At 38.4% G+C, this 144,179-nt stretch overlaps 3 protein-coding genes across 4 annotated transcripts; all 3 read right to left on the bottom strand.

Annotated features, from left to right (window-relative positions):
• Nucleotides 1-7,972: 7,972 nt before the first annotated feature.
• Nucleotides 7,973-11,052, bottom strand: c1orf52.S (chromosome 1 open reading frame 52 S homeolog; the record flags this gene model as incomplete). Its single annotated transcript, NM_001095774.1, is given in 3 exon segments — nucleotides 7,973-9,203; nucleotides 9,609-9,816; nucleotides 10,754-11,052. Coding segments are annotated over 3 exon segments (516 nt in total). The 3' UTR covers nucleotides 7,973-9,156.
• A 3,535-nt stretch (nucleotides 11,053-14,587) lies between these two features.
• On the bottom strand, nucleotides 14,588-21,574 carry bcl10.S (BCL10, immune signaling adaptor S homeolog). Its single transcript, XM_018260683.2, has 3 exons — nucleotides 21,373-21,574; nucleotides 16,857-17,145; nucleotides 14,588-16,229 (listed from the first exon to the last, which is right to left on the bottom strand). Exons 1-3 carry the CDS (start codon nucleotides 21,430-21,432, stop codon nucleotides 15,856-15,858), a joined length of 723 nt encoding a protein of 240 aa, XP_018116172.1. The 5' UTR covers nucleotides 21,433-21,574; the 3' UTR covers nucleotides 14,588-15,855.
• Nucleotides 21,575-37,286: 15,712 nt separating this feature from the next.
• Nucleotides 37,287-138,883, bottom strand: ddah1.S (dimethylarginine dimethylaminohydrolase 1 S homeolog). Of its 2 annotated transcripts, none has more exons than XM_041561277.1 (6): nucleotides 138,205-138,883; nucleotides 53,543-53,642; nucleotides 49,863-49,936; nucleotides 48,475-48,594; nucleotides 38,182-38,325; nucleotides 37,287-37,717 (listed from the first exon to the last, which is right to left on the bottom strand). In XM_041561277.1, the coding sequence occupies exons 1-6, from the start codon at nucleotides 138,217-138,219 to the stop codon at nucleotides 37,598-37,600; spliced, it is 573 nt and encodes a 190-aa protein (XP_041417211.1). In that variant the 5' UTR covers nucleotides 138,220-138,883; the 3' UTR covers nucleotides 37,287-37,597. The 2 variants fall into 2 exon arrangements, with proteins under 2 accessions (XP_041417211.1, XP_018116170.1); XM_018260681.2 differs by lacking the exon at nucleotides 138,205-138,883 and adding an exon at nucleotides 128,878-129,323.
• Nucleotides 138,884-144,179: the final 5,296 nt, after the last annotated feature.

The raw sequence follows: 144,179 nt of genomic DNA, 5'->3' as shown, positions 1-144,179 counted from the left end.
GTTTCCTTAAATGAGCAGGATCTAGGGGTCTTTGTAGATAACACGTTGTCTAATTCTGGGCAGTGTCATTCTGTGGCTACTAAAGCAAATAAAGTTCTGTCTTGCATAAAAAAGGGCATTAACTCAAGGGATGAAAACATAATTATGCCTCTTTATAGGTCCCTGGTAAGGCCTCATCTGGAGTATGCAGTTCAGTTTTGGACTCCAGTCCTTAAGAGGGATATAAATGAGCTGGAGAGAGTGCAGAGACGTGCAACTAAATTGGTTAGAGGGACGGAAGACTTAAATTATGAGGGTAGACTGTCAAGGTTGGGGTTGTTTTCTCTGGAAAAAAGGCGCTTGCGAGGGGACATGATTACACTTTACAAGTACATTAGAGGACATTATAGACAAATAGCAGGGGACCTTTTTACCCATAAAGTGGATCACCGTACCAGAGGCCACCCCTTTAGACTAGAAGAAAAGAACTTTCATTTGAAGCAACGTAGAGGGTTCTTCACAGTCAGGACAGTGAGGTTGTGGAATGCACTGCCGGGTGATGTTGTGATGGCTGATTCAGTTAATGCCTTTAAGAATGGCTTGGATGATTTTTTGGACAGACATAATATTAAAGGCTATTGTGATACTAAACTCTATAGTTAGTATAGGTATGGGTATATAGAATTTTAGTTAAAGTAGGGAGGGGTGTGTATATGGATGCTGGGTTTTCATTTGGAGGGGTTGAACTTGATGGACATTGTCTTTTTTCAACCCAATTTAACTATGTAACTATGTAACTATGTAACCACTAATTCAGATGACTTCTTCAACCCCTTAAGTGTTTAAAATGCCAGGGAGTTCCCTGACACTGAGTTGAACTGAAGAAGCCATTCAGATGAGAGGTGAAACATTTTCAAGAATACTCAGAAAGTCTAATTGCTTTAGACTTACTTCTGCTAGACACTGTATAGGGAGCATTGTTTATATAGCACATTTCTCTAGTATAGCTTAATATGCTTTCAAGGCAATCAAGACAGACACACTGAGAGTGTTGAGACACCTGGAGACTTGGAGATGAGGGTCACAAGGAACTGCCACAGGGAATTGGACCAGGGTCTACCAAGAAATCTGAGGCTGAAGTTGATCACGTAACTTCTAGGCCAGCTCCTCCTAAGAAGAGTTAAATAAGAATGAAACCCAAATTGTAGAGTTAATACATTGTCCTCAACCTACCTGCAAACACTCAAATGTCTTCCAAACCAGCAACTTAGTAGTTCCATCCCTACCGATTACATCTTAAATTTCTCAATAAAAAGACATCCAATTCAGTTTTGAACCTCCCTAAAGAGTGCCCTTATCTACATTAGGATAACCTAAACATGCTGATGGGCAACCCTCCTGGATACATAGATGTCCTGTTTTCAGCATCTGAATAATTGTCTTTCATGTGCAATTTGTCAAACCTTTCTTTTTAAAGCAATGCACCTTAATTGCATTAAACTAAATCAAGTACTCCAGCCATTCTCTATTATTCAGTTCTGTGATATCTAGTTCTCAGTGGGCACCCAAATAGTGGTTGCAAGAAGCAGAAGACTGGCATATACTTGCAAGGTGTACATTTGAAGAATTGTTTGTATCTTTGAAAATAGATCCTATTTTTATCAATGATAAAGTATTAGTCTTGGCAGCCACTATCGACCGCAACCTAGTCCCTCCTAAAGCCTTCTCCATTTCTTTACAAGGTCTCTTTATGAAGACCATGATTCACAGTGCTGACAGTAGTTCTCCATCATAGTCAAAGAGTTCCTGTCCATAAGAGCAGGAAAAATCATGACCGATATGGAACCCAGTCAACTGAGGATTCCCAGGATGTTTGGTTAAACAGACACAGAACAGAAACTAATAAGTAAAATGTAAGTGTAGGTGGCCAGGCAGCAAGGAATCAGAATGTTAGCAATAGTGAAGTACGTGCAAGATACATTTCATTTATATCTTTCAGAGCATGGGCACTGTTTAGTGCTTGTCTATTTTCCTGTAGAAAATGTTTTTTATAAACTGGAAAATGCTTTGTTTGTGTGTTTATTATGCAAATTTGTAATATAACATTTTTAAATTCTTAAATACTGATGTAATTGTTGTTTGTGCATTTTTGTAATATAAAATGTGTGTCTTTTTCCCAGAAAGCACTCGTGTACAGTATATTGATAGGACATAAACATATAATAAATATATATAATTTGCATATTGCACATATTGCAATTTCTTATGTGTTCATTCATTATAGGTGTTTTTGATTTTTGCAGACTGCATTGTTAACTAGTTGTCTTCTTGTATTTCCCCTGAGCATGTGTGTGTGTTTGTACTTGTGGCGGCTGCTTTACTGAGTAAACTCTTTATATGACTGACCAGTCCAGCGTCCCGGTGTCAATTTTCTGAGCCTGCTGGGGTGTTTCCAATCTTTTGGATCTCCTGTATGTGACCTTGCCTGACCTGGCTTCTGGAATCCTGACCTGACCCCAGCCTGTTGTCTGTGCCCATGCTGCCTGCCCAGACTGTATCCTGACTCAGTATTTGCACATACTCTACCTCAGCTTTGGTCTTTGACCTTGCTCTGTCCCCTTTGCTCCCTGGGTGATCTTGGCAAGTAGGATCCGTCTCTACTGCAGCAGAAATGTTGGAACTTGGAAAGCTCACTTTATTATTCTTGAATTCTTTGTGGCAGAAGGTTGCTGTAACCCCAGCCATAAGATTTGTTTGCTGTTAGTGGGGATATTGGGAGGTGTAGATCTGGGAAACCGGGTCTGGGACATCACTGTTACCCAGCAGCTTTCCATGTTGATCTCAAGCCTTTAAATAGTGATGGGCGAATAAATTCTCCAGGCACGAATTTGTGGCGTATCTCCGCAAAACTGCCGCATCAGAATAGTCGCTCGCGTGAAAACTGTTGCGCATCAACACTGTTTGGATGCCCATCGACTTTAACGCGGGCGTCAAAATTCAAGTTTTGGGAATTTTTCGCCGTTTCCCAAATTTCATGGGGAATTTGCTAATTTTTCAGCGAAATGGGACAAATTCGCCCATCACTGCATTTAAAGCAAGGAAAGAGATGCTGAAAGTTAAAGGTGTAAAAAACAAGTTTACTAACCCATATCAACCAATCAAATGGTAACATGTACTGGTCAGATGTTTAGAAACACTTATTTATATAAGGCATTCCCTGCTACAATCTCCTGTAACTTAAAGCTGTCAAGTGGTGCAGGAGATTGTTGCTTTTCCATGCTGGGATCTGGTATTTTATGCTAGGTCATAGAATCTACTGCGCTGACACTTTCTTGTCAGTATTATAGACTCCACTTTAAGTGGCATGTCAAGGGTTAATATGTTTGTAGTATTTACTGGTTGCTTGTTGTATCTGAATGGTGTATATGGTTTTTGATGTTAAAATTTAAGACTATGAAGCAAATAAAGGTTTAACACTAGACGTAATATTGAACGATAAGCGGGACCACATTTATTAATGTGCTACTACCATTGTGTGGCCATTGGCTGTATTACAATTAATACTGAATTGATAAACGACTGGAGGAAGTTTCCGAATGGCACACAGTAAATCCTACCCATTGTCCTCTCCTATTTAAATATATCACTGTTAGCAACAAAAACCTTACTAGAAATTCTGCAGCCCAAATTCTTAGCTCCAGATTCATGCCAATTCATTTGGACATTCCCAGTATTGAAACCCCACATTGCTGCTTAGAAACATGTACTTCAGATTGGGTTTCTCATTGACAGGAGAGGCCTGGATGTGGCTCTAAGATTAAACATGCTTGTCCACGAAAGGTGCATTGGGAGACTGGAAGCGGCTGCAGGGACACAGAGACTTCTCATTCTTCAAGGGGCCAGCTGGAAAATAGAGCAAAATATTGAGAATGGAGGACATGCTAGTCATGTAGAAGACTTAGCTTCAGGACTGCCATCTTGTGGGTAACCCATTCAAGCTCAGGTGTTTTGAAGCTGATACCTTCCGGCTCTCATGCTTATTTAATGGTGTGCACCACCAGTAGTTCTAATTTGGTGGGAATACATGAAACTCTACATTGTGCGTATAAACACTGGGCAAATGGCAGTTTAATAACCTCCATTTTCCTTTTGGGGTTGGCACTGTTAGCCCAAAATATTGGCATCTGTGACAATTTATTGTTAGTAGCTATTTCCAAGCCCCCCACTCATATCCCACATGGATGCACGTATTAAACTGATTTCCCTGAGCCTGGACCAGCTAAAGAAATGGAGAGAGATGAGAAAAGGTAGTGATGGAAAGGGGAGCTGGAGAGAAGAGTAGGGAAAAGCAGAAGAGATGGGAAAGGAAGGAAACTTGGATAAGGGAGAGTGCAACAGTGTTTGTACTGTAGCACATGTAGTGTGTGTGTATGTATGTATGTATGTATGTATGTATGTATGTATGTATGTATGTATATATATATATATATATATATATATATATATTTAGGGGGCCATTTGTTTTGCAGCATTAAGAAAACCAGTTCTCACAGATGTGTCTGAGCCTTTTGGCAAAATCCAGTGCAATCCAATCATAGTTTTTTTTATCAAAGGAAAGAAACACATAGATGCCAAGCAAAGGTGCCCAAGATAATAATGCCACAGACATAAACTAAAGTACAGACCATGCATTCCTGCAAATAGTGAGTTTTTCAGTACAGTATATAGTAACATCATCACCTGAGTCCAGTAGTTGTCACATTTTTCTGATTGAAGACCCCTTTAAAGCTTGGGTCCGGACTCCCCTTAATAGTAATGCAGGAAACAAATACAGGAAAATATTGTTCTATGAATATCTAGGGCAACAAGTTTGTCTATTGACCTTCTGTATGTAGAATAGCAAATAGGCATTCACCCAAACCTCACTAAAATTAACCTTTATGCTGAGCTTTCATGCCTGAAATACATATAGATCCATTAGTACAGGAACCCATTTTGGACCTGAAAATTGAAGGAAGAGGTTCCTAAAGACCCAAAGGAGGAATTCAGCCTCCAATTTTTAATATAACATGAAAAAAGTAGTACTGTATATTATATTTCCCCAAGCCTGAAGTAGAGGCCTGGTGCTGCCTCCTCCAGGCAACACAGAAGAAGTACCTAGTTTGTAGATGGAGCATTGTGTTGTTCTGAATATTAAATTAGCTTAAGAAGAAAAAGAAGTGAAATCAAAATACTATTAATCCATAAACACTCACTTCAAAGCAAACTAGTTCAGTGTGGCGCCTATGTAGTATGATTGGCAAAACTGCCTTAAGTAAAACTTAACTTTTAATAAATAAGGCTAAAAAGAGAAGAGCACCCACAAAAAGACAAACCCACTGCTAAAGGCCCATAAGGCCGCAGTGCAGGAACAATGTCCCTAAAAAACATTCAATTAAAAACCAGCAAACGGTGGAAACGGTGGTATCTTAGTCAGCCCAAGAATATACTTAGACGGTAGTAGTATAAACCAATGATTAGAGTGCAAACACTACCTGCTCCCACCCTTCCATTTGTGCCCCAAGTTTGTCAGCAAGAACCTGCCTGTCTACGTAGGGACAAAGTGGGAGCTAGGCTGCCACCGTCCACCTATGCCGTCCACCTTGGGCGGCATAGGTGGACGGTGGTAGCCATCCCAAAGTTAATTACAGAAGCAAAAGTATTCTCCAACAAGAATCATGCCTAAATGCACTACATCAATCATCTTATTATTATCTGGCAGAACTAGATGTGTGGTTCCACCTAGAATAGGCAGGTACCCGGAGCAGGAAGGAGTCTTTCTATAGGATGCTCTTGCATCAACTGAGCAACTCACTCTGTGGGCTTGGCAAAAGTTTTATTGTACTTTGTTTGAAAATTCACAGCTCCCTAAATAATAAATGAAAGGATTTCCAAGAGTTGTAGTCCAGCAACAGTATTAAGGTAACTAACATTAATACACATTTAGCATCAATAAAGTCTTTCCTCATTAACCTGGCAAATAACAAGCGGAACCCTCATTAGCCAAATGTCCAGCCTATTGTTTCCTTTAGTTGCAGGACTGGCATCGAGCAGTAGACAGCACATCTAAAAGTCTGTTAATTAGCAGGCTTCTGCTGCTTTGTTGCAGGAGTCAGAACCAATAGTGCAGAGTATATGAAATATGAGTTTTAAAAAGGAGCAGTTTAGTATGCTTTGAGCCTAGTAGGGACTGAACCCTTAAATGTCACTGCCATTAATACACTTTGGGCCTAGATGTGACTGAACCCCTAAACAAGTCATTGCTGTTAGTACACTTGGTCCTAGGAGGGGCCGAGTCTTTAAACGTAATTATATAAATTTTAGTATTGATGTTTCACAGTGGTGGAGCTTTGGGTTCAGATTCTTGCCACACTCATTCTGTTTCAATGGCAGCTGTACAGATCTTTAACAGACAATGCTGGAGAGGTGATGTTCACACTTGGAGACCTTTGGTTACCAGACTTTCCATAACCTTTATATCCTGTGATCTGCTCAAAACAAAGGCAGGATCCCATAACCATAAAAAATGATTCCCTTTATCAGTCTGCCAAATGTCTACTACAATTCAGTCATGAATTTTCCTCACCCCACACCCGAGTAAGATGCCAGGGAATTGCACTTACAGAATGACTTACCCTTTTCCCTCCAGAACCCAGGATAAAATATTCAATAATACATACCTATAGGAGGTCATTTTTATCCTGCAAGGCAACCAAATTCCACTCCTAAAATGGTCTTTTCATGAAATATACTATAGGCTAGAGGACAGGCATGGAGTTGTTGATGAGATCCCAACTACAAACCAGTTTTTTCCTTATTAGGGCTCATCAGCGTTTCAGGTTTTCAAATCAGCCTATTTAGTGTTGAACTCCACTGAAACATTTTTTATTTTGCACAGCCCATTTACCCAGTTTTTATATTTATACTGAACAATTCCTTTAAAATTGAGCCAACTCTCTAACACATCATCTTCTGAGACAGCAGGTGCTATAATACAGGGCTGAACAGGAGCCTGTGGAGAGCCTGGGTAACTTCAATGCAGAATTAGGGCTGTATGATTTATTTTAAAGAGGTAAACAGAACAGAAACCCATTAATGGAAAGAAAATATCTATAAATCTTTCCTGTCAATTGATTTATTCTTAAAGCAGACAGTAATTTTACAGACATAAATTACCTTTTCAAATACAAGGAGCCTTTTTTATCTTTATGCAGGTTTGGGATCCGTTATCCAGAATGCTCCGAAAGCCTGTCTCGGATAGACACCATTATAATCAAATAATCCACATTTTTCAAAATGATTTCCTTTTCTCTGTAATAATAAAACAGTACCCTGTACTTGATCCCAACTAAGATATAATTAATCCTTATTGGAAGCAAAACCAGCTTTTTGGGTTTATTTAATGTTTACATGATTTTATAGTAGACTTAAGGTATCAAAATCTAAATTATGGAAAGATCCATTATCAGGAAAACTCCAGGTCCCGAAGATTCTGAATAACAGGTCCCATACCTGTGTTAAAGTGGACCTGTCACCTACACATAAAAAACTGCATAATGAAAGTCCTTTCCAAATTAAATATGGAACCCCAAAAAATGTTTTCATTAAAACATCCATACCTGTTATAAAGGTGTTTAAATATCTAAACTGTCAATCAAATATTACCTGCCCCGCCTCTTTGCCCGTGGCATAGAGGAGGGGCAGTCAATTACTTTCACTTTCCATTCAGCACTTCCTAGATGTCACTGCTCTCCTCACATTCCCCCTTCCCTTCTCAGGCTCTATAATTGTGTAGGGCACTGCGCATGGACATTAGGTCCCCCATTCTGGTTCATACACAAGATTTTGGGGTGATACACAATTTCCCTTAATAACCATGTCCACAAAATGGCAGCTGCCTGCTTGCTATGATTGTATAATTCCAAAACAGAAGGAAACAACATTTAAATAATAAATACAGTGTAAGTAAAGTTTATTTTGCTCAACTAACATGATAGAAAAGAATTTGAAATTATTTCTTAGGGTGACAGGTCCCCTTTAACTGATTGAAATTTCCATATACAGTTAAGGAATATCACCTATACTAGGGATTTATACGGTTTAGTTCCCAACATGTAAAAATACAGTATAAAAAATATTTCAGAAAGAAACAAAATTATACCCTTGAAAATACTATTGGTAAAGCTTTTATCCATTGAAAATGTAGTTACAGTTATTTACAAAACTTACAATTCTAAAATTGCCACAATATACCATTATAATAATTTACACTACAAAGGGTAGTTCGCATTTCAAAACCGCTTTTGTTAGTTATTAAATAGTAAACCTGAAAATGGGACCTTGTGCAACACCTGTTTAAAAAAACTGTGTCCAACAGCGGTTTAAAAAAACTGTATCAGCTAAGATAAAAACAGTTAGTGACCCCTAATGAAAGTAGGGATGCAACGAATCCACTCTTTTCGAATACTTTGCGAAAGATTCGGCCAAATACTGAACTGAAATTAGGGGTGGGAAGGGGAAAAAATGTTTTACTTCCTTGTTTTGTGACAAAAAGTCATGCGATTTCCTTCCCTGCCCCTAATTTGCATATGTAAATTAGGATTCGGCAGAAGGATTTGGCCGAATCCGAATCCTGGATTCGGTGCATCCCTAAATGAAAGTGAAATATTGAGCTTGAGTCTTCGAAAAATAAAAAAAACAGTGAAGTCACTATTTCTGGCGTACTAAATAAAAAAGTTGAAAGGTGAACTTCCCCTTTAATGCAGGGTTTCATAAACGGTCCTTTATAAAAGGGTTCTAGCACAGTATTGAAAAGCAAGAAGAAACAACTGTACATTCATTAGTTCATAGAACAAAATATTGCTAGGTGGGACTCTTTAAAAGTACGTTCACCAACATCAACATACTGCAGTCCTTCAGTAAAAATGTGCGCATTACACATCAATTTCTATGGAAGCAATCTTATTTGTGCTTTATACCTATGTATGCAGTGTTTACATTACAGATACAAGTGAATTTCAAACACACACACACAGTAATTGAATTCTTCCAGTAAACATCTGAAAAATGGTCTTTTAGCATGTTCCTGTAGGTCGTGTCTCCCATCTTCAGATAGATCACACTCAAAAACAGCCTGGTTCAGACTTTACGCTTTTTTGTAGCAAATGCTTTCTCTTGCTCATCATCTGGAAAACAACAAGCTTTGGTGATTGCCAGGCAATGCTTGCATGAATACATTAGCACTCTAAGTGTGCTGAACTTTCATTGTCAAAGAATAACAATGAACACTATTGTTAGCAATAAAAGCAAGATTCAGACTACTTTGATACTTAGGAATTGAATTATGTGTTATATATTGGGAATTGAGTTATGCATTAAAACACAGTAGCGGTCATCAATGAAGGAAAAAGCTACTACAATGCCAAAGCATGCATTGGGGGAATAGCAGTAACAGCCAGCAACATATGTGAATGAATGCTTTGAATTAATGGGCTGCTGCCATTCGCTGAAGATCATTTCGTGCTGTCCAGCAAAGTAATAGGTACTGCTTTGAAAGGCAAACAATTAAAAATATTGCATAAAGATTTTACCTGAAGGTGGAGAATCTTCCTGAGCTTCTTCCTCTGGTAAACACTTGGCTTGGTTTGCATGTGGTGCATCGTCACCATTGTCTTGGTACACGTTAGACCATTTGATAGCCATGTCCAGCTCAGGGGGCGGTGCTTTCTTCTCGGCTACTTGGTAGGACTCTGGTGGTGGGACAGCATTTGTCTTCCATATGTTAAACTCTTTAGCAGGCTGTGACAAACACAAGAAATCCAGAATATATACAAATATATGGACACAGTTCATAAAGTCACAAAAACCTCCAAAAACACACACACAGTATAATAGAATTTACCATGGTAAGAAACGTCTACAAGTGCCACATATGGATGCAGCTTGAGCATCAGAGATTCTACGACCTCTGCTCGTTCTTGTGTCTGAACTCACAGTCACACTCTTGGCCTGGGTAAAAATACATGGAGTGAATTTTAGCACACAATGCATACTGATGCATTACTGTGGCAAAATCTGCTCTGTGGGGCTCATTTATCAACACTGGGCTAATTTGCCCATGGGCAGTTACCCATAGCAACCAATGAGTGATTAGCTTTTTAAAGGCAGTTGCAAGTAGAACAATGAATGCAACCAGCTGATTGGTTGCCATGGGTTATTGCCCATGGGCAAATTTGCCCAGTGTTGATAAATGACCCCCTGTGTGTATATGAAGCCAGGCTGATGCTTTGCAGACACATGAACTTGCAGATCACATGATTCTAAGCCTGGGGTTATACACAAGCCGAGAATGAGCCCCTTGTGGCCTGTGCTAATTGTGGAAATGTAACATAGTATGGTCCTTGATTCCAGTGAAAGATGTGTGAAATGAATAGGGCTTGTGCTAAACCTACTTTCACTACTTATGGCAACCATGTTACTGCCCCGAGAGCCACATTCCCAGCTTCATAACTAGTAAAGCCTCCATTTTAAAAAAACAACAAAACAAAGCAAACTGGAGCATGCAGGGCCCTCAGTGCTGATCTGTAAAGTACAATAATGTAGATAAAATGGTAGTCAGTCTATTTATACAAGTGTTATCGTGCTGTTATCTTGCTGCTTGTTATAAACTGCAAATCCCTATCTCCACAGCAGAGCTACTGTTTCAGGTCAGCTGACTGGGACAATGTCAAATTACCTCTTCCGGGGCCCGCTTCACCCTACTCTCCCAGTCTATCTGCTTGTTGAGTGGGTTGTAGAGGAAGGCGGGGCGAGAGACACTCCGGAATAGTTCGTCCGGCCCCGGCAGCTTTTTCGCTTCGGTGGGAAAAGGCCGCTTCGCTGCGCGGTTCTTTGCGTTTTCTGTTTCTTTCTCTTCGTCGCTGCTTTCCGAATCGGAGCTGCTGCTGCTTCCATAAGCAGCAAAGTAGCTTAAGGGATCTTTCTCTTCAGCAGCCATGTTTGAATTAATCCAACTCTTAATGTGCGCCGTCTAATGCTCCCTCTGAAACACCAACGCTGGCAGTGGTTCCGGCTCTCTCACTTCCGGCTTAGTCGGTGGACATGTAGTTTTTAATTTAACTCTTTATATTCAAATCTCGTGCTAGCCAGTTAAACACCACTTCCACGTGTCACATTAAACTTACATTTGATAGACTTTTAACCTTCAGCAGATGTAATGTGGCTGCTAGCTTCCCATCCAATATATTATATTTTATGTGGAAATATGTCTATGAGGGTTATTTATTTTTGTTAATGTACATTTTCTTTGTTCTTAAATTTGTGTTCAATATATATGTGCATAAACATTTGCAAACGTTGTTTTTTTAACACTGATACGTGCAGACCTTTTCTGGAAAACAAATACCGGCCTTCCTATACCATACCTCCCAACTGTCCCTTTTTCGGAGGGACAGTCCCTCTTTTGACAGCTCAACCCGCAGTCCCTCATTTGTACTGGAAAGTCCCTCTTTTCTCTGCACTGAACAGCCAGAAAAAGAAACAAAGTTTCTCACTTAATTGGCTTTTAGCAGAGAGCCCAGAACAGCTAACAGGTGCAAATAAGATACTTTGTAACAATTTTGAGACACAAAAACACAGTTTAGATAAGGAGAAATATTTTCAAACTTTCATAACCTGCCAAATTTTGTAAAACGAACATGGTAATTAGGGGGTGTGGCCACAGAAAGGGGTGTGGTCCAAAAAAATTTTTGTCCCTCTTTTTACTTCCAAAATGTTGGGAGGTATGCTATACATTTATCTTTTTCCCCTATTAATAACATTGGGCTCAACCATCATTTTTACCGGCCAGGCTGGTAGAATACCAGCCAGGCGGCAACCCTATGTGCAGTTAGGGTTGCCACCTGGCTGGTACAAATGATGTTTGATCCCAATGTTATTAATAGGGAAAAAAGGTAAATATATAGGAAGACCGGTATTTTTTTCCAGAAAAGGTGGCAACCCTACGTGCAGTAGATGTTTACTACTTTTTTACTTTCATAACATTTAATAAACATCATGCAATTTGGCCAGGGGTGGGCAGACTTTTTCATTCAACTGGATACCTTGAATTATAAATAAAGTTGGTGCATAAGGCAGGCAGCTCTGCAGTCTGCACAAATAATTGCAAATAGTGCTTTTTTTTTTTTATTAGTTGTCTTTTGTAAGATGTAGAGCCAGGCAAGTTTATAAGAATAAAATTTAAATAAATATAGTATTGTTCATAAGAAACTTTTTTCTTTCATTGTACTCTAAAGTATTTCACAAATTCATGTGACATAGCATGCCTTCAGCTCTCCCAATTTAAAAGATACCTTGGCCCACCCAATACACAATCCCATCTTGTCCAATCATGCGCTTGTGACAGGGTTGACCAAGATCCTCTTCATACATGAAGTTCAGCAATGTTTATTACTACACACTGGCTCAGTGTTCGTCACGAAACCAATATAAATCCTCTGGTATAAAGTGATCCAGCATCTTTGTACCTTTACATTGTTGCTTCAATTGCTGTAACTGACTTCACCCATAGAAAATCTACTTCATGCTCTGGTTAAAAGAGAACTAAACCCTAACAAGGAATAATGCTAAATATCTAATATTTTATGTAGTGAACTTATTGCACCAGCCTAAAGTTTCAGCTTTTCGATAGCAGCAATGATCCAGGACTTCAAATTTGTTACAGGGGGTCACCATCTTGGAAAGTGTCTGCGACACTCACACATGGTTGCCACCTGGCTGGTATTTTAACGGCCGATGGTTGATCCCAATGTTATTAATAGGGAAAAAAGATAAATATATAGGAAGGCCGGTATTATTTTTCCTGAAAAGCTAGCAACCCTACACTCATGCTCAGTGGGCTCTGAGCATGTCAGAAGCTTAGCTTAAGGGTTGTTGCACATTATCAAGCAGAAAATAAGGTTTGCTTGTAATAAACGCTGATGCTACAAGGCTGATTATTACCTTATGATGCTAGTTACACTGGTTTCTGTGCTGCATGTAGTAATTATCTGCATGAGTTACAAATCAGCCTTATATTGTGACTTTTCTATTCTATGTGTACTGTATATTTTGAGCCGGTCCCTAAGCTCAGTAAGTGACAGCAGCACAGAGCATGTGTAGTGAATCAGCAGAAAAGAAGATGGGGAGCTACTGGGGCATCTTTGGAGATTCAGATCAAATCTTTACTTCTAAAGGGGTGCGGTTCCCTTGGGCTGGTACAGAAACCCAAAACATAATGAACAACATTTATAGCTACTTCTTTAGTTAAGCTTTACTTCTATAAGCACATTTTATTTGTTTTGTAGAATTTAATGTCTTGACTGCCCACTATTCATGAGTTTTTGTGTCATTTTTGTGTATATAATTCTGTTTTTGTTGGGCAGGGGTTGGTATACTTTAATAACCACCTCGTTAGCTCCTGTTACTTATGATAAATGAAATAATCAACCCTTATCAGTTTTCATGTAGATCAAACTTAAAGGGGAAAAATTAAAATGTAATATAAGCTTCTGCTATGAAAGGGAGCCCCCCTAAAATACATATTTGACGTACCTGTCAATCAAAATCTGACCCAGAGAGAGTGAAATACTGAAGACTAACTTGATTATTTCTTAAACAGTACAGAAGTTTTAATTGATTATATTTAAAAAGTACCTTATTTCGGTGAGATGAAGCTTATATTATATTTTCATTTTTGCGATAGGTCGCCTTTAAATTATAAAATAGAGAACAGCAACAAAAGTGAGTGAATTTGTCACAAGAATATCTTTCCAGATATAGAAACAGAGCAATGAAGAATGAAGAGATAATAAATATAGATTGCTGCACTCTGCTTCAGCTCTAGCAAAGTCAAATGTCTTTAGCTACCACTAGGCGGAGCATTACATTTTTTTTAAAGATTATAATTATGAGCTCTATGGGTCAGTTAATAAACCCTGAAATTTATTAATGCAAATATCAATTATTTATTATAATATTATTAAAAGCAGACAATTCAGTTTGTTTGTCAGTTAATTGTGTTCATCAAATTTCCAATGTCAGTGAATCAGTCAAACTTTGATAAATCTGCTCCTATTTGTTTTGCACAAGACTACCTCAGGTTCCAGCAGCATGGGCATTAGCAGTCCATACAAAAATGTTTTATGTAAAAATATATAAATGATGTTTTACAATTCTGTCTCCTCAGCTCTGTAGCATCTCTGGTGGGCAGCAAACTGGTTTATACTATTTCTGCAAAGAAACACTGTTCCCTGCTGATCTCTGCCCATGATAAAATAGTAATAATTAGTATTCTGTAAGTCAAGGAAGATAGCGTAATGAATGAAAATGTAAAGAATATTGTAAGTAGGAAAACATCTCATATGGAAAATGTTCCTTTTTATTTTTCCATTGATATCCTCCATGGTAGCCACATGCACTGGCACAGAAAGATAATGTAATAAAAAATACGATTGCACCAGGTCGCATAACCCAATCTAATGTTAACTTTCAAATTGTGACTGGGAAATGCTACCTGCTGATTGGTTACTATGTATAACTTGACCTAGTGCATATAAAGATATTATATTACAGCAGCTCACAGTTATCAAAACATAGCCCAGAAGAAAATATAAATCTATAAAAAAATTGATGGATAAAAAGCCAAATTAAAATAACATCTAGGCAAATTAAATAGTACATTTCTAATAAAAAAAATAGTAATATGGCTTATTAAATGGAGGCAGGGGGTCTGTACAAGGAAGAGGGCCCTATAGCTTGTTTACTGGGTCATATGTACAGCCCTGTACAGAGAATACTTTAGACACGGCACACAAGTTATATGTAGATTTATATATATAAATCTGTGTTGTCAGTGTTAAGAGCTAAACTGAAAATACATAAAACATTTTAGGAAATACAATATTTATTAGCATTGACATAATTATTCTGTGTAAAGCTGGACATTCACAGATAGATTGTTACCAATCTCTAATTAAAGGAGACCTTAGCAATTTTTAAGGAGACCTAAAACTTATAAATGAATATATGTAGAAAGATATAGTTTATTTACTGAACATACTGCACCAGTTTAAAGTTTAATCTCTATAACAGTAATGATTTAGATATTCTAAGTTGTGGACAGAGGGCTACCGTCTTGGATTTTGTTAGGAGAGTCATTGACGCGCAGATGCTCAGTTTGCTCCGGGTTGAGAAGCTTAAGGGATGTCGTAAATCATTAAGCAAAAAATGAGGTTCATATGTCATAGAAGCAGGCTTGATTATTATTCTGAGCTGCCATGTAACGAGATTCCAAATTAATTACTAATCAGCCTTGTATTGTGAATATAATATAATCTATATATGCGGTATATTATAATTTGGACATTTTTTCATATATAACAACTTATGATTCAAGCACAAGGTTAAAATGATCAGTAATAAATTACACAGTGGTTAAAACATTTTGTTTTGGTCTTACTTGTCCTTTAAAGAAATTTGTACATATCCAGCAAGATCAGGAATATATTTATCGATTACTTACTAACTGTAAGATGTTTTGCAAAATAGGCAGATATATAAATATCCCACACCTTTCAGAGAACCATATATTGATTATAGTGGTATAATTTGTATAAATCAAAGTTTTTAGAATGGTATGCAGTTCAGCTATACATATTATTTACAACATCATCTTTGTTTTACAGGTGACAATTTCTCCAAAGTCAAGATTCTTACATTTTTCAAAATTGATGGGATTGAGTGATAACATCTACAAGAATCATTCTGTGATATTGTCTACCAGTGGGATAAATGTCATTGTCATGCTTCATAAAAGGAACTGGACCTCAAAGGCAAAAACTGATTGTCAATTGGAGAGTTTGCTAAGACATTATCATTTTCAGTTGGAAGGGCTGTAGGCAGAGGAGGGGCACCAGGCTCTCCAGGTTTGGGAAGCTTAGAGTAGATAGAACCACTTTGCCTGCTGTTCTTTATAATTGCCTTATCTAAAAGAGATTTGTTTACCGACGTCTGTGAAGCATTTAAAAGAATAGGAAGACTAAATTCCCCTTCGGGATGATAAAGAAATGTAGATTCAGTTTCAGGTACCAAAAGTTTATCTTCAAATGTATATTGTCTTGAAAAATCCTGTGATGATCCATTTAGTGTTGACTCATAAGTGCTTAAACTGCAACCTAAAACAGAAGTAGTAAAAGCAAAAAAGATTAAAAAAACAAAAAAATAAAGGTTGAAATGCTAAAATACTTTACTTCTGCCTGAGACTGTGGGGCCGACATAATAACAATGACATTTCTATTTTTGACACGAATCTCGAAAAATTTGTGGTTTTTCTTTATTTCTTAAAAGGCTGATGCAGATATTCAGCCCTTAGGCAGGTGATTATTTGAACAACTTCCTAGTCTAGCCAACCATTAAATGCACTGAAAAGGCAGCTGAATACCGTAGGTCCCACAGGGGAAAATCTGCTTAAAGGAAAACTATACCCCCAAAATGAATAGTTAAGCAACAGATAGTTTATATCAAATTAAGTGGCATCTTAAAGAATGTTACCAAACTGGAATATATATTTAAATCAAAATGACCCTTTTACATCTCCTGCCTTGACCCACCATTTTGTGATGCTTTGTGTGCGGCCTCAGAGATGAATCCTAGGATCCCAGGAGGCAGCCCTTATTTTTTAAAATGGTTTTCTAGTTTTTTTATCGCTTCCACTTCTAACATATTTTCTAAATTAGTTTCTTAAACAAAATTCAGTGTTTGTATGAAAATTTTAAACATAGTCAAGGGGAAAGTATCTTTACCTCTACATGAGTCCAGTTTTTTGTTTTTGACTCTAAGTACTTTATCGAGTATTTTTGCTATCAGGAAATCCTGTGTTTCTTGTAGTCGTATTGATTCAATTAAAGCATCGAGACCCTTGGGGTTTTTGGCTAATCGATCTAACAAATCTCCTGCTCTTCGGCGACTTGTTGTTTGGCACATGATTTCTTCAGTATCATCTCTGTTTAATATTTTTTTTGAACGCAAGTAATCAAAATGTCTTTCTGCAATAATCTTTTCACAGAGGTAAGGCCGTAAAGATTCAATAGCCTGAGAAGAGAAACAGAAAGATTGGTTGAAGCTTTGCACATGAAACTTTGGGCCAGTTCAGTTTGGAGAGAAAAATTATATCAAGGTTTATCCCATGAAAACAGCATCGGACTGCGAGGCATGGGGCCCACCAGGGAAGCAAACTCAGGCCCCCCGCAGCATCAAAGTCCCCCCTCCTGAGCCGCAAACCCCCTCCGGCCCCCCGCGCATACCATTTTATTCTTGTGGCCGCAGCAGGGCCAGGTAGAGAGGATTAGGAGCAGTGCCATAGTGCAGGGACCCGGTCTGGGCCAGTGGGGCCCACGAAGGCCATGGCCCACCGGGTTTTTTCCAGTATCCCGTTGGCCCAGTCCGACCCTGCATGAATCATAATTGAAGTCTATGGACAAATATGGAATTTAATTAAGTATGGTCATTGTATCGAATCTTGCCCATTATGTTTTATCAACATTCTGGAAACACAAATCAACTCAAATGTTTTGTTTTCTTAACAAACACATTTTAGTTTAAATTGTCAACTTTGTTTGGGATTTTGTAACAGTTTAGAATTTGACTAATGAAAAGCAAACCCGGGTTTTTATCTGCTGACTGAGATAGATGTTTGTTGGGGATTCTGGGTTCGATAAGGCCTCAGTAAAGAGTTCTACCCTATGGGGACCACACCCTTACAGAAGTTGGCAAACAAGGACCAAGTGAATAGGGTTAGAAAGCAATCGGATAACTGTCACAGCACATTCTAGGAACATAAGTTAGCAAGAGCAGGCTTGTGCTCTGGTTTAGGATTTATACTTGGAGGTAGCTCCCCCTAAGTAATAACTGCCCTTAAAAAAAAGGGACCACATTAAGAATAGGAATTCAAGCTAGTACTCTACGTCCATTCACCAACAGATTTCATTGTTCATGATGACATTTTTCTATCTGTCCAATCGACCGTTGAGACAATTTTAACTGAACAATACGATTGTTTGACAGTAGGTGATGTGACAGTAGGCAGACAATTTTATAAAATTATTCTAAAATTGGTTGTTTCACATAAAAAAATCTGCTTGTGTATGGCCAACTTTAAAGTTGCATTTTACAGGCTGTCACTCTGGTGCCATTGCTGTGCTCTGTACTTGAATATTGTTGTCATACATCTACCTTAAGTGTCTGTGAGTTGTTTGAGTTCGACAATTTATTTTGTTTGCCTGTTCTTCACTACCGCGGACAACATTTTTCTAAAAATGCTTTCCCTCCGCAATATTGTAATGGAAAAACATATCAGTCGCTTTGGCTTTCCCAACAATGATGTGTTCAAAGGGGTTGTTCACTTTCAAGTTAACTTTTAATATGTTGTTGAATGGCCAATTCCAAGCAACTTTTCAATTGGTCTTCAGTATTTATTTTTTAGAGTTTTTTTTTTAATTATATGGCTTCTTCTTCTGACTTTTCAACTTTGACATGATGGTCACTGACCCCATCTAAAAAACAAATACTCTGTAAGGCTACACATTTATAGTTATTACTACTTTTTATTACTCATGTTTCTATTCAGACCCTCTCCTAATCATATTTTAGTCTCTTATTCAAATCAATTTATGGTTGCTAGGTTAATTTGATCCCTAGCAACCAGACTGCTGAAATTGCAAACTGGAGAATTAAAATCTAAATAACTCAAAAACTACAAATAATAAAAAACGAAAACCAATTGCAGATTGTGTCAGAATATCACTCTCTACATCATTTGAAAAGTTAATTTAAAGGTGAACAACCCTTCAAGATTTAATACAATGGTATGTATAGGGTTTTATTGTCTTTTTATAGCAAAAAAAGTAGTAATTCTAACAGTATCACTGTTAGAATTTTAAGAATGAATATATTAGAAGCTGAAAGTTTGAGGTGCTAGATTTGTGTATAAATAATATCCCTTGCATGCACATGATCAGGGACTCTTGTTTTATCAATGCAGGTTAATGTCTGCTCCTTCCACTATTTATTTTCTTTTATACCACCTGTGGTTTTATGTTGGGTCTATGAGGGGGTTTTAAGTAAAGTGATGGAGTGAATTATGCTTGGAAACATTTTATGCTTGAATTTTGGCATCACAGCTTGTAAGCAAAAGCAAATCTTTAAACTAAATGTAACATATAAGTAGGGTTGGCAGTGCTCCATGTTTGCCAGCTAATGGCCAGTTGTCACCGTGACACTGTGGCTTTAAAATTAATTATCTCACAGTTGCTTCTCTCTGTATAAACTACACAGGGGGTTATGTCTGTATTTAACTGCACAGGGGCTTTTTTATATATCAAAATTGGTACAGTAATTTATCTCTCTGTATAAAATAGTAAAGGACCTCCCCTCCAACATCCTGGCTGATCTGCTACATGAAGGTCCTTTGTCCAGCCACAGTCTGTAGAATGTCTTTATTTGCTGTGTAAAAAGCCAGAGTGAGAAACCTGTACTTTGCATGGCCATAGCCTAGGACACAAAGGTAATAAATTCACTAGCATTGCTGACTTTATTGGAATATAGACAAAAAGACAATTTACTAGGTAATCCCTCAAAACAAATCCTGGAAAATATAGATATGTTACTCCATTTGCAGGACAAGTAGAGACATAACCTCAACAAGCCACCCCCCAAATAAAAATTCCTGACCCCCTACCTGCCCACCCCGCCATCTGAGTCTGAAGTGGCCGGGGAGGGAAAACTACCCTAGGCCTCCCTGCAACTGTGGGGTATCCTGTATGCCAGTTATACATTTTATTGCCAGTTGGGAAACCTTTGGACAACTCTAGTTCTCCAATGGAAAGCCTTCTATAGCCAAAACCAATATGTCACCCTCTTTTCCTGAGTCTGCCTAGTTTATTCTGTGTCTGCACCCAGAGCCACTGTTTTGGCCCAGGTGCAGACAAACATATCAGGAATACAAATAAGTATTATGGGGCAAATTCACTAACCTCCGAAAATTCGCCAGCGACGGCTTCGCTCACAGCGCATCACTTCGCCAGGCGTAGATTCGCCAGGACAAAACTAATTCACAAAAATCCGAAATTGCGTCCAGGGCGCCTAACGCTTGCGAATTTGCGCTAGCGTTACTGCGCCAAGCGAAGCAAAGTTGCGCTAGTGTTGTTTAATTTGCATACGGAGGGAAATTAAAGTTGAATGGACACATATTGCATTACATACATTACACTACACAAGCCCGGGAAACCTTAATAAAATAAAATAGAGTTGTTATAATGCCCTACACATGAGCCCAGTGTATAGTTTATGTGCCATATGTTAGGACATGTAGGGGGAAGAGGGTTACCCCAAAACATTTTTTATGCTTTTTTGCAGCCTATCACCTTGAAAAGAGGAAAAAACGCCAGCGTTTTTTGGGACTTTTTCAACTATTTTTTGAGGAAGTCCTATCTACTCTATTGCACTTCTCCTGGTGGTGAAGGCAAGTCTGGCGCAAGAGGTAATGTCCAGTAAAATCTGCATCTTAGTGAATTAGCGTAGTTATGTCCAAGTTATGTCCAAATTCGCCAGGCATTAGGGAGCGAAGTACCGCTAGAGTCTCATTTGCTAGCGAAGTTACGCCAGCGTCCATTAGTAAATCTGTGAAGTACCGAAATTACGTCACGCCGAATTTTCGCCTGCGTTAGTCACTTCGCTCTTTAGTAAATTTGCCCCCATGTGTCTACACACAGGCCGAAGCAGTGGCTCTAGGTGCAGACACACATGACTGAAGATAGATGCAGAGAGGCTGTTTCTCACATGGCAAGGAACAATATCTACAGTATGTGCATTGTACTTATTGCTGTTACAATGGTGTGTATAGCACTGTACAGTCTGTACCTGAGCTGTTACTGTTTTTCTGTTCTGCTACCTATCACATAATTACAGAGAACTCTTTATAGTAAGGGGGTAGGGGAGGCATTTGTTGCTTCCTGCCCTCTACAAACAGACTATTAAAGGAAAAGCACAGAGAATGTTGTGCAATAACATCACTTTGCTGAGCAGAAGCCAGCACTTACTGTACATACTCTCTGTAAACTGCTGTTCTAACCTTGCTTGTTGGGTTACAGTCATATATCAAGGCATAACTCTATTATCTGTAATGTGAAATAAAAGGACACTGGTCTGACTGCTGTATCAGGTGAACAGATTCATTTCACTAATCGTAAAAGGAAGTAGAAATCTTTTATGTTTCGATACCAGTAACTTCCTGCTCTAAGTGTACAGCACTGTTCTACTTACATCTTTTTTAACTTCAGCCATCTCATCATCAGTGAGTTTGAATGTGTTCATCTCTGTCATCCCCTTCCTGGAGCCCCTGCTAAGCTAAGCACCTTTACGGAGGTAAACAGGTATTTTCAGGAAAAGTCCCGTAAATGCATGCACAAAGGTTAAAGAGTTCAGAAACTCTGAAGTTGTTCTTCCTGTGAAGCCGCCAATAGAATTTGACTCTATACTTCCTTGTATTTACTAGTGATGTGCCGTCTTACATTTCCTGCTCTTTTCTATTAGCTTTTTTGCTGTGCATTTGTGTCTGGTGTTATATTTCTCTTGTGATACAGAAAAATGCAAAGAATGGTATTAGTAGACTAGTAGTAGATAGCAGTGTTTCTCCTCATTCATAATACTGCACGTGTCTGAACATAATATTGATTTATTTAGTGTTCTTCCATCTAATGAAAACTAAAAATCTTAAATCTGCTAATAATTATGTAAATATAGAATAACCCCAATAGGATTGTTTTGCCACCAATATGGCCTTTTGCAGCATAGTAAGGATCAAGTGTGAGATACGATTTATTATAAGAGAGAAATAAGAAATCATTTTGAAAAATTAGAAATATACACTTAATGAAATTTTAAGCTTTCTGAATATCAGTTTTCCAGGTAATGGATCCCAAACCCATGTTACAGATGTTGCCTATTTCACTGGGTTAAACTGGAAACACATTTCTAATTTTAAAATCAACTTTTATAAAGCGGTGGTCGGTGGTGTACCTGGACGGGACCCCCCCTCCAGCAAAAAGCAAAAAACCTTGAAGGAGGCAGTAGCTCTAGGGTTCCCACAGTAATCTGCGTACATTAACACTGTGCCTGTGGACTTGTGCCTGAAAAAAAAGGTTTTCGGGGGTTGTAAAACTAGATATATCCCACAGAACCATGGTGTGAGATGTCACAGCCCTGCCCACAACATGACCAGGCTGCTTGCCAAAAGGAACAGGCCTGTCTTCTGACATCATGGCTCCACCCCATATGTAAACAGCTCTGGTGAAGATATCATTTTCAAAAATTCAAACATCAAAGATTTTCAGTGCAATTGCATTTGATTCACATCAAAGTACATGTGCAACTGTGTGCATTTTAGCACATCTGCCACATCAGGCAAATTACCACCTTGTGGCTGCAATTACACTAGAATTCTGTGAAAAAACTCATTATTGTAAAAATCATATGGAAGAATGTAATATATTTTGCAAAAAATGTTCACAAAGGCCATCGCGAACATTAGCGACCATGTTTTTTGTCCGATTGCAGACCTCAAAACGTTTGCAGCCAAAAGGCTTTTGCCAAATTAATCAGATGAAAGTGAGTGCTTAGAAACGTATTGGTAAGCACAACTTTCGCTTGTTTGTTATAGTTTATACATGAGCAGTGACCAGCTCCATGTTGTACCTCCCACCCTTTCAGCTATAGTCAGGTGATCCCAGTGGAAGCCAATAAAAGGGCAACCATGTTTGGGAGTTTTAACCTTGAAAGCAGGTAAAACTTAGTCCCTTTGTAAAATGGATAATGAAGCAATAGAATGCAGTGTAGAACTGGCCAGATATGGGATGACCTTGATGTAGTTGGCCAGCTTAAATATATTGCAATATATGGACAAACAATCCCTGTTTTGTTTAAAGGTTAAGGCATTTTTTAGTAGCTTAATGCACAAAATGTCTCAATGTCTTAACTATATTGATTATGGGTTGAGTGCAGAGGACTTCTTGTATTTGTCTAAATGAGCTTTGTGGTCACAGCCTCGTTGCACCTCCCTTAATGGTTTAAAAATGAATGGTGAGCACAACTTTCAGATTGGTTATCCAAAGACATATATTTTCTTTCACAACATCCTTTTCGACCTGTGTTCTATACTTTGCCCAAAAGCCACAAAAATTCACTGAGACCGCCTGGGCCGCCCATTATATCTCTTAATGGATCTCTCATTTGAGGGCATAGCCAAATTTGTGGATTTTGTGCTGCAACCCTGTGTACAGATTATGACTAGTTACTTGAAAAACACTAACGAATTTTTGAGGATAATACACAGTGTCAATTTTTCCAGTGGCAGAGATGGTTCCTCTATACCTGTATTCCACATGAGGCAGGTATAGAGGCAGTACAAGAATTAATTACAAATAATGAAATGTAAACAGGGCCTCCTGTTGAGTTCACATTATCTTTACTCAGATTTATTTTATACAATAATTATTTTATGTTTTAGAACCAATACTTTTTACAATGTACAGGGACAGAAATGAGATTGAAAGTTGTCCCTAAATATGCAATGCTTATATGCATAAATTTGAAAATGATTGCATTTTAAGCCACCCATTGTTCAGACGCTGTGGTGCTTTATACAGATGGTTTATCAATGATATATTTTTCCTGTAGCAAGGCCCTGTGAACAAGTTGGATGCTTGTGGAGCATTTAAATAAATTAGATAGCCCAATAAAGTTATCAGCTGATTACAATTTGCAAAGTATGGATTTCCTAGATGTAAACATTTACAAGGGCAATGTCAGTTTACGGACTTATATTTATTTGAAGGCCACTGAAAGGAACACATTGTTACACTATTGGTGCTACCACCCCAGACATATGATTTTAGACTCATTAGCCAAATCACAGATGCAGAGTGTGGTTCGCATTGATAGTGATACAACAAAGAGGGAAGAAGATTTGACTGAAATGTACAATACACTCCTTGATAGGGGATACCCTAGGTAACTGGTATTGGACACTAAGGAGTGGGCCCTTACCCTTAATCGTGAGGAGGTTTTGCAGGAGCTAAAAGAGAGGGGAGCTGCCAAATATACTGCTGCTGGCTAGGATATACAGTATATTATATTAGTCAATTTGGGAAAAATTCAGTATTTGTACAGCAACACATTTTGAAACATTGGGCAATTGTGGCTGCTGATGAATCTTTCTCTAAAAAGTTGTCCAAAAGGCAACGGTTTATAAGTTTTCAGGATGTATTATGTGCAGCATTTTGATACAGGGCTCCTTTTTTACACATCCCCCTACAGACATAAGGTATAATATAAAGCAGAGAATGTCATTTGACACCTCTATGTTTGTCTACATAATTAAATGTCCTTGTGGACTAATTGTAATGTAAGAAATTCCAAACCCAGAATAAACCTGGTTTCGGCTCATGCTTCTGCCTATAACAGCCACCTTTCACTTCGGGAGGAGCCATCCGCTACTAAGATGCCACCAGGTCCTAAAATGAGAGAACCAAGGAGAACGTTCTGGGCAGACAAGGGAATCAAATGTGTACAGAAAGGAAGGGGAATAAGACGCATATTAGAGAAACAGTTTGGGTCAGAACCAACAGTCAGTGCTGCACAGCATCAGGAACCATGAATGTAGTCAGTATAACAGGCTGTGGTTAAACCTAACAGACGGTGCAGTAAAAAATCATGAACCAAAGGACTAGTTCAGATCACAGGCCAAAGTCAATACCAATCAGTAGCAAGGTACCAACTCAGAATCTGGAGAGTGGTCAGAAACAGGCATGGGTCAGTACAAGCAGCAAATTAGGGACAGGCAAGGGTTTAGAATGGAGATCAGTACAAAGAATGCACCCAGGAACTATTAAGACAATAAGAATTGGTATGGGGCAACTTTAACTTTAAATATTTAAATTTTTGTGCCAAGTGAGATGAAGTCACATAGTGCGGCAAAGTTAAAGATGCCATCGTTAGTCCTGCTTGTCAAACCCGGAAGCAGCAGCTGCACATCAAAGAGGAGGCAACAAGTGTCCACGCAGTGAGTGAGGCTGGTGTCTCTTCCACCCCACTAGACACCAGGTACCTTCACATTACCTTCCCCTCTAGAGAGGGGCCCTGGACCCTAGGCTCAGGAAATTTTGCATGAAATTGTCTTATAAGCCGATCAGCCCTAACATCAGAGGCAGGAACCCAAGATTTCTCCTCAGGACCATAGCTTTCCAGTGTACCAGATATTGAACTTTACCTCTAAAAAAAGGCGAGAATCCACTAATCTCTGTACCAAATATTGAGGCTGAACTTCCACAGAAAGCAGAGGAGGAGGAGAATGCTGTCACACAGCTCTGGCAGGCTTTAACAAGGAATCATGAAAAGAGTTAGAAATTTTAAGTTCATGGGGCAGTTCTTAACAGACAGTACTGGGATTGATGACCTTGGATACTGGAAAAGGGCCAATGAACTTTGATCCTAACTTCAGGACTTTCGGCTTTCTAGCAGATAACCAGACCCTATCACCCACCTGATACCCAGGAGACACCCTACAATGCCAGAGTATCTCTTTTGGGCAGCTACAGCAGACGATAAAGAGTTTTGCACCTTCTATTAAATCTTAGACAAGTAATCAACCAACAAGTAAGCAGGAACATCTGAGGAATGACCAGATCAACCAACAAGTTAACAGCAGGAACATCTGAGGAATGACCAGAAAATGAAAAGGCTCTCAGGTGATAGCCAAAAACAGTAAAGAATGGAGACTGAACAGTAGATGAGTAGTATTATTGTAAGCAAACTCAGCCCATGGTAGAAAGTCTGCTCAAAGTGATTGATTATTGGAAACGTAACATCTGAGATACTGCTCCAATGATTGATTTGTTCTTTCTGTCTGGCCATTCCTCTGTGGATGGTAAGTCAAGGAGAAAGACACCCTACGAGAATGAAGATTTTAGTGAGTGAGAGTAAACTGTCTCTGGATCTTGCAGTATTTGCAAGTTAGAGATGGTGATTTGGAATGTGGGAATTGGTTGAGACATGTGAGTATTCTCTTGCATGTGAATCTTTGGTGTACAGATTGAGCCTTTATTACTAGCTTCAGCCTTGGTAAGTGAGAGGGGTTGCTTGTGGAATGAATAAAGAGATCGATGTGGGCCAGGGCCGAAGTGCCAAAGACCAGAAGCCACACCGAAGACTCCAAAACTCCACCAAAGACTCAAAGCCGCATCAGCAACCCGAAGTTGAAGCCCTGAAGCCACGAATAGACCAGAAACGAAAAGACTCAAAGTTGAAGTCCTGAAGCCACAAAAAGAACCAAAGCTATGAACCGAACCGAAGGAAACCAAAGAAGCTGAGGAAGAACCTAAGGTAAGTTCCACTGAACACCAATGTTTTTTTTTATCTTATTAAACCCAGGAGCATATTTATATTAAGGCATCTGAGGGCCTGTGCCTAGGGCGGCAAGTTTTGTGGAGGTGGCCCTCGGGTGCCTATAAATTTATTTTATAAAATTAAAAAAAAAAATCGTCCAGCATCTTCCATGATTTCCATAGCAAATGCATCGAAAGAGCTGAGGGGAGGGTGAGCGGTAGGTGGCCGGGTTGGTCGGTGGAAGTGATGCCATGTGGACACGGCTCACGTCACATGCACATCGTATGGGGCATTGGACCTAAATACAGCCCTGATTGAACCCCTGGCCACCAATGTTTTCAAAAATATTCTATGGGGCCCCTGACCACCAATGTTTTTGTAAAAACTTTTATGGGGGCCCTAGTGCAATTTTTTATGTATTGGGGAGGGCTGACCACTAATGATTTTTTTAAAACTTGTAGGGGGCTCTGACCACCAATGTTTTTTTCAAAACTTTTATGGCAGGCCCTGGCAGTGCATAAGAACACTATCTTTGATACATAATTTGGTAATAGTTAGTGCTTAAGAACTACTTTTTCCGCCTTTATTAGTACCGTGAGGCATACCACTGACTTTATTAAGATTAATCAATTAAGAAATTGTCATATCTTCCTAAGAACATTGTGTGGACCTGAAGTGTAGAGGGACAGCCTTTCGTGTGTATTGTATTCAACAAACACATATGGGCATATGGGCATATTTATTATGCTGTGTAAAAACAAAATGTGTGGTGTATTTTCCTGCTGCTTTTTACACAGCATAATAAATATGCCCTTAGTCATAGGCTCTGACAAAAAACACAAAAAACATAAGGCTACCTCCATGCATACCTAAAATAATGTCCACTTGAGTGCCTGCTCTACATCTACTGTATATTGTTGGATCTGCTCCCATAGCTGAGTTTAAACACACTAGAATCTCCTTGATAAAGGAATCTTTAATTGTGGGGTTGGCATACATATAACAATATACTGACTTTAAGGGGCACATTCACTAAGCTCGGGTGAATGAATAGAGGGAAAAAAAACCTCGAATTTCGAGGAGTTTTTTGTGCTCCTTGACTATCGAATTGGCGTAAATTAGAGAAAAAACACTGCGACTATTCGCCGATTCGATAGTCGAAGTACTGTCTCTTTTAAAAATCATTCGACTGCCTACTTCGCCAGATTAAACCTACCGAATTGCTTTAAAAGCCTATGGGAAAGTCCGATAGGCTTTTTTTTCTAAGTTTTTGATTGAATAAAAAGGCATTCGATCGAATGAAAATCCTTCGATCGAATATTCAATAGCTCGACTATTCGCCAGGTGAATATTCGCCCATTCGACTATTCGCCAGCACGTAAATTCGCCCGAATTCCCTATTTGATTCTATTCCCCAGTCGAATTTTGAGGGATTTAACCCCTCGAAATTCGACCCTTGATACATCTGCCCCTAAATGTTTGTATATCACTGTATATGATTTAAGCTTTTGTCTATATAAAATATAATTTTGCAAACGTAACAAATGGCACTTGCTGGCTTGCTTAGTGGTGGGCATTGATTTCATTATATTGCTTTTATTATACTGAACAATTAAGTAGTAAGATGTATGGGGAAAGGACAGTTCCTACATAAAGTTGTTTCTTAAAACAGTGTATCATATGTTTTGGTATATATGCAGTATATTATATAAATAACTTGCTATACAAATAAAGGATTATACGTGGACTTTTGCAGCAGATCCATAAAGACAGAATGACATCCATGCACCATCTAGTGACTAATCTGGGTACTGACTAATAGAGTGCTAATTCTGAATAATGCTGACAAAAATGTTGTGTTCTAAGCGCAGATTTCTATAGAGTTAGTGGCAAACACTTAGAACAAAGACTATTTTAATATTAAAGGTTAAAATATATAGATAGAAAAGAAGGGAGAAGGCTGAACTTTGGCCAACACTGGTGATAATATTGGGATAAAATGAGTGGACCTCTTACAATGAGTGGATAACTGGTGGCATATCAGGGCTAGTGACAAGTCTGCTAGTGGCCACCCCCTATGCCACATTCTAATGCAGCAGTTTCTCCTGCACTCAAAGCTAGGGTTGCCACCTTTTCTTCAGACCTTAATCATCTAATGACACAAGGGAGAGGGGTGGGTCCAAAAGTGGGGTATTCATGTTGCAGGTAGGTGATAGCTGCATCAGGCACTCTTGAACAAAAGACAAAAAGTACTAAAATCTAAAAAGACTACTTCCTGTGTTTCATCCTGCCCCATGCGTTGACCTTTATTTAGAAACAGATATTAATAAAGAGATTATATTAAATATATATATATATATATATATATATATATATATATATATATATATATATATATATATATATATATATATATATATATATATAGGATAGTTTTGTAAATATTTATATGTCTGAACCATATTTTGTCTTATTTATCCTTGTACATTTAGTATTATAAACTACCATATTATAAAAATTGTTAGGAATACCTAAATGTAGGAACAGATTCCAATTCCCTGATACCACTCTCTTTTTTTGGGGAGACATATCAAAAATTACATACCACCCATACCTATGCATCCCTTTAGGTTTTAAGGTTATATATAGAAATGAAACCCATATGCAGAAGGTCTCTCCATTCAGAAAGACAAAGCAATGCCCCTAAGCCCAGCAGAGTTTTTTGGCAGCTGCTGCAGATCCCTCACCTGCTGACAATAAGGTATGGTGCCATCCTAAAAAGAGGAGCTTTTTCACAGACAGGTGCACTGCACCAGATTTAATTTAACTCATAGTGAGATGTCGACCGTCAGAATTCCATGGGGGTCATTAATAAAGTTTGCACGGCGCATATTTATCCACAAATGGTTGCATTGCCCATGGTTTTTACTGAACAGTAAAATATTGCACTGCTGTGCACATCATGGTTCCGTTTTTGGCGAATTCTCATTGCGAACAAATTTTCGCAAATGGCTCACAAATGAGATGGGAGTGTGGCCACTGTGTGAGGCAATTTGCAAAACTGTTTTACTTATTTTCTATGCCACCAAAGTTGTGGCTTAAGTGTCTGCATAAATATTCACAATTTGCGATTTTTGCCATATTTAAAAAGCTCTTATGGACATTCGCAATCCAGCTTTATAAATATAACTATGCGCAGGGTAAATATATTCAATGTGCAAACAAATCTGCCCTGTGCAAAGTTTATAAATGAGCCCCCATGTCTGTTAGAGTATGAAATATATACAAATAAAAAGTGACTGCAGCTGCTCGGTGCATTGATCAGGTGTTATTTTATTTCTTCACTTTCATGTAATACTTGTCATTGTTTCCCCATTGTAAAAGGCTATAAAATACACAGATGTCTGATCCCAAGGTCTTTTTCTTTTGTGCAAAATGTTATAGGAAGTGTCCTGAAGACTAAACAGCAGTCTATAACACTTAGGGGGTTATTTATCAAAGTCCGAATTTATCTCAATATTTTCTGTTACAAACTCCGATCAAATCCAGTTGGGTATTAAACGCTTATTTATTATTACATTTTCCCGAAAATTTGTTTTGCGGGAAAAACATTTCATGATTTTTTAAATTTTTTTTCATCCGATTTCCATCCATCCATCCATGATTTTTTCGGAATTTTCACCCGAAAACTCAACACATCAAAAAATCATTGGGCTTCTCCCACTGACTTACAGAATATGCAACCTCGACAGGTCTGATTCGGACTTTTCCATCCTCTGGGCTTAATAAATTCTGAAAAATTCATGATTTTTTTAAAAGTCGGATTTTATAAAATAAAATCACAAATGTTTCATGATTTTTGCATTCGGAGTTTAGTAAATAACCCCCTTAGACATTAGTTGGCATTGGGCACTGACAGTGACAAAAATGTTAGGAATTTTCCAAAACAAGGTAGAAAATAGGTTAAAAATTAAATTTAGTAATTACAGAAGTAGTAAAAATGTTTAACCTTTAAAACTGGGAATGAAATTCCCATTTGTTACTACAGTACATTTCCCCTAGTTGTTTTACTTTTTCTATGCTTTGTGTCAGTAATGCAGCATAAACACAATCCTAACCACTACACAAGGATCTTTTTACATTTATTTTATAAAGTGTAGAAATCAGCTTTGTGCACAAGTAGTGGTTTTGAATCTTTGTGACCCTAATGTTCTCTTTAATTGTTGACACTATGGCAATTTAATTTGGTGTAAAACATAGTTTCCATTTTGCATCAGCAGATAAGTATTTGTGTGCAGTTTAGGGCACCCTGTGTTCAATCTCACAATAATTAAATATAACAGATGTCAATCAATCTGGTTAGCCATGAGATTTTATTTCATGTTATCATTTAGGGAAGAGGAACGGAGGTTTAGAATAATCCAGGATCAGATCATTATCTCCCTCATGACATGGGTTTGGTTGACATTAGGAATGCACCAAACCCTGGGGAAAAGATTCGGCTGAATGCCAAACCTTATCCAAAGTGGCGCTGGAAAATGGTGATTGACATTTGTATAGGGTTCAGATTTCATTTTACCCTGCTCTTGGATTTGTAGCTGAATTCTGCTTAAAAAAGGCTCAGATTCAGCAGACTCTTGAACTGAATCCGGGGTTCATTGAATTGGTATTGTCACATGATATAGACTTGTATATAGGCTCAGACCAGAAAAAAGGATGAGATAATGGCAATTCTCCAAGGCTGGGACTCATTAGAGTCTAAGCCCATCAGGTGATCCTCTCTTAGGCCAGACCTTTGCTGCTCACCTTTCAAAAGAAAAGCCCTTAGGAACCTTGCAAGCGCCACCGAGCTTGACAAGAGAGAGTTCAGAAGTGAGAACAATTTCGGGAAATGTTAGTGTACAGGCATACTGTATTATTCTATAAACGAAGTAAATCTACATTTTTGTAAAGATATAAAAAAAAATATGCAGAGGCACAGTAAAATCTAATTATCATGTTTGTGAGAGATTCAAAATAAGGTGGCCCCACACTGATCCGCTATGGGGTTGTAAAGAATACTCACAATTCATCATTTAAAACTTCAGAAAGTACAGAGTGTTTTCCTGCCATTGCAGATGTGAGTAAACATATTTATATGGCTCAAAATGAAAATGGGGCAAAACCAAATTTTTTTGGTGTATTTCTGGTGTATAAATTCAGCTAGCAAATGAATATCCACCCCCCCCCCCCACACCCACACCCACACACACATAGTATAGATAAAAGGGTCCTGAGCACAAGCATTATTACTATAAAACACTTGTATAGACAGACAACAGGGCTGACCAAAGTGATACCATGCACCATCTGGAAGGTCAAAAGCTAGACCATCAGTAGAAGCTATTTATACATCACATATAATGGATATTAGACACAAATGTTTAATTTAATGGTGTAAAGACATGAGAGAGTCAGTGCAAGACATGAGAGAGTCTCCAGGGTGGCCAAGAGCTCTGTACTTTAACAAAAACACACCATCAAGGGAATGGGTTAAAAGATTGTCTTCAATATGTACAAATTCATAGCCTCAGTGTTCAATAGTAAAGCCTTGGTTTTGCTGCTAAAAAGCAGATCTCTGTGTTATATATACGCTAAGGTTCCTGATGGATAACCATAACCATCTGCAACTTTTATAGGCAATCAGAGTAATAAATGCCCCATATTATTTTGTGAACGTTGCTGTGTTTATATTTGTATCATTGCATAAAAGTATGGATACAGCTATAAAATGAGCAAATGAAGCTGTGTGTTTGTTGCTACTCTGTGGATGTCTCTTTGTGTGTAGAGCAGGGATCTGTACTCAGTGGGGCTCATTTATAAACAAAGGACTTCTGGGCAGTAACCCATGGTAACTAATGAGTGATTATCAGCCAATCCGATTTGTTGGCATGGGTTACTACCCAGGTGTTTATAAATGACCCCCGTTTGCTCTGTTGTAGAGTAGCCTGCAGATCGCCCTCTGCTGGTCCTGTCTAGCACCGCACCTGTACGCATGGATTTTTATAATTCTGCTTAACAAATTCCAGAAGTTCCTGTGTTCTGAAACCCATAAAGAATTGTAATAATAAAACAAAAGCATGACGCACATGTGCTGCCATTAATCAGCTTTCTTGTCCATGTTCTGTAGCTTCAAGCAAGCAAGCCTGTAGTTCACTTTGTTATAAAAGAGCTATATTGGTTGCACATGACAGCGCAGTCTGCTGGATTCTGTCTGCATGCATTCCAACTTTGATTCCTCTGTCAAACATCAAATGCAACCTTCCATTCCTGCTTAATTTCCTGAAAGATATATATATTTGAAGAGGATGTAAGGCTGAGTAGTTATCACATTACTCAAAGACATGTTTAAAGACAAAAGGAAATATAAAATAGTCTAAACATTTAAAAGTGTTTTGTTCCTGGCTTGATATTTCATTGCCTTCGTTTTGTAAGATGGATTATGTGATATTACTTTGTGATTGTTCCAGATACACTGTAAATTCCATTGCCTACTGTGCTATATTATCCATGGTAATAGCCCTTGTGGAATAGGGACATTAAGCACTTGCGGTATGTTTTTCATAGACTTTACCATGATTGCTGTGGATACCCCGTCACACCATGTTTCCTTATTGGATGATGAATTCCTTATTGAATTTTAATCTCGTTTCTTTCAGTGGTGTTGCCATCGTTTATTCATGTTGCTTATATGATTTATAATGAGACCTACATTAGGTGATAGATCTCCTAATTTGTAGCTCGTGCAAGCTAGAGTTTTTAAGTGTTGTTGTAAATCTTAGTGTGACTGGTATGACAAGCTTGCCACCCACAGTCTAAGGGGCATTAAAAGTTGGACCACAGAATTACAATTTGCTTTTTACACTTGCAATTTTAGACTAAATGATTGCAAACTGAAAACATTAAGGGGGTTATTTATTAAAGTCCAATTTTTTCTCTTTGGCCTTTTAAAGGGGGAAAACATTTTTTTTTTTCGTGAAAAAAAAAATTGAACTTTTTGTTATTTATTAAACCCTGATGCTGTTTAAAGTCCGAATAAAAAAGTACTCCAACTCACATCTGCCGAGTTCAAGTAGAAGCCAATAGCAAATATCCCAAAGATATACTGATTTGTGCTGGGTTTCCGAAAAAGTTGCGGTATTCTGGCGTCAAATCTGAATAAGTCGCAGAATTCAGATTTTTTCACGATTTTATCAAGTTTATTCTGGGAACAAGACATTTTCGGTAAAATGTATTGATAAATAAGGGGAGCAGTTTTGGTTATTGATAAATAACCCCATAAATCTAGCCAGCTCAGACCTACCATGGTGCCCTAGAGCCTAGATATCAATGGAAAGTGGATCTTTTTAGAATTTTAAACAAGAAAACAGTCATGTCTGCCTGTCCTCATGGTATTAAATTGCAAGCACCATGGACCATGGGGTGACATCCAAGCTGTTTTCCTGTCTCCACTCCGTGTATTAAATGCCACGTCACTTTGCTGATGCACAAACATAACCGATGAATGGTGGACAGGCGCGCATTGTCTGTCTGCCTGCTGCTGTTTTTCACTGTATAACATAGGTGGACAGAATGGCCCAAATTCCACTAGCCTTAAAGGGATTCTGTTACAGAAAAACATTTGTTTTTTTTCAAAATGCCTTAGTTAATAGTGCTGCTCCAGCAGAATCCCACACTGAAATCTGTTTTTCAAAAGAGCAAACAGATTCTTTTTTATATTTAACTTAGAAATTTGACATGGGGCTAGGCATGTTGTGAGTTTCCCAGGCGCCCTTAGACATGTTACTTGTGCTCTCATAAACTTCAGCTCCCTGACTCATGCATTGTTAAAAATGCTCCCATGTAGTGGTTGATGCGAGAACAGCACTGAATAGTAATACACCCAAACCCAACCAGTTACAGTACATTGAGTAGGAGAAACAATAGCTTATCTGAAAGTAGTTCAGTTATTTCTGAAAACAATGGATCAGGCACCTGAGATGACTGACCTGAGATGGCTGCCTACACACCAATATCACTTCTAAAATAAAAATACATTTGTTGGTTAAAGAATAGCATTTTAATTGGGAGAATTAATTATTTGAAACATAAACAGTGTTTATTAGAGATAAAAAGTACTGGGTATAACAGTGATACAGCTGTTGGGTGACTTAGACGTACAGATGATCCCGGGGTGATTTGGCATTTCCTCCAATGAAATGTATTTTTCACATTGAGATATAAGCACGTGTATATGTTCTAATATTTCAATGTCAGTATTTCTTCTTATTACATATTATTAGATTGTTATTATTATGCAATTGCATAAATGTGAAATTACATAAATGTCAGTTTTTATTCTAATCAAACAATAACTCTATTTATAGGATCTGCAGAGATGTCGACTCGAACATATTCATCAGTTTTTCCACAAACCTTATTTCAGATTTCCCAAGGTTACACTGCGCTGGACATCATATTTTAAAACTGCAGTTTTTGCCCAAATGTAAATAAACTGTCATCACTTGTACCTGACTAAAAACATCAGGGTGCTGCATAGCAACCACACACAAACAAGTATGGGTAAACTCACCAGTCATCTTAGGGGTACAGGCAAGCACTTTATATTTTGCATTTCACAATACGTCAGCTGGCCCAACAATTTCAAAATTGCTAATGTATGTTCTGACAGGCTGTAAGTTGATTTGTTTAGAGATACTGTCCACATTCTTGTTGCATTTATGGACATAGCCCAGGTCAGGAAAAATCCTAGACATCTCAACAAGAAGTAAGAGGCAAAAGACACCTGGAAAGAACCATCTTTAAACCAGATGAGATCAGATTGATGAGGAAAATGTATCTATATCACAGATTGGCCCACAAACTGCAATGGAATATTGATGAAAGAGATGTACTTTTATTATGAAGATTTACCTGGTTTTGTATTCCAGATTGTTCAGGAGCTGGTCACATATCACCTCCTTTACCTTTAATAGCTATGGGCCATACATGTAGTTTTTTCAGGGAATATTTACCATAACATTTACACAGCACCATGGCAGTAATCTCTAGCACCTGGTCAGCAATCAGCTATGAGAAGTCTAGTGCATATTAGAAAATAAAGCTGGTTGTCTGCTATGACTTTGATGCACTGCTGCAATATGGCACTTATGTGGGTACATGAGCCCAAGTCAAATTCCTAAAGAGTTGTTAAAGAGCAACCAAAAGCTAGTTAAAAACTATTTCCTGCCGTTTTTTTGCACTGATTCTACATTGCTTGTTTAAAGGAGAACTAAACCCTAAAAATGTATATGGCTAAAAATGCTGTATTTTATATAATGAACTTATTTCACCAGCCTTAAGTTTCAGTATCTCAATAGCAGCAATGATCCAGGACTTCAAACTTGTCACAGGGGGTCACCATCTTGGAAAGTGTCTGTGACACTCAGCTGTCTGAGAAGTTAAGCTTAGGGGTCGTTGCAAATGATCAAGCAGACGGGGAGCTACTGGGGCATATTTGGAGGCACAGATCTTCCCTGCTAAAGGGCTGTGGATGCCTTGGATAGGTACAGAAGCCCAAAACATAATGTACAACATTTCTGGCCTACTTTAGTTCTCCTTTAATACGCAGTTATTAGGCAGTGAGCTCACAATATTGTGTTTCTACCTGTAACTTGTATAGGGCTAACTTGTATTTCTATAAGGATGCTCTATAACTGGAACTCCGTCACTAATCAGCAGTCTTCTGAATGCTGGGAATTATATTTCTACATGGGAATTTTAATATGCATTCCCATGCAGTCCCTTAAAACATGCAGTGGAATGTATGTGTTTAAGGGAACCCATTCTTTTATGTGTTACTTGTACTCACACCTGGGTTTGACAGTTCACTTTCAATTCTGCTCACCTAATTTTAGCTTTCAAAAGGAATGTTTGGTAAGTTCTTTAAAGCAGAAGCTTCTTATACAAGAATGCCTCCTAGGTATAATTAAAGGGGAACTCCACACAAACATAACATAAGCTTTTTGAAAAGTAAACATAATTTTAAGCAACTTTGCAATATATGTCAATTAAAAAATATGCAGACTTTTCATGATTTTTAATGGTTTGGAACAGTTCCCTAAGCCTAGCCCCTGCTCTCCTGCTGATTTGTCTGACTACTTTGCTGAGCTGGCTGACTACTGTTACTTTGTATCAGCAGCCATCTGTCCTCAGCCTGCATCCTCCAAATCCCACAATTCCCTGCACACATGATTTCAATAAGGAACGGAACATCACAGTGCAATGCATTGTGGGTGATGTAGTTCCTGCATGCTGTATGTAAGCTGTGGAGAAGTTGTTACAATTTGTAACATCAGTGTTTTAGTCCCTCTTTCCCTGCCAGGATTTTAAATGATGCAGAAAGAAAAGAACTGTTAAACAGCTGAATTTCAGAATAGAAATGGCATTTATTCATACTTATAAATATGGGTATATTAGGGGATTCTGTGTTATGTGGGCCTCTTTATCAAATTTTGGGTTGGAAGCCGGAGTTCCCCTTTAAGGTTGCAGTTATTTAAAGTAATCTTTGAAAGCTAATGTAATAACCTGCATCAATATCAGTGTTCCTTTTCAAAGTAAATGTTGCAAAGAGTCAGATGACCAAGTGACACAGTTCAGCCTCCAGTATTTCTTGCACATACAATTTACAGCTTGCAAGATTTATCCTGAATGTAACTTAGTAAATTTGACCTTCCCAAAGTATGTTGATGCATCAAGTTGTCAAAAAAAGCAACATATTAAGTTTCAAGTTCAAAGCTTTACTTGATGTGGCTGAGCAGCTCAGCCCAGTGACAATGAATGACACAGAGGTGTGGAAACTGTATTTGAAAAAGACCAGAAACCATTTGGTTGGAGACTTGAATGGGAACGACTGACACATGGCAATATTTGGCCAGCCCTATTAAACCACAAGACACGGGAATAGTACCTGAACGGAAATAGCAACTCAGTTAGTAGCACAGTGGTGGATTGTCAGTACAAATCAACAAATTGTAAGTGGCCACAGATTCTGCTATCTGGCAGCTGCCATTTACATGAGCTTTGAAACTCAGAGACTCAGAGTCTTTTTGTTAATAAGGAGGGAGCAGCAGGTCAGACATCCATCTACTTTTGCAAGCTCAGTGTTGGGAAGTGGAATCAGCATGTGTTCCTTCAGTTTTTCAAACACCTGGAAAAAAATAAAAGCAAAGTGTGGTGAAATGTCACTGGTTTATCATCATTAACGGGCCTCTCAATGGCTTGTTTTCTGAATATCCTTATTTTCAGTAATACTTGAAAGAGCAATATTTGTATTTCAAGGTAAAAGTAAAGTTCACTCTGGAGAACCAGTGGTTCTCCAGAGTGAACTTTACTTTTACCTTGGATATATTGTGGCCTGGACGGTGCCACTGACTCTGTTTGATAGAACCCTGATACATTTGGAGTGAGGGACCACCCGACAATCAAGAGAATTACCAATATTTGTATTTCCCCTTTGTACAATGTTTTGTCTAATTGAAGCATTCCATTGAAGTATTTTTGTTCCTTTGCTTGTCCCATGTGTGGTGCTTGGCAAGTAGTTGATGTATTTGCCATTCAGTTGTGTTATTTTTTTTGTGAAAAATAAATACATAACCTGCTTGATATTTTTACCTTTGCACTCTCTGGAAAATCTTCAGGTGCACGATGCAGTAGAACATGCCCTTTGCTTGGAATGTTCAAATAAATGCAGTTAGCTGCAGCATCATCAGGCAATGTCAGCTTGTCATAGCGGTGATCACTCATCTGCTGCATGGTCTGTGAAACATAATCATTGGAACACACGGTCATGACCCTAATCAGTCAATCAGCAGACACAAAGAAACATTACCACAGGCACATAGTATTTACTTCTTTCCCTCCTGTAAATTCAACTTCATTTTTATGATATCTAAGCAAAGCTGTATATACACATTATAGAACAATTCTTATTTATTTGCATGCCTTTTTGTAATTTCCAAATGAACCAGAGACTCAGGACCAGGCTGCTCATGGCATATACACACTAGTTAGGTTTGTACACCACAATATTTTCTCCCTTTTCTTGTCCTCAGAGGAACTGTAGTGATGTATCTCAGAGATGCTTAGCAAATTCCCACAGCTATGAAATAAGTAGAAGTAAAAGTTGTGTTAATTCAACTGTTAATTCTAAAATTGCACTAAAATTACTTTCGAAACCAGCATTAGGATGTCTCACTGGAGGCCTATAGGCAGAAGATGGCCCTCTAATGAATTTTATTGCCTGCAGTTTGCCCACTGGTTCCACAGACTTCTTTGTAGGACATGAAAAATTACATTATATACAATCCATGACCATTATATATATCAGCCAGTTGGCCAATCACATGGAAGATGTTGAACAGCTCTATCTTCCTGAAAATCAGTTTGATTTTACATGCATTGATTGAAGATGACTGAAATAGAATTATCATTACTGTACAGTAAACAGGGGTAGAATGTGTGTTTGACTATTACGATAATGCCATGCTCAGGAAAAATAGGAGCTTGAAATCAGGGCAAAAAAAAAAAAAAAGCAACAAAATTAATTATTATTAGAAAATGATTATTTTTGGGTTTTCGTGTCTTATGTTAAAGGTAACCTGTCACCAAAACATGAAAGCTGTATGATAAAAGCCCTTTTCAAATTAAACATGAAACCCAAATTATATTTCGTATCAAAACATCCATACCAATTATATAGGCATCTCAAAAATCTCAGCTGTCAGTCATATATTGCCTGTCTTGTCTCAGGCATAGAGGCGAGGCAGGCAATTACTTTCACTTTCCATTCTGCACTTCCCAGATGTCACTGCTCTCCTCATTCCCCCCTCCTCACTGATTATAATTGTGTAGCCTCTGTATAGGCATGGCCATCAAGGTTTTGGAATGATACAAAGTTTACTGTAATAACCTGACTGCTTGCTGCGATTGTGAATTCCAAGGGGCAGATTCACTAAAGGACGAAGTGGCTAACGCTAATGAAAATTCGCCAGTGTTGCCACCGTCAGGGACATCGCTAATTCACTAACAGGCGCCAATTTGAGACAGTCGCTAGCATTCATTCGTACTCTGACAGTCGACTTTTTGCTCTGGTGAAAGCTCATTACTCCGCAAATTCATTCTTTTGCCAGAGTTGCCTATGCCACCTCAGACCAGGCAAAGTGCTAAAAAGAATCTAGATCTTCCTCAATCTTCTGTCAGTTACAAGTTACAAAAACGCTGGCAACTTTTCCTTTTTTCGAAGCGAGATTGCCTGCAAAAGTCCTAACAAACTTTTTTTGGGGAACCCGCCATATGCAAATTGACCTAAGCACAAGATCACTAGCGAATTCTCGTTAGGCACAAACGAGCGCTAGCTGCTCGCACTGCCGAAGTAACGCTAGCGAAAAGTTTCCAGCATTCGGCGCTCAAGGCGCAACTTTGCATATTAGTGAATTAGCGTAGTGGTAGCAAATTTGCGCCTGGCGAAGTGATGTGATGTGTGCAAAGCGGTTGATGGCGACAACTTGCCCTTTAAGATATTTGTATGTATTTCCATTCTGTAGTATCAAAACATGTTAAAATCACAGTCCAAGTTTCTCTTGCAATTTCATTCCAATCAAACTCAATTTTCTGCAGTAGCCCTTTACATGTTCACAATACAGCTGAAGCAGAATGGCGCTGTGCGCATATAACTAACAAATATGCCTTAGCATTGCTGTTCTGGTAGATTCATTGAGAAAACCAAAAATGAGTTCTGTGTTTCTACTGGAGAGAGAAGCGTGTTTAAAAAAAAACAACCTATTTTTAAAAGTTACGTCCTTTTTTTGTTGGTTTAGCTTTGTCTCTGTGCACCTGTCCAATGAATGGAAATAAGTGAATCTTGCCCAAGAACAGTTATTTTTAGTTATGTTTCTTAACAAATTTGGTAGAAGAAACTGTTTCTGAGGGCTGAAGGGAGAGCCTGCCTGGCTACAGAAGAACAAAATGTTCTGTGTTCCGTAGACAAAGAATGTCTCTAAAAAGTAGATTGATTTAATAGATGCATACATATGTTAGAAATGAGTTATTCACAAGATTATGATTATTACGTCTGGAACGCCACCGCTCCACTCACACTTATTATTTTCTCATCAGTGAATGTGTGCTTCCTAAAGTCAAAGAGAAGGATGTATTTAAGAGCTTAATGTTAAACAAACTCACTCAAATGTCTGCTCAGATTGGAGATGCGTGGTATTTGGAGCAGCGTCAAGAGGGTAAAGAGGGTCAGGTTTCATGATGGGAGCACATAATGCAATTTGCCCCTGTGCACTCTCAAGTTAATGGGAGATATAATGTAAGGGGACTGACTGTTCGTCAGATGTGATTTAACTTGTAGCCAACTAAATAATTGTATGATCATGTCTGTAGCATGAATGAGGCATAAAGGCTTGCAGTTCCTTCCAAAAACATATGCTTTATGATGTATGATGTATTCGATTCAAAGCTGTTATCAGGTTATATGATATCAGTAATGTGTTTTTGCAGACTGAGAGAGTAAAATGATTTAGTCTATATCTATGGTTTATAATCCTTTGGGAGTTATTTTTCTCTATATTCTTTTGACGGGTTGCTGTATGTCAGAGGTCACTGTGATTGGAACAGTGCTGTAGATCCAGACTTGTTGTGGTTTCATTCCATCCCCTAGTTGCTATTACAATCCCTTATTTAGGGTTAAAAGTCAAGTAGGTAGTTAAGAGCTTTATAAACTTCAAATATGTCATGCTTTGAGGATTCTATGTGGTAGGCCTTATACATGTGTTTATGGCATTATTCATTCAGATAGCTTGCATGCATTTAACTCAACATTAGCTGTTTATTACTGAGAAAGGCACATGAAAAGTTATGTATTTCAACTGAAAATATATATAATAAAAAACTCTAAGACCATAGTCCAGTTTACTAAATGAAGCAATAAATCAGTAACTTATAGTTAGCCCTGTAACAGCTGTATTCTAACATATGTCACTGTCTGTTACGTTATGATGGCTGTTTCATGGAAAGCATCTAGTAACACAGTTGGGTATTCAAGGGAATCCCTTGGTGAGCTTGAAAGGAATGGTGTTCATGGAGGTCAGTAAGTTCAAGAAGGGGGAAAAATACCCTGTGAAATGGAGCACAATAATAATAGTAAAAATCACCCACTAGAGCTTCCTCGTTACTGGAAAAAATGATTGCAGCGGGTTCATAGTACATTCAGCACAGCAGACCTGCATCGTTAACATTTTTTCCAGTTTGAGTATAGCATTCATTAACCCAGGATGAGGTGTAACTGTGCAGAATTACAGTTTCAGAAATAGCTAAAGTAAATACATCGTCCTACTTGCCTGTGACATATTTATGTGTTTCAGATGTTCTTTTGTTATGTAAAGGATTTTGTATCTTTTCTAGACAACTTCAGCAGGACCATAAATGATGAAGTAAGCAAACTAAACCTGTTTTTTTTTTTTGCAGTTATTTACAGTTTTACAGTGATTGCTTTAAGAGAGCCACAGAAGAAGACATACCATAGCATTAGTGTAGTGACTGCTATGGAAGCATTAGGGGAGTTATACATGAAATCTAATATTGGGGTATGTGCTAATAATGAGAGATACTTTTTTCTCAAGGGGAACCATCTGTGGCTTACAAAAACACTTATTGTACAGCTGTCTTTATAAACACTGCTGTGCTCTGCCTATAGCACTGAAATTAACAACCAGATATTATATATAAACTTCTGAAGGCAATGTAATAAGAGGTGTAAACTTTGCCCGAAGTCAAGTAAACCATAGCAACAAAATCAAAAGGCCAGCTACAAGGGTTGTTTTGCCGCTATTAGAAAGGATGCCCATGAAAGTACTTGGGTCTACAACAGGTTCAAGAGAATGACTGAGTAAGTAGATTAAAGATAGTAGTGACGACTTGCAAGTTTGGGGGCACCTCTTATCTAGTTCTGCACTGGGCCTTTTGTTGAGACTTTTGTTACTCTACTGCAGGGATCCCCAACCTTTTGAACCCGTGAGCAACATTCAGAAGTAAAAAGGAGTTGGGGAGCAACGCTAGCATGAAAAATCTTCTTGGGGTGTCATATAAGGGCTGTAATTGGCCATTTGGTAGTCCCTATGTGGATTGTCATCCTACATTGAGTCTATGTTTGGCAGTGCACCTGGTTTTTATACAACCAAAACTTGCCTCCAAGCCAGGAATTCAAAAATAAGCCCCTGCTTTGAGGCTACTGAGAGCAACATCCAAGGGGTTGGAGAGCAACATGTTGCTCACGAGCTACTGGTTGGGGATCACTGCACTGGGTTCTCTACTGGATTCACATATTTATTTCAAAGAGCAGAACATTTGATGTATCAGATGTATGTGAAAGCATTTTATTGGTCGCTATGATACGATGCCCAGTGTAAACTTTGTGTCATATTATATTAAACCCTAGAGTAGCTACAGCAGTACAAAATTAGTTGGATATAATAAATGATAAATAAATGAACATATAGGCTACAGTGCATTTGCTCCCCTTGTTTCTTCCAGGGAAATAAATAGAAATCCTTTGTGCACACTGGATATAGCATTACATCTTTATCATTGCATGTCATGACTCTCTTCTATTCAAGTCCTTAATTTAACAAGCACTTACCAAGCTCATTTATGTAGTGAAAGTGTAAGCAAACAAAGGTTTGACAGTAGAACATTTTCTAAGCAAAGTTTATATTTCAACAGAGTCACCCACTCCTGAGGACGGCTTGAGTTAGGAGCCGAAACGTTGAAATAAACACTATTTGATTTTTTCCCTTTAAAAAGACCTGGTGTGGGGTTCATTTGTTTTATATATATATATATATATATATATATATATATATATATATATATATATATATATACAGTATATATATATATATATATATATATATATAAGTATATATATATGTATATATATATATATATATATATATATATATATATATATATATATATATATATATATATATATATATATATATATATATATATATATAAAAACATTGAGCCTGGTGTACGCACTCTAGCCAGTTTTTGCTTCCTTGTTAGTGCAGGGTCAAATTAGAATATAAAGTAGTTTTTAGAGGGACCAGCACCGCTTGTATTGCAAATTCGTTTCGGCCCACATTAGGGCCTTTATCAAGGAATATATATGCATTACATCTCAAAAAAGGTTTAAGACCATAACCAAGTAGGAGTGTTGCCACTGGTAAAAAGTATACTTGAGGCCAATGTTATTTAAAGGGAAGAAAGATAAAAATATAGGAAGGTCAGTATTTTTTCCAGAAAAGGTGGCAATCCGACTTAGCAGCCTGGCCTGCATTAGTTTTTTCACTTTTTATATACGACACCAGGGATGTTCATGAATGTTGTCTCACCCAGTACTTCTCATTATTAATCAGGAATCTTACCCCATATGTGATAAAAGGCACTAATTTTGCCATGGGGCAGTAACCCATAGCAACCAATAAGATGCCTGCTTTTAAACAGGTGACAAGTAAATGCTGCCTGCTCAATGGCTGCTATGGGTTATTGCTTCTGGGCAAACTTAGTGCCTTTTATTACATAACCCTCAGTGTTATTCTTGAAACTCTGTGCCTTGTTAACAGGAAATAATTGAGTGGTACATGCTGACATCAACAATACATCAATTCTGCACGGTGTGTTGCTTAGTTGTACAATGTTACACTAAATGTTAATTTACCAATTTGTTTCTGTGCAATAGATGGTTTACAGGGGTTTACAGTCTTTTTCAATTCAGTTTGTTATTGATTTGATTAAACAAGTTACTTAGGGACTTAGTTTGTGTTTGGAACTATACCTGTGTTTAACAACAAGATGGCACTGTGCATCTGCTTGGTGGCACTCCTAATTCTACCTGCTCTAATGCTTTAACCATTCCCACTTTATTATTACTTAATTGTCTTTTAGGAGTGTTTATGTGGTGTTGGCTATTTATACTCTGATTTCACTGAAAGTGTCAGGACCTTCAGGTAATAGCTGTATTACTTATATCAGCCTCAATGTTAAAAACACTGGGCAGATTTGTTACTGGGCAGAATCCCATGGCAACCAATCAAATGATGCAAAGTTGCCTAATGTTAGTAGGTGAACCCCAAAATACCTATAATTTACCCATCTATTGTGGCTTCTGTTGCAGGGAATGAGATTTTATTTTAGTGGGCTTAAAAAATTAGAAAAGCAGCTCTGAGTTGCATATAAGTTGTGGCCACAGTCTGCTGTGCTGCAAAGAATATAGCATCTGGAGCTGAATTCCAGAGAAGTCCTCAATGGATTGAGCAAGCATTCTCTGGCTCCCAGGGAGAATAAAAACTTAACAACTGGACTGGGTCTGCTAGAGGCTGGAATCAATTACAGGAGAGAGCACAGCATGTGATGGTGAGAACACAAAGTACATTTCATTGCAGCACCCTATCACTGCCATGGCCAACACACCACAAACTTACATTTTTTACATATATAAACAATTGTCAGAATGTGCAAAAGGGCAGATATGCTAAACCTTTGCCATCACTTTCCCCTCACAAGGAGATGGAATTTTCCAACCAAATACTGTTGCTAGGCAGACCTACGTTTTCAATCAAAATCACTTCCAGTTTCCCAGCCCCTGTAATGAATCAGAACAGTTTTTCCTTCAACACTCATAAGATCATCATAACTTTTTTTTCTGAAGCCATTGTTTGCCTCTCTCTATAATCTTTCTCTCATTAGCCTTTTATAACACTCACAAATTTATGAGGCTGAAGAGTTTCCCTCTGTAACATTTCCTGTAATGGACTGGACACTGTAGTGGACACGCAGAAAGAAATTCCTATTATGCTTAGTCAGGCCTCACTTGCCTGCAGCCACACCATGCATTAGATCAGTAGTTTTATTCTTCCAGTAGCCAGTCTTCTTTCCTCCAGAAGCACAGCTTCTCTCCCCAGAACTATCTTCTCATAGATTTGGAGGTTATTGGATTATCTTCTTTAATAATGCAGTAAGTTTCCAGGATTCTATGTTTTAGTCTCTTACTTACATGAAAGTTAACAATATAAATTAAAGTGGATCTAAACCCAAACAAATAAATTGATACATTTACAATAATTTCATCATTTTAGTGGTTTCTCAGTTTTAAAATGCTAATACTCGGCTTTTAGCTCAACTGAGAATCAACAGCCCTAGGGCCAATTTGATACTGGAACTGCATAGATATATAAGGTTTGACCTCTGGCCTTCAATATAGCTAATGACCTGTCTAAAACTGCTAATTTCTCAGAAAGCACTAAAAGTATAATACTCAGTAACTTTATCAATGCATTTTTAAAACCCCTGTAGGTCACCTACTGCATAAATATATCCAGGAATGCTCAGGTTTGGACCCAAAAGGGTATAGTTATCAATCAGTTCTCAAAGGCTCATAGAGTAATATAGTCAAAATCGAGATTCTCTGTTATGCACTAAAAAATATCTGTTTCTTGTATACTGCTATAAGCATGACACTATTTTTAAACTGTCCAAACAAATCTATATATGTATGTATGTATCTATCTAACATATTTGTCAGGTATACATGCTATGAACTATTTTAGAAAGCCCTTTTTCTCTATAATGATAAAACAATAGCTTGTACTTGATCCCAACTAAGATATAATTAATCCTTATTGGAAGCAAAACCAGCTTTTTGTTTTTATTTAATGTTTAAATGATTTTATAGTATAGTTAAGGCATGAAGATCCAAATTAAGGAAAGATCCGTTATCCGGAAAACCCAGGTCCCGAGCATTCTGGATAATAGGTCCAATACCTGTATTTCATTAATGCAATATAACATTTTTGTTGAACACTGTGGGGCAGATTTATCAAGGGTCGAATTTCGAAGTGAAAAAAACTTCAAAATTCGACCATCGAATAGGGTAGTCCGACATTCGAAGTCGAAGGATTTTTAAGATCGTACGATCGTAATTCGATCGTACGATTTAATCGTACGATCGTACGATTTTACAAAAAAAACCTTCGACTTCTCAAAACTTAGCCAAATACTGGCTACAGGTTCTAGGATGTCCCCATAGGCTAACATAGCAATTCGTCAGGTTTAAGGTGGCAAAGTCGAAGTTTTTTAAAGAGACAGTACATCGATTTTCGAATGGTCAAATTTGTGAAGTATGTTCAATTAGAATCGAAGAGGAATTTGGCCTATTCGATGGTCGAAGTATCCAAAAATTACTTCAAAACTCGAGCATTCTTTCCATTCTTTCAATCGGTCGTTCTGCAAGAAGAATCGTCGCATCTATGGGGAGCTTAAGGCTAAACACAGTTAAATAATTACATATAATATGGGCAGATAGTAACATATACCAACATATAACAACCTAAGTGAGACTCCCCTTAATCTAAGTAAGATTCCTATAAAAAGGAAAACTGACAAGATATAATTAAATGATTCAAATCCCTATGTTTATTGCATTGCACAGACTAACCAGACAGATTTTAATACAATTTAGTCACACCATTGGAATTTTATTCTTTATTCTCCTACAGGCTCAGCAGCCGGATTCCTGTGTATTAGTAAAGATCTATTGTGTTCCTGGTAAGGTAATGTAAAGTGCACAAGGAATTGGGTCATCAGTAGTGGTGCCATCACACTGCACTCTGATCTGTAAAGTTACTCAGTAGGGGGCCTGCACACGGATCAATGGTTATAGAGTTCAGAAAAAGACTCAATTGTATGAAACAAATCAGCCATGTGTGGCCTTCTTGAGTTTCAGTGGATGATAAACATTTATTCATAATACCTGTAACCTGCCAATTTTATTCTTTCACAGGCACAACATGAAGATTTCAAAGGAAATATAATAACTGCATTTAGTCATGGCTGGTTCAAGAGTAATCCTTTATCAATCAACCTCACACATTGTTTATAATGAGATTTAAACATGATCTACCAATCTACGAGAAAACATTCCAGAACTATTTTCAGCTTTGGAATGCATTCCACATAGCTTGGAGTCTAACAATATTTTTTAAGCTAACAAACGAGAGAATGGAATTCTAAGATAAACCTACTTTTATAATAGAGTACACACATTGCTCAACCTACCTGTAGTTTCATATTTAATCACTGACCCTTACCCCACGTACACTAATCCCATACATTCATTTATATCATATCAGTATACTAAATACATAGGTGTGGGTAGGAGGGTACATGCACACAGGTTTATAAGAGGACCCTTACTGCACTCTGGGAGTCTAGTATCATAGATAATAGTATCAGGGCAGACACATTAATGCATTGCAATACTGCATGCATCTTGCTGGAGTAGGCCTGCTGCACAATCCTCTTTAGTAATGGGATCCTCATTAAAAGTCAGAGAACTAAACAGTTTATGACTGACAGGGCTCTTTGCTCTTGCCACATTGCATGGCATAGCAAACTAAAAAATAAATTCATCAGTGTAGGCGATCAGATACCAGGCAGGCAAGTTGTTAAACCACTATATTTACTGTACATCTTTATAAATATTGTATGACTACAAATTAAACCCAACCCCCAAATTAATAATCCTTCCCACTCAGAGCTCTTTCCCCAATAACATCACTGACAGTGTCTAAAAGTCCAGGGCCCAACCTCATACATGTTCTCTAACCACAGAGTAAATCAATTTCCTTATTTTACTTTTTAAGTTTAACATTAAAAAATGTAGAGGATATGATCTAAGCTTGTGCATATACAGTATGATGTCAGAGGGGTGAGTTTTAGTCTCCAACTATTTTTCAATGATCTTCAGCCAGCCTAAGGAATGTTCACTCTGACAATCAATGGCTATATCATGACTTTGCTGGTTTTTATGGCACTGCATGAACAAATATATATTTTTACCTTCAGAGCTTTTTGAGCGGCTTCACTCGAGCCTATAGCAATGAGGTTTGGTCCGGCCATGCTGCAGAAACTTTTCAGGTGCAATGTCTCACACACTGGCACAGTGGAAACGGCATAATCCTGGTGGAAGAAATAATTTGGTTTGTGTGTATATGATTATTTGTCATAAGGTCAGAGACAATACATTTGGGCAGGTTTAAAAAAATCAAGTTTGTGTCTTTTCTTGATTAGCAAAAACATGCAAACAAGAAAATGTGTTTACTGATAGATACTTTAAACTTGCCCACTGCTTATCACACAGAGGAAAAATCAGGGAGATGGTGAAGTAGAACATATTGTGATCAGGTCTGATTGACTGGGGCTTTAAAGTTTACTTCTGTTGATGGTAAGAAAAACACCTTTTATAACTTCTAATTGGTAAGGATTTTATCATAAAAATATCTATACATGCCCTTTAAGCTTTAATCTCATGGTAGCCAATATGAATATATTAGAACGGATCATTCATTATGCTGAATATACTGTATGCATATATGCCCATGTTCTATGTTTTAATGATCCTAAAAACAAGTTTAATAACGCTTAATAATTAATAACTTCAGAGGAAGTTATAAAGTAGAGATTTTATAGTAAGCATGGCAGGCAGTCTATATTCCTATTATACTAATAAAAGTTGATAATTGAAAGCATATCCAGTAAAGCAAGCTCGCAAATATTGATCTAATCATGTTGCAAGATAAACTCTATCAATTAAAATCCAAGTTATATCCAGGGCATTAAAAGTAAAAAAATATTTATTGTACGTGGCTACGAGGAGGTTTAAAATAAGATGGTTAAGGGCAACTTTAGATGTATAATCCAGTGGAGAGGCCAATAGTAAGCCAAAGAAAATATAAGTAATGGGAATTTAAAGTGAATAATCAGCAATCTGTACCTACAGGAAGAACATATTCAGCAGAAAATGTAAGGGTAAGAGAAAGATACCAAATGTATATAGGGGTGAAAGGATAACAATCCACCAATATTTCTTTAAAAGGGACAAAAAATAGTGATTATAAAAACCTGTCCTATGAAAACCCATATGTGTTTCATGTGAATATACAGTAATAGACTAAATCTCAAGAATCATGACATTCAATTTGGCCTTAAATGATTAAAGGGGTTATTTATTAAGATCTGAAATTTTCTGGTCAGACTTTTAAAGGTGATTAACAGTGTTAAAAGTCAAAATAAAAATGTACTCCAACTCAGACCTGCCAAGTTCATGTAGAAATCAATGACAGATATCCTGATCTGCTCTGGGTTTTGTGTTTTTTTTGGGCAGACCACAGCTGATTAAAACACAGCTACATGTGCATACATTACTGTTTACTCCCATTAATACTGACCTTAAATGTATCTGCCAGAATTTCAGCACCACGTTGATTGGTCCTTTTAGACAAACCCACAAAGAATTCCCTTCCTGCAAGAAAACAAAATAACGTATAACTTATTTATGCAAGTAGATGCCTTATAGCAATGTTCTGTTCAGATCCTTAAGTGCACATGGTGTGTGTTCTGTGTGTTCTAGGTATACACTTGATAAGACTAGAAGACCTATAACAGATTATCCCCAATATATTCTAAAAAAAGGGTACCAGTTCTTGGGGAACTTTCTATTAAAAGTTTGGACTGTATTTCAGTTCTTCATTAAACATCAATCATTTTATCTTTAGTTCTAAACCTGGAGACAGTGTGTATACTGAAAAATACTGTGTATATTTGTGGGGGTTATGAAATAAAATGTTCAAAGTGAGTGAAATTGCCTATAGCAGTTATACAATAGATAACATTCACTAGTCATCTGTTTAGAAGCAAATATATTATTGGTTGCTATGGTCTAGTGGACCTAGCTAAACTTTGCTTCCATTAATTACAGAGGGGATATAGAGCTAATATATCAATGCCACAGTAGCAAATTATACAGGGCTAAGGGGCACAAAATTGTGCCCCCTAAAGCCTATGCAGGTACCACTGGTGCCAGTGGTATTGACTTGTGCAAGCTGCACTCTCCATTGAACCAGATTACAGGTACAGTGTACAAGGCTGCCAGATACTATTTAATTCTTGCCACAGGCAGCTTATGGGTATAGTGCTTCCAAGTATCTCCTGGCACACCCTATCTTGAGAGTAGAAAGCGCTAAACCTTTTACTCGTCTGCTGCTCACTTCAGACTTTGTAAATGATGCCCAAAGGGGCTTGACAAAGGGGATCACCCCGAAACAAAAAAAATACAGCAAGGGTTGTCCCTGCTTGCAACTAAGACCTGTGTGCTGGTGGAATTTATTTACCCATTTTATATGTGCCTCATATGAATTGTGCTAACATGCAAACCAATTAGGAATTAATGATTTTTTGTAGTCCTTGTTACAGCTTGTGGAACAGAGCAAAACACACATTTACTGTTGCAAATTCAGGGATGGCTAGAAATAGTATTTTAAGTACAGGTATGGGATCTGTTGTCCAGAAACGTATTATCCAGAAAGCTCCGAATTACGGAAGACCATCTCCCATAGACTCAATTATAATCAAATAATCCAAATTTTAAAAAAATATTTCCCTTTTCTCTGTAATAATAAAACAGTACCTTGTACTTGACCCTAACTAAGATATAATGAATCCGTATTGGCAGTAAATACTATTGGGTTTATTTAATATTTACATATTTTCTAGTAGACTTAAGGTATGAAGATCCAAATTATGGAAAGATATGTTATCCTGAAAACCCCAGGTCCCAAGCATTCTGGATAATATGTCCCATTCCTGTAAAGTTTTCTCTTTTAAAATATTAGTGCTAACCTGTTTTTGAGGTATCAGAGTAACATAAAACCCATGGCATAAAAGTGTGGCTCCTACTGTCAGTGTTTCCTTTTATTTCTGTGGCTGTGTGTGCAAAAATGTATCTGGTACATCACAAAATGTGTGTGAGCAGAATAAGTACTAAGCTATGTGTTTTTATATAAAATTATCAATGGACACAGTAATTTGTTGTAGCACTCTACAATGCCATACTTAGATTTAGGTTTAGAGCAGGGCTGTCCAACTGGAGGGCTCATCCTTGTGTGCCCCCCCACATGAAAGTCTGCCTGCTGTGTCTGTTTACCTTGTGTAAAATTTAAAAGGTATCAGTACATTGATTAATTGGCCCCTACATTGTTTAAACCTCAAATTCAGACTGTAATCCCCTGTATTGTTCACACATGTAATCCCCCATGCATTGTTCACACTTGCAACACCTCTATTGTTCACATCCTAAAGCCCTGTATTGTTCACACCTGAGACTCAGACTGAAACTGCCCACATTGTTCACCTTTTCACACTTCATACAAAATGCTGATTGGGCACCAGCACTGTGTCACTGTATGTAGTACATTTTAGAAGAATATGAAAAGAATTAATATATGAAACAAATTAATTAAAGATAAATCAATTACCCAGCAACTCAATCTGATATAAAAGTAGGAAAATTGATATACATATTGATATACATATCCACCTTCAGATATTCCATATCTGAAGGTGGAGTTGTCCCAAAACTTTCTACCTACTGCATTTACTATCCCTTCATATATTAATTCTTCTCATATTCTTCTAAATCCTAAATTGGACTAATGCACTTCACTTAGGTATTATAATTAATTTATTTTTAAGACTTATGCGCTTTAGGTAGTGGATCAATTGCAATTGAATTAATTGTTAATGAATGGTAGCCCTAATAGATTTAAATTGATTTAGTCTGCCTTTTTTAAAAATTCAATGAATTAGCACTTTAATTTAAAAGCTATAAACTTTGTAACCTAATAATGAAATATTAATGAATTGATATATCCACTATTTATACTTCTAAGATCACGTAATCATACAGTTAAGGTGTATTCACGTTCAATTATATTTATTAATCAAGTAAGATGGCCGTATTTACAGTTAAGGAGGGGCTCATAATAGGGGAGGGGGTAACTAGCCATTGTAATTAACTGCTACCATTTACATTTGCTCAGAAGAATCAAGCATTTGTTAATGCAATTTAACTGTTTTGTTATGGCTAGTGCAAGAAATTATATTTGTCAATACAAATATTTTAATAAGGAGAGTGCATTTCCACGACAATTGCCATTGACTGGGCATTTGTATTGGGATCGGGTTTATTTTCAGATGCACATGGAATGAGAAGAGCGAGGGAGAGAGAGAGAGAGAGAGAGGGACAACACAGATCAGACTGTATTGACAAAGAACAAACTGGAACTAGAAGAGTAATTGAGTGCATGATAAGGCTGATTGAGAGACAACACAGTAACTTCCATTAGGTCCAGAAGTATGGCTGAAATGAAAATAAGATGTAGAGGCTGCAGTTAGGCAAGAAAGGTGAGAGATAAGTATGATCAGAATATGGCTAGATATAGAGAGATTAGATGTATCATGGATGTGTAGAGAACTGTGTAAAACACGTAGTATATAAGAGATGCACTTGTATATTACAGATAAACAGCAGAATTGGCTCAGGTAGACCACAACATATTGCTGGTAAAAGCCTAACCAGGTAAAGTGGATGCAACTGCAAGGAAGGCAAAACATAGATGGAAGTATATTTTTACCATTCCTATACAGTCTGTCAGGCCCTGACAAGAAAGGAGTATTATAGATTTAAGAACTGGTCTCCCAAAGATACTTTTGGAATTGAAATAAGTTCATTTCAGGTAGTAAATTGTATTACAGTTGGCAAAGGTGTGATGGAATGTTAACTATGAAGAAAGAATAGTCTAAGTTATTATTTTGGCATATATATAAGACCTGAGAAAATAGAATTACGTAATGCAAATTTGTTCAATAAACACAATGAGGTTTCAGAAAAAAACTTCCCTTTAATAACAAGAGGCCCTTTTAACACCAATGAAGGCATTGTTCCATGAAGCTGCTATTATATATATTTCATAAACAGATATATCTTTACTGAAAGACGTGTTTGTACATTACATTTCAGTTTACATAGTTGTGTGACTAAAGAGCATTGAAACCATTAGTAGAAAAATACCTGTAAACAAAACATCTCCACCATCTAATGTAGCACTTTCATCTGTCATTTCAACCACATTTAGCTGAAGGTCCTGTAGTGCTTTCTTCACAGCTTCAGCCTGCAATTATAGCAAGAATGGTTTGTTAGATATTAGTGCTTTCTTGCAAAAACATGCCACATACAGATCATGGAGTCAAATATATGCTTCTGGTTACTGCCATGGCCATATTCTGTCATTCTGTTCTAATGTAAATTTGCTAAATCTCGTTAAAACAGCATTTAATGTTAGTGCATTACTTGCAACCCAGAAATTTACATAAAGTGAAACCTCAATTTTACAAACCCTCAGTGCATTATCCTTTATGTTGCACTGTTTTTTTGTGTGGTTAATTTAAAATACTAACCAGATCTGCACCAAATACTGTCATACACTAATCACTATGCTTTAGATTGTGCCTTTGTCACTGAGGTCTTGCACATGCTCTCTACGCCACTGACACCAACAATAAGTGTTTTAAAGTACATGTATGGCATCTGTTATCCGAAAACCCGTTATCCAGTTAGTTCTAAATCACAGGAAGGACGTCTCCCTTAGAGTCGATTTTAATCAAATCAAGTTAAAAATATAGTTAAAAAGTATTCCCATTTTCTCTGTTTTAATAAAACAGTGCATTATACTTTATCCTAACTAAGATATAATTAATCCATATTTGAGGCAAACCAATCCTATTCGGTTTTACTCAAAGGAACAGATCAGTGTGAAAATAAAAACTGGTTAAATAGATGTGCAAAATAAAAAATGTTTATAATATAGTTTGTTAGGCAAAAATGTTATGTATAAAGGCTGGAGTGACTGGATGTGTAACATAATAGCAAGAACACTACTTCCTGCTTTGCAGTTCTCTAACTCTGAGTTAGTCAGTGACATTAAGGGGGGCCACATGGTACAAATCTGTTCAGTGAGTTTGCAATTGATCCTCAGCATTCAGCTCAGATTCAAAAGCAACAGATATGACCCATGTGCCCCCCCTCAAGTCTATGATTGGTTACTGCCTGGTACAGGGTAACCAGTCAGTGTAAACCAAGAGAGCTGAAAAGCAAGAAGTAGTGTTCTGGCTATTATGTTACACATCCAGTCACTCCAGGCTTTATACATTACATTTTTGACTAAATAACTATATTAGAAACAGTTTTTATTTTGCACAGCATATCTATTTACCCAGTTTTTATTATTTTTACACTGAACAATTCCTTTAATATTTACATTATTGTTTAATAAACTAAAGGTACGGAGATCTAAATTACGAAAATACTTATTATCCAGAAAACCCCAGGTCCTGAGCATTCTGGATAACAGGTCCCATACCTGTAATTAAAATAATGTATTGTTGCCCTACACTGCCAAAACTATGTGTTGATTCAAAAAGGACTACTATAAATCATATAAAGGAGCTGCTGTGTAGCCATGGGGGCAGCAATTCAAGTTGAAAATAGAGAAAAGGAACAGGATATACAGCAGATAATAGATACACTGTGTAAAATACAATGGTTTAAATGTAACACAGGAGGATAGACAGGGTGAAATGCCATTCATGTCTCTCTACAGGACAATAGACTGAAAACTTTTCTCTTATATAATTGGGCACTGTGATTTTAATAAACCCAGTACTATTACTTTGGAGTACATTTGGCTGAATACAAAGGCTGGTGTACTAGATATGACTCCGGAAGGTCCCATCTGCCGACAGATAATTGCTTTCTGATACTTTAGGGAAATAATCCAACAGGTAATAGCACCATTATTTACTCACGGTAACGGATGTATGCATTTAATTATCTTAAGAATTAGTATGACGAGTCATGAGATTTATCCAGATTTTAACAATTCTCAACCTTGGTAAATGTATTAATGTTCACTATTAAACCAATGGAATGAAATATATCTCTACCAGCATAGAAACTCTTAATACCGCTTCATTCTGTCTGTTACTGGTAAGAATTATAATTTCTTGCCAGTACTGGTCATTCTTAGGCCACAAACAGGTAGCAATGAGAAATATCTGCAATTGCATGTGCCATGGGCTTTAAGATGACATTCTTAAAAATGTTCGCTTTAAAATAGGCAACCCAGTCAATATGGGTCAGTATTCACACACAAGATGAAATACTACGGAAACAATAAATGGGAAAACCATGGAACTGTAACAGCTAAATATAAAGTTAGAGGGAAGTAGAGGGTAGAAAAACATAGAGTAACTGTGATCCTTAAACTGATGCCATATGATAGCCTTTCAAAAGAGTCACTCATAAACCAAGAACATTCAGTTATCAGCTTTACTTAAGTTCCTTCATTCTCCATATACAGTACACATATAATATGCATGAAAGTAGATTGTCATTGTGCAATTGAAACATAACTGGAAATTATTTTACAGACATTCCTTTGACCCTTATAAAAGGAAAATTGTACCAACTTGGCAAGTTTTGACCCATATTTTCTTGAACCAAGAGCACCAATACATTTAAAGCCCAGCATGAGGTGTTACTTTTCACAACTCAAACTGCAGCAAACAGCGTGTGTAACTTAAAACAAACGTGTATTGCCGAGTAAGAATATAAGGCCTAGGATAAGGCCTGTATGACTTGTCTGAATAGGGGATACAGCAGGGGTGAAAGAGAGCATATGCCTAGAGGCTAGAACTTGTGTGGACTCCCCTTTGACAAAAAAATTTCACCAGTTAAAATCTAAAATAACAAATGATCACTTTAAGGAAGCATATACCATTTTATTCATTCTTAGTGTTTATTTTAGGAATCTAAAACATTTAGTAGAATTACTACATATAAAAACTCACGGACAGCCAAAGCCCCACTCCTCCTCTATTGCCTGGCTACAAGTGCTTGTATGAAATAAGTAATACTAAAGATAAATAAAATAACATGAAGTTGCCAAGCTCACATCAGTATTTTATTTCAGATTAAATTCATTTAGCACCAAAAATAAGAATCAATAGTCCAAACTTAATATGGCTGCATAACAAAGCCATACTGTGACTGTCATCTCCTCTTTAGGAACACTCTTACATAATGTTATAGTTTGCCTTAGAATCCCAACTGCTGTGAAGCATGTAGAAAGCCTTGGCAATGATGGCCAAAATCTTGCTACATCTAAAGGGACCATTTCAGTCCAATCTTCCGGCCACTCCTGTGGTACAAGTGCTGGTCAGAGGCCATATGTGTTGAGCAGAAGCCTGTGGCGAGGCTCCTGCTGACAGAAATATGCAGCAGGCCAAGATACCAAGGATTGCTGGGAAACAGAAAAGAGGATATTTCTCAGCTGTCATGCCACATTAACAGGATTACACCTTTAATGAATAGAAAACCTTACTTAGTTACCAAAAAGAGCACAAAAATGAAATACCTGACATGGATCTTTAACTACATAAAAGCCGCAGGCACTGTTCATTTGAAAAAAAAAGGTGACAAAGCTTGTCATACACAGTAGAACATTGCCGTTTCTATTTTTTTTTTTCTTTTAAGAAAATGTTCAGTACGTATTTTACCTGGAAGGGTGTTGGGGAGCTCATTCCAATGTTGCACATACCAAAGGATTTTTTTTTCATTTCAAATGTAAATGTTTGCTCAAAGGAAATTATGCAAATAAGAGAGTCTGCTTCACAGACGGTCACAGACATTTCTCTTTATTTCAGACTGAATGACACTGAAATGGAACATTTGTACAACACAAATTTATGAGTACTTTTTTTGTGGAAATTTGCAATTTTTTGGATTTTAATAAGTAAAAGATAGAGATGTACAACATTGAATGGGATAGAATAAGAATAGCATCAAAGTAGATAAAGAAAGGAAATACTGTTATTGAGAGTTCTTACATAATATCTCAAGTATAGCAAATTGTTTCTAAACAATAAATAATTTGGTAAGCCTATTATAACAGGGGCATAAATATACAACTTTTTGAAATATCTAGTGGGCTACATTTCTGTATGGCTTTCAAGGGAAAGAAAAAAGAGAAATAAACATAAAAACACAAGAAAAAGCCAATGTTAGGGCTGTAAGGAATGATATTTCCAATATTAATGATAGGTCAGGTGCAGGTTAAATTCTAGGTACAGGCAGGAAAGGATACATCAGGAAGCATAATCCCAAATCCCCAAATATCTAAGTGACGTGATAACTTGTTCTCTAAGAAAGCTATATTTGCTTCAAATGCTCTATTGCCATCAACTCTTTTGGTTATCTCCTGTATAGTAAGAATGTTAGGGGTCCATATAAGTTGCTGATCTGATTAGTACCTGGCTTTATTTGTGTACAGCCTGTATAAGTTTACCCAATAAAAAAGTAGCTATATCTCTGAGGACATGGTGTTCTAGCATTGATAAGAGCAATAACTTCAGCCCAAATTGGCTGCAATGCTGGGCAGTACCAAAAGATATGTAGTAGAGACCCAATCATTCATTCGTTTCGACAACATAAGGGGGATGATCTGGGAAGAGCATATGTAACCTTTCTGGGACATAATACCAGAACATAAGAATCTTATAAATATGGATGCACCGAATCCAGGATTCGGTTTGGGATTCAGCTTTTTTCAGCAGGATTCGGCCAAATCCTTCTGCCCGGCCGAACAGAACAAGGAAGTAAAAAATGTTTTCCCCTTGCCACCATTTGCATATGCAAATTAGGATTTGGATTTGGTTCGGTATTCGGCCAAATCCTTCTGCCCGGCCGAACAGAACAAGGAAGTAAAAAATGTTTTCCCCTTGCCACCATTTGCATATGCAAATTAGGATTTGGATTTGGTTCGGTATTCGGCCAAATCTTTCGCGAAGGATTCTGGGGTTCGACCAAATCATAAATAGTGGATTCGTTGCATCCCTACTTATCAATACTTTCTTTTTGTCTGACACAGGTAACCATTTTCCTAGCATTTTCTCATAGTCAGTCCCAATATGCAGTGGACATAGGGTGTGGTAAAAGTCTATCCCATTTGGTCAGAAATGAATGTCTATTTGGAGTGTCTGCCACAGGTTCTGTAAGGAACTATGTCTAATAATTAACATGCAATGACACTGCAGAACTGCAGTTTGTTTATTGCAAAGGCTGATTACATAATATAATACTTGCACACACATTGTAACATTTACCATAAAGCGCTTATGCTCACCATGTCCAAAATCTCTCCAAACCTAAGCCCCATTTAGCATAAAAAAGACATAAGAACAAAGATTCCTATTGGGGACAAAGGGGTCCTGTGATGGTGTGATTATTCAGCTAATAAAACCTGCAGGTCTCTGTTTGGCTCACCAAGAGGAATCTGTGTGTCTTTTTTGTGCTTCATTCACATAACCATGTAACACAGATAGACAAATACAAGACTAAAAAGAAACTTAAGGTTTAACCATTATTGAGGAAGAGTATCCACCCTTCATCTCTTTAAGAAGCATGGAGGTAGGCCTAGACAGTGGAACCTGAAATTCAGTAAATCCTAAAAATGACCAAACTGGGGATCCTTGTGCATTCCCTCGTTAGCTCTTTCATAAATGTGCCTATAGTGTTTGTTTCAGAAACCTGTATCTGTCAGTATTAAAGAAAAACTAAAGCATAAAAAACAATTTAGCTATAAATTATGCATATTATGTTTTGGGCTTCTTTATCAGCCCAAGGCAATTACAGCCCTTAAGTAGGGAAGATCTGTGCCTCGGAAGCCTGTGTAGCTCCCCATCGTCTTTTCTGCTGATTCACTGCACATGTACTGTGCTGCTTCGGACTATATATATAGAATAAAATTATTATGATACAAGGCATTAGTTCTCTTTCGTGTATACATTGTATCACATTCTCCCAATAGTTTGCCTATGCTTGAGTTATGAAGTGCATCATAACCTTTAGTTCAAGGTGAATATGTGATGCTACAATGAAGAAATGACTTCAGGTATCCTGTAATACGTAGTTCATTCCAATTATAATGGAGAGAAGCTAGTATCTGCCAGTGCTGTTCAATTTCTGGGAAAAAATAAAATAAATGTGCGTTAATGACTCTTCTAAGAATTTCCTGCTATCCTCCTCGCCATAAAAACCAAGTCTGCTGCTAATGAAACATTGAATATTTAAAGTGACTGCCAAGCACATAAGAGCAGCACATACCTTTTGATGCAGAGAGCACATCTCTCTGACTTCTAGACAGCAGTCTTGGGTTTTAATCTCTATAAATGCCATTTAGTGCTTTCTCAATGAAAGTTTAAGACACATTCCATTCCAAAACAGATTAAGTTGGTCGGAAATGAAATACAGTTCTCTTTCATACACTCATTAAATACTGAAAAGTATTTTGATTTTTTGTTCCTGGATTAAAGTTTTTTACTATCCCATTTTTAAAGAGTGCTGTTTTTTTCAACGGGTTGTTCACCATTGAATTTTTAGTATGATGTAAAGATATCCTGAGACTATTTGCAATTGATTTTCATTTTTTATTGTTTCTGGTTTTTGAGTTATTTAGCATTTAATTTGTCAGCTCTCCAGTTTGCAATCCAATCCAAATGACCCTAGCAATCATGCACTGATTTGAATAAGATAATGGAATATGAATGGAAGAGGGTCTAAATAGAATGATTAGTAATAAAATAGCAATAATGATAATTTTGTAGCCTTACAGAGCATTTGCTATTAGATGGGTCAGTGACCCCCATTTGAAAGCTGGAAAGAGTCAAAAGAAGAAGGCAAATACTTAAACTATACAAAATAAATCATGAAAACCAATTTAAAAGTTGCTTAGAATTGGCCATGTTGTAACATACCAAAAGTTAATGTAAAGGTGAACCACCCTTTTAACCAATAATAACATGAACGTTTTGGAAAGCTTTCCAGATTAATGCATGGATTATGCCTTGCCAGAAGGGTCACATTCATATTTTGACATTTAGGGGGCACATTTACTATTGGTCGAATATCGAGGGTTAATTAACCCTCGATATTCGACCCTCGAAGTAAAATCCTTCGACTTCGAATATCGAAGTTGAAAGGATTTACCGCAAATACTTTGATCGAACGATTAAATCCTTCGATTCGAACAATTCGAAGGATTTTAATCCATTAATCAAACAATTTTCCTTAGATCAAAAAAAGCTTAGAAAGCTTATGAGGAAGGTCCCCATAGGCTAACATTGATGCTCGGTAGGTTTAAAGTGGCGAAGTAGGTAGTCGAAGTTAAAGAGACAGTACTTCGACTATCTAATGGTCGAATAGTCAAACGATTTTTACTTCGAATCGTTCGATTCAAAGTGGTAGTCGAAGGTCAAAGTAGCCTATTCGATGGTCGAAGTACCCAAACAAAACTTCGAAATTCGAAGTTTTTCATTCTAATCCTTCAGTAATCCTTAGTAAATGTGACCCTAAGCGTGCAATACATCTATAAACACAGTGCTAATGTGCAGTCATCAATGAATCAGGTGAGTAGTAGACTCAAAAACTAACTACTTATTGCAATTTCTTTAATTTCGCTCCTGTATTTGTAACTCAGCCTCATTTGGAAGAAAAAAAACACCACTTCATTCAAAGTAATTATAAAATTGAATTTTTTACCTAAAAATCATATAATCAATGAACAGTAACCTTGGTTACTTATGTATTTTTGAGATCTATTTTGTATATTCTTCAAAAGCAGAAAGGTGATACACGTGTTTAGAAAACCCTTCAGTCTTACAGGCCTTGTTATCCTGAAACAACCCTGATACTCATGCTGTTCAATTAACTGTAACAAGACTGGAAAGACTTAAAGTCAAGTTCTGGCACAATTCATTTCTCATTATTGCAAAACGAAAGAAAATAATGTCATATATAATGAGATTAATGTATTTGACTCTTTTACCAACTGTGAAATTCTATCTGATTCTATCCAGAACATCTCTCTCTGTTTAGTGACTTTTGTATCTGTACGCCATTAATGTATTTATTCCCCCCCAAAACTGATCGCTATGTTAGGTTCCCCACAGTCTATGCTGGCTCCAGTGCATAAACCACTGTTACATCATTCTTCTTAAGTCCACAAAAATAGGAAAATGTTTAACTGTTTTCAGAACATCTACTGTCATTATTATTTTCCCAGCCATAACTATGATATACTATGCATTAGGTTCGCACACTCAAAAAAAGAAATTCAAACGCAAAAGTGGTATATAGAAAAAACGTTTTACTGTTATGCAAAATCAACATTTAAAACACTACAGTGTTAGATCAACAAGCACAATGTGCATACATCAGATAATTGAACATGTATACATACCACCCAATAGCATTACTTTGCAAAAAGAGAAACAGCAAGGGAGAGAAAATGAGTATGGCCCCAATGTTTCGGCACTATGGCCTTTGTCAAGGCCTTGTCTTATTCTATGATATACCTGGCATTATGTTGGAATTTTGGTGGGGCTTCTGAGAGACATATGGAGGTACTGCCGGGGTTGTGGTAGATGCAAGTGCAACCAGCCTTAAAGGAAAACTATACCCCTAACTGAATACTTAAGCAACAGATAGTTTATAGCATATTAAGTGGCATATTAAAGAATCTTATCAAACTGGAATATATAGTTAAGTTAAGATTTTCCCTTGAGCCACCATATTGTGATAGTCTGTATGCCCCCTCAGAGATCACCTGACCAGAAATACTGCAGCTCTAACTGTAACAGAAAGAAGTGTGGAAGCAAAACATTGGCTCATGTGACCTAACATGTATGGTTTGTTTGTGTGCACAGTGAATCGAAGGACCCCAGGGGGCGGCCCTTAGTTTTTAAAATGGCAATTTTCTATTTAGGATTACCCAATGGCACACACTACAAAAAAGTATATTATTAGATGAAGCAGGGGATGAAGCAGAGATATTTTATGAAATATATTTTTATAGAGACCTACATTGTTCAGTGGTATAGTTTTCCTTTAAAATTGGACCCTCTGAGAGTTTGACTGTCCCCAGGAAGCGGTGGTCCATGCAATAGTACAACTAGAAGTTTGGCAGATGTAGGTTGGCTTGGTGGCTATGAAATATTACACTGGTTGTTGTGGTACTAGGTATGCTATAGGGGAAAATGGATGAATTTATTTAATAAAGACTGCAAGAACTGTGAGCTATTGAAATATAACTACACAGCGGAGTATCATTCAATATAGCACAGGATAAGGATGTCAAAGTCACACATTTATAAATATCATGATTTACACCTGCCAGGGTAGTTGTAATTTATAACAGAGCTTGGCCTAAAAAAAAAACGTTTATTTAATGTAGATAGTAGTTAATGTATATAACACCTAATCAATATAATTTATCAACTAACTCTTTATGGCACTGGTGTGTACTTGTAGCTATACATCAGTGGAAGACATTCATTTTTGTTGGATTTCCAAGGGAAAGCATCTAGCAACTGAGTTAGGGCGACAGAACTTTGCTATGAAACCAGATAAAGAAAAGCAGGTATTAAGTTGGAAAACAATTGCTGGCATCAAGAGACTGCTGTGAGAAATGCCATGACAGTTTTGTTCTGATAAAGATGATGACATGAAATTTAAATCTTGCACAAGCATGCTGAGAAAGTAAATTTCCAAATACTTTCCTACTTACGATTACAAAATGATCAATTGTTAAATGTCGGACAGAAGAACATATTCTATTCTGTCTGGACATGCTCAGTGGGCCAAGAATGCACCTGGAGATGCCAAGAATTCATTATCTTTTAGACACCAAATATCCCAAAATACCCACTGGGCCTGCCAGGTCTCTGTCCATTTCTGACCACACGCCATGTGGCCCATTTTCTAGTTGAAAAGTATTTAAAATTCATGAAGCTTGTTGAAAGCTCAGCTGTCACATTCTAATCATTCCAAAGTGTATGGGAACGAGAGAGGAGAAAAGGCATCTCAGCTAAAGCCATTATTGCTCCTGAATACACGATATGCCATTAAATTGCTAATAAAGCCACTTGAAGATAAAGTCGATCACAATCACCATCTACCCTGGAATTCCTTTTCGACATCACAGCGTTGTCAGATTTCACAAACAGTGCTGCTTTTGAGCCACTGCACTTGTATAAAATGGTAACACATCTGAAAGAGGGAACGGGAAAGACTCGTTTTTAAATGTTAAAGTAGCAGGCACAATAAAGTGCAAGCACTCAAAGAAACAGCATTGCTGGTGCCAGTCTTTCCAACAAATACCCCAAAGCACTTGAATAGATGGAACCCTGACAAACTCCAGCACAGCCGCCACTGCTGACCTTAATAATAAGTAACTGATTGTTGCATTGTTTTGTTGATAGCAACAAAGGTATGTACAACCCCATGGGGCTAATGAGCTAATAAAAACAGTGAAAATACATTATAATTACTTTAATGAACCTCTTATAAAAATTTGTACAAGCAGAAAGAAGTTTAAGAGGTACATTCTATGTTTTTGTACTTTACGTCCAAAAGAAGTGTTGATAACTGCTGAATATTAGTTTTCAATTCAAATGAGATCCATCACTGACCGATGTAGCATTTTAAGCCATACAATAAACCCATCAAGGGGAGCAAAAACAAAAGGCTTAATTTTTACATTTAAGTAGCCATGCAGTTGCTCTCCCACCCCCCACCCCCACCCGTGGAGTAGTTAAAGGGATACTGTCATGGGAAAAAAATTTTTTCTCAAAATGAATCAGTTAATAGTGCTGCTCCAGCAGAATTCAGCACCGAAATCCATTTCTCAAAAGAGCAAACAGATTTTTTTATATTCAATTTTGAAATCTGACATGGGGCTAGACATATTGTCAATTTTCCAGCTGCCCCAAGTCATGTGACTTGTGCTCTGATAAACTTCAATCACTCTTTACTGCTGTACTGCAAGTTGGAGTGATATCACCCCCCTCCCTTCCCCCCCCCCAGCAGCCAAACAAAAGAACAATGGGAAGGTAACCAGATAACAGCTCCCTAAAGCTGGCCATAGACGCAAAGATCCGATCGTACGAATCGTGGATTCGTACGATTTTCGGACCATGTGTGGAGAGTCCCGACATTTTTCGTCCGTCAGAGATCGGTCGTTTGGTCGATCGGACAGGTTAGAAAATTTCTGTCGCCTGCCGATAATATCTCTGCGTGTAGATTTTCAGTGGGAGAGGTCGGGAGATGGGAAAGTCCGATCGTACGTTGATTCGTACGATCGGATCTTTGCGTCTATGGCCAGCTTAACACAAGATAACAGCTGCCTGGTAGATCTAAGAACAACACTCAATAGTAAAAACCCATGTCCCACTGAGACACATTCAGTTACATTGAGAAGGAAAAACAGCAGCCTGCCAGAAAGCATTTCTCTCCTAAAGTGCAGGCACAAGTCACATGACCAGGGGCAGCTGGGAAATTCATAAAATGTCTAGCCCCATGTCAGATTTCAAAATGGAATATAAAAAAATCTGTTTGCTCTTTTGAGAAATGGATTTCAGTGCAGAATTCTGCTGGAGCAGCACTATTAACTGATTAATTTTGAAAAAAAATTTTTTTATCCCTTTAATTTATATTTTTTAAAAAAAAGTAACCCTTTTGCTTCGGGAGGAGCCCTCTGCTACTCGTATGCCACCAGGTGTTAATGTGAGAAAACCAAGACGGAAGTTCTGGGCAGACAAGGGAAACATAACGTATGACAGGAAGGACGGGGAACAGTCTAGGGACTGGCCATGGTCAATATCAAACAGGCAGTGCAGTACGAAATAAAATATATATATCTTATGAAATACCTTATAAAAACTCAATAAAACTCTATGAGAAAATGTGGATTTTATTTATGAGTTGTTTCAATAATCAACTTGAATCTGGCCCTATATAATGGTTATAGGAAATTTCCTTGTGTTTCTGATGTCAAGCATATCAAACAGGGACCATAGCACAACATTGTGAGGGTGCATAGAGCAGCTGGAGATCGGGGAATGGCCATATGAATAGTAAAGGTCCAACAGTAGGGAGTGCCCATGATTTTCTAGTTACATCACATTAAAACTCAAGTCTAGTCTTGTAACCCTTGAGATGTTGTTTTGCATATCTACACAGATACCTAGTGGATGGGTACGACTTAAGTTATGCAAAGGATTTGCCCTGTACTAGTTACTGTAGTATATTACTTATTGATTAACAGGTGCATGGTGGAAACTGGAACGAGATGGGTTTCTTTCACTGAGGGCTGAATAGTCAGGTTCAATATGTTGCACTGTTTATATAAAAAACATTGTAAATTGCAATTAGAAGACCAGTGTAATATATTCCCTAAGAGCTCACGTATGTTGCATTTATCTAGTGAAATACAAGTTTATTTTATTTCTTTATGCCCCCCCCCTCATGTTATCCATCATTGACTTGGGGGCAAACAATTCCATCAGACTTTTCTGCCGATCACTTGGGTGGCCAAAACAAGCAGAGATCTTTTGGTCTATAACCAGCTTAAGTTACATCTGAAACTGATAATTAATGAGTGTTGTCTGAAGATTTCAGTACCCTGCAAAGCCTGTATAACTTCTGCAAGGGTGAAATATGTCATCTTTTATTTCAGGATTTATTTAACACAATTTAATTAAATGATCCTATATCTCTTTTATTGAATGGTAACAGAAGCCTCTAGGCATCTGAAATGTTGCTGGGTTTTAACATTGCTGATCATGCATTTCAGTCCCCTTCTGCTTTTAAATGTGGTGCTTTTCTCCCCTGCCATTTAACCCACCTAACTTACCAGGGTATTTTGCTAAAATGGAAATTAACACCAAAAAAGGCTACATATTTCCTCTTTTTGGATGATGAAATCTTACAATGTTGTGGAAAGAATTAATGAGCTAGGAAGAGTGATGATTTCTAATCTGTAGAGTCGGCGGGGAACAAAAAGTTTGTAGTTGGTACATTCTGAATGAAATGGAGCATTCCACATAGTGACTTCAAACCTTGGCACGCTCTTTACGTACAAACAAAACACTCACTGTTCAGACAGCTGTTCTGCAACACTGGCAGACTGAGGACTAAGGGAAAAAGGGAAATATTTTTTTCCATCAAACTACAGCATTAAATCTGACTTAGCACCTTAGGCTAAACCCCTGCATAGAAAAGAAAACTGTTTGTTAAAAGTCATGACAGATGAAGAGTCTGAATATTTGCTCACGTCACTTATTTACAAAAAACTTGTCCTGCAAGACATTTACCAAAATTCACATTATTTTTTACTTTTTAAGAGGCATCTTGATTCAATAATTTTTTGCAGCAGCTATTTTGCTAAAGTTTTCCACTCTAGAGAACGAGGTCCTCTTCAATGCCTGTTTCTGACCAAGGAAAACCATGTATTCCTCATAATAGAGTCCTGAAGTGGGTCAGTACCCCCCGCGGGTTACCCACAAAAAAAACGGCTACCCTGCAGCATGAGGGTAGGATTTTCTGATACGGGTCTGCGGGTTGCAGGTCTCATCTATATTTCTTATTGTATGTTATATTGTCTATATTTTTCTCCTTTTTAAATCTTACAAAATTTGTTTCTGTCTCTGCCCACTTTTGATGACGTCACTTCCAGCAACAGCACTTCTTTTTTAATGCAAAAAGGGAAGGTTCTGGGAGCACTCCATGGCTTAATCAACATGTACTTAAAATGTTCTTTTTTAATTGTGGTCAGCGGGCTGCAGGATTGTGTCGGGTCCGGCTCTCAGAAATTGGTTCTGCGCTGGACTCTACCTCGAAACAAGAAAAGACCTGGCACATAATTTTCAGTCACTTTAAATAGGTGTTATTTCTAGCATTTTTCTCTGATGTGGAAAAATGGTAGTGATCATCAGGTATGCTATTGCCATAATGAAATTACTGTGTGATTTTAAAAGACCCCAAATGAGTACAACAGTTACAAGCAAATGACAGTACAAATATCTAAAAGATTAGTAAAGCAGTGATGTAAAAACACTTGATTATCACTAAAGAATCTTGGCATGTGTCTTGGCAAGTATGAGAAATAATGTCAGTTATTACCAAGAAAACAAACTATCTAACTACAGAGACCTGACTAATAGATTTGTCTGTCAGAGCCTACCCACTAGGTTTCACTTTCTAGCATGTTGCTTAGATATTCAGCGAATGCAACCAATTGCCTTTATTATTACTTCTACTCTATAAATTGCTTCCCTGTGTTTTATGATAGAAGGGAGTAGGAGGGACGGGAAGATAAGGGAGGTCCGGATAGTGAGGAGAGAGTAATTTGCGCTTCTCTGGCACACAGTTAGTTTAGAGGCGCAGCAATGAGAGACGGGGTGCAGGCTGATGTTGAGCTAACTCTGCTCTAGGAGCAGGCTTCATACAAACATGGTCCTGCGACTTAAAGGCAATTTTTCTTAGTAAAAACAGTTGTGGATAGTGATGGGCGAATCTTTGAAGTTTCGCTTCACAGAAAAATTTGCAAATATAGCTCAAAGGGGCGAAAAATCGCGAAACGCATTGAAGTCAATAGGCGTCAAAAAATGTTGATTTTGACGTGATTGACAAATTTTTATACTCACGACTATTTGGGCCAAATGCATTAAAGTCAATGGGTGTCCGAATAATTTTAATGTGCGCCAATTTTTATGCACATGTCAAATTTTTTTGACGCAGCAGGTTTTTCGCTGCTTGTGGTGAAATGCTGAAATTCGCAGCAAATTCATGTCTGGCGAATTTATTCGCTCATCACTAGTGGTGGAACTAGTATAACCTGTCTGACCTGTTTTAATGGTCTGAGACCATGGCAATTTTTTGGCAAGGTACTGTGGTTATCACTTAGTAGTATTTCTAGGTTTAGGCCAATGATCCGGTGGCATAAGACTGAATATATGTAGGGTTCGTTTTATATTGCGGTGGACCACAATGCCTTCCTTATTTAAATGATCAAAATTTTCAGCACTTTTTAAATTTAATTTATCTTTCCTTTATCTAATTTACTTTCCATAAATTCGATATATGTTATTCTTACTTAAAAAATAAAAAATGTATATTTAATATCGTCATTGGCATTGACCAATATAAATTGAGGGGGCACAGAAACTTCCATGTGGGGGGTTCTACAAACTCTAGTTACGCCACTGTGCATTAAACACTTACATCCCGTTGAGTGTTATACAATGTATGTACTGGAAGAACTTCAGCTTAGTGTGCCTAGGTGGCGCTGTTTGGTTGGAGAATACTTTACTGCATATTCATTTTTAAAGAGACTCCAGTGAAGAAATTGAAATGTGTTGCATGTGGATATATTGCACAAATAAGTATAGATTTTACACTTTGTATTAGTAGGTGTATGGAACAAATTGTGGTCATTGCAAGTGTGCTGATGGTGTGGCACAGGAACAACTTTTTGTTTGTATAAGGCTATGATCAACAAACAATAACAATCTGAGTTACATATGATTTGTTGGGATGTTGGTTTCTTGTAATAGGTCAAGCACAAAACAATAACTGTGGTACTGTGTTAGCCAGTAGCAGAAATAACAAATAAAAAAAAACCAAACAAATATAAAAAGTATTGTAGAAATGATACCTAGTTTGGCTAACAATAAAAATACTGTATGGAGTTAGTTAACACATTAAAACAGGGCTTTAATTTAGGGTCAGGTTTCATGTCACACTATGTGACCTGATGGAATCCAGACCCCTGGACTACCTACAACCCGTTCTAATTCAAACTTTAATTGATCTAACAGTATATATACTGTAAACAGGAAGATACTATGTGGTCCGCATCTGAGCTCACCCATTCGTTTATCCTCTCATCCTGATGATGCCCTCGCGAGATGTCTGACACTCCGAGCCGATATACTTTTTCAGCACAAAGAAATCCAAGAAAAGCACCCACTGCACAATATTTGTACCACCTAGGGTGTTTAAATAAAGCCATTTTTCAAGCCAAACATATGGTTCTCTTTGGATGTCCGGAACAGCGCCCAGTTCTGCGGGATTTCTTTGTGCTGAAAAAGTATATATGCTGTGCCTTCCCATTTTAAATTTGTATTTTGCCTGACAAAGGGGCCTTGGTGCTCCGAAAGCTTGCAATGTATTTTTATTGTTAGCCAATATAGGTATCATCACTTCTACAATACTTTTTGTACTTGTAATAGGTTTAAATTACAGATGAAAAACTGAAAATGCACCACTTTCTGATTAAACTTTTGCAATCCTAATTAAGAATCAGAGGGATCAATGAACTCCAAGTTATCCATGAGCTAATGAACCAGTACTGAAATTTGTTCTAAAATGGAATAAAGGCATTAAAATGCTTGGGTGTATAACAGGATTGCTGAATTCAGAAAATATTATGCAGATATAGCAAAATTCTCACCATCTGTGATTTAAAAATAGGCTATACCCTCCATAACAAACCCACTAATGTCCAGCTATTCCCCAGATCCCTACCAACTTATTGATAAACCACTTACCAATTAGAGCCCATCATTTGGGGCAGTTCTACACAGATGACAGAAATGACATATGCAACAGATATGCAACAGAGACCTAGGGGTCCGTTTACTAAAGTGCGTTAAAAATATTCGCACAATATATAGACAGAATTTTCGCCAAATATGTTATCGCCAGTTTACTAACCTGCGGTAAATATAAATTTGCGAATTTTCTTGCGCAAGAATAATTGTTCGCCAGTTATCGCATTTGCTGAAAATAACGCTACGTACACATTAACGCATGGTTTACTAAACAGCGAAATGTGCTAAAGACAAAATTAACGCCAGAATATTCGCAAACTTTTACCGCCACATATGAAGTGGCGTAAAAGTATTTTTTCTGCCAGAAAATTCTCAAGGGGCAGGAAATATCCCATAATAATGTTTTTTTTTTACCCATCATTCTTTGCTGACAGGAGAGAGATCTGTAGCTATTGCTGACAGGATGTTTTGGCTTCTGCTTCTATCTGGTGCAACAGCAGCAGTTTCAGCTCAGAGTCGTATTATTGGCAGTGGCATCACAGTCCAAGGATTCGTCAGCCTCTACACTTTTTGGTTTCATTGGGATTGGCTACATTAAACTGTGCATTTCTATGAAGCAAAGAGATTGACTGGTATCATTTCCTATGATTCTATTGGCAGAAGAGTTTATATGATGCAGACATGTTTGATTGGTATTACTCTGGTGATGTTGTTGGATGGTATAATCATCAGTCAATAAAGTTTATAAGTTTTGAAAATGCATTTCTGGCCATAAATGTCACAGTAAAAATTGCCATAATAACCGCCATAAAACAAGACTATTTTATAGCATAAATATTCGCAAAAACGTAATTTTTCGCCAGAAAATTCGCAACTAGCTAAAATTACCGCTAACGTAAGCTGGTTCCTTAATGTAGTTACCGCAAGTGATCGCAATGACTTCTGAGCGCATCGCTGTTTAGTAAACTTAGTCGCTGCGAATATTCTGGCGTAAAAATATTCTCAGCGATAACATGCGGAAACTTAAAGTCAGATTTACCGCACTTTAGTAAACGGACCCCCTAATTTGTAGGATTTCTGGAGTCTTTTTGTATAATCCCCTAGTGGTTACAGATCTGTGGTATGGCTGTTATTAAAATTAATGTTCTGCTTCTCACAGTCTACCTAGAAGTAAATCACATCAACAGCAGGTTTTATACAAATAACTGCCTAGCAGATTTACAGAATGAGATTTTATTAAAAGCTTGAAATAGAATGGAGGGGACTGTAATAAAGCACCAGATTGTAATGATGGCCTTTCATTTGGCTAGGTAAGTCCTACTGCACAAGCGGAGGGAAAATATACATCCTCTTCTTGCTATATATAACTTGATAAATGTTTAAATAGGCTTTGATTTTCAACTGTTCAACAAGAGGTCTTTAAAATATATTGAAACCCTTTTACATTTATGACCATCCACCCAAGAATTCATATGTTTATCTTTGTAGCAAAGTAAATTCCGGACATTACAAAAAAGAAGAAAACACTGTCTGTCTTCCATTAACTTGTCTCAGTGTAAAGAAACATTTCCTTTCCATTCCTTTCCACTTATTTTCCAGGAAAAAAGATCCACCTGTCTGACAGCAGAGTTTGTCTGAAACTTCTTTGCATTGGTCCAAATAATAACACTCTGATAGGAAAACCAGACGGCATACAGGACAGACATTTCCATTTCCAGACTCACTTGGGAATCCACAACGCGCCTGACGAGATGGTATCAAAATTGTTACTGTTGCTTCTTCCACTGTGCTCTAATAGTTTTTCCATTCGCTAGCACCAAAACAATGTTGTATGGCAGGAGCCTGGTGCCTAATAAATTCCTCTGTAAAGCACCACTGCAACAGTTTCCTAAGAAAACTCTCTTTTATTTAGAGTTGCCACTGGCCCAGCCAGTCAAAATGATACTTGACGCCAATGTTTTTAATAGGGAAGAAAGTAAGCACATATAGGAAGGATGGTATTTTTGTTTCCAGAAATTTGCGAGAAGACTGCTCCTTTTTAGTCTCGTTTATTTTTCTGCATTGTGAAGCACCAGACCAGTAAGAATTTCCACAAAGAAAATATGCTTCCAAAGCTAGGAACAAAAACTAGTAAAGAAAAACTTATGTAACATTTTATTTTACTCATTAGATGTCCAACCTATTACTTTTAGTTATTGATATACTACGTACTGGTGGCTGTAGGTCCACTGAAGGATTACAGATAGGAAAACTCTGTAATATATACTGAATTAAATTTTCTTCTCACAGACAATCACTGTTTAAAAAAACGAATCACATAGTGCAGATTTCAATCACATCAAAATCAAGTTGCATTATAGACAGTTAGCACGCAGCCAATGAGGGCAGCCCCCAGCTTTATGGTTTTCCATATTAATTTAACTAAAGTCATTAAGATTGCTCATTTCCTAATCACGCAGGGTTTTGTGCCAAAAAAAGCTTACATTCTTCTTTTGTAAAAAAAGACAAACTTTGGCAGCTTTTAGGTTCCAAAGTTTTTCTTCATAAAAAAACACACACAGGGTTTCATTACAGATTGCTTGAGCCAAAAAGAACGAGCAATCTTAAATGGATCCCTGAGGGGTTTATTTATCAAAGATCGAATTTAGAATAATGTGATTTTTTTAAAACTAAAATTTGATTTTATTCACAATTCGAATGGTATATTAATTATGAAAAAAATCGATCGAATAGTCTCGACCAAAAAATTTGAATCGAGTTCAAACTCCGAAAGAAAAAATTGAATATTGAGCGTCAAATTCTTTTTGACGCTCAACATTTTTATTCTCCCGTTGGAGTCTATGGAGTTGGTGGTTTTAAATTCAAAATTGTGAGTTTTTCAAATTTACCATTGAAATCATAGCAAATCTACCCCTAAATGTGCATAGCAGTTCTTGCTGAAAAAGGGTTTAAATATTTCTCCATCGACTTTTAGATAAATTATGTTCTACAGTTATTATAATATTGTCTTTGTATAACAATAGTGATCATTTACAATTTCTGTTGACATTCTGCCCTATTATATCTGATATCTACAGTCCCTTTCCAAATCCTATAAACCCCACAGCCCGAGCAACATCTTACCTATTATCCCACTGCAATAGCACCCTCCTAGAGTCTGTTATCTCTATTGCTACTATATGTTATCTCACCATACTATACCAATTAGCCCACAGCTACAGTCCCATCCCAGAATCCAGATTGCTATTATATACACAATATTCTTGGAATTCTGACACAGGAAAACATGCATTTTACAGAATCCTGCATTGAAATCCATTACTCAAATATGGAATTTGAAATCTGATATGGAGCTAGTTCTTAGTTGCCCAGGTGCCCTCAGCTATGTGACTTGTGCTCTTATAAACTTCAGTCACTCTTTACTACTGAACTGCAAGTTGGAGTGATATCATGCCCCTTTCTTACTCCTTCAGCAGCCTATCAACAGAACACTGGGAAGATAACAAGAGAACAGCCCAGGACACCTACAATGCTAAAAATGCTCCCATTACCTAGTTGTAGATATGAGAATAACAATCAATAGTTAAATGCCCAAGTCTGGCCAAGACTTCTCCAGTCACATTTAGAAGGATAAACAATATCTTAACTGTGAACAGTTGTATTGTGAAGTGCTGGCTCTTTTTGAAATTACATGATCAGGCACAGTGGCCTGACATATTCAGTCAGTGCACAACTCTCCCTACTGCAGTGGTACTCCTGTGCCACATAACTAGTAAAATGATTGCTTAGCAGCTATTGATAAGCAGCTAGCAACTGCAGTGTAAGGGGACATGGAAGTAATGCTTGCAGTGCATTAATGGCAACATGGTAGTGCTGTAATAATTTAGAGAAAAGTAAATGGAAAGGCTCCTGCTTTATAGACCAGAAGGGGGAGCACAGCAAAAAACAAATCATAGAGACAGAAGTATAATGAAGAATGAAAGGGAAGAAGGAAAGAAAGGAAATTAGCAGGAAAATAACTGTAGATGATAAAGGGATACATGGAAATAAATGGGAGAGCATAACAGAAAAGGAATCAAGTATAAATGGGTCTGTGAACAGAGAATAGCATAAAGGAGAAAGTAAAGAGCACATGGGTAAAAGGGGTTGATGAGGAAAGAAGAGCAGCATAGAAGGGGGAGCCTGAGAGAGAATGAAAATTAGGCATGCATAGTAGAGAAAATGAATGTTGTGAGGCTAAGATAAAGGAAAGGTGGTTGTATTTAAAAAAATGTTCAGCATAGTTCAGTTCTTTATATTACTCTGGTTGTATGCTTTGAGTACCAAGTAGAGATGTCGCGAACTGTTCGCCGGCGAACTTGTTCGCGCGAACATCGGGTGTTCGCGCTCGCCGGAAGTTCGCGAACGTCGCGCGACGTTCGCCATTTTGGGTTCGCCATTGTTGGCGCTTTTTTTTGCCCTCTCACCCCAGACCAGCAGGTACATGGCAGCCAATCAGGAAGCTCTCCCCTGGACCACTCCCCTTCCCTATAAAAACCGAAGCCCTGCAGCGTTTTTTCACTCTGCCTGTGTGTGCTGAAGAGATAGTGTAGGGAGAGAGCTGCTGCCTGTTAGTGATTTCAGGGACAGTTGAAAGTTTGCTGGCTAGTAATCGTTTTGATACTGCTCTGTTATTGGAGGGACAGAAGTCTGCAGGGGTTTGAGGGACATTTAAGCTTAGGTAGCTTTGCTGGCTAGTAATCTACCTTCTACTGCAGTGCTCTGTATGTAGCTGCAGTGGGCAGCTGTCCTGCTTCTGATCTCATCTGCTGACTGCTGCAATAACAGTAGTCCTTGTAAGGACTGCTTTTATTTATTTTTTGTTGTTTTACTACTACTACTACTACTACTATAAGAGCCCAGTGCTATTAGTCTAGCAGTGTTGGGGAGTGGGACTGGTGTGCTAATCTGCTGCTCCTAGTAGTTCAGCAGCACCAACTTTAATTTTTTTTTTTAATATTCATTTTTTTTTATTTTACTTTTTTTAATTTTACTACCGCTGTAGTAGTGTATAAGTTGACCTTTTAGGCATTATTTGCCCTGTAGGCATTATTTGCACACTGTTTTCTTCAACCTGCCATCTAGCTGTGTGACCTTGTTCACATTCTGTCTAAATATCCATAATATTACCGTCTCCAGAAAAAACACCGGAGTGACTTTTTTCAAGCAGCCATAATATATTTTACGTAATCCGTATCCACCGCTGTAGTAGTGTATACGTTGACCTTGTAGGCATTATTTGCACACTGTTTTCTTCAACCCGCCATCTAGCTGTGTGACCTTGTTCACATTCTGTCTAAATATCCATAATATTACCGTCTCCAGAAAAAACACCGGAGTGACTTTTTTCAAGCAGCCATAATATATTTTACGTAATCCGTATCCACCGCTGTAGTAGTGTATACGTTGACCTTGTAGGCATTATTTGCACACTGTTTTCTTCAACCCGCCATCTAGCTGTGTGACCTTGTTCACATTCTGTCTAAATATCCATAATATTACCGTCTCCAGAAAAAACACCGGAGTGACTTTTTTCAAGCAGCCATAATATATTTGACGTAATCCGTATCCACCGCTGTAGTAGTGTATACGTTGACCTTGTAGGCATTATTTGCACACTGTTTTCTTCAACCCGCCATCTAGCTGTGTGACCTTGTTCACATTCTGTCTAAATATCCATAATATTACCGTCTCCAGAAAAACACCGGAGTGACTTTTTTCAAGCAGCCATAATATATTTTACGTAATCCGTATCCACCGCTGTAGTAGTGTATACGTTGACCTTGTAGGCATTATTTGCACTCTGTTTTCTTCAACCCGCCATCTAGCTGTGTGACCTTGTTCACATTTTGTCTAAATATTGATAATATTATCGTCTCTAGAAAAACCACTTGAGTTACTTTTTTTCAAGCAGCATTCATATATTTTACGTAATCCGTATCCACCGCTGTAGTAGTGTATACGTTGACCTTGTAGGCATTATTTGCACACTGTTTTCTTCAACCCGCCATCTAGCTGTGTGACCTTGTTCACATTTTGTCTAAATATTGATAATATTATCGTCTCTAGAAAAACCACTTGAGTTACTTTTTTTCAAGCAGCATTCATATATTTTACGTAATCCGTATCCACCGCTGTAGTAGTGTATACGTTGACCTTGTAGGCATTATTTGCACACTGTTTTCTTCAACCCGCCATCTAGCTGTGTGTATTATCGTTTCCAGAAAAACCAACTGAGTTTTTGTTGTTGTTGTTGTTTTTTTAAAAATAATGCCAGGCAAAGGCAGGCCGCCACGCAGAGGCCGTGCTAGGGGCCGTGCTGCTATGCAATCCTGTGGCCCTAGCAAATTGCCCAGTTTTAAAAAGCCAATGACCCTGAACTCCCAAAATGCTGAAGAGGTAGTTGACTGGCTTACACAGCACACCCCATCCTCTACCGTTTCTAACTTTACCACAACATCCTCCTCATCCTCCACTGCTATGGCCACCCCACGTAACACTTCCTCCACCACCGGTGCCCCTTCTTCACTGGGGTCAGAGGAGTTATTTTCCCATGAGTTTCTTGAACTGAGTAATGCGCAACCATTATTGCCAGAAGAAGATGAAGGAGATGAGGACCTTACACCAGATTTAATTCTGGCAGAGAACACGATAGAGATGGACATAATGAGTGATGAGGAGGAGGTCCCCGCTGCTGCTTCCTTCTGTGATGTGTCAGAAGAAATTGATGCATCTGAGGAGAATGATGATGAGGAGATTGATGTTTTGTGGGTGCCTAGTAGAAGAGAGCAAGAGGAGGGTAGTTCAGATGGAGAGACGGAGAGTCAGAGAGGCAGTAGGAGAATAAGACTTAGAAGAAGCAGGGAGGACAGCCCGCAGGGATCAGTTGGGCAACAACATGTATCGGCACCTGTGTTCAGCCGGCCAACGCACCCGCCATTGCCGCCAATGCCGCCAACTTCTACTCTTACCGCCAGATCGCACACTTCCAAAAAGTCAGCAGTGTGGGATTTTTTAATGTGTGTGCCTCTGACAAAAGCATTGTAATTTGCAATGAGTGCAGTCAGAAACTGAGCCTTGGTAAGCCCAACAGCCACATAGGTACAACTTCTATGCGAAGGCACATGAGCGGCAAGCACAAAGCACTTTGGGAGCAACACCTCAAAGGCAACAGGCAAACTAAAAGCCACACTCCTTCTGGTCCAGCATCTTACTGCTCTACCTCTGCTCTCCTTGACCCGTCTGAACCACCCTCCACTCCGCCTTCCACCTTGACCACCTGTTCCCATTCCCAGTCATCTGCCACCAGCCAAGTTTCTGTGAAGGCCATGTTTGAGCGTAAGAAGCCAATGTCTGACTGTCACCCCCTTGCCCGGCGTCTGACAGCTGGCTTGTCTGCACTCTTAGCCCGCCAGCTTTTACCATACCAGCTGGTGGACTCTGAGGCCTTCCGCAAATTTGTAGCAATTGGGACACCGCAGTGGAAGGTACCCAGCCGCAATTTTTTTTCTAAAAAGGGAATACCACACCTGTACCAACATGTGCAGAGCCAAGTTACCGCATCTCTGTCACTTAGTGTTGGGCCAAAGGTCCATATGACTACTGACGCATGGTCCTCCAAGCATGGTCAGGGCAGGTATGTCACCTACACTGCCCACTGGGTGAACTTGGTAATGGCTGGGAAGCAGGGAATGGGTAGCTCAACAACAACAGTGGAGTTGGTGTCACCGCCACGGATTGCACGCGGTTCTGCCACCACCTCTACTCCTCCATCGCTCTCTACCTCGTCTTCTTCTTCTTCTTACTCTGCTGCTGGGTCCTCCTTCTCCTCCTCCACACCTGTGCACCCCCAGCTCCCCCTAGGCTATTCGACGTGCCAGGTACGCCGTTGTCACGCTGTCTTGGGGATGACGTGCCTGGAAAGCAAAAACCATACCGGATCTGTACTCCTGTCATCTCTGCAGTCACAGGCCGATCGGTGGCTGACCCCACACCAACTGCAGATCGGAAAAGTGGTGTGTGACAATGGAAGCAATCTGTTGGCAGCGTTGAGACTAGGCAATTTAACACATGTGCCCTGCATGGCACATGTGTTAAATTTAATAGTCCAACGTTTTGTCTCCAAGTACCCAGGATTCCAGGACGTTCTCACCCAGTCCAGAAAGGTGTCGGCCCATTTCAGACGTTCCTACACAGCCATGGCACGCCTTGCTGACATTCAGAAGCGCTACAACATGCCAGTCAGGCGTTTGATTTCTGACAGCCAGACTCGCTGGAATTCAACGCTCCTTATGTTGGAACGTCTGCTGCAACAACAAAGGGCCGTCAACGAGTACCTTTTTGAACTGGGTGGTAGGACTGGATCTGCACAGCTGGGGATTTTTTTCCCCCGTTACTGGGTGCTTATGCGCGATGCCTGCAGGCTCATGCGACCTTTTGAAGAGGTGACAAATATGGTCAGTCGCACCGAAGGCACCATCAGCGACCTAATACCCTTCGCTTTCTTCCTGGAGCGTGCCATGCGACGAGTGACAGATGAGGCTGTAGACCAGCGTGACGAGGAGCTGGAAGCGCACGATTTCTGGTCGGAATCACCAGAACGAACCCAGGCACCTGCTGCAACGCAGGGAGAGGTGCCAGAAGTGGAGTCAGAGGAGGAAGGTGGCTTTGTGGAGGAGGAGGACCAACAGGAGCAGGCTTCCCAGGGGCTAGTGGTGACCTTTTGGGGACCCCTGGTCTTGTACGTGGCTGGGGGGAGGAGACCGTGGATGATGCAGTCCTTGATAATGAGGAAGCGGAGATGGATAGCTCTGCATCCAACCTTGTGAGAATGGGGTCTTTCATGCTGTCATGCCTGTTGAAGGACCCCCGTATCAAGAGGCTTAAGGAGAAGGACCTGTACTGGGTCGCAACGCTACTAGACCCTCGGTACAAGCATAAAGTGTCAGAAATGTTACCAACATACCACAAGTCCGAAAAGATGCGGCATTTACAAACCAGCCTGCAAAACATGTTGTACAATGCTTTTAAGGGTGATGTCACTTCAGGAACTCATCAACATTCCAGGGGCAGAGGTGCCAGTAATCCTGCCACGAGCACACCTGCAAGGACAAAGCCCTTTGGCCAGTCTGTAACGTCAGACATGCAAATGTTTTTTCTGTCCAAGGCAGCGCCACAACCCTTCTGGATCCACCCTCAAAGAACGCCTCGACCGGCAGGTAGCGGACTACCTGGCATTAACTGCAGATATCGACACTCTGAGGAGCGATGAACCCCTGGACTACTGGGTGTGCAGGCTTGATCTGTGGCCAGAGCTGTCACAATTTGCCATGAACCTCTTGTCTTGCCCAGCCTCAAGTGTGCTCTCAGAAAGGACCTTCAGTGCAGCAGGAGGGATTGTAACTGAGAAGAGAACTCGCCTAGGTCACGAAAGTGTCGATTACCTGACCTTTATTAAAATGAATGAGGGGTGGATCTCGGAGGGTTACTGCACGCCGGAAGACTTGTTCTGACTTCTATGCAGCTGTCCTTCTCTTCAAGCCTCATGACTCCACACACAGCTGTCCTTTAGCGTCCTCCTCCTCCCTCCGCCACCGTTACAAACTAGGGTGCAAACCCTACTGGTTTAATTTTTTCTGGCCTCTGTGCTTCAGTGGCTGCAACCAAAAAAACTGGGCAAACAATGTCTACAAGGTCAACGTATGGCAAAAAATGACTATTTTCAGCATTTATATGGCATATTTTTTCTGGCAACTGTGCTTCAGTGGCTGCGTCCAAAAAAATGCATATTTTCTGCATTTATATGGCATAATTTTTCTGGCCTCTGTGCTTCAGTGGCTGCAACCAAAAAAATGCATATTTTCAGCATTTATATGGCATAATTTTTCTGGCCTCTGTGCTTCAGTGGCTGCAACCAAAAAAATTTATATTTTCAGCATTTATATGGCATAATTTTTCTGGCAACTGTGCTTCAGTGGCTGCGACCAAAAAAATGCATATTTTCAGCATTTATATGGCATAATTTTTCTGGCCTCTGTGCTTCAGTGGCTGCAACCAAAAAAATTTATATTTTCAGCATTTATATGGCATAATTTTTCTGGCCTCTGTGCTTCAGTGGCTGCGACCAAAAAAATGACTATTTTCAGCATTTATATGGCATATTTTTTCTGGCCTCTGTGCTTCAGTGGCTGCGGCCAAAAAAACTGGGCAAACAATGCCTACAAGGTCAACGACGTTGACCTTGTAGGCATTGTTTGCCCAGTTTTTTTGGCCGCAGCCACTGAAGCACAGAGGCCAGAAAAAATATGCCATATAAATGCTGAAAATAGTCATTTTTTGCCATACGTTGACTCAACGTATATGGCAAAAAATGACTATTTTCAGCATTTATATGGCATATTTTTTCTGGCAACTGTGCTTCAGTGGCTGCGACCAAAAAAACTGGGCAAACAATGCCTACAAGGTCAACGTATGGCAAAAAATGACTATTTTCAGCATTTATATGGCATATTTTTTCTGGCAACTGTGCTTCAGTGGCTGCAACCAAAAAAACTGGGCAAACAATGTCTACAAGGTCAACGTATGGCGAAAAATGACTATTTTCAGCATTTATATGGCATATTTTTTCTGGCAACTGTGCTTCAGTGGCTGCAACCAAAAAAACTGGGCAAACAATGTCTACAAGGTCAACGTATGGCGAAAAATGACTATTTTCAGCATTTATATGGCATATTTTTTATGGCAACTGTGCTTCAGTGGCTGCGTCCAAAAAAACTGGGCAAACAATGCCTACAAGGTCAACGTATGGCAGTTGTTTAAAGAGAACAGTAGATTACTAGCCAGCAAAGCTACCTAAGCTAAAATGTCCCTCAAATCCCTGCAGACTTCTGTCCCTCCAATACAGAGCAGTATCAAGCAGATTACTAGCCAGCAAACTTACTATCATCTGTCCCTGAAATCACTAACAGCTCTCCCCCTACACTATCTCTTCCAAGCACACACAGGCAGATTTTTCAGATACATTTTTGCCCTTGATCCCCCTCTGGCATGCCACTGTCCAGGTCGTTGCACCCTTTAAACAACTTTAAAATCATTTTTCTGGCCAGAAATGTCTTTTCTAGATGTTAAAGTTCGCCTTCCCATTGAAGTCTATGGGGTTCGCGAACCGTTCGCGAACCGCTCGCATTTTTGCGCAAGTTCGCGAATATGTTCGCGAACTTTTTTTCCGACGTTCGCTACATCCCTAGTACCAAGTAGTGTCCCTGTGTGTAAGAGTGTGCAACAATCCAGCACTAAATATGGGGATTATTTCTAAACTGTTTTTGCATCTCTTATTACCTCTCTGGGGCCATGGCATATAAAAATATGTATGTTGAATGCATGAATGTTGGCATGTCTGCAACTACTACTTGTAGGGGCTCTTCTTTGTATACGACCCCACCCCAGAGATTGGGCACCCCTAAAGACAACTATGTTATATATAATGAATAATTAACAGAGCCTAATGCACAAAACTAAAAAAATATTTCTGCTGATAACTGAAAAGGACCTTGGCCTTTGATATGGCTGAAAAATATATGAAAACTTTTTAGAAAATGCAGTTGCCATTCTTGACTACTGCAGTTATAATGTTTCTGGGTAACTTCACGCTCTTTTATTAGACAAGAAACCTCAGAACTTTACATAACAAGTGTGATTTGCCACCTGTTGCAAAAAAATACAACCTGTTCTTGTTTCAAAGTGCCTGCAGTAACGTTTGCACTTTACATTCCATGTAATTTACAGTGTCATGGATACAGTTGATAGAAAAGAAGTGTCCACTGGTGTGATCAGTCCAATGTCCTATATCTAATGTTCTATCATGCAAGGCCCACATGTCTTATTAAGTTACTGTTATACAGGATCCTGTCAATCCAGGCCAAGGAAAAGTAATACTCAAAGCTTGGCAATTAAAAAGGCACCCCCTATTGCTAACCTCCAAGAGATTTAAAAATACGTTGTGGTGACATAATGTTGTATAAAAATATCTTGAGAATTCCATGCTTTGTTGCCTCTTTTTGGCAGAATTGTATTATATTTTGTGTACGTTTTGTGTGTATGTGTGGTTATGTGTGCATATGTATGTGTGTTTGTTTGTCAATGTGCATGGCTGTGTGTGTCTGGATTTCCATGTGGTACTAACAGTAAAAAAAAAAAAGAAAAACAGTACTGACTGCTTTACCTTATACGGGCAAACAAGGATGGTTCTGAAAGTTACGCCTTTACACATATTTTTTGCAGCTGTTAAAATCATCATACACCAGCAACTTAGCTTTGAATCTTTGGATTCCTGTGTGTTGTGATAATCAGCTGGGGTTTGGAAAATCCTTCTGCAATCTACTCTACTGGCAATCTAACAAGGCTTCTGTAAAAATAACAGTCCCACATCTGGAATAAAATGCGTTAGCGATATGAAAAGCAATGAAGGAACAGAAATGTTTTCTCCTGTTAAATGTAGTAGTCATTTCCTTATATAAAAAGATCTTATCTGTAATGTGGAGGTTTAAAAAATGTTACATTTAATTGGCACTGTAAGTACAGCATATTACTGTTCCCCCTATGCTTTTCCAGTGTCATGCTCACTCTCAGCAATAAAAACTGGTGGTTGTGTTTTTAATTAGTAACATAGGACTTTTTAAAAATACATGTTTTTTAATCAAGCTGGCAAGGGAAAACACAAAACATGAAAACAGTATATTGCTAAGAATTAGCAAGATTGTTAATAGAACAATCTGAATTAGTAAATTTATCTTTAATACAGATGAATAGCAACTGGCTATCATTTATTTTTTATATTAACTTATTAAATAAAATAATTAAACCAAGAATTAGGTTTTAAAATGCTGCACCTTATATTTAGACCTCTGTACCATATCAAGGTCACCACACACTTTCAGAAGTAAAGTCTCAGCATCAGAGATTGCCCCCAGGAGTTCATCATCTTCTGATTCAAAGCCTACGTTCTCGGCTGCTGTCAGTTACCTGAGATTTAGAGACTGCCTCAAAATAAAAAGTTTACATACAATATAACATTTATGAAACAAGGCTGCTTCATAACTAATTCAGATTGGCATAATAGAATATGTTCTGCATCAGAATTGATTACTGACCTGCCCTGAATCCTAGCTTCACCAATGTTCTGATGATTTCTGTCAATCCCTAAGCCTAGCTTCGCAAAACCGGTCCAAAGCACACTATGCATGTGCAGTGTCACTGACACTCAAAAGATATCCTTGCAAGATTAGAAGATGGTGAGCAGTTGTGGACTGCTTTGAAGAAGAGCAGGACTGTTATTCTCCCAGTACTATTAAGCATGGATTTTGCATTTATGGGCAGTTGTACGGTCAGAATCTGGGTACCTCTGATACAGGTGTGAGATGGAACTTATTTATTCATAACTATACTTTAACTTGTCCCCAGACTTAGATTGTTCTTATACTTGGTGTCACAGTCATGTATAGAAAGTGTTCCTGCTGAGCCTCAGTATAAAGACCAGTTCATGTAAGTGTCAGAGGGCAGTTCAGATGCCAAGCAGAATGAGGAAGTCACTTGGGACCCATATCAATGTAAAATCCTTAATTTAATTCAGATGCACAGGGTAAACTACACTGGTTTCTTGATAGCATAGCAAGAGAAAGAAAAGTCTGATGTTCAGATCAGGGTGCAATATTTCTTCCAGGTCTATTTACAATTTCTATAAATAATAATTTTGTTTGTCAAATTTTGTTTCAGCTTGCTTTAACCCTGCCTTTGTCTTTAGTCATTTCATCCCCCCCCCCCCCACACACACACCGTGCTCCTTCCCCAGACCGCTTTCTCCTTTTTCACATTTTCAACATTGTTTGTGCTTAAGCAGTGGTGCGTGATCATTACTGACCCTGTAAGGCCTGGGTGGTTGATCCAGCACATAGATGGGGACCATAAGTTATTCACTAGGAAGGAAAGTGAGATCAGTGGTAAAACATTTTAGGTGAAAAAAAAAAAACTCTGGGATCTCAGGTGGCTGGGTTGGGGAGTCTACATTGTCAGTCTGTAGTTTTCTTGTCATTTAAAGCTCTGAGGTGGAAATCCTGGTACAGTTAAAATAATGTATGTTTATCGAGACCTGTCGTTGCCCTTTAACCAGTTGTGTGACACAGTAAAGCTACAGTGCTGGCTGCGAACTACCCATTTACTCTGTATGTCATGCTGCATGTTGTTGGGCAACACATAGGGCGGAATAAGGGGTGGAGTCAAAATGGGTAAAAAAAATAAAATCTTCTTAGCACTGTGAGCAGGAGGTTCTCCTTAGGATGGCATCTCTTTTAAGTGCTGTCCCTTCAACTTTGCTTTTGCCTTGCTAAATAAGAACACAATTACTTCATTTGAACACCTGCCAAAATATTTATCTTCTGCAAAGAATTTGTTCCCTTTAAGTGTGATGTAACTAATGTGCTTTTTCACTGAACAATGCACTTGAAGATTCATTAGAGGCTAATTACACACATGGGCTATCCACATGTGCACGCTGCCACTAACAATTTCCATGTAATGTGAGATGATTACCACTCGCTGACCGCCTCACATCCACATTTCTATGGGAGTTACCAATCTGCACACAGGAGGCTGAAGGGGTTTTAAAAGAATGTGAAAATGAAATGCAACTTGCATAGCATAACTTGGTTCATCTTTTCAAAGCCATCGTTACTATGAATATAATGTTTGCATAAAAATCCACCAAAGCTTTTATAGAGAGGTTTTATTGGCCACCAACGGACGCCATCTTCAGGGTCTTTGCTAATCTTCACTAATCTTTGGGTCTTCTTCCTTCCCTTAGAAAATTTCCATCACTTCCGGCGCATGCGCAATTGTTGCAGACCGGGAGACTGCCCCAGCTGCGCATGCGCCAATACTTCGCTTACTTTACAACGTTTACCAAAGAGAAGAAGATGATGCCCGTGAGCTCCACTGCACTCACTCCTTTGAACTCCACTGCACTCACTCTGCATGAGTGGTCAGTTATCCTACAAGGGACACAATTCTGGGGTAACACTTAGCAAGGGGGAGGCAGGGAGGAGGGCCAGTGGGGATTTATCACCGTGGGGGGTTGAATTCTCCTTTAATCTGGCTAGATAAGAATAAACATTTGTTTGACCAGGTACAAAATGAATGTATTTTTACTCAATTTGATATCAACTCAAATTACACCGATGGTTCGCATGCATCCCATGTGGACCTGTAGGAGACCCAATTGCATATAGACTAAAGAGTCCATCTTTACAGCACATGCACAAGCCTGTCAAGTGCCATTTCAGCAGTGGTATAACCACCAGCCAAACTGCATTTCAGTAAAGAGTAGTCTAAAGAGCAACCATCATCTTCCCTTTTTTTCCAAAATCACCAGTTAGTTATTTTGTTAGATTTTGTTTTAGATATATTAGACCTAACTGTCAATCAAAATCAGACGCCTAAAATAAGAGAAACATATGCAAGAGGGAAATAGTGAAGAGAAATTAGTTTGTTTCAGAAATGTTAGCACAGACAAAGTCTGCCCAGTTACAGGAGAGCCATCCGATTAGTTGGGCGCCCCAGTGCAACTTCGAGAGAGGCGGAGGACCCAGGCGAGTGCCTGACTTTGGAGTAAAATGTATGGGGTTACAGACAGAGCTGATAAAGGGAGCCCCTGCTGCAGCAACCAGCCAGAGAGACAGCAGGGAGATTGCAGCATGTAATGTGAAAAAGCTGCAGTACTAAGTGAACTGTGGTTTGTGTTCAGCTGAACAGATTTGTTTTTTAGCCTAGAAGGAAAGGTTGCCCTGCATTCCATTCAGTGGCTGGATGCCAGTTGCAACCCTTGTGTGTCCCCAGTGTGAGGGGTGTTTCTTGTGAGTCTGCCATGTGGTAGCTACAGCCTATGGGGCAATTCGCTAGCGTTGGCCATTTTCGTTACTTCGCAAATTCACTAACGGACGCTGGCGTAACTTCACTAGTGTTACTTCACACCCTTACGCCTGGAGAATTTGCGCAATGTACGTAACTACGCAAATTCACTAACGCGTGCATTGTTCTGAACGCTACCTTTTATGCTAGACTTCCTTCGCCACCTCAGACCAGGCGAAGCGCAATAGAGTAGATAGGGATTTCTTCAAAAAAAGTTAAAAAATTTTCTAAGTCCCAAAAAACGCTGGTGTTTTTTCTGTATTATGGGTGATAGGCTGAAAAAGATCGAAAATTTTCTTGGGGCTCCCCTCCTTCCCCCCTACATTACATGTGTAGGGCAAAATAAAAATTTTATTTGATGTTTTGAAGGTTTCCCAGGCATTTGTAGTGCTGCTACATATTCCTCCATTGAAATTTGAATTTGGCGCCGTATGCAAATTAACCATCGCTAGCATAACTTCGCTTACCTTAGCGAATCAACGCTAGCGCAACTTCGCAACCTTACGCTACCCCTGAGTGCAACTTTGGATTTTAGTGAATTTGCGAAGCGCTGGCGAAACTACGGCGAAGTGCGGCGAAGTTACACCTGGCGCAACTACGAATCTTAGTGAATTTGCCCCTTTATCATTAAAGAGAGGTACATTGGGGCAGGTAGCGCTACCTGGGGAGAGAGACTATGCTAGTTACTAGACAGAACCATGTTTCCCTAGTGTGGGAATATTATTGCATTGCACTGTTTAACCTATTCTTTCCTTTATTCTTTATATAAAGTTTCTCTTGGTTTACTGTAAACTGTGTTTTATTTTCCTAGTGAAATTCCCCTGAGATGTGATCCTCAGTGCTCACTAGGCACGGTGCTGTAAATCCCAGTTCCCAAGTATCTTTCATCCGATTCTACAAGAAGTGTGGTAAGGAAAAGGTTACAATTACATTTTCATTTTTGTGAAACTTTCCCCTATAACATTAAACACACACAATAGGATTGTTTTGCCAACAATACAGATTCATGCAATTTAGCTACCATCCAGTACAAGCTACTGTTTCATTTGTTTTTACTGAGAAAAAGGAAATAAATCTGAATGATATGCTTAACATTAACTCTATGGGAAATAACCTTACTGTAGTTTGGACCTTTGTAGATATTGGGTTTCTATGTAAGAGATCCAAGAACTGTACCAAATAGAGGCATGGCCCCATAGACAGTAATGTAACTATTAGTTCGTGGACCCTTGTTCAGGTAGTGCACCCAGGCCCCACTATCTCTTCAGGTGCAATTTTTATGCTGGATTTGGTCTGGCGTGATTGTCCTGTGGGAACTGAGGTAGTGCAGGCCCAGGAGTAATCACACCCATCGTGCCTTCTGCCCCAACCCACAGACTTACCTGCAGCATGCTTTTTAACCAGTAAAGTGCCAACCTTTATTTGAAACCAGGACCTTACTTCTATATGTTTGTCAGAAGCTGAAGCATCCATTTTCCCCCAAAATTGTAGGTTTTTTAATGAGAAGGCTTCATTTTGTTTTTCTAATTTTTTCCCATCAGAGAGTTCAAGATGGCTTCCAAAAGCCTCCTGCAGATCATAACTACTTGATTAACCAATTACTTAACGCAAATCATTCAAATACCATTGCCATGAGCAATTCCTACTCAGACATAATTGTTGTTAATTTCCCTAAGCCCTCGGGTAATTAAATGTGTTTGTAACTGTGCTTATGACGTTGATAGGAAGAGAATAATAGGTAAAATACTGGAACCGATGTACAGAACAAAACAGATGAAAAAAGATGCTTTCAGCACATCTTGAGATGCAATGAAAAGCAGTTGCAAAAGCCAAATAATAAGCCCTTTTGTTCATTTTTTGTGCATTCCCCCTCAGGGAATAATACAGCTTAGGTACACAAAAATAAAAACAACTATACAGAACTGATCTCAGACCAAGTCTGAAAGTAGGGTTGCTGTTTAGTGACCTTGAGGTAAAATATACCCTGATGTGTTGTTAATATGCTGCTTACAGTGATAAGTAAGCAAAAATAAGTATATTTTGAGTCTCCTGTATAAAACTTTAGTATTGTTGTTTATTTGGTATTCTCACCACATAGGGGAAAAATAATGAAGATGGTGTAGCCTCCCCAAAAAGAGACTAACTGCTACACATTCCTATAGAATTATAAGCTCTGTAATGGTCTAATTTTGGTAGCATCCTTAAATTAATGTCACCCTTGTTGAACACATCTGCTCCTGCAATAGAGGTTTTTACCTTGTCTCACAGCATAAAAGATAGCATCTCCTGTGGTTCATGTATGACCAGAGATGTAAGGGCTTTGTATGTGGCTAACCATGAAAGTTATCATGAGGTTTACTAAAACTGCACCCAGAAGGTGCAAATGTATAGATAACATATGGAAAATTGATAATGTATAATCCAAATGCATGCCTTTCTGCATTTAGCACAGGTCTTCTGTAGCTCAAGCTATACGACCCTTTGTAGCATCATAGCAGGTAGTTATGCAGGCAATCTCTGTTTTGCATCTAACAGGTATCTGAATAAATTTAAAATACTGTGACTGGATTTTGGTGGCTGTATCACCATTTATAACATTTTTTTGTATGTATCCCTGTAATATAAAATAATTTTTACTTCAAAACATGAATCTTTCTGAAATAATGTCCGGTAGGTGCAGATTGATTACATATGACAGGAAGGTATTCACACTACATTAGCCACCTGTTGTAGGCACATTTAGGCTACAGTAGCTGTAGTTAGTGTTGGGTTTTTCGTGTCACTATAGGGTTAAACCCTTAATAATATCCTTTGTTTGAATACATTTCAGTTTTAACAATCTTGCTCCTGTTTTTTTTTATTATGCATAAGCATTAGCTTCATTTTTTACATTTTGTCTGGGCTGCCTGGTACATTTCTCATACTCAATGCCTTTTATGTGGTCTTCCTAGATCATAAACTGTGTGCATCTGTCCTGCTCTCAAGTATTCTAACAGGATGGAATGTTCATTTATTTCCATTTCCTGCAAACATCTTTCCATAGACATTTAAAATGCAGACACCAGAGCTACACAAGTGATACTGCCACCTCTACGGTACAATGGAATTCTTCACATAAAGCTACCCAAAGTTTTGCTGCTAGTTTTAAAGGACAAGGAAAGTCTAAAATAGAATAAGGCTAGAAATGCTGTATTTTGTATACTAAACATAAGCATGAACTTACTGCACCACAAAGCCTAATCAAACAAATGATTTATGCTTTCAAAGTTGGCCACAGGGGGCTGTCATCTTGTACCTTTGTTAAACATCTTTGCCTGACCCTGACCCTGCACATGCTCAGTGTGGTCTGGGCTGCTTAGGGATCATCATAAACAAAGCTGCTTTAATTCTGCATGGCTGGTAAGTAAGGTGGGGGCTCCCCCTGCTGTTCATAAGTATGAATGTTTCCCTGCTCAGCAGTTAGGGACCATCTGACAATTCCTATCCACAGCAGTAAATGAAGGGAGAATTTCACTGCATACAGTCAGGTTTCTTATAAAAACCGTACACATTTTTTAATTAAAGTATACTGGAGATAGGTTTCTTTTTCATTAAAGAAAGTAAAAATGGGATTTTTTTTTTTTGACTTTCCTTGTCCTTTAAGACATTTGTTAAGCTCACCATAAACTTAGCTTGTTCCTTCTGCAAATTTCAGCAGCCCAGGGAGCATATACGTACATGGCTTCCTCCTTTGTACTGCCTGTTGGTGGTACAGGTATGGGACCTGTTATCCAGAATGCTCAAGACCTGGGGTTTTCCAGATAATAGATATTTCTGTAATTTAGATTTTCATACCTGAAATCTATTAGAAAATCATGTAAACATGAAATAAACCCAATAGGCTGGTTTTGCTTCCAGTAAGGATTTATTATATCTTAGTTGGGATGAAGTACAAGGTACTGTTTTATTATTACAGAGAAAAAGGAAATCATTTTTAAAAAATTGGATTATTTGGATAAAATGGAGTCTATGGGAGACGGGCATTCCATAATTCAGAGCTTTTTGGATAACGGATCCCATACTTTTACTAATTTTGGAACAGCAGGAGAGATTGCTAGCTGAACAAAGCAATATATATCAAAGTGAAACAATAGCCATAGGCAGTACACAGGAAAATCCTACCCAAATGCCAAACACCAGATGAAAGAAGAGAAATATCTGCAGAAGTGAGACCTTCATCAGCACTGAACCTATTTACCACTGTATTGGTGAAAAAAGATTTATTCAGTTTTACTTTTTAAAGTAGGCAACAGATCCAGCCTGCATTCCAGAGGTGGAAAGGAACATTTGTTCACACAAAGGCATACATTTTTACATTGCAACTGATTTTTTTCCGTTACTGACTTTTATTATATTCTAAGACTAAGTCATTCAAGTCTTTGAAAGATTGTGTAAGGATCAGTTGAAAATATGTTTAATATATAGTTTGTAGGTAAAATGGATCCACCATGTACACCTGACATGGATATAGGGTCAAAGTTAGAGGAGATGCTATTTTCATCTGAAAAATTGTACCTTACTCCACAATAGATCACAAGTTACATTCCTAACCCCTCACACTGAAAGATGAGCTCTCATATGTATTGGATGATGGTGTTCTAATTCCTCTCACATTCCAACGTGAAGCTAAATGCTGCTCAATGAATAAGCAATTTTGTGTTCCTGGAGCACTTGCACAATGGGTCCATTTACAAACATTTTAATATTAAATTTTTTTCTACGAATCTTTAAAAATATTCATAAAAAATATTCCAAAAAGCTGTAAAAAACACAAAAACCGGCAAAATGACGCCAAGTAAAAATGGTGAGGTGCTATAAAAGTCAATGGATTGGACTGCTTTAAATCTTTCTTCAGCTAGGAAGTGTTCAGAAAATGTAAATTTTTAGAGGTATTTGATACCACAACATTCAACGCTTTTTTTTTCGAGTTGTGAGTTTAGTTGTGGTTTCAAAACCTCTAAAACCACTAAAATCCGACCTTTAATAAATAAGCCTCATAGTATCTGTACTGTAAATCTAAACTATGGCTAGGAGGGCAACAGTGCCTTTTTATCAGTACTTCTTACTCCAGGAGTGAATTACAGTGCATCTGAGAAGTTCGAAGAGACTGATAATGGCTCATCCCATGCCTCTAATGCACAGAGGCTTTGTCAGTTGAATATATAATTCACAAATGGAGCTTTTCTATAACTCTTCTGTCACTACCCTGACAGGTTTCATCCCACACACACTTTGGACTATGGCACACAGGGTGATTTCTGTCACCACCTATTGACTTCAGTCCGATCTGCCTGACACTTTTTAGTACAGCCAGTTAGCCTAAATCGCCCTACTGCTTCCCTGGACAAGAACGGCTTGCTAAGCATTTTATATTAAAGTCAATGGGATGTGGAAAGGGCAGTTTTCTAAGTTTTTCTAGTGGTTGAAGTCACATATGTTAGGTGCCTTTGGGAAACACATTATAAGTAGAGTTGGCCACACACTTCACCCCTACATTTCTAGCAACCGCTACACAACATACCATATCCTTTGTATTTTTACCTGTGTTCTTCCCCAAATACTCATTCTGTCCACAACTTGAACTGGAATAACATGTATGCTAAACTTTAAAGACTGGTTAGTTTGTGTAAGTATTTCTTCTATAAACTTTTAGTTCATATTTGAGGTGTTAATATAAAGCAACCTCTCCTGAATGTTTCATACTGCAGACATTGATTTACATTCCTATTATGATTTATTTAGACATCACAATATATGTTTTACTTCTGCATGATTTTGTCTGTACTGTTGTGTAACTAAACTTATGAACCTAAGAGTTTACATTGTCTACATTTACTAATGTTAAAATGTAAACTTTTTTGAACTTCAAAAACATTTATAAGTATTTAACCAATTAATTTTCACACGATGGGCTGTTGTATAGAAGAAAATCCCCCTGTTGCCACTTGGCCCAATACCGCCCCCATCCTTTACCCACCATGCATAGTTCCACATCCCCATCATTGTGAGTATGCCAAAACACCGTAAATAATATATTTCATGGAATTTTTTTCCTCATATACAGTTAAGCTAAAGTGAACTTATTTTTCTGTGAATAATAATCTAGAAATACATTGTGTACAAAAAAAGAACTTTGATAATCAGACACCACTGGCTGTGAAAAGTAGGCACTAGGCAGTTACCTTACATAACAGCCAGTATCCACCACTCCTCTGAGCTGCACAACAGTCAGGAAGCAAGTCATTTGAATTGAAGAACTGCCCATAGCAATGTATTGTGTGCAGAAATACATTAATAGGCAATTGGGTCCATGCAAAAGCAAAAAAGTCCAATCGGCGCTGTATTCGAGCTATAAGTGTTTGATTCAGCTCCTACCAAACGTGTCCACCTTGCAGGACTAACACATAGAAATAAAGATATATTCTGTGGGAAAGCGCAAACAAGAAAACTTCTGGTATTTTATTACTGACGAAGGGGGCGTGAAGCCCCAGAAATGTTTGATTTTTCTGCACCAATAAATCATTGGAGGTACTTTGAGTACAACGCTTTGAATTGGATGAGTGCAGAATAGTGGAAGTAAAACATACAGACAACCTACTATTTGTCAAGCAAACACAGGAAAGCAACACCAAACTGGCTGCCAATGTTATCATTTGAAGAACATAGCTTTACTGGAAACTAGCCATATCTTAGTTTTCTGATTTCTTTTGGGGGGGGGATTATCTGAAAAAAGCAGACCCAAATCCATGATGTAATCCCAAACTGTGAGTCTGAGATAATTTCTGATTACATTTAACGGTATTGCGTGGTGATGTCCTGTATTATTTCCCATGGCTGAGTTACAGTAGTAGCTAAGGTTTTTAAATAAGAAGCTATTTTCACCTCATCTGCATACCATGCTTCTCAGAAAAACATCTCCTTTCATTTGTTTCTATGAAATTTTCAGCGCATGTACAGTTGCCGCAAACCAGTAAATAGCTCCAACTGCACATGCGCCGCTTCGCTGGTCTCAGAAGATGGCTGCAGTGAACTCCGATGTTGTAACTCTGCACCGAGGGGTAAGTAAAAAGTTAGGGGCATTTCCCCTGGGGGGCAGCTAGGCTGGGGGGCAGGGGGGGTCTACGTGGCATGGGGGTTAGGGTTTTTTTTGGTAAAGGGTTTGTTTGTCCTTTAATTCTTAAATGGCAGCTGTTTTTTTAGGGGTGAGAATTAACAAAAGGAAAACATTGTGATGAAGTAAAAGGAGATTTAAGATTTTGTGGCTTTCAGAACAGGAGATTTTAACCTGAAGAGTTAAATCCTTTCAGTTTGATTTACAAATAATTTATAATATATATAATATATATATAACACTATATTAATAGAAAATAGTACAAAAAGAACATACTGTATATTAAGTGTTGAAACGGAGAAACATTGTTTTCTAAAAAATATATATCTTATTTTGAATTTGATGCCAGCAATCCATTTCACAAACTTTAGGACAGGGGCATGTTTTGCAGTGTGTTGCTTCACCTCTTCTTTTAACAACGTTTGGGAACTGACGAGACCAATTTCTATAATTATGAAAGTGAAATGTTGCCTCATTCTTGCCTGATATAAGATTTCAACTGCTCAACAGTCCAGGGGGCCCCTTTGTTGTATTACTAGTCTTTATAAAGTGGTATATACTGGATTGACAGGAGGAGAGGGTAATTATTTCCCCTTACTCTTACTAATCACTAGTAAGGCCCCCACAAGAATATGCTGCACAGTTTTGGTCTCCATTGCTCAAAACTGCTAAGATATAAATAGAAAGAATCCAGGGAAAATAAACTAATAAAGAGTCCCTATATTAACTGCAAGTTTGATCCAGGGACTGCTCATATTGCTCTTGGACTTAGGAAACAATTCCCACTCCTCCCCCACACCATTTGAGGCAAATATTAGAGTCTTCAGACTTTTTTTTCTGCCCTTCCTTTGGATTAAAGTGATACTGACACCAGAAATTAAACATTTTTTTACATCTATCATAACATTGTCTTTGCATGATATTTATAATTTTGCCATAAAATTATTTGCAGATGCTTTACATTACCCACCTGATCCCCCATGTTCCTCTATGAGGGGGCTGCCATATTTGAGCTTCAGTAGTCCGTTAGCATTAGAGATTCTAAATGACAGGTTAAGAAGGGACAGTCAGGTTGGCAAAACAGTCGGGTTTAAGAACTTCAAGTAACAGAACTATCCATAAAAAACGATCAACGTGTCAGTATCACTTTAAAGGGGACCCGTCACCCCAAAAAATTAATCCAAATCATATTTTATCATGTTATTCAAGCAAAATGAACTTTAATTACATTGTATAAATTATTTGAATCTTGTTTCCATCCGTCTGGGAACTCATAATTATAGCAAACAGGCGGGAGTCATTTTGTGGAGACTGTCATTAGGCAAGCCTTGCATCATCTCAGAATCTTGTTTGTTCACCAGAATGGGGGACCTGATGTCCATCTCCATGCCCTGGCTACACAATTAAATGGCTAAGAGAACAGGGGGAATGTGCGGAGAGCAGTGAAATGAAGTGCTGAATGAAAAGTGAAAGTAATTGCTTGCCCTGCTCTATGCCCAAGGCATAGAGGAGGGGCAGGCAGTATTTGATTGACAGCTGAGCTTTTTAAATGAGTTTAAAACAGCTATGAACACTTTAATAAAAAAATGAATTTGGATTTCAAGTTTAATTTGAAAAGGACTTTCAATATACAGCTTTTTATGTCTGGGTAACAGGTCCACTTTAACTAGCATTTAGGCATGTTTAATTTGGGCAAAAAAGTTTAACATGAATTATATGTGTCTTTTTCCCAACCTCAACTAATATGTTACTGAGCCTCAAAGCACTATGTAATGGTCCATATCAGTAAAGAAGAAAGAAATTCAACTTTTTTTTGTAGCAATGGGCCAAATATGTAATATAACAAACACTTTAGGGTGGTGTTCTACTAAATGATAATGACAGCATACATATAAAAGTGTGTGGCCCCACTTTGCACTCAATGGGGTATATTAAAATGTATTCATTCATCACATCTAACCTCCAAGCTTCTAGTAAGACAGTTTACTAGTACAGAGCTTAGAGATTAGATACAGAATTTGGTTGGCTTGTCAAACTGGAATGCATACCCTTCAAAAAGCAACATACATATTTTTGGTGCTTCTACATCAAAGCAAAATCCCAGTTTTGATAAACAAAAGCTTGGCCTTGTGATCGTATCAAAAGAATCAGAGTTACAGAAGTGCTTTAGCAAATCACAACATTGGCTCTGGAATTTCTTCACATCTTCAGACATATTTACTACACATTCCAGAAATATACATGATTTATTTATTTTTTCTTAATGGAAAAAAGGAGAAGGTTTGAAGTTCAGAAATCAAAGAAAATTTGTTCTTGCAATATTTTTCTTGTAACAGCTATGGGGAACACTGCCATTAAAGTTACAATGGGCAAAGTCATTCACTTTGCTTTTATGGCACATTACTGGGCAAGTTAATTTGCAAAGAACAATTAGCAAAAGGATTCTTTGAAATTGTACCTAACTAATTTGCAGTCAATGTAGCAGCCAGGAATAGTTTTTCACTGGTTAACGTGGAAAATTAAAAAAAAAGTTACAATTTGGGAGTTTTCGCATTAAGAAAACTTGAATCATAGTAAAAAATTTGAATAGACTTAATGTTTATAAGACTAAATTGAAAAAACAAAAGATGTTGGAATGCAAACTACCAAACTGCATGGTGGAACAGTTGTCTGATGCAGGAAAACATTTAGAGGTTGTAGAAGCACACTAATGAACAAATAATTAGTAAAACAACCATTTTGTGCATGACCATGTTGTGTATATTGAACGTTGATGGCTGATATTCAAGACTTTAAACTTTGCCTCCTACTTATTACCTGATTTGCTCTTTTTTTGGGAAATGCACAGTGCTTTACTCTACTTGCTGACATGTGCCTCTGTACTTCTACACTTTGCTTGCCCTAGGGAAACTGCCTAACTCCAGAGAAAATGCAAAGTTCAACCTTAAAGGAGAAGGAAAGCTACGGAGGCATTTTATTGCCAATAGATTAGCCGCAATAGTGCAAGCTAGAATGCTATATTTATTCTGTAGAATGTTTTACCATACCTGAGTAAAAAGCTCTAGAAGCTCTCTGTTTGTTTAGGATAGGAGCTGCAGTATTAACATGGTGTGACATCACTTCCTGCCTGAGTCTCTCCCTGCTCTGGGCTCAGATTACAGTAGAAAAGGGAGGGGGCAGGGGAAGAAGAGCAAACTGAGCATGCTCTTGCCCAGGGCAATGAGGTTTAAGCTGAAGGCAGGAAGTCTGATACAGAAGCCCATGTGTACACAATAGAAGGAAAGAAATGCAGTGTTTCTTTTGACAGGGGACTCAGAGCACCACTACTTTGGGGGTTTACTCGTATATTTAGATGGACCTTTCTGATAAGGCTTACTTAGTTTTAACCTTTCCTTCTCCTTTAAGGACAAGGTGAGTGATTATATCTTCTACGGCACTGAAGCTAAGCAGGAGTCAAACAAGGTAAACGCGAGAGGGTACAATATGGCTATGGCATACTTAGCATAAATGAATTAATTGATATAAATTATTAAAATATATGACTTGTTATGTTTATAAGATGCAGTGAACAGTTCTTTCTTGTGACTGAAATATCAAGAGATGAGAAACTAGTCATGTTTGTTAAGTGTATTTTTTGACTACTGGCTGGTATTCTGTAAAAAAACATAATAGCATATGGCTACAAATTAACCTTTATTTGCCTTTGATATTGTGGAAACAAATCAGTAATTCATCAAGTTGAATTAATTGCATACAACCCACCATGTCAGCTACACAACTTTCCCTAAGGAGCCCTGCTAAAATATGTATTACACTATGTTTGGTGTAACAGCAGATTTATTTTCGGGGTTTCCATGGCACCAGGTCTGGACAAATGTGCTTGTGTTTTGCAACGTGATTGAATGATTCAATTAATATTAATACAAGGACAGTGAACATTGTGTTTTTCACTATGCTTCACTGAAATACTTCCCTTGGGCTCAGATAATATGTGACCTGTGCTCTTGCTTGTTTTCATAGCCCACACAAAGCCATCGTTGGACACCCCATAAAACAGATACTACTTCAGTTTGGGCACATCAGAGGGACACGTGAAGATGTTCAACTGGAATAAAAATGTGTGTTAACACTGTAAAACTACAACCCCTGCCTACTCTGCTATAAACAAAATGCCAAAGATGTAGAATCAAGTGTTGCTGAAGAATGTTTTCCATTACATAAGGAACTTGTTAATTAAAGTTGTAAATTTCACAGTGTTCAGCCAGTTGAGACAGAACACAGAATGCTGCAGATTTGCTCCACACAAGAGAAGCCAGATATTAAAACACAGAGTGAAAACTACAAGTATTTTATAGCTGGTCTGTTAACTATAAAAACTACATTCTGATCTAAGGCAGGTGACATCAGCACAATCATTTTCTGTTAAGAACTGTTTCAAAGTGATGAGCCTTTAAAGAGGCTGTTCACCTTTGAGTTAACTTTTAGTATGAGAGCGATATTCTGAGACAATTTTCAATTGGTTTTCATTTTCGTACTATTTGTGGTTTTTGAGTTATTTCGCTTTTTATTCAGCAGGTCTTCAGTTTGCAGTTTTCAGTCTGGTTGCTAGGGTCCAAATTACCCTAGCAGCCACGCATTGATTTGAATAAGAGACTATGAATAGGAGAGTGTCTGAATAGAAAGATGAGTAATAAAGTGTAGCAATAACAATACATTTGTAGCATTACATAGCATTTGTTTTTTAGATGGGTTCGGTGACCCCATTTGAAAGAATCAAAAGAAAAAGACAAATGATTACAAAAAATATATAACAAATAAGTAATGAAGACCAATTGAACATTTTCTTAGAACTGGTCATTCTAAGACCTAACCTAAAGGTGAATATAAATCATAGTTTTATTACTGCTAATTACTGCCTGTAACACTGACATGACTGCTTGGGGCATGCTGGGATTCTACAGGATATCTTCCATTATTTCCTGATAGCCTTCAGGTTAGTTACTAAGAGTTTTACATTAATACAGGCTCTCAGCTTTCACCAACCTTGTATCTAAGATGCAGGAAGCACAGGAGTGGCCATTCAGATTTAGCCAGGCCAGGGGTAATGCATTCTGGTATTAAAAAGGAGTAGAGGACCCACAGAGTGCTACAACAGATGTTATTTCTGCAGACAGCTGCATAGCTGAAATAACCTTGTCTTAGCTGCAAGGCCACAAAAATTGGGCTGCAACTACTGTGACCCTCAGTATAAAGCAAACCTGACAATTTCAGATGTCCCTTGCAGCTGAATTGTTTGGATAGAAGTGCCCCTTGCCCCACAGATAATGGAAAGATGTAGGTTATATTTAATTTAGAAACATCAAACGTAATTTAGTAAAATAAAATGGAAGCAAATGAAAGGACATAAGGAATAGCAATTTTAGAATATTCTATAGCTTGTGTTATACACTAATGGTAGTGTGTTGGGGACATCCTTAATTGAGATGGATATGTTTTTTTCTGTGGATAACAAGCTGTGTAACACTAGTCAGAGTAAGTGACAAGTAAAACAAATACGTTGCCTCTTTAAAGGGGTTGTTCACCTTAGAGTTAACATTTAATGACATAGAGAGTTTTATTCTCAGACAATTTTCAATTGTTTTTTATTTTTTATTTGTGGTTTTTGAGTTTAGCTTTTAATTCAGCAGCTCTCCAGTTTGCAATCCTGTTGCTAGGATCAAAATTACCTTAGCAACCATGCATTCTGAATAATAGAATGGAATATAAATAGGAGAGATCCGGAATAGAAAGATGAGTAAAACAAAGTAGCGATAACAATAAGTCTGTAGCTTTAAAGAGCATCCATTTTAAGATGGGTCAGTGACCCCCATTTGAAAGCTGGAAAGAGTCAGAAGAAAAAGGCAAATAATTCAAAAACTATAAAAATTACAAATAGCAATTCCATTCCATACTTAAAGTTAAGTTAAAGGTGAACCACCCCTGTAAAGATCCAGGTAAGGCCTCGGTTTAGTATAGGTCTCAGGATATACTGTACAGTTTCTAAATACAGTTTATTATAGATAGGTCTGTTTAAGGGTGTGAAGCATGTGTGCTGATGTTCATTTGGAGGAGTTGAATTCGATGGACTTTTTTCAACTCAAGTTAACTATGTAACTATGCGCAGTTGGCACACTTCTATTGACAAGTGAATTGTGTCCATTTCAATAACAAGTCCATCTTCGTGTTAGTCCCGCCACTTAATCTCTAAAAATAAAAGATACCTGAAAATTATTGGCAGTCGTGTAAAACAAACTAAAGTAGATTATCACTGCATTTGCAATTGATTTCCACTAGGTGGCATCTTTGAATATTATATGTGACAGTTTCAAATTGGAATAAACTGGAGCACAGAAGAAATCAACAACATTTCTAAGTATAAAATGAAAGTTTATTCTGTAAGTATAAACATGGGTCTAAGAGCCCAGTGTACTTTCTAGCTATAGAATGTCTGCGCTACACACCCTGTGGCCAATGTAAAAGCATCTGTAGAATGTTTTAGCTGCAGGCAAAAAAATGCTAAATATGAAAATTATAATGTATTTTTTCAGTCGAGGTCAGCATAATTCACACACTTGTATAAACCTACAGATGGAGCAGAAGGTACAATAAAACACCTCCTGTGTCTGTCTATAACAACTTGTGAAATTCTCCCTTTCAGAAAAATACTTTCTTTTCATTAATAATTATAGATATGTTTCTTAGAGACATTACATATCATGTTAACCCTATAAAAAACAAATGTACTGTAAATAATAAAGAAACAGGGTGCATACACTTTTAGCACAGCAAACATTAAGGTAAAATAACCTTGCTGTGAATTTCTTTGGCCATAAATATAGGTACACTGACATCATTGCACATGTCCGGAAATCAATCAGACATTAAGCTTGTTGCTCCCTATCTAATACCATTGCAGCAAAGATGTTGAATCTTGGTCTATAAGTCAAAATATAAATATGTAGGTGAACTCTGCTGGTGTGATTTCCCTGGTTCTCTATTGACTCTTGGCCTATTCCTGACATCTCTTGATTGTTAAATATGTAGAAAAATCCAACTATTCCTCAATGGAGTATATATAACATAGCATATGGGGGTCCAGGTCACATAGGCCAAATAAACCTTCAGCTTGCAAAGGTGACAAAGAATACTAATCCATAGGAGTATCCGCAGGTACAAACCAGGCCATCCACAACAAAAAGTGGTGCAAAATATTTAAAGAAAAAGCACTGCACAAGACAGCCTTACATGTTTCGTGCCATTTTTTGTTGTGGATGGTCTGGATTGTGCAAGCCTATACTCTTATGGATGGATTAATTCTCTTGATTGCCGCCTGCCTTGACCTGGGAATGGTATGCTGATTTCAACTTAGTTGTAACTCTTCTGATACCTTGCTATTAGACTCTACTTGTTCCACAGCACCCAGCTTCCTCCAAACTCTTTTTTTCCTGACCCTGATAGCTTAGCGGCATCTTACATACTCTTCTCTTCATGGCCCTGATGGCTTAGTGGCCCTTATTTCACAGTGCTCAGCAATCAGCTTCCTCAAAACTCTTTGCTTCCTAGCCCTGATGGCTCAGTGGTCCTGACAACTATTTTGTGTGCAGCTATCCTTTCAAGGTATAGTGTTACCAGATCTGCACACTTAGAGGAGGCAGAAGAAAAGCTGGAGTCCTGATCTAAGGGGTTATTGGCCATAAAATGGGAAGTATATTAGCTAGCATTGATGGTTTGATTTCTACTGAAAGTCCATTTCAATATTTTTATTGATTATATTTTTATATAAGCAATACATTAAACAAGTTACAGTTCTGCAACAGGTTTTGCAGGGTAGGATTTGCAGATGAGGATGTGTATTTGGATTGGCAGGGCAGGTCAAATCACCTCCCCCTCTGTTGAGTGTTTTCTGGTTTATGATGGCCTTACACTGCATCACTTTCTAACCACAATGTAACATTACAGTAGTGGACAACCAAAGATAATGAATATTTGGTCCAAGAACCTGCAGTTTAGGGGGCAGATTTAAGAAGGGTCGAATATCGAGGGTTAATTAACCCTCGATATTCGACCAGGAACTAAAATCGTTCGACTTCGAATATCGAAGTCGAACGATTTAGCGCAAATCCTGCGATCGAACGATCGAAGGATTATTCGTTCGATCGAACGATTAAATCCTTCTAATCGAACGATTCGAAGGATTTTAATACAACGATCGAAGGAATATCCTTCGATCAAAAAATCACAGGCAAGCCTATGGGGACCTTCCCCATAGGCTAACATTGACTTCGGTAGCTTTTAGCTGCCGAAGTAGGGGGTCGAAGTTTTTCTTAAAGAGACAGTACTTCGACTATCGAATGGTCAAATAGTCGAACGATGTTTAGTTCGAATCGTTCGATTCGAAGTAGTAGTCGAAGGTCGAAGTAGCCCATTCGATGGTCGAAGTAGCCCAAAAAACACTTCGAAATTCGAAGTTTTTTTAATTCGAATCCTTCACTCGAGCTTTGTAAATCTGCCCCTAGGTGTCTGCTGATATGTGTTAATGAAGATACAGCTTTGGTTCCTACTATAATAAAACAAGATCTGTAGATATCTATGAAAAGACTGTTAGTAATCACTAACAGACAGTATTAAGTCTGGCGGTACTTGGCTTTCATTTCTTTGGTTACATCTGAAAACATGTGCCAGAAAACTGAGCTGCATTTTTGCCATAGGATCTGGACACATTGGCGTTTTTTGCTATGTCCCTGGTACAAGCAAACAGTTTCATTTATGAAGACAACATGAATGGGTGACACAAGGCTATGACTTGCTTATTGGTTATTTTACTATTCACACAAACTGAATTCGAGGAAAAAAGAACCCCATTTCAAAAACAGATTGATAGCATCTGATTAACCTCTCCAGCAGGCCACCATGAAATTAACCCTTGCTTAAAGAAAAACAATACCCCCTGAACAATGTAGATCTCTTTTAAATATAATACATAAAACAGCTCATATGTAAAACCCTGCTTCATGTAAATAAACCATTTTCATAATAATATACTTTTCTATTAGTATGTACCATTGGGTAATCATAAATAGAAAAAAAATAAGGGCCGACCCCCTGGGATCGTAGGATTTACGGTGCACATAAACAAACCAAACAAACCATACATGTTAGGTCACATGAGCCAATTAACAGACAGAGGTCTGTCTTTTACACACACACACACATATATATATATATATATATATATATATATATATATATATATATATATATATATATATATATATATATATATATATATATATATATACATACACACACACCATTTCTCATTAAGAGGGAGTGTGGGGATCCTTCTCAGAAACCAGAGCTGAAGATCCAAGATCTTAGGTAAGGTAACCTATCTGGCTCACCTGTTTTACCCCACTATAGGGACTCTCCACCAATCCCAATTGCCTCTTAACCCCTCGGTTGTTGCACTGCCCCAATCCAACCAATGGCCATGCAGCTTAATTACAGCTGTGCCAGCCACGGAAGAAACCAGGAAATAACCCCCGTATCCCACCTTCCCATGAGTTTACAGGGGGTATGCACCCCCTTTTCACTGCATTCACATGCATTGAATGCAAGAAAAACCTTTTATTTGCTGAGCAAGAAAATACTGATTACAGCACAGTGTTCTCTGAAACATACTTTTAAGTGGATTTTGTGATGCACAAGCAATTTTGTAATGTGTTCCTAGCTGGTGGTAAAAATTTTAAATTAAGCAGTACAAAAAGTCCAAATATATATATGCTGTAAAAAATGTTAAATCGTCAGGTACTGCATTAGGTCGTATTTGTAGCATTGCTGTATACTAGAACAATAAAGGGAGTGTGAGAATGTCTGGGCCTGATACTTTAAAGAGGCAAGAGGTGTGCCAGTTGGGACAGATGTAATATTATAGAAGAAATATATTACGGCTATTGTGATGGTGGAATGTATAACGTACAAGCAAGTTGAGACGGTGATCTAAAAATTCCTAAGAACGCGACGAGGAGCGTGATGGAAAAGCAGAGAGCATCCAAGGAATGCATAATACGTAAGCAGTAAAGGTACAAAATGTGAGTATTAAGAGGAATATTGTGCAGGGGGATGATGAAGCCGCACACAGCAGATTAACCAGCATAAAGGAACATTTCAAAAGCCAATGAATGTGATCTCAGAAACCAATGCCCAGGCTGAATGTTACTGTAAGGGTGAAATTCATGAATGTTTTTGCTACTAACATGGCAAGTACCCAATGCAGACATTTTTCTTGGCAGCTTGGCAGTAAATGATGTACTGTTCTTAAACTTTCAGGAGCACGTTACTAACATTTTGTTATAACCGACAATGGAATGTACTGTGACTGCTACAAGTCAAGCACTAAACAATGTCTTCAATGTACTATGTACAAGCAGGCTTTGTTTCCAGGTATGCAGAATTACGAATGTCATCTGCTCTTCATACCACCTGCTATTTTGAAATAGGCATTTACATACCCCAGTATCAAATGCCAGCTAGATTTATAATTAACCCTTAAATGCATCATTTACAGAGGATTTTACCACTCAAAAAATGCTGATGCACACAGCATTTATTAATGGAGACATATAGGATAAATGAAAAAACCTTAATTGTGTAGGCAATTATAAGTACTGTAATATATGGTGTTGCTTTTACATGGTGCTAAAATTAATATTATCTTTAAAAATAGCCCCTTTATTGGAGCTCCCTATAGATGTCCTCTGGTCCCTGTCTGTTTCAAATGAGGTGTGGGCGCATCCTAACGGTCGCTACCAGAAGCACAGTAGGAGGGGGACAGCCAATCACAGCCCTGCAGTCACACAAGCACATACAGGCTTCAGTTTCCTATCAGGTACTGCTAGCTGCTGATTGGTTCCTGTCCTACAGTGCAGTGAGCTGAGAGCCGCTGGCTCCCCTGCACATCCTGGGAATTCAGGGATGGAAGTGGAATAGAAGGGATTATTAGGGTTTTTGCAGAAATATTCAATAAATCAGCCTGAAACACTATTGAGAACTTTAGTCTACTAAAAAGCAATTAAATATTAAATAAACAGAAAAGAATTGCTTTGCCGCCAATGTGGATTCATGCAGCTTTGTAAGAATCAAGTAAAAGATAGTTAAGGAAATAATTAAAAAAAACAGAAACATTTGCTTACAATTGACTCTATTGGAGATGTACTTCCTGTAATTCAGAGCTTTTTGGATATCAGGTTTCTGGATAATAGATCCCATACTATACAGTACATGTGTTTTAAGGTTGCATTATTTATTTGAGACCAGATGGATGCTTACAGACTTTCAGTAATGCCATTTTGTGTTGCTCTTCCTACAACCAGAGTAGTGTCCTGCATAAAGTGATTCAATTTATTTTTTAATAAAATCAATTTCCTGGTAATCATATCCTGCCTTCTAACAAAGCATTGCAGTTCAGCCTTTTTTTATGAGTTAGCAGATAGGTTTTTGAAAGGACATGAATCACAAAAGATTCATAACATCATCAAATGTTCTTTTCCCCACAGATATACGGAATCATTGCTTTCACCAGAGCTGTTAAGACTTTAGTCAAAGTCCATTGCACAAGGTCTGGTAAAACTATAACTAATGTGCCGAACTATCTTGACATTTTGATAAATAACCTTGCCAGACTTTTCCTATGTGCCAAGCGTCTTTCTGCAAAACATAATTCGCTACGTGAACATGCATTCCAGGCCTCCGTCACAAAAGCTGATGTGAAGTTCCTATACTACACAACCAAGATTCATTTTTTGGAACATAACCCCATCTTAACTCTCATAGGTCACATCTATGCATCCAGGTCAGCAGGCCATGAAACATTAACATATAGAGATGACACAGTACATTGCTCTATAAATGGAAAAATGGCAAGCAAACATTTAAATATCCTGAGCACTAACCAATAGTAAGCAGTAAGTGTTCACTCTCTCTAGTGCAGTTAGAATAATGAAGGTATATAATGAAGATGAATTTCTGACTTTAAAATACACGTTAATGAAGCCATACTTTAGTTCAGTGGTCCCCAAACTTTTTAGCCCAGGGACTGGTGCAAAGGAAACATTATTTGCAAGGACCGGGGGGGGGGGTCCGGGTCTGAAGTTTTCGGGAGGGAGTCAAAGAGGGGCCAGCGACAACTGCGAGTCCTATTAGGGCTCACAGGCATCCAATTCAGGCTCGCCAGAGTTAATTGTGGGCTCGGCTTGGCAGCCCAATTCAGGACTGTCCACGGCCCGGTGGTTGAGGCCCCCTGCTTTAGTTCACAATGAGAGAGCTTGCTCAAACTTTGCAAAAATGTTTGCAGTAAATAATAAAATATGCTACAGATTTGCTACAGTTAGTGAAAACCCAAAGAGAACTTTGAAACTATTTTTGCAGATACTGCCCAGGGCAATCAAACATGTGAACAAAGCACTACAATGCAGAATTGCTAACCACTGAGCTCTATATATATGGATCCAATTAACCTACATATATGTTTTTGATGTGTGGGAGGAAATCATAGTTCCTGAAGGAAAACCAAGTAAAAACAGGAAGAACATACAGATAACTATTTGCAGGGTGCAAATCTTTTTGTCCCTCTTTCTCTTTCCAAAATGTTGGAAGGTATGATGTAGTCTTTCACATACAGCTCAAAGTTAGTTGAGAAGTAAATATAAGTAAATATGTTTAAGTATTTTATTTAGGGATGTTTGTGACTTGCGAGTGGCTTCTTGGTGGCATTATGATCATTATAATGTAAATACAGGGTTTAAAGCTATGGCACATGACTTTTGTCCTGGGATATTAATAGCTGCACGGGTGGGTGACAAAATACTTGGAAAAACGATGTACTGACTTCACCGGCAATCTAGACCAGTAAAATATATTTACCCTTACATTCCAGCTTTCTGGAAATTCAGTTTCACGGTTTTCCTTTTAGTAAGTATAAGTAAATATGTTTAATTATTTATTTATCACTGTTTTACATTTTAGAGATAGTATTACAGAGAAAGAGAAAAAAATAGAATTAATTTCTTAAAATGATCTCTACGAGAGCCTCCCTTGTTTTTGAACTTACTATACATCCAGTTTCTGATAAGAGACCCCATACCTGTATCACAAAAACAAATATACAAAATAAATAAGTTAATTGGATTCCGTATAAGGGCTGAACTCCAAGGCGTGTTGATGCCCGATTCGTCGGCATGTGATGGACGCACGTGTCGGATGTGCAAAAGATAATGGCATTGAACGTGACATTGTAGGTACAAACTGCATGTATTTAACTGTTGGATGAAGACGCAGCATGTGACATTCACATTAGACAGTCAGATACATGTAGTTTGTACCTGAGATTTCACGTTCAGTTCCATTATCTTCTGCACTTTCGACACGTGCGTGCCATCGCATGGCGACAAATCGGATATCAACGCCTCACACACTAATCAAGTACATTATTATACACAGCTGTATGGGAAAAGTGAATGAAGGGAGGGATGATTATAACACAACTGGAAGAAATGACGGCAGGCAGATGATGAGCTGAAGAAGAATGCAGTCTAGCTACAGCATGCTTTGAAGTCCTTATAAAAATCTTCCTAAATTAATCAGTGCTGCTGGCCATGTGCAGAAACTGTAGGCCTTGCCTTTTCGCTTTATGCTTTTTCTTGCTTCAGCTTCAGTCTCTTTGGGTCAGTTGCTTCCTTTGTCCCGTTCCTATCTCCAGACAGGCCATGCCCAATCTACCATAATTTCACCCTGATTTTACATGATCTTGCCTCAACTTGAGGTTCCACAGTCCATTTTCACTGTAGAATTAGGGGCAATTGTAGAAAAAAACAAAATATATGGCAGGCGTGCAAATAAGCTATTATGCACATTAATTAGCAAGGACTACCGACATAAAACATCAGCCAAGGAGGAGTATGTAGTGCAATAGAGAAAAGCAAAAAACTAAACAAAATAATTAAGCAAAGGACTTAGTTTCCCTTAAATATGATACGGCTGCTTGGTTTAATGTTGATGCTTATCCACTTACTTTAGTGCTATATGCAAGTAAGTCATTTGTGCCTTATCAGAAAGTAATAATCATCTAGGTGACTTTGTTAGGCATATGGTATATATGGTATGGTGATCAGCATTTTTCTCTGTTGATGGAAACAGCCCACCTATGATGGTTTTTTGTCTGTATGAAGGGACAGGTAATATAATATAAAATGATAACTGAGCTCCTGTCCCAGATACGAAGAGGCAAGCCTAAGGCAGGTGGGCAGGAAGGGGTTAATAGTGGCCCAGTATAATGACAGTGCTCATATAATGTCAACCCTTCTACCAAAGGCCAAAGGGTTAACATAAGTTGAAGTGTGAGACAGGACTGTAGCAAACAAACAGCACAAACACCCATTATGCTTTTAATAACCTAAACCACATTGCCTGTACCTTTGGGGAATAGGAAACCATTTTCTTCAAAAACATGTTTTTCTAGCTATATGTTTTCTATCTATGTTTAAACCAAAAAAGAACATTACCTATACCTTACAGGATTCTCAATATCTCAAACCAATCTTTTGGGGGGGCCAAGAAATTGAATTCCTGGATGGCCCAGACAATGTTAAATACAGGTATGGGATCTATTATCCAGAATGCTCAGGACCTGGGGTTTTCTGGATAACGAGTCTTTCTGTAATTCGGATCTCTATTCAGTTACACTATTAAAAAAATGATTTCAACATAACCCAATAGGATTGATTTGCCTTTAGTAAGGAATAATTATATCTTAGTTGTACCCTATATGGAGAAATAAAACCATCTCAAAAAGAACTAAAGTTTGTATTTTTAATACTAATGTGAAAATATACGCAAGTGAAACTTGGAAGGTCACACAATTTATTACCACAAATATCCAGATCTTTGTAAACAGGTGCCTACCGAGACATATGAATATAAAATGGCCGGAGAAAGTGACAAATGAAGAACTGTGGAAAAACACTAACCAGCTACCAATAGAAATTCAGTTAAGGAAAAAGAAGTGGGGTTGGATAGGCCACACACTCAGGAAGGAAGAGGAACTATAGAAAGAAGAGCCCTAGAATGGAATCCACAGGGATCAAGAAGAAGGGGAGGGCCTCGAAAAACATGGAGAAGATCAGTGGAAGAAGAAATTATAAAGATGGGAAAAATATGGAATGAGATCAAGAGAATAGCATCTGAATGGAGAGTCTTCACGGATGCCCTATACTCCACTGGGAGTCGAAAGAATTGATGAGTTGGGATAAAGTACAATGTATTGGGTTGTTATTATTACAGAGAAAAAAGGAAATCATTTTTGAAAAATTTTAATTATTTGATTAAAATGGAGTCTATGGGAGATGTCCTTCATGTAATTCAGAGCTTTCTGGTTTCTAGATCCAAAAATATTTTTAAAGGTGATGTAAGGTCAAAAATTAAAATTCCCCTTTACTAGTTTTTCATTGGTAGGGGGGCGCGACTAGCAGAAGAGGCAGGCGATCCAAGCAGCAGAGACAGCCACTGGCTGTGAAGGTTTTACACGCTACCGAAAGAGCAGGTATGTGGAGGAATTGATTGCGCTCAAAACTGACAAACAACTCAAGACCAGCTCATAAAAAATAATTAATTGCAATTTTAAAATGGCTACTATTTATTCCCCAAAGGCAAAGAGGGATTTTAATTTTTGACCATACAGCCACTTATTTTAATGCTATATACTGAATTTTTGAATAGGATTTACTTCTTTTGTCCTGTAATGTGCATACATTCTATGAACCCTTTCGTTTATAAAGAATATGCACAATATACGTACAAACACTACTCATAAAGAGTATATAAAATAGCTGTCAGTGCATGGACTGATTTGCATGTATAATTCCATTCAGTAAAGTAAGGTTGCATCAATAATGTCATGAATACTGGCCCCTTGCCAGCAGTGTCAGCAGTTTGCATGTAAATTGCCAATTACAGCCAGGAACATATACAATACAAAGTCTAGACGTCCAGAGCCATTTATAAACTCCTGATGGTAAGCATTCAATGATTATTGAAGTACAGAATATTCAACATGTTTTTTAATAACAGTAGCACATGCCATGTTTTTCTTTTTCAATAGCTGGGGGCAACATAGACATCCCACGACCCCATTAGTTATATACATTTAGACTACCCAACCTGTGGTAATTGCTGTGCTACAAAAATCAACACTCTGTCGGACTCAACAACTGAAATATATAGCAAGTTGCTAAGTTTCTCCACCTTACCCTATTGTACTAGAAATGAATCTACAGTTTCCTCCCACCTGCTGATATCCTTGCTGTCATAGGCAATACATGCACAGTCAAAAGGCGATTTTGTAGTACATTACCACTCTTCCTATCAACAGATTCTGCCAAGGGGACACACATTGTGCAGCACAATACAGTGTGTGTTAAACAGAACTCTCTATTTTTGCAAAAGGCTTTGTTTATTATATGCCAATGGCCAGGACTAGTCTGGCTCACAAAAAGGAACTCTAATTGGGATCAGGCATCAAAGGACCCTCCAGTCCTTCAAGCCAATCATGAGATAAGATGAAAACATCAAGCCCCCTTGAATATTTTTTCCAGTTCACAGTGTGGCTATGTAAGACAAAAGGGTTAAACATGGGACAAAGGAAGAAATGTGTGGTCATTTATTTTGAGAAGCAACTAATCCCAATATGGATGCCAGAATGCCTTTAAAGAAATCCTTAGGGTTCACACAATCCTGTGCAGCTCATAGAAGAAAATGAGTACTGGAGAGCAGCATCATCTGATATGACATTAGCTGGATGGAAGAACAATAAACCACTACTCAAAGGACGTACAGTTCCCATTGTTTTCCAAAGCTTCAACCAATATACTTGACACTTATATATGCTCACGAAATACATAGACCAATTTTTGGTCATTTATTTTGGGAAGCAATTAATCCCAATATGGCTGCCAGAATATCTTTAGAGAAATCCTTAGGGCCACACAATTTTGTGCAGCTCATAGAAAAATTTGAATACTGGGAAGCAGCATTATCTGATATGACATTAGCTAAATGGAAAAACAATAAACCACAACTCAAAAGTCATACAGTTTCCATTATTTACATTTAAACCGATGCAAGACAGAGGAGACATACAGTAATACAATTCAGAGAGAAAAATATAAAACAATTTTGAAACTGGAGCAATCGAAACAGTGATACTTTTTAAATATATCATCTTATGTAACCCTTGTTGATGTTACACAAAAATGACTGTTTAAGCATGCATAACAATTTTAATGGGGTTGTTTACATTTTAAAAATGAACATTTTATGGTGACAATGTCCATTCAATGTAATTTTGTCATGTTGCTTACAAAATGCAGCTGTAATTAAGATGCACAAACTGAGCAATGGTGCGAGAAACTCCACATTATGTAAGGATAATTAAGCCACAATTATTTTAGGACACTGTTCTCCTTCCCTTGTAGATACAATTCCTAACATTAGCAAAACCATCCATGTAAATTAAGCATATTACAAGGGGACAGTCAAGTTAAAGCATGGGGCTTGTGGAAACTGAAGGTTTATTCATGGTGGTTGACATGTTGTTCCTAGGTAAAAAACAGTTATCGGAGATGTAACTACCAGTATCAAATGCTTCTAATGCCAATATAAAATGACTTGCATGCAACTGGGTCAACATTTCTTCATGGTGTCTTAAAATATTTCTTGCATATCACAGCTTACTATAAGTATGCAACATTTTTCACGGTTTGTTTCGGTTTTGGAGATAAATATCTGAATTGCTTCCTATTTTGCTTCACAGTGCCATGACATTTTCTCACTGTGCTGTTTATTCATAGTCCATTTTCTTAGCATTCTCTTGACAAAAAAGTGTGCATGAACCATGCTCTCTCACACTTTCATACATCTTCCCTAGGATTTTTACTCCTCAGCTAGATATGTGTGAGGCCTTTGAAATACTGACTTATATACGTGAGCCCCAAAGTGCCTGCACTGTCATCTCTTTCAATACAATGTAAATTACTAAAATAACATATATGAAGTTGAACGATCAGCATGTGTCTTTATTTTCACATCATACAGTATCTATTCCAACATTTGAATTGATGTGTTCAAATTCCTGTAATTCATTTCAGCAATGATAACATCCAAGTGTCTGCAGGCCCCCCAAAAGTTGCTCATGACAGCTTAAGAGGTGGAATGACTCTGATCTAATATAACTTGTTGCAGTAATAAGGCATGTGCAACAAAAGTTAGATTTTTTTTTAATAAAGAATTGAGTGGGTTTCAGTGATTTCATATGGTTGCGAGGAACAGCAAGCACCACAGGGCATAACCCAGTTTCCCATTACATAACCCATTACTTTCATCTTCAACTCATTAAAATGTTCCTCTCTTGTAAAATGATGTCAAACTTGGGATTATCTCCAAAGAATATGAAATGCTAATGAAAATGCATCTATCTTAGTAGTGATAGTGACACCGATTATAATTTTGTATTTGTTGCATACACATTTTTCCATTTTTTGGTGTATAAAAAAAAATAATAATAAAAAATCAACAACAAGTTGATGGTGGCAAATACCACTCAATATGTTCAAATATGTATGTGTTTTTAAACTGTATATGTGGGTATTTGGCACAGCACACTTTCGTCATACACCTCCACGCTCCCACATTTTGAAATGTTTTTCTGTGATCCTGCCAATATAATGCTAATACATTCTCAAGATTTAAAGTTTTCCTGGCCCTCTGAGTCCACGGATTGAAAGGAAACCATTATTACTTATCACCTTACCTTGTTCCATTGCGAAGTGATGGATTCTGAGACTTGGAAGTCCCTCTGCTCTCCACAGTGGGTTCTGCAGAGATTCTCTGGAAAGCAGAGGGACAGTTCTCAGGTGAACTTTGCATTAGTTTTTCTGGGAATGTACGAATACATGTAAATGATTTAAAAGATGTGGAAAAATATTATTAAAATAATGATTAATACTGAAAAAAGTGAATGTTTTAAAACCAAATAAGAGAGATGTTTAAGGGTATACAAAATTATGGTTAAGTGTATGCTTAAGGGTGTTGATTGCAATTAGAGGAATGTAGAACTTTGCACAGCATGGTTGCCATAAACACTCGAGCATTCTGATGTTTAGCTGTGAGCAAGCACATACTGTACAATCAGAATGACTGTCAGTAGGTATATTTGCCTAGTGCCTCTCAGCTCATGTGCCTCATTATCATTTTTTAAGCCAAGGAACATGAGATATGGGGGGATACGGAACTTGCATCTTGGAAGTGAAGAAGAGCATGAATTATCATATTTATATGTAAGGCTGCCAGTACCTTTTGCAGCAACTCATTGTGTTACTGAAATTGAACAAATTTTAAAGGACAAGGAAAGTCTAATACAAAAGTTTAAATCCTTGGAAAGGCATATCTCCCATGTATACTTCAGTGCTATTAAATCTCCAGCATTTCTATCCTTTTGTCTGTTTAAACGCCACAATTTTTAAAAAATCACAGGGTTGCAGAAGAAAAAATTCCCATGATGCAGTCCATTCTATAACATCCTTAATGTTAACTTAATGTGAACTATAATATCCAGTATATGCTCTTTGTTCTTTTTTATGCATTTTCCTGCCAAAAGGCAACTTGATGCTGGAGGGGCACATACCCTCTCTGCCATACCTTAACACTGTCCCTGGTTACTTCAAAGTGGCTATAATTGTTACATCACGAATGTAAATTATAAAATCAAAGGTAACTTTTCTGTTTCCTGCCTGACATTTATATAGTGAATAAAGTACCCCCTCTTGTAAATTATAAGGATATTATAAGTTACCGAGGGGTTTCATGACCATATAAAAACAAAAGGCCGGGTGTTTTTATACAGGTCAAGGAACTCCGAGGTAACTTCTAATATCCTGATTTTGCAACTGGGGGTACTTTATTTATTATAATACACACATTTCAGTGAGTCATGTGACAGAAATGACATCAGAACTCACCGTTTATAAGGATATAATTTACAAGATATTCATGGCTTTTTTGTATTATAAAGTAATAAACTAATCTAATTTACAGGATTGGAATTGGGATCATGAAGGTAAAGTTACAGTTTTAACAGAAAGTTATAATTTTCTTCTTATCCATCCAACCGCTTACAAGTCAGCACACAGCTGCTCTGACTCTATTTTCTAGATAGCTGCCTTGTGTCTTGTTATTAAGAAGAGAGAATACAGGCAAAAATGCTCCAAGCACATACAATTTGTCACTGCTCAAATAAACCATGGGTGAAAAATGCAGATCTGCCCTTATCACGAAGCAGAAGGAATAACAAGTATCTGGTGATCACAATTTTGCATCTTTAAACCCAAACCTCAAGAATAAAATGTATTTATTGTAAATGTGCTTACACTGGAAAAAACGACTGGGTAAAACCACAATGACAGCATCTTCTACAAAGATATACAGTATGGGTTACTGTAATCTACATGTAACATAATAACTTGCAGTAGAGTCCTGCAACAGGCTGTTTAGCCATGGTTACCCACAGAAAATGCAAGTATTGTGTGAGAGCAGGTAGTTAAAGGAGAAGGAAAGCTACGGAGGCATTTTATTGCCAATACATTAGTTGCAATAGTGCAAGCTAGAATGCTATATTTATTCTGTAGAATGTTTTACCATACCTGAGTAAAAACCTCTAGAAGCTCTCTGTTTGTTTAAGATAGCAGTTGCAGTATTAGCTTGGTGTGTCATCATTTCCTGCCTGAGTCTCTCCCTGCTCACTTATAGCTCTGGGCTCAGATTACAGCAGAGAAGAGGAGCGAACTGAGCATGCTCACGCCCGGGGCAAGGAGGTTTAAGCTGAAGGCAGGAAGTCTGATACAGAAGCCATGTCTACACAATATAAGCAAAGAAATGCAGTGTTTCTTTTGACAGAGGACTCAGAGCAGCACTACTATTAGGGTTTACTGGTATATTTAGGTGGACCTTTCTGATAAGGCTTACTTAGTTTTAACCTTTCCTTCTCCTTTAAATATTGGTGCAAATAGACTGTGGGTTGGCAGGTCATAAGCCAAATCATTTTATTATACTTTTGAAAAATGTTCTTTCCCGTCATTTTGACCCATAAAGAGGATCCCCGTACCATAGGCCACCCCTCCAGACTATAAGAAAAATTTTTTCATTTAAAGCAACGTAGGGGGTTCTTCACAGTCGGGTCAGTGAGGTTGTGGAATGCACTGCCGGGTGATGTTATGATGGCTGATTCTGTTAATGCCTTTAAGAGCGGCTTGGATGATTTTTTGGACAGACATAATATCAAAGGCTATTATGATACTAAACTCTATAGTTAGTATAGGTATGGTATATATAATTTATGGTTTTTCATTTGGAGGGGTTGAACTTGATGGACTTTGTCTTTTTTCAACCCGATTTAACTATGTAACTAACTATGTAACTATGGGTTGGATAGAAGACAAAGCTATTCAAGAAGTGGGTCTAACTGGGCCCCAGTCAGGACACTAACTTGCATGCAACTTGGTCTTTAACATCTCACCATACAGCACACACAGTGAAATGCATCTACTAAAGAGGAAAATGTTGACAATTTTAAAATGTAAAACTTTTCTTGTAAATGCAGAATATAGATCCGTTCCATTGCCAAGCTCAATCAGTAAATGCATATTGTTGATTAAAATACCATCTACGGGAAGGTAAGTATGCTCTGAGAGAAAACAATGTATAATATCTGCCATCAAACTGATTGAAAATTATATACAGTTAGGTCCATAAATCTTTGGATAGAGACAACTTTTTTCTAATTTTGGTTCTGTACATTACCACAATGAATTTTAAATGAAACAGCTCAGATGCAGTTGAACTGCAGAATTTCAGCTTTAATTCAGTGGGTTGAACAACAAGATCACATAAAAATGTGAGGAACCGAAATATTACTAAGCAACATATTGGTGGCTCCTGTTTTTATAATTCAGTAATTTCCTTATTTAATTTCAATTTTAGCAAATTCCATTTCAGTCTTTTATAATTTCATATAGTGATCATTAGAGATGCTGGCTATTGCCACGTGTATTTGTATCTGCCACCTAATGTCCTCATATTTTTAAACAGGGGCATAATTTATAAATAATTTACGGACAATGTACTGATGTTTATGAACCAGCTTCAAATGAGACTGCTCTAAGTTACCATTCAAAAGTTGAAACTAGCGCTAGGGAGTGCAGTTTTAAACATTGTATAACACTAATGCCCAGAAACAACAACTAGTCTCATTTCATTATGGCTCTGGGTGATTTTTAGGCCTAATTCCTCCTAATGGGATGTTTTGTCACTGCCGCTAAATCTCCTCCAGACAAGTCAATCTTAATCTCTGCTGGTAAAATATTTGATTCATGAAACCACAGGAAAATGTGTTCTCCTGCATGGAGAAAGGCGACATGACAATATGGGTTTAGTTGACATCTTTTGTCTGTGCCTTTTTTCATTTGCTATTCAGCAAGCCATATATCATTATTTCATCTGTCCTTTTGGAAGAGAACAGCAAATCTATGACTGACCTAAGCTATGAGTACATATTAAAATATACATATGAATTATACTAGAATACAATGGATTCTTTGTAAAATCCATTACTAAATATTGGCCCAGAACAAATCAAATCAAATTCTGAATGTTGCCTATGTGTGCTTGATTACTTGTATTTATGCAGCTAAAATCCCCTGTGTAGCTTCAGCCTTATAATGAGCCAATAAAAGATGACTTTTGCTTTCCTGTAAGTGAAGCAGCACTGCACGAATGTTACATTCCTTGACCCAGAATGTGCCTGTCCCTAAAACAAACATTTAGATTTTGTGGTTTTGGAAACTGTTGCTTTACAGACTGTTCTGCTTTTGTAACAGCCAGAAAGGAAGTCTTGGCAGTAATGGTAACCTTGTTTGCCAGCAGACTGCATCCTGTGCCTGGCTGGACCCTGTCTCTCAAATTGGCCATACCCTAAGTCACACTTTGTTGTTTTATTCTCTTTTAACAACAGTCAAGTGAATATAACTGCCCTTGTTTTCTTTTATAATGAGAGTTGAGGTACAATAACAGTTGGAGTCTCACATCTTGCACGTTAAAGATTAAAGGACAATTAAACCAATATTAGTAAGATTTGATTTTAAAATAAAAAATAATAATCTAACAATATTAGATTTTATATTTTTAAATAAACAAATTCCTCCAATAAAGTATTCGTGAATCCTTTAAACATGTAAATGCAAAAAAATATGCACTGCAGAATTTTTCATTTGTGTCCAACATTTTTTTTTTTTTTTTTCTGGTTGAATCAAATGTCCATGTCCTAATTTGCTTCTAGTTAAAACAGAACAAGGCAAGTATATCCATCTGTTTAGCTCCAAATGCTCCAGTAGGTTCTGCCCCTTTTTGGGTCTGAATTTCTGAATTGGGTCTGTCCGGACAGAAAAATGATGTGAGCAGTAAAAAAATTATGGCACCATTAGACAAATCCTTGGATCCATGTGATTCCTGGATAAGCAGTGATATATTTGTATTAATATGGGGCCCTAATCCAATATATGTGTAGTATTACCCCTGTTATATAATAACCATTTGGGTAGAAGGACCACTGACTTTTTCTATTGGTATTCATGGATTCCTGCTTACTACTTCCTTAGTACTTCTTGTAGATACTCACAGATTCCTATTTGGAAGAGAAACTGGCATAGTATACCTCACGTGCCAGGTAGCACAGTTTCAGATTCAATTCTGAACACAGGCAGAAGTAACTGAAGAAGGGAGGAGCAAGTATCAATGTATGCAAGGGCAGATTATTTTAATTATCTGTTATTTATATAGCTCTGACGCATTTACACAGCACTTTACATAGATTATACGTCATTCATATTAGTCCCTGTACCAGTTCAGGACTGGTTGGGTTTTGATGTAGCCAAAAATGTCTTCAATTTAGATTTAAAATAGTTAGCAGGTATGCTGAAGCCATATCTCACTGTCATTGTGTAACATTAAGCATATTTTAAATTTGAATCGACAATTTTTTTATATCGTAAGCTCTGTTGAGCAGGGCCTTCATCTCTTGTATCGGTTGCATTTTTGCATGTAATCTGTATGTTCAGTTACACGGTTATTTATTTTACACCACTATGTTAGCGCTTGGTAAATGTTTATAACAATAATAATAATCAGTTTATACAGGAGGCTCACGATCAAGCTGATTAAGTAGGGTGTGTGGCGGGTGGAGTTTGTCAATTATTATCAGTATTCCATATACACTTACCACATTCTATGTAGATTTTATTTGGAAAATATTAACAGGATAATAAGTACTGGTCTTTAAATCATTCTTTAAAATTAAATGAATTATATGTGGCATGCCTGATATGTGGAAGAATGAAGTCACTAAACCTTATTTTAAGGTTTACCAGGCGAATATAATACAGCAGCAGGGAATGCTAAGTAGCAGAAAAAGATGGTTACGTCCTGAATATTGGTCAGGTAACATCAGCTCAAGCAGTATATCTATATCTGTGAGGCATGCCTCTCTTGTAATGGCTTTCAAATCTGATTTAGCTCGGATGGATATATTGTGTCTTTCGCTGTACATGCTTTCCAATTGTTCTTGATACAAAATCTATAAAACACAATTTAATAATGTATATGAAAGTAACACGACTATGGGGGATATTATTCAGAATACTGCGGACCTGGATAGGAGCATAGAGAGCCATGACTGACATCTGACCACAGCTTATCTCCACCTAACTATTTCAAGTACATTATTCCAAAGAATATATCTGAAAAGTGGGTCCTGTAGCCACTCTTATATTATTTGAGGTTGGGTATGGATAATGGCACATGGTATGTTTTGAAGCCATAGTGAAGCCAAAAAGTGGACACAGTGGACAACATTTTTGTCCCTAATAAATGACTTTATACTTTTAATACAATGTGCTTTTTGAATTTTTGGGAAAAAACCATCATAGTTTTATTCCTCATTTGCAATATACACCTTCAGACTGTGGTGAACTGTGGGAGATGAACTACTAAACATACAAGGTGTTGTGCCCCAGCCTCATTTAACTCTATTATTGGCTCATAAGCACGGTTTCTCAGTTTCTCTCTTGTGAATTTTTAACCTTATTACAAACTGAAAACCAATGTTGCAGAGGTTAAGAGATTTGCCTCTGGCACTGGGTCTCAAGTGTCACAGTCGGCACCCTAAATCCAGAACCAATGCTAAGCACCCTGTTCTCAGCTCTTGCTTCTGCCTTTAACAGCCGCCTTTCACCTCGGGAGGAGCCCTTGGCTAATCGGATGCCGCCAGGTCTTATTAAGAGAGGTGCTAAGCGAAGGGTTCTGGCTGAGCAAAGGGGCATGATGGTAAAGCAAAGTCTTTGGGCAGAAGGTCACAGTACAAGGCATAGACAGGAAGCGTAGTTAAATCAGGCCGGGTCAGTGCAAGCAGTATTCAATCGGAGTCAGACAGGCAAGGGTGAAAGCTGGGGTATCAATCAAGAAGAGTCAAGACAGGCATGGGTCGGATTAAAGAGAGTAGAGTAGTCGGTTTACCAGGCAAGGGGTCAGAATCACAGAAGACAGCAGAATCAAGACAGGCAGGGGTCAAAACACGAATCAGATCAAAAACAGGATACAGAATAGCTCCCAGGAACTCACTAGATGAACCTATAATGGGCAATGCAAAAATCCAAAATGTCTCTTTAAATAGTGTAAATTTCGCGCCATTGCGTGCTGGCGTCAATAAGCCAGCTATCATGTGCCTATAAATAGAAGAAATGCGCACTACGCGTGCCCTAAGAACCCAGCATTAGAGAGGAAGAGGAGTGGCTTGGTGGGCGTCCCCGCCGCACCACTAGGCCACCAGGGAGGTGAGTTGTCACATTACCCCCCCTCGAGGAGGGGCCACTGGACCCCCAGGTTTCTCAGGAAATTTAAGATGAAATTGTTTCCTTAGACGATCAGCCCTTATATCACAAACAGGAACCCAAGAATTCTCCTCAGGGCCGTAACACTTCCATTGTACAAGATATTGCAACTTACCCCGCACAAGGCGAGAGTCAAGGAGTTCTTGGACTACGAATTCAGACTGACCTTCTACCAACACTGGGGGAGGAAAGGACTGTTGGCGCACCTGTGTGGCTGGTTTTAACAGAGAGACATGAAAAGAATTAGAGATCTTAAAATTATCAGGTAGTTTGAGACGAACAGAGGAAGGATTGATTATTTCAGTAATGGGATATGGACCTATTAACCTGGGTCCCAACTTGAGTGAGGGAACCTTAAGTTTGATATTTTTTGTGGATAACCATACGGAGTCTCCTAACTGATATTTGGGTGCCTCTCTACAAGACCTATCAGCTGCCGTCTCTTGAGCGGCCGTAGCTGCAGAAAGAGAGTCGTGCACCCCAGACCAGATCTTGGCAAATTGTTTGACAGAAGAATTGACAGATGGTACAGAGGATAATGAACCAGAAAAAGAAAAAGCTTTGGGATGTAAACCATTAGCAATAAAAAATGGAGATTGACCAGTAGAAGCATGAGTTGCGTTATTGTAAGCTAATTCGGCCCAAGGTAATAGTTCAGCCTATGAGGATTGGTTGTCAGATACATAACACCTTAGAAATTGTTCAAGGGACTGATTAACCCTTTCAGTTTGACCATTGGTTTGAGGGTGATATGCAGTAGAGAAAGACAAATCAATCCCAACCAAAGAGCAGAATGCTCGCCAAAATTTAGAAACAAACTGTACCCCTCTATCAGAAACAATATTAACCGGAAAACTATGTAAATTGAAAATATTAGAAATGAATAATTCAGCCAATGTTTTAGCAGATGGGAGGTGTGGGAGGGAAATGAAATGACTCATTTTGCTGAACCTATCCACCACCACCCAAATCACAGTTTTCCCTTGAGAGGAAGGGAGGTGAACAATAAAATCCATAGACAGATGGGACCAGGGTCTGTCAGGAATAGGTAATGGCCTCAGCGATCCCTGTGACAGGTTCCTAGAAGACTTTGATCTCTGACAAACAGTGCAAGAATTAACAAAAGTTCACTTCTTGTTTAAATGAAGGCCAACATACATTATGAGACAATAAAGACACAGTTTTAGAGATACCAGGATGTCCCGGCATTTTTGAATTATGAGCCTCACCCAGAACCTGTTCCCTTAAGCCCTTAGGTACAAATAAGCTCCCGGGGGGAGTATCTACAGGGGCAGAAGATTGAACTGAGGACAAAAGTTTGGCAAGGTGTGATCCCAGAGCTGCCACAATCAACTCACCCGGAATGATGGGAACACACTCACTAGGTTCAGACAGGTTAGACTCAAAACTCCTAGAGAGTGTGTCAGCCTTAGTGTTTTTGGAACCAGGCCTGTAAGAGAAAAATTAAACTGGGTAAAAAATAAAGCCCATCTAGCCTGCCTAGGATTCAACCGTTTGGCAGACTCGATGTATAGTAGATTCTTGTGGTCAGTAAAGACCGTTATAGCATGTTGCCATTCCTCAAAGGCCCATTTGATAGCCAACAATTCTCTATTTCCAAAGTCATAATTGGCTTCGGCAGATGAAAATTTCCTAGAGAAGAATGCACATGGATGCACCTTGTTGGTTATCAGATGCCTTTGAGAAAGGACCGCCCCTGCCCCAACCTCTGAGGCATCAACCTCTACAATAAAAGGAAGAGTAGTATCAGGGTGATGGAGAATGGGGGCAGACACAGATCCTTTTTTAAGAAATTCAAAAGCTTGAATAGCCTCAGGAGGCCACATACTTGGATCTGCACCCTTTTTGGTTAAATCCGTATTTGTAGACACCACCAAAGAGAAGTTTTTAATGAATGGACAATAATAATTAGTAAAGCCTAAGAATCTTTGAGTTGCACGTAAAAAAAGAGGCTGAGCCCAATCCAATACGGCCTTAACCTTCCCAGGATCCATTTCAAGACCCTTACCGGAGATATTGAACCCCAAAAATTGGATAGAAGAAACCTCAAAGGTGCATTTCTCAAGCTTCGCAAATAAATTATTCTTTCTTAACCTGAGCAACACCTCCCGGACATGTTCTTGATTGTCACTCAAGTTAGAGGAAAAAATTGGAATATTGTCAAGATATACCACTACGAATAACCCCAGCACGTCACAGAAGATATCACTGACAAATTCCTGGAACACTGCGGGGGCGTTGCAAAAACCAAATGGCATCACTAAATATTCGTAGTGGCCATCCTTGGTGTTAAAGGCCGTTTTCCACTCATCCCCTTCCTTGATACGGATGAGGTTATATGCACCTCTAAGGTCAAGTTTGGAAGAAATAGTAGCATTCTTGACCTGATCAAATAGTTCAGAAATCAGTGGAAGGGGATAACGATTTTTGATGGTAATTTTATTAAGACCTCTATAGTCGATACATGGATGAAGACCTCCATCCTTCTTGCCCACGAAAAAGAACCCAGCACCAGCAGGGGAACTAGAAGGCCTAATGAAAACTCTTTCGAGGTTTTCTATTATGTATTCTGTCATTGCTTGGGCTTCAGGCAAAGAAAGAGGATAAGTTCTCCCTCTAGGAGAAGTAGACCCAGGAATGAGGTCAATTGGGCAGTCATAGCGCCTATGTGGGGGTTTCTGCAGCTCTTTTAGAAAATACGTCAGAAAAATCAGAATAAGCTGCAGGTAACCCCCTCTAGAGAGGTGACTGCCACCAATTGAGGAACACTTATGCAAGAGCCCTTACATTTTTGACCCCATTGAAGAATTCCCCCAGTCAATATGTGGGTTATGTACCTGTAACCAAGGTAAACGTAAAATGAGAGGAGAAGAAGAACCTGCGATAACAAAGTAAGATAAATCCTCAGAGTGCAGGTTGTTAATGCACATGGACAAAGCCACAGTTTTTCTGGTTACCAGACCTGACCCAAAGGGCTTTTGTCAACGGGTAAGATTCTCATGGGAGGAATTAAAGGCGTTAGAGGAATATGAAACTTTACTGCGAAGGCACAATCCACAAAATTCCCCGCCGCCCCAGAATCCACAAAAGCGAAAACCTTAACTGAGCCCACAGGCCAGGTTAAATGAACAGGTACCATGATCCTAGAGGAAAATTGGGGAGAGGAAACTTCTCGACCCAAATGGAGCTCCTCTTCTCCATTTGCAGCGACAAAGACGCCACACTCCCAGAGGAACTGAACAAGTTCTACGCACGGTTTGATGCACTAAACAAAGAGCGTGTGAGGAAAGCCAAGCCTCCTCTCACCAACCAAGTCATCTGTCTACCCACGGCCGACGTGAGGCGAACCTTAACCAAGGTCAATCCACGAAAGGCTATCGGACCAGACAACATTCCTGGTCGTGTGCTCAGAGACTGTGCTGATCAGCTGGCTGACGTCTTCACTGACATTTGCAACACATCGCTAACCCAGATGATCATCCCCACATGCTTCAAGTCCACCACCATCATTCCAGTGCCAAATCTTCAGTAACCTGCCTGAATGACTACCGCCCTGTTGCACTAACCCCAGTCATCATGAAATGCTTTGAGAGAGCACCCTCCCCCACTCACTGGACCAAGTACAATTTGCATATCAGCCAAACAGGTCAACTGAGGATGCCATATCTTCTGCAATCCACCTCTCACTAACTCATCTGGACAAGAAATACAGTTATGTGAGAATACTGTTTATAGACTTTAGCTTAGCATTCAATACCATCATCCCTCAAAAGCTGAGTGGGAAACTAAGCGAGCTGGGATTGAGTACCTCTTTGTGCAATTGGATCTTGGACTTTCTGTCAGAGAGGCCTCAGTCTGTTCGTATCGGCGACAATGTTTCCAGCACCATCAGATTGATCACAGGAGCTTCTTAAGGATGTGTTCTTAGCCCATTGTTGTACACATTGCTGACACATGACTGCATAGCTAGACACAGTTCAAACCACATCATCAAGTTCACCGATGACACAACTGTGGTGGGGCTCATCAGCCACAACAACGAGTCAGCGTACAGAGATGAGGTTCAGCAGCTGGCGGTCTGGTGTAGTGAGAACAACCTGTCACTGAATGTGGATAAAACAAAAGAGATGATCGTCTACATCAGGAGAACTCGCCCTGCTCACACACCACTCAACATCAACGGCTCCACAGTAGAGACAGTAAAGAACACCAAATTTCTGGGAGTCCACATCTCTGATGACCTCACCTGGACCACCAACACTGCCTCCATCACCAAAAAGGCTCAGCAGCGTCTTCACTTCCTAAGACGGCTGAAACGGGCCAGCCTTTCCGCCTCCCACCCTCACAGTGTTCTACAGGGGCACCATAGAGAGTGTCCTGACAAGCTGAATCTCCATCTGGTACAGTAGTGCCAGCTCTGCTGACCGGAAAAGTCTACAACGAACTGTCAGAGCTGCTGGCAACATCATTGGAGTGGCTCTTCCATCACTGCAGGACATCTTCCACTGTGCAAGAAAGGCCTCCTGCATTACACTGGACTCCACACACCCCACACACGGACTGTTCACGATGCTCCCATCCGGAAGGCGCAGCATTAAAGCCCGAACAACCAGGCTGCGCAAAAGATTTTTTCCGCAAGCTATCAGACTCCTCAACTCACTGCCTGCCCTCCCACTACATTCCAGACACACCTGAACTGTGAACTTAACTTTGTGAACTGTTAATTTATTTGCACATTCTAAAAGTTTACACATGTATATATCCAATTTCTGCCAAAATATTGCACATTTCATGTTTACATATTTATTGTGTATTTTTAAGTGCCTTTTTGTGATATGTACTAGCTGGAGCCACGTCGTATCGTCTCACTGTGTATTCGTATACTGCTGAGATGACAATAAAGTTTACTTTGACTTTAGGCTTTGAAGTTTCCTGACCTCTTAGGACACTGGTTAAGAAAATGACCATTTTCCCCACAGTAGATACACAGACCCTGAGACCGCCTGCGGACCTTTTCCTCAGGAGTTAGATGAGTTATACCAAACTGCATGGGTTCCTCTTGAGGCAGAGGAACAGAGAGGGGTTAGATGGCTTATCATTAGTAAACCCAGTAAGAAAATAAGTACCCTTCTCACCCCTTCTCTCCCTCTGTCTTCTATCTACTTGGATGGCTAGAGACATTAGATCATCCAAATTAGTAGACAGAGGGTAGGCTATTAAGCGGTCCTTGACAGTATCAGAGAGCCCTATCCGGAATTGGCTACAAAGAGCCATATCGTTCCAACCAGTTTCTACAGCCCACCGGTGGAACTCGGTGCAATACACCTCTGCATCCCGTTTTCCCTGACGTAATTTACGAATCGAGGTATCGGCCGATGACGCACTATCCGGTTCATCTTAAAGTATCGCCATGGTGTTAAATAAAGTTTCAAGGGAAAAATGGGCAGGGTCAGAGGAGGATAATCTTAGGACCCAAATTTGTGGGTCACCCTGTAGCAGGGTCATTACAAACCTCACTTTTTCCTCCCCGGTAGTAAAGGAGTGAGGGGAAAAAAACTCAGGTATAGTTTGCATGCCTCCTGAAAGACAAAAAAATTGGTTCTATCCCCACTAAATTTTTCAGGTAAAGAAATTTTGGATTCATGGGGTTTATGAATATTACCCATCACGATGAGAACCCACTTGGATGGCAAAAGGGGGTGAACTACTGGACTTGGCGTCTGTTGCGTAGTGTCCAGTCTGTGAGTCAGGTTATGAAAGCCTTGCATCAGATAATCTTGCTTCCGCTCTTGATCCTCCATGCGCTGTAGCAGAGTAGTGAGGAGCGCTTCAGTGGTGGAAGGAGCAGCGGCAGTGTAACCTTCGTCGTCCATCTTTGGCCCGTTATAATGTCACGGTCTGCACCCTAAATCCAGAACCAATGCTAAGCACCCTGTTCTCTGCTCTTGCTTCTGCCTTTAACAACCACTTTCACCTCGGGAGGAGCCTTCGCCTAATCGGTTGCAGCCAGGTGTTATTAAGAGAGGTGCTAAGCGAAGGGTCCTGGAGAAAGGGGCACGACAGTAAAGCAAAGTCTTTGGGCAGAAGGTCACAGTACAAGGCGTAGACAAGAAGCATAGTCAAATCAGGCCGGGTCGGTGCAAGCAGTATTCAATCGGAGTCAGACAGACAAGGGTCAAAGCCGGGGTAAAAATCAAGAAGAGTCAAGACAGGCATGGGTCGGATTACAGAAGAATAGTCGGTTTACCAGGCAAGGGGTCAGAATCACAGAAGACAGCAGAATCAAGACAGGCAGGGGTCAAAACACGAATCAGATCAAAAACAGGATACAGAATAGCTCCCAAGAACTCACTAGGTGAACCTATAATGGACAATGCAAAAATCCAAAATGTCTCTTTAAATAGTTTAAATTTCGCGCCATTGCGCGCTGGCGTCAATACGCCAGCATGCATGCTCCTATAAATAGAAGGAATGCATGCCGCGCGCGCCCAAAGAAGCCAGCATTAGAGAGGTAGAGAAGCGGCGTGGCGGGTGTCCCCGCCGCACCACTAGGCCACCCGGGAGGTGTCACATCAAGATGGTTTGAATCCTGTTGCCAATTAGCTGCACATAAGTGCACCTGTAATGGCTGCCTTGATTTAAGGTGACATACTAGCACTACTTTATATTCCACATAAAATAAGCAATGCATGACTATAATAGTGACGCTTAATATACTTATAACTGGGTAGTTTTATAATTTATTATAAGGGTAGTTTAATCATTTACATTTTAAGCAGAAGCTTTGGCTTTACCAGTAACCTTTGTCCAACCTAAATCAGGAAACAGTTAAAGCCAAAGTGAAAACAATATTTCACTCTTTTCTACGTTCACAGGACAAAGGTGTGCCTGTCAACAAAAATTCAACTATAACAGGTTAACAAAATAGTAGAGAATAAATGGGATCTTGTAATACACATTATTTTTGCTTTATATATTTATAAATAAAATAGCCTGTTTTTCAGCCACATCAGCAACAGCAATTTCCAAACTTCTTTACAGCAGGAGGCAAAACATAACCATAATGTCTACTGACATGATGCCAATGGGAAATAAAAAGGCATGCCTGCTTGCAAATGAATGTGCCATGCTAGTGACACGCCTATAATGTTCCATTGGCTTCCACTCCAGTTGTCAGTTAAACAGACCTGTCACTGATTTATATTTTGGTTGATGCAATATTAATAATGACCTATTTTATTATTTACACTTTAAAAAGAAAAGAATGTATATTACAGAGTGTTTTGTTCTGAGGTATACTCATACAAGCACCACACACTTTCAAACTTTAGTTGCCGCTCCAAGTACCTTTAAAGGGATGCTGTCATGAGAAAAAAAATTGTTTCTCAAAAGAGCAAACAGATTGTTTTATATTTAATTTTGAAATCTGACATAGGGTGAGACATCTTGTCAGATTCCCAGCTGCCCCCAGTCATGTGAATTGTGCTCTGATAAACTTCAGTCACTACTGCTGTACTGCAAGTTGGAGTGATCGCCCCCCCCCAGCAGCCTAACAACAGAACAATGGGAAGGTAACCAGATAACAGCTCCCTAACCCAAGATAACAGCTCCCTGGTAGATATAAGAACAGCACTCAATAGTAAAATCCAGGTCCCACTACAACACATTCAGTTACATTGAGTAGGAGAAACAACAGCCTGCCAGAAAGCAGTTCCATCCTAAACGGCTGGCTCTTTCTGAAAGCACATGACAAAATGGCAAAATTACCTGAGCCTACACACCAATATTACAGCTAAAAAAAATACACTTGCTGGTTCAGGAATTAAATTTTATATTGTAGAGTGAAATATTTTCAGTATAAACAGTGTAATTTAGAAATAAAAACGACATCATACAAATCACGACAGAATTATTTTAATAACTGAATTTCCAGCATTTAAACCAGAAATTAGTCTTTCTAGTGCAAAAGAGCACAATTGCGCTCTCTGCACTATCAATGCAGCCCCCCGGAACCCGGTGCAGGAATAGATAAGTGCTGAGGGGCAGCATTGCAGGAGCTGCCTCAGATGGCTCATGGCTTAGAAATGGCGATAAGGATGATAAATGTCAACCTAAGCCTTTTTAAAGCCAGGTTGTCATTGCCGTGTGACCTCACTAGAAGTGAAGTCATTCTGCAAAGCCCAATGACAGTCGTGACATCATTGCGCATGCTCTTCTGAAGCCACTGAACGCTTACTGCATGTGTACATATTGAATCTGGTGGCAAAACTAGAAAACCAATGGAAATTACATATGGCGACAGGAGACAGTCGTAGTTGACACATCTATTAGCCTGTAAAAAGATAGCAAAATCCCCAGTCACAAACTGGACCTTTGCATTAAAATCACCCACATGTCCCCCATATGCATAAATGTATAAGAAGAATCCAAACAAGACAAAAAAAATGCCTATATTTTCAATGTACGCTTGTATGACCCACACTAAGCTCATTTTGTAATTCTCTATTACAGATTTATTTACAGATTTCATTACACAAGAAAAACAGGTATGGGACCTGCTATCCAGAATGCTTGGGTCCTGGGGTTGTCCAGATAAGGAGTCTTTCCATAATTTAGGTCTCCATACCTTAATAAAATATAAATATTTTTTAAACCCAATAGGATTGCTTTTCCTTCAATAAAGATTAATTATATCTTAGTTGGGATCAATTACAAGGTACTGTTTTATTACCACAGAGAAAAAGAAAACCGTTTTTTAAAAAATGTAATTATTTGATTAAAATGGAGTCTATGGGAGATGGTCATCCTGTAATTCGGAGCTTTCTAGATAATGGGTTTCTGGATAACGGATCCCATACCCATACATTAATTCTGTAAATATCCATGAAAAAAGTCACAAATGTGCTATTTAGACATTCAGCTATACAGGATGTTTGTAAATATACATATAAATATAAATGTATCTTTCTATTCTTACAAAAATCATCTTTGGTTCTTTATGTTATTAATTATGTAAGGGCATCAGTATTAAAAGAAAATATTTTGAAATCAATGGCACTCGCTTCTTTTATAAAATGACATATAAACATACTCCCAGGCAAATCGCCTTTGCTCTTTATACAGTGTGCGATTTCAAGAAAAATCGAATTAAAACATTAATGATGGCTGAAAGATGGTTGTACATTAGACAAAAAATACATAGTTTTTCTATTAGAAAGCAATAAGGGCAGTTCAGAACTATTTTAAGCCTAGAACAGCAGGTGTTTGAACACAGGCCTGAATGAGAGAAGGGTTCAGGCTCCCTTTCTACACAAGAAGGTTGAAATAGTTACACCTGACCTCCAGCTACACCCTCCAGCTGGTTTTGAACTACAACTCCCAGGATCCCCCGAGAGACCTTCAGTTGTAAACAAAAGGCTGCTAGTTGCAGAACAACTGCTAAGTGGGGTGCAGGTTGAGCGTTTCTGATAAATAATTTTAGTATCTAGCAATATACAGTATTGAGTAATTTGTGTTTTTATTTGTGTTCACTCTCCCAACTGTTTCCTATGATTCTGTGCCCCTTTCTGCCCTAAACTAAAACTGCCCCTGTGTGCATGATAATGGTAATACATGAATAAGATAACACAGTGATGTATTTGATTACTGTACCTCTTTCCTCCTGCTAGGTGCCCCCGGTCTGGTAATGAGGGCAGTTTCCTCACACACAATAGCCACATCTTCCACAAAGGGTGCGTCTGGGAGGGATTCATCTGCTGGAAGCTCTATCACACTCAGCCCCAGTTTATTCTTCAGCACCTCAATATACTGCTCATGGTGTTTCCTAGCCAGGGAGATATCCACCACACTGCCTTTCTCTGTCCTCAGAGCTTCTTGACACAAAGAGTTCGGAATTGCACGAACTATAGCGTGGGTGCATCTCCCAAAGCCTGACAGAGCTAGTCCAGCCATGGCACCTGGCTATGAATAGTAGCTTTGCAATATGATGAGCAATATGTTTCAAAGGCAGCAGCTACAATCATGCACAATGTGCAATGGATACAAGGTTTCAAGCCTGCTTCGGGGCTACAGGGGGAAGTGACATGCTTGTAAGCAAGTACCCAGTGCAGAGATGTAAGCAAGATGCTGATTGGACAGGTCACTGAGCCTCCCTTTAGTTGGGTGATTTGTATGTGAAAATGCTGTCAAGCCAAAAGCACTAGCCTGGAACTCCCTCTTTCAATGTAAGCGACTGCATTGTCTCATTTTTCCTGTGGCTTCAACTAAGAGCAACAGAATGGAAACACGTTTATTTGCATTTGCTCATTACTTCTTTGCAATAAGGACAAATAGGAATATGTACACACCAGCTTTCATTATACTGCTGCTTTACACCTAATGCATGTATAGCATTTATAGCAGCAGAACTCCAGTTCACACTTATCTTTATTTGTTCCTATCCAGCAGCAGTGCGGACTTTACCTCATAGACGTTATTCTATAAATGAGCAAGTGTGGAAAATGTGTACAGTGGCTCATTTACATCTCTGGGGGCCTGATTTGGATTCTTATTGTGTAAGATTCTGCAATGAATTTGCATGTTTTCCTTTTACCTGCCTGGGTTTCCTCTGGGTAATCTATTCTCCAACACTACTAAAACATACAGGCAGGTTAATTAGCTCCTGATGAACCTAAGCAGAGTTTATGATAGGAACCTTAGATAGTAAGCTCACTGGAGCAGGGGCTAACGTGAATGATGAATGTTTTCTGAAATATACATTAGCATATTAATGCTATATAAATAAACATGTTTTATGGGACACAAAGGAGGAAATGTATGTTAAGCCTAATACTGCAGCCTAAATGAGTGAGGTAAAAATCTTGCTTAATATTAAATCCCTTTTTTTGACACTTTTTGTGCATCAGTCACAAATGTGGGCATCCTGCAAAATACTGCTATAAGCACAATTATTTATGCAATGAGAATCTACTTTTTCCACTAAAAATTCACCAGTTGCTGCAAGTTAATTTGTTATTGGGAGGTTCTATATTCTTAGTCCTTTGTCTTACAGTGTGATTTTATCTGCCATTGAACCATAACTGTATGCTGTTATGATAGTTAATTTGGTGCTTTGTATGATGCAAATATTTGTGCAAGGATTCAGTTGTAACAAAAATGTTGCATGTAATTACTATATAATGAAAGAATGTTTAATTGTAAGCAATCTTCCTACATGAAATGAAAGTGTTTTCTTTCTGGCCCTTTCTAAACTGCTGGTTCTGTCTTTTGAAACAATGTAGCAAAGGTCAGTTTTGCATGCTTCCTCAAGCTGGACTGGAAATCAACCAGCTTCTGCTACACTGTTTGAAAAGTCAGAACCACCAGGGTGGAGAATATAAAGAAGCAGACAGTTATATATGCAAATAGTTTTAAAACCCACAGACAAATTTGTAATTAATGTATATTATTGCTCATTTATGCAACTATTCTAAGGGCTCTTATTGACAAGCGGTTGAAGCAGGTGCGTGTAGGCACCGAACGCAGGAAAAATGCAGTCAACCTGCGTTCGCCGCCTACACGCGCCTGTGTGAGTACAGCCCCATTGGAAAAACGTAATGCGTCTATTCCTGCGCTCCCCTGCGGCTGAATGCAGAATAACAGAACGCAGGGGAGCGCAGCTTCAACCGTTTATCAGTAAGAGCCCTAAGGGCTCTTACTCACTGGCGTTCTGACCTGCGCTCCCCTGCGTTCCGTTTTTTGCCGTTCAGCCGCAGGGGAGCGCAGGAATAGACGCATGTCATTATTTCAAATGGGGCTGTACTCACTCAGGCGCGTGTAGGCGCCGAACGCAGGTTGAGACACAACATGCTGCATTTTTCCTGCGTTCAGCGCCTACACGCGCCTGAGTGAGTACAGCCCCATTTGAAATAATGACATGCGTCTATTCCTGCGCTCCCCTGCGGCTGAATGCCAAAAAACGGACCGCAGGGGAGCGCAGGTCAGAACGCCAGTGAGTAAGAGCCTAAGGGAGTTAAGACATGCAGTGATAACAGGTGCAGCGCCCACAAATTTTGTCTTAAATGTATCCCCATGCAAATTGCCCCTTCCTATTCAATTAAATGGAATGAGACAGGGGTGATTGCAGGTACTTCTATGCCAGATCATGATGGATCGCAATTTAATCTGTCAATAAAGCATAATGCATGATGTGCACATTGGCTGTCAACTCAACAAAACAGAATATGACCATGCTCATTTATGGCCACTAACATGGGATTGATTTCTTCTTCCAAAGAATAACTGGTCAAATAGCATGGACGATCAGCCAGTGTCATGTCACTTTTAAAGGGAAGTCCCTTCGCTTACAAAACAAGTTGAAAATGCAGTTTGCAAAAAACATGACATTGACAAATAACATTGGTAACATTCTTTATCAGCTAAGACAGTACAATACTAGGCAATACAATACTGGCATAGTTTACCGAGATTGCATCCTACAAGTCAGATGTAGTTAAATGGGTTACAAAATATTGGGATTAATTCGAATGCCCGACTATAGGGCCCTTACACACGGATGTTTGTTACTTCTTCCCCATGCAGTTAATATTTCATGTGTTCTACCACTGGGGACCAAAGGAGCAAATGCAGCTTTTGCTTTCTGATCGGGTTGTATTAATAGGTGCATGCAAGGGCCGAGCACAGATAGAACGTCACATGGATTGCAAATGCATCTTGTTGAATATGGTCAGCACCTGCTTAAATATATTTGCCAATGCATTCTGTAATTCTGGGAGTTTTGGGTTTGGGCCCAAAACTGGCACAAATGGAGTTAATATGTACGCTATCCAGCCAGAGGAATTTTACATTATATGCAGTAACATTTAGCATCGTGTTGTAAAATCCATCTGTTTTCCATAGCTGCCCATATCCTGAACTGTGGCAGAGATGAAAGCCTTTTTAAAATATCAATATGGAAAATGTGAAATTTTGCATGCGGATGTAAAAGGAATTCCATGTCACCTGAAGTTATGGATTCTCTTCCATATCCTGACACTTTTTCTAGATGCCAAAGAAAATTACATTTTGCTTACTTTTTTCTTCTGGTTAAAATGTAGGTTGGGAAGTCCTGTATAATGTACAAGACAATGTTTGTGTTCTGCCCGTAATATATAATACATTTTTTTGTGCACAAGGGATACAAGACAATTTCTGGATGTAATTAGCACAAGCTGCTTATCTGCTACTACTAAAATGAAGCAAGTTACAAATTAGCACTGGTCATTCTGATACAAAGAGTGGCAGTGATCAGAGACCCAAATGTATGCCTTGTCAAATGGGCAATTAAAGGGGTTGCACTAAACCCCTTTATGGTTAAACCACAGCTCCTAGTTTATTGTAATGGGACAATAAGAACCAAGTCTGAGATGATAACAAGCTTGTGGCCAGTCTGCATTGAGTCCATTTCAGTTTATGCAAGACTAAATCTTGTCAAACACTGGAAGATCTGATCAAGAAAATCTTTGCATTATTTGGCCACCATGTTGCTGAGGAGGCTGTGCAGACCAGCCAGGAGTTGACTACATCCCTGGCCTGACATAGTGCTCACCTTATGGTATTTTTCTGTCAACTTCATTAATATCTGATACAGTATTACCCGCATCAAGCGCTAACCAACATATCCACCCTAGTCGCTAATCTTAATAACAATGCGGCTTTATTAAAACACACAATGTGACAACAATATGGCAGTGAGTGTGCAAAAAACCAACGCGTTTCGTGTCTCTATACCTGCCACTTACTCATTTTGATCCCATATTAAATCCAATAAGCTGGTAGCATGATCATGAGTGGACAAGCAGCCAGGTAATATTAGCTTGTCTATGGCTATTTTAACCGGTAAAACTAGTAAAATCTTTGGAGAAAAAGTAAAAAAAATATATATAAATATATGGAAAAAATAAAACAGTGGACCTTTTAAAAGCTCTTCAGTTTTAAGCATGATTTCACTAGCAGCTCAATTACACACTAATGCTTACAGTACACACAGCTATTTGGGTTGTTTTCCGGTCATGTTTGTTCATGCTCATAGGATCATAAATCACCCCTCTTGTCAGTGTATTGCATATGCTTATGCCAGCATTTTACAAAATTTCCATTGAAAGCAGTGGGGTAATATCAGGCAATTTGAGACAATCTGACATCATATTTTTAACATGGAAAAAAAAGCAGTCAATAACTATAATGGACCCTATTTTACAGCATCAGAGCCACCATCAGAGTTTAACTGAACTACAAGTCTCAGCATACACTTCATTATCAAAGTTTGCCCCAGGTACTCAAGCCTTGCAACTGAAAGGGTGGAGGCACTTTGCAGATATCCCAGAATCATAATACTGTTGTCCATGGTCAGGGCTAGACACTATATAACTAATTTGGCTTTCTAATAATTGTGAGCCAGCCTATGAATTCAGCAAAGATATTGCAGGGACTTCCTTCTAGGGAGTAACTTGTGGAGAGTTGACGTGCTGCATAAGGCACAACTCCCCAATGGTCCTGAATTGTTTTTCTCTGCAGCAAAGCACACAGCTGCACTTACCCTGCTATTGCTCTGAAACCAACACATGGGGTCAGCTTTTTAAGGCACTTTTGGAGCACTGGAGGTTTCCTCTGACATGTGTGGACATTTGCCTCTTCCACCACTGGAAATGCTGTTTTTATTTCAGCTCTTCCCAGTGTGGCCCATACTTGCAGAGCAACATGTTTCGGATTTCTGATTTGCAGTCCAAAATGTTTTCTGCAGGAGGTTTATTTTTTTTAAAGAAATACATATGTTGAATAAATGCTTGCAGCTAGATTCTGTTGATATTTTATTCCCATCACATATTTCATTTCAATCCCTCCAGTAATTTCCACTCTACAGAATATTAGCCTGATACTACTGTATATAATGTAAAGCCTTCCAAACTGGCTTCACATTATTTTGCCCTTGGTAAAATAAAGTGAATGTTGTATTGTACAATATAAGAATATTATAAATCACCAAGGAGACCCATTTCCATATAAATGCATGCGGCCAAAGGCCTAGTTCTTTTATACAGGTCATGAAACTGTAACCAGTTAAATCAGGGTACCCCCTTTTTTGAAACGGTGAAAATGATAGGAAACCAAATCCAAGTTTTTAAAAAATAAGACCACCCCAATTTAACAGTACAGAAAGATACATTTTTTACAAGCTTCTCAAGAAAATAAGAGCACTTAAAGAAACTGGGACATTTACACAGTGTTAAAAATAAAACATCAAAGTGTCATTTTAACTGCACCAATCCTTGTGGGGGCACATTTACTAAGCTCGAGTAAAGGATTAGAATGAAAAAAACTTCGACCATCAAATTGGCTACTTTGACCTTCGACTACGACTTCGAATCGAACGATTCTAACTAAAAATCGTTCAACTATTCGATAGTCGAAGTACTGTCACTTTAAAAAAAACTTTGACTACCTACTTCGCCACCTAAAACCTACCGAGCACCAATGTTAGCCTATGGGGACCTTCCCCATAAGCTTTCTAAGCTTTTTTGATCGAAGGAAAATCGTTCAATCAATGGATTAAAATCCTTTGAATAGTTCGATTTGAAGGATTTAATCGTTCGATCGAAGGATTTTTCCTTCGAACGTTCGATCAAAGTAAATGCAGTAAATCCTTCGACTTCGATATTCAAAGTGGAAGGATTTTACTTTGATGGTCGAATATCAAGGGTTAATTAACTCTCGATATTCGACCCTTAGTAAATGTGCCCCGTGGTGTTACTAATGACACTAACATGCAATTACTTGATGCAAGTAAGTGAAAGTTATTGACACAACTTGCTAGTGGAACCCTGGAACCACAACCATTTTTCCATAGAAAACATCAATGCACAAGAGGCCACCCATTGAGACTCGGGGAACTGGGTTTTTATTTGAAACAACAAGGGTGGTTCTTCATTTTGATGGCAGTATGGAATGTCCTGATTGATGATGTTGTAATGACAGATTCTATCAATGTCTTTAAGGAGAAGGAAAGGTTAGCTTTATCAGAAATGCCTATATAAATACACTAGTAAACCCTCAAAGTAATGCTGTTCTGAGTCCTCTGTCAAAAGAAACACAGCATTTCTTTCCTTCTATTGCGTACTAGTGGGCTGTATCAGACTTCCTGTTTTCATCTTAAACCTCCAGTGCTAGGGCTTGAGCATGCTCAGTTTGCTCCTCTCTCCCTCCTCCCTTTTCCCCCTCCTTCCTCCCTTTCCTCCCTCCTTCCTCCCCTCCCTGCTGTAATCTGAGCCCAGAGCTATAAGTGAACAGGGAGACTTAGGCAGGAAGTGATGTCACACCAAGCTAATATGGCAGTTGCTATCCTACACAAAAAGAAAGAGCTTCTAGAGCTGTTTACTCCGGTACGATAAAGCATTCTACAGAATAAATATAGTGTTATAGTTTGCACTATTGTCATTAATCTATTGGCAATAAACTGCCTCGATAGCTTACCTTCTCCTTTAAAGGTGGTTTGGATGATTTGTTGGACAGACATATTAACCAAAGCTATTGTGATCTCAAGTTTGACAGTTACAGTAGTTTAGTATAGGTGTTGCTATATATATATATATATATATATATATATATATATATATATATATATATATATATATATATATATATATCCTATATAATAAAGTTGAAGTGTCTCTGCGTCCAGTCCCTGTGTCCGTGGGATTGCGCTACTGCGCATGTGCCCCACGGACCGTCTCTCTGGCGGCCTATGTTCTAGCACCCGTTAATTTAACGGGCTTAATGTCTAGTATATATATATATATAATGTGCTTGCATGTGTACTGAGGATGTGTGGAAATTATAGGGTTTCCTGGTGTTAATACAGGCACTATTTATCAGAGCTGGATGGGTGGCAAATTTGCTTTCCCCACAAGTTGAGCAAGTATTGTGTATACATGCAAGTGCCTTTTATAAATGGCATTAATTCATTCTGAACTTTGCATTAATTTAAACAGATCACAATTGAATTTGCATTTTGACATAAGCTCTTGCTTTGGAGGAAGGAAAGCCATGTAGACAGAACAAACACACTCTTTGCACAGTGACCAGTGTCAGAATCACAAACCCCTTGCACAGTGACCACTCTTACAACCAAACTTCAGCACTTCAAGGCAGCAGTACTAACCAATGAGCCACTAGGCCTTCCTGATTTATAGCTTCAGGTCATCTATTGTTTTCAAACAGCAAAAAAAAAAAAAAAAAAGTAATTGCTTTTATGATTGATTTGAGGAAATCTCATTAGTTCTCAGCAAGAGGTTGTTTTGCTTAAAAGTCACCCCAGAATATGACATTTCAGCTGCTATGACTGGCGCCAGAAAATAAAAAGAACAATGACTTTTAAACAACGAGTTTAGAGTTATATTTTTTGAATGAACACAATATGTGATATTTTGAATATTTTGAACACTGATACTGATCATGGCCTCACTGATCGACAAAAGCATTTACAGACACACACGCACTCTCGTGTTTAGGTTTTTCTGTATCTTTCCATTACTTATTTAACTTATTACAACATAAAAAAATAAATGATTCAGTGCTGGTCTTAAAGATGCAGCATTTTATGGCTCATGGAATATTATTTCATTTATTCACTATTCCTACTTTCAAACGCATTAAACTGAAATGCAGCAGTCCCCAAACTGAGAACTATAAATTAGACTACATTTCAATTAAAAAATTTAGGAGTAATGATGTCATAAATTATTCTACAAGTACAGTATAGGAGCCGAATCCTGCTATAAGAAAGTTCAAAATTACGGGAAGGCCATCTCCTATAGACTTCAAGTACTTAAAAATTTTAAAAAATATTAATATATTATATTAATAATATATTCAAATTCCCCTAGCAACCATGTATTTATTTGAATGAGAGACTGGAGTATGAATAGTAGAGGGCTTGAATAGAAAGATGAGTAATAAAATAGCAATAACAATAAATGTGTAGCCTTACAGAGAATTTGTTTTTTAGATGGGGTCAGTGACCCCCATTTGAAAACTGAAAAGAGTGAGAAGAACAAGGCAGTAAGGTAAAATGTCTACTATATCTACTGCCTAGTGGAAGATTGCCTTTATTCGAGTGCCTGCTCTACAATTTTATGGTTTATTTTTATCTTATTTCTTATTAAATAGAAATGAAGGCAGAGGAATTTATATCTTGGGTGCACAGAATATTCCTTCAGTGAATATTGTTTCAAATAACTGCTATACTGTTTTAGTCAATTAATATCTGTGTAAGATGCAGCAAGCTGTGGCAAAGACAAGCAACACAACAGCACTAATTATCCTGTGAATGCAATAGAAATACAAATATATGAAAGATTATCTAATAAAAAAAGTGCATCATGCTACAACTATATGTAAGTGATTAGGCATAGCTAACAACTGGTAGTAATACAGGAAACAGGTTTTCTTAAATAATTTATTACAATTAATATTATTCCATTTTAATATTCACATTTTAAAATCTAAAATTTCAAGTCTGAGTTTTTACATCACCTCTCGAACATGATCAAAAAGTAAACATTTCACTCTGCTGTTTAGAACAGTACTTCAACTTGAGGCTTTCCTGTAACTCCTAAACTACTACTTTGTTGTTGTTGTTGTTCACCAATAGCTGGAAAGTAATTGGCTGAATATCACTGATTCGGAACAGTGATGTCCAACCTGCAGCCTTCCAGATGTTGTTAAACAACTGTCCCAATACATTTCCTATTTCTGGTTACGACTATCTATAGTTTAAGGAAAGCAAAATATGAATTCTTTCCCTGAAATTATATTTATTAAAGTAGTATTCAAGCTAAAAGTGAATGATTATTTATTAAAGTATTATCCATGCTAAACTGCACTGCAGCAAACTTAGCTCTTTAAATCATCACAATAAATTGCACATATCTGCAGTTTACTTACTTTATAACTGAGCATCCAGTTGGCAGGTATAGAAGTCAAGGTGAAATAAAAAAAACCGAAGAAGCTTTATGCACTGAAAGTGTTGTATTTTCCTTTCTGTGATACATATCATACACTTATTCTATAACTAACCAGCATTTCATCCCGGTGAAACCTACAGATGTAACATGTTAGAAAGTTGCTCCATTCATTTTCATCCCATGATCCTTCATCAGCTGAATTCAGCAAAACATTATGTATCCACATTCTTCCGGGTATGTACAATACTGTTGTTGAAAGAGCCTAGTAATTACTTTTTTCCATGCTCCATTTGCTTTTGTTTGGGCCATGCAAGATTGTTGTATCCATTTGTTCCAATGATCAATGATATGTGGTCAATTTGTAGAACATAGTAAGCATGCTGGGTGGAAACCCTCCAGGATTATAATGCATCCACTGTAGTTAAAAGACAGTATCAATTGCAGTTCATATAAACAACTTGCATTTCCCATTTTCTTCTTGGCTTCTGTCATCAAAACAAACAATTCCATCAAACCCAAACAAAAATCTGTATCCGTTTCATCTCATTTGCCTCTTTTGGGTTACTGTAAAATTATCATGCTTTACTGGCATGCCATTTGGGGGGTTACTTATTAAAGTCTGAATGTAAAAAATGTGAAAAATTCAAGTGGCTTTATGCTATAAAATCCGAATTTTTAGTGAAAAAAACCTCAAATTTTTCGTGATTTATTATACCCAGAGGAAGCAAAAAGTCTGAATCAGAAAATACTCCATCTTCAACCTGTCGAGGTCCTGTAGAAGTCAATGGCAGAAGTCCTATTTGCAATTTGAAGATATTATGGTCTGCAGTAATATTCCAATAAATGTGAGTTCCTCCAAAAATAATAATAATGAACCAATGAATTAAAAAAATACGAAAAATGTATTAGGACATATCGGACAGACACCTCTGTCCGATATGTCCTAATAATTTTTTTTTGTATTTTTTTAATTCATTGGTTCATTATTATTATTTTTGGAGGAACTCACATTTATTGGAATATTACTGTGGACTTGCACCCTGGGACTGGGGTGAGCTGTGAGTATGTTCTCCTGTATTGACTTTTTATTTTTCCTTATACATTTTTTCTGGTAGTGCCATTATCATTTTTTGGCTTTTGAGCACCATTCATTCTTCTTACAAGATATTATGATCTGCCCTGGGTTTTGTACGATAATCCGAACTTTTCAGGCTTTTCCGCCAATTCCTCTGATTTTGCTAAACAACCCACTATGTGTTCTCTATAATGACTGGTAGATATTGCATAAATTTGCCCTTATTAACAGTTGTATATTTATTTAATATCATTGGTATCCACAGCAGACTGTAAACCGTTGCTTCCATTCGCCTAGTCAGAACCAACAACATGCAGCATTGAAGAGCCTCGATGATTGCAATTACTTAGCCGAGTCTGCGTAGGGAAAAGAATATTTCAGTATCATTTAATATCTAAATAAATGGTTAAATATTTATAACATTTTCTATTTTCCATGCATACAGACCAGACAGCCCAGACAGTACTGCAGTTAGGTCATATCATTCTGTCTGCTGATACTCCAAATACAAGGCCAGGCCTCTTCATTATGCTACCGGTATTACACATATACCCCTGATTACAGAGACTAGACCAGGCCTCTAGCCTGCTCAATATGCTGCAGGTAAGCTATCCCTTACAACTAAACCTCTGATCATGGCTGTATAGCAGGGAATGACAGATAAACCTGTAAAATACCTTAAAGCTGCTACTAACCGACAATAAAAAAGGGAAAACCTAGTTGCTAACTAGTGTCCAAGACACTAAACTGCTATATAATGCATACCGTGACAGTACATTGTATCCAGCCCTTAAGAATTCCTGCAATAAATAAATACCATTATATCACATTACAATAAACACATTAGAAACAATTTGAACTGCTTTATCATTTGATGTAAAGTTGAACTCTCTTTGTATTCATTTGCTGTAATTGCATTAATAATGATAACCATAAAGTTTAAGTTAAGGATATTGAAAATGAATGTAAATAAATGAGTTCTGCCCACAAGTTAATTAAGCAAGCCATCTTGAATAATTACAGAAGGCCTCGATGAGCCAGGCAGATAAATAAAATAATTTGTGCACTGAATGAGTGCTTTCTATGGCTCTTGGAAACAAATTTTTCCTATTTGGTCAAATTATCATAATCATTAATACATAAATAAAGGAATTCCAGAGAAACAAGCAGAAAAGTAACATGTAGAGACAATTACTACTCAAGATGTACACTTCTTTGGCCCAACCCACAACTTCCCCAGTTATTATCCATCCTTAACCTCCCTGAAAGCTAAATTTAACATGTAACCTGATAGTGATACCTTGCACTGATTGATCCCCTGGTTTTTTTATATCAAAAATGTCAACTGCTGTTGCTGTTATTGGAATTTTATTAGTGTTTCACTTTGAGAAAAAAAGATATAGAAAGAATATGGGTAATTTACAACTATACTATGCAGTTGTACAAAAGCAATGAGGGGTGCAAAAGCAAGCCCAGCGAGCACTTCTGGTTGCAATCTGCACCTCATTGCAGATGAAAAAAATCACTCAGAACAAAGCATTGGTGGGTGCAGGCCAACCCTGTCCTAAATACCTTCCATGGGGTAGGCGGTAATTACAGGGCCCTGTTGTGGTCCCTATGTTGCTGCATAACTTGTGTGTCTGAATGATGTGACGTTAGGAGACCGGTGGGAACACAGGCAATACTGTTTTCATGGGGCCTGATTTAGTTTGGTTTTGGTTTAGATTTAGAAGGGAGAAAGGCAGAGTGCAAAGTGTATGCATAGAAATGACAGATTGCACCTATTTTTGAACTTAAAACCCTACAATCTTGCAAGGTATTAACGCCTTTCAAAAACTTATTAGTTGCACCTTTACATGCTCCTTGCACTTGTGAGTACTCTGATGAATAGTGTGAAGAGCACACACTGACATTAAGGAACCCAGGAGATATACCACCAGCTTGAATGTGATGTCACTTGCAATAGCTGCTACTGACATGCACAGGAATACTGCACACAACTTGCCCCCTAATCAAAAAGTACATTAATGAGCTCACATTTTAGCACATGGTGCCCAATTGCGCCAAATGCAACTCAAGCCCAAGGCTGTAATGACACTGTAATTCTGGATGGGCACATGTCCCTGCCACACTGCATAATCACCATCTTCTAGGAACTGTAGTTTGACAACAGCTGAATGGAAATTCTGCATGAGAACAATATGAGATAGATGGAAAATGCTATATATATATATATATATATATATATATATATATATATATATATATATATATATATATATATATATATATATATATATATATATATATATATATATATATATAATTTTTGACCAAGGGGGGCCAGAGGCCCAAAAAGAATGCATCCAAAACTTTTAGCGTAGACTATATAGCAATTCAGTTAATTTTTAAGTTATTACTTATCTCTTGAAGCAGTAATGAGCTACCATCCCATTTCTGACTTGTCTCTTGACATGTTTATCTTTTTTACCCCATCTGTAAGCTCAGAACGTGACTTGGAAAATTCACAGGTGTGTTTTATTTTCCAAGTTCCAATATTTTTAAGGAAATATTCGCTTAGACATGAGGTATGTGGAAATTTTCCACCCGGCTGTGGTGAGCCTTATGTTTAACTATCATTACTGTCAGAGACATTCTCGCCAGAGACTCATCAGAATTCAGACTAAATATTTATATGTGCAGGAGGCATTACGTAATATCACACATTATAGTTCCTCTGTTCATTTCTATTTTGCCCTGCTGGTTTTATACACAACAAAATGGATAATTATTGTTCTATATATTAAAATGTTGTGTGCAGGAATACTGTAAACATATAAAAGATATGTTGAATGAAGAGATGGGTAAATCATAAGAGCCAGACAGGAAAGACATACAACTGCTGTTGGAATATGTTACCTCTTTATAGCTCTGCAGAAATCATAATGTGCATGTATACATTTCAAAGTTAATATTCTAAAGCTCCAAGGTCATGGGATAGTCACAGCTAAAAGTATCCTGCCCTGTGCCTGAACTGCAAGGAGTCCAATTATTCCTAAAAGCAGCAGCTTGCACATAAGTTGTGCCGAGCAACGTCTGGCTGTCAGAGCTTATGTGCTGCAGAGACTTTTTTATATATAAATACCCATGGAACTCAAAGAAAGATGGCACAGTGACTATTTCATGTATAAAAATCCCCAGAACTTATAGCAGGATGGCGCAGTGGCTATTTCATGTATAAATACCCCCAGAACTCATAGCAGGATGGCACAGTGACTATTTCATGTGTAAAAAGCCCCAGAACTCATAGCAGGATGGTGCAGTGGCTATTTCATGTATAAATACCTCCAGAACTCATAGCAAGATGGCACAGTGACTATTTCATGTATAAAAAGCCCCAGAAATCACAGCCGGATGGCACAGTTGCAATAACATTTATAATACCCCAAAAGTAAACTTTATTGTCATCTCAGCAGCATACGAATACACAGTGAGACGAGACGACGAGGCTCCAGCTAATACGTATCACAAAAAGGCACTTAGAATACACAATAAATATGTAAACATTTGAAATATGCAATATATTGGCAGAAATTGGATATATACATGTGTAAACCTTTAGAATTGTGCAAATAAATTGACAGTTCACAAAGTTAAGTTCACAGTTCAGGTGTGTCTGGAATGTAGTGGGAGGGCAGGCAGTGAGTTGAGGAGTAGAACTCACAGTAGGGTGGCACAGTGGCAATTCCATGTATAAATAACCCAGAACTCATAGCAGGATGGCACAATTGCAACTTTGCACATTAAGGCAAGGGAAGGGTTAAACTCCAAAAGGTAGTGCAATAAATGTGATTTGTAACCTTACCAGGTCTGAGGTCCCATATTCTTTCTACACTTAGGGGCACATTTACAAAGCTCGAGTGAAGGATTCGAATTAAAAAAACTTCGAATTTCGAAGTGTTTTTTGGGCTACTTCGACCATCGAATGGGCTACTTCGACCTTCGACTACGACTTCGACTACGAATCGAACGATTCGAACTAAAAATCGTTCGACTATTCGACCATTCGATAGTCGAAGTACTGTCTCTTTAAGAAAAACTTCGACCCCCTACTTCGGCAGCTAAAAGCTACCGAAGTCAATGTTAGCCTATGGGGAAGGTCCCCATAGGCTTGCCTGTGATTTTTTGATCGAAGGATAATCCTTCGATCGTTGTATTAAAATCCTTCGAATCGTTCGATTCGAAGGATTTAATCGTTCGATCGAACGAATAATCCTTCGATCGTTCGATCGCAGGATTTGCGCTAAATCGTTCGACTTCGATATTCGAAGTCGAACGATTTTAGTTCCTAGTCGAATATCGAGGGTTAATTAACCCTCGATATTCGACCCTTAGTAAATCTGCCCCTTATAGTCTGGGGGGTGCAATCTGCAGCACAAAGTATGGAATCCATGAGCCTGTCAGGCTCGATGCATCATCTTACACTGGTGCCTATTTCCATGCATACCATTGTCTGTAGTTCAGGTCACGCAGGGCACGTTAGTGCACAAACTAATGAGCGCACTTCCTCAAAAACTTCACCCCTTTCACCTCCCTTAGACTGCCACTGTTTTAGCTGTAAAGGCAGCAAAGCAGTCCAGATGGGCAAAAAAAGAAAAACACACTTATTTTGGCTGCTTACTTTACCTCCAGGGACGGGCCCCATCGGTAGTTACACCACTGCATGTATAGGTCCTTAAGATTAAGAACTTTACAAAATATGATATATATGGGGCAATGTAATATGTTTCCTATATATGTTTTCCTAAAATGTTTGCAAACACCTTTGCAAACGTTAGCGACTGTGTTTGCACCATTTTTGACTGATTAAAGACCTCAAT

The sequence above is a fragment of the Xenopus laevis genome, chromosome 4S (genome assembly GCF_017654675.1).
Source record: "Xenopus laevis strain J_2021 chromosome 4S, Xenopus_laevis_v10.1, whole genome shotgun sequence".
Lineage (NCBI taxonomy): Eukaryota > Metazoa > Chordata > Amphibia > Anura > Pipidae > Xenopus > Xenopus laevis.
The sequence above is the reverse complement of the archived record's forward strand: the minus strand, read 5'-3'. Positions and strand labels throughout refer to the sequence as shown.

Coding starts and splice junctions, on each gene's coding strand:
- ddah1.S (XM_018260681.2), bottom strand. CDS start 129,177: ATGGCTGGACTAGCTCTGTCAGGCTTTGGGAGATGCACCCACGCTATA. Junction 38,326..48,474: donor CCGCTCAAAAAGCTCTGAAG/GTAAAAATATAT, acceptor TATGTTTCACAG/ACCATGCAGCAGATGAGTGA. Junction 37,718..38,181: donor ATTTTCCAGAGAGTGCAAAG/GTAAAAATATCA, acceptor ATTTTTTTCCAG/GTGTTTGAAAAACTGAAGGA.
- bcl10.S (XM_018260683.2), bottom strand. CDS start 21,432: ATGACAGAGATGAACACATTCAAACTCACTGATGATGAGATGGCTGAA. Junction 17,146..21,372: donor TGGCTGAAGTTAAAAAAGAT/GTAAGTAGAACA, acceptor TTCTCTTCTCAG/GCTATTGAATCTTTACGGCC. Junction 16,230..16,856: donor AAAACTGGACTCATGTAGAG/GTAAAGATACTT, acceptor CTTCTGTTTTAG/GTTGCAGTTTAAGCACTTAT.